This window comes from Haliotis asinina, chromosome 7, assembly GCF_037392515.1.
Source record: "Haliotis asinina isolate JCU_RB_2024 chromosome 7, JCU_Hal_asi_v2, whole genome shotgun sequence".
Classification (NCBI taxonomy): domain Eukaryota; kingdom Metazoa; phylum Mollusca; class Gastropoda; order Lepetellida; family Haliotidae; genus Haliotis; species Haliotis asinina.
In genome coordinates this window covers 36,131,869-36,276,047 of record NC_090286.1, presented here as the reverse complement: position 1 = coordinate 36,276,047, position 144,179 = coordinate 36,131,869, and the positions used below count along the sequence as shown (strand labels likewise).

General features: G+C 39.9%; 7 protein-coding genes across 8 annotated transcripts; 3 read left to right on the top strand and 4 right to left on the bottom strand.

Moving 5' to 3' along the window:
- Nucleotides 1-5,672: 5,672 nt before the first annotated feature.
- On the bottom strand, nt 5,673-6,251 carry LOC137291966 (uncharacterized). The gene has a single exon (XM_067823517.1). The coding sequence runs from the start codon at nt 6,249-6,251 to the stop codon at nt 5,673-5,675; it is 579 nt and encodes a 192-aa protein (XP_067679618.1).
- Nucleotides 6,252-50,117: 43,866 nt separating this feature from the next.
- Nucleotides 50,118-60,057, bottom strand: LOC137290671 (uncharacterized). Its single transcript, XM_067821751.1, has 5 exons — nt 59,892-60,057; nt 59,000-59,123; nt 54,967-55,112; nt 54,119-54,239; nt 50,118-51,716 (listed from the first exon to the last, which is right to left on the bottom strand). The coding sequence occupies exons 1-5, from the start codon at nt 60,034-60,036 to the stop codon at nt 51,704-51,706; spliced, it is 549 nt and encodes a 182-aa protein (XP_067677852.1). The 5' UTR covers nt 60,037-60,057; the 3' UTR covers nt 50,118-51,703.
- A 7,399-nt stretch (nt 60,058-67,456) lies between these two features.
- LOC137290691 (polycomb group protein Asx-like) lies at nt 67,457-83,529 on the bottom strand. 2 transcript variants are annotated; one of them, XM_067821771.1, is made up of 10 exons: nt 83,390-83,529; nt 75,553-75,703; nt 73,905-74,134; nt 72,496-72,606; nt 71,563-71,672; nt 71,258-71,331; nt 70,709-70,785; nt 70,289-70,320; nt 68,147-69,746; nt 67,457-67,771 (listed from the first exon to the last, which is right to left on the bottom strand). In XM_067821771.1, the coding sequence occupies exons 2-10, from the start codon at nt 75,638-75,640 to the stop codon at nt 67,580-67,582; spliced, it is 2,514 nt and encodes an 837-aa protein (XP_067677872.1). In that variant the 5' UTR covers nt 75,641-75,703; nt 83,390-83,529; the 3' UTR covers nt 67,457-67,579. The 2 variants fall into 2 exon arrangements, with proteins under 2 accessions (XP_067677872.1, XP_067677871.1); XM_067821770.1 differs by having other exon boundaries at nt 67,457-69,746.
- A 126-nt stretch (nt 83,530-83,655) lies between these two features.
- On the top strand, nt 83,656-107,687 carry LOC137290761 (coiled-coil domain-containing protein 178-like). Its single transcript, XM_067821878.1, has 21 exons — nt 83,656-83,698; nt 87,439-87,602; nt 87,961-88,005; nt 89,220-89,435; nt 90,497-90,655; nt 91,653-91,871; nt 92,705-92,855; nt 95,485-95,554; nt 96,633-96,775; nt 97,491-97,644; nt 98,162-98,257; nt 99,026-99,162; nt 99,657-99,840; nt 100,649-100,780; nt 101,510-101,602; nt 102,745-102,858; nt 103,589-103,734; nt 104,103-104,188; nt 105,368-105,441; nt 105,856-106,005; nt 106,418-107,687. Exons 1-21 carry the CDS (start codon nt 83,694-83,696, stop codon nt 106,730-106,732), a joined length of 2,853 nt encoding a protein of 950 aa, XP_067677979.1. The 5' UTR covers nt 83,656-83,693; the 3' UTR covers nt 106,733-107,687.
- Nucleotides 107,688-108,733: 1,046 nt separating this feature from the next.
- On the top strand, nt 108,734-112,131 carry LOC137290348 (uncharacterized). Its single transcript, XM_067821202.1, has 4 exons — nt 108,734-108,874; nt 109,476-109,587; nt 110,696-110,840; nt 111,768-112,131. The coding sequence occupies exons 1-4, from the start codon at nt 108,734-108,736 to the stop codon at nt 112,129-112,131; spliced, it is 762 nt and encodes a 253-aa protein (XP_067677303.1).
- Nucleotides 112,132-115,429: 3,298 nt separating this feature from the next.
- Nucleotides 115,430-130,758, bottom strand: LOC137291558 (digestive cysteine proteinase 1-like). Its single transcript, XM_067822937.1, has 9 exons — nt 130,598-130,758; nt 125,764-125,922; nt 123,099-123,268; nt 121,716-121,956; nt 120,609-120,801; nt 120,117-120,310; nt 119,878-119,969; nt 117,182-117,533; nt 115,430-116,451 (listed from the first exon to the last, which is right to left on the bottom strand). The coding sequence occupies exons 1-9, from the start codon at nt 130,638-130,640 to the stop codon at nt 116,264-116,266; spliced, it is 1,632 nt and encodes a 543-aa protein (XP_067679038.1). The 5' UTR covers nt 130,641-130,758; the 3' UTR covers nt 115,430-116,263.
- A 2,945-nt stretch (nt 130,759-133,703) lies between these two features.
- LOC137291965 (uncharacterized) lies at nt 133,704-134,492 on the top strand. The gene has a single exon (XM_067823516.1). It carries the CDS (start codon nt 133,704-133,706, stop codon nt 134,490-134,492), a length of 789 nt encoding a protein of 262 aa, XP_067679617.1.
- The last annotated feature ends 9,687 nt before the right edge of the window (nt 134,493-144,179 follow it).

Here is a 144,179-nt window from a genome sequence, read left to right as displayed (position 1 = left end):
ATTCTGTGTTATTGTTGGGTTCCTTTGCAGCTTATATGAGTGTCAATGACTAAATGCGCATGCAGTAAAGTTGGACCAATGGTTGTAACCGTTGTTGGCGTCTTCAGCTGAGGATGAGTAATGTACTTCCGGACAGGAAGTTCATGTTCACGTGACCGGAAATAACCATCCTTCACTAAGATCACTTCCGGTAAAAGTCATACGTAAACTGATCTTGACCTCTCTGCAGTCTTCTGCTGGCAAACATGAGCATATTTACAGCCAGAATCGAAGTTTGAGTACTACTATCGTACCTTATCGACTCTCCATGCACACTGTCGACCCAGTTGTCCCTGCCAAATGTAAAGAACGCTAATTTATTGGAGGCTCTCAAATACACCCATAAAAAATCTTACAACTTTAGCATTGTAACAGTTAATAATGACTTGAAATGTTGAAACAAGGTCCCTTGCGAAATGTACTTTTATTCCCAATCCTAATCAAATGAGAGCAAATGCTTGAAAGAATGATAAAAGCGTGACTCACTGCCGAAGTTCGCCAAGGCATGTGCGTTGTACCTGAACTGTCAGTGCTCTAATTTAAAGTGTTTGAGAGATTACCTGTTGACCTGAGAAGTCACAAGTATATTTGATTATATGAAAAAAATACACTACTATATTCGGATAAGTCTGGTTATTGGTTTGTTATTGGTTTAACACCGCACTCGCGACGTTATGTAAATAATCGAATCTGGACCAGACAATCCAGTGACCAATATCATGAGCATCGATCTACTTAATAGGTATAAGATGGCATGTGTCAACCAAGTCAGCGCACCTGACCACCTGATCCCGTCAGTTGCCTCTTAAGACAAGCATGGGTCACTGAAGGTCAATTCTAACAAGGGTGATAAGTCTCGCTGTTCATGATGACACCCCCGATATGTCTGATTAAGATGGCATAGTTGGCAGTTGTTGCTTGATGATTATGATGATGATAGCTAAGGAGGTGGTAAGAATGATGATGATGATGATTATGATGATGATGATGGTGACGACGATGATGGTGACGACGATGATGGTGATGATGAAAATTATCATTCTGCGATGGGAAAGACAACGGGAATTGTGGTGGTAAAATGATGATGATGATGATGATGATGATGATGATGTAGATGATGACGACGACGACGAAGGAGGTGACAAGGAAGTCAGTCGCCTTTCAAACATTGGTCGTACCATTAAATTCATAAGAAAAAAATACCCTCGAAAACTAAGTTTCTAATAATACCCATCTACTTTAGAAGCTGCTATTTCCTATTGGGAAGAGGCCAGTACGACCATATCCCTGAATCAACTTTGATTGCCTTTCATTCGAACTGATGGGCTTTCCCATGTAGATATCTTGTCGCGATGAGTGAATGAAATCCACACATGTCTATTTCAGTACCGTTACGCTATTTGCGTCCTGCGCATAGCATGACTCACACAGTCCTCACTGATATCGACTCCCAGCTATGAAATATCTGTCTGTATTAGCCGGGTATCTTTTGATCTGCACGATAAATCATTAGGCAATGAGGAAAATATAGTTGGTAGCCATATTGGGTTGTAAATTGGGGATTAGAGTTAAGCAAATGTAAAACATATAGATCTGCATGGTAGACATGTAGTGTCGGTGTCTTTCCAAAAGTAACCTATAAATCGTCCAGCGTGCTGGTTTTCTCTGACAGCAGTTTAGTCCAACTGGGCAACGGAGAACGGGTACTCTTCATAAACAAATCCCCGATAGTCGGCTCTCTTTCACTGTAAACTGTTCCTTTTAACTTCATATGCTTTAATTCTACTTCTCATTCACCGTCACCGAGCAGAAAGAAGTTTTTCACGGCGTATATTGTCTTTAATGGTATGGCTGTCTTTTAAAGAAATTATTCTTTTGTGGTAGTATCCAATTCTTCCCTAGAGGGTTGTTTTAAAATTGCGTTTTTGTACTGTTTGATTGTACTTTTGGTGTATGGGTGTTTTCAGTTCAACATGAGTCATGTGCTTTTGTAGTTGTTAAAAAATGTACTTTATGACTTGCGAGTGTTTTTTAATCAACCACGCATTTGCTTAAAGATTTCTTATGTAAAGCGTCGCTGTCAAATACATTTGAAATTGATTAGAAATGAAAACTAGCGGTGTTTCGTTTTACTTTCGTTTCTGTTTTCAAAATATTTTGTTTTCTAAACCATATATATGTCTGACAGGAACCTAATATTGTCATTATCATGACATTTTAACGTACTAGTTATAGGAAAGTGAGTGAGTTTAGTTTGGGCAATATCCCAGTAATATCATGGCGGGAGATACTCGGAATGGACTCCTGGTTGTGAGCATGTGTGAAATCAAACCCGGATCCTCGGCGTGTCGAACGAACTCTTTAACCACTAAGCTACCCCACCGCCACAGTAACAAGAAATAGTAGTATAGTAGTAGTATAGTAGTAGTAGTAGTAGTAGTAGTAGTAGTAGTAGTAGCAACAGCAGCTGCTGTAGTAGTAGTAATAGTATTAGCAACTGCAATGGTAGTAGTGGTAGTGGTAGTAGTAGTAATACTAGCAGCAGCAGTAGTAGTAGTAGCAGCGCAGGAGGAGTAAGTAGCAGCAAAAGCAGCAGGGGAAGATCGCAATATTGGTAGTCGAGCTAGTTCTGGGACTGACAGGAAAGTAGTGTGTGGCAACAACAACGAAGGTGCAAAGGAGTGGTGGTGTTGATGGTGGCTGTAGACGTAGCTCAGTTGTAGCGCTTCTGAATATTATCAGATTGAGAAGATTGATTGAAACGCATACATTTTAAATGTCCATGAAGGAGCAAGCGCTATGACGTCACACAGAGATCTCAAGGGGTGCAGAACAGAATTACTGTATGTACAAGAAAGAATGTTTCCATTGTGCGAACAAATCTCAACACCTTGCTAAGGAAAAAGATGACCAGATTTGAACCTGTTCCTAAATACATAATATTCCTGCTCGTGATAATAATATAATGAAAAGGGAGACTGAGACTTTCTTCATTTCCTGAAACTGTGGAAATCTAGACTTGCCACATAACTTAGACTTGCATGGGCTTTTCTGTATATTTTTGCTTCGGGGTCTGTGTGACAGACTAGACGAAGAGCTGCCTAGCAGCTTCTCTGACTCACACCGTACCAGCTGGGATGGTCACTTGGCGTGTTGGGTGACATGTCGTTGACCCTAAATAATTAGTCAGTGTATAGTGACAGGCGCATCGTCTCCTGTATCACTAGAAACATGTAAGTATATCGTGTCTTGCTGGAAACCTATTGATGTGGCGTATCGTGGAGCCCTGTCAACTCACTGTTACATAACCCGTATCTTGTATTACGTACATTTACACTGCAGATGTCACAATAGTCCGTTTGGCTCAAAAGCGAACCGATAAATTGCAATCTAACTCGAAAAGTAATAAACATACCATACACAATGAAACGCTGATCATAATCGAAATATAGTGCCCAGTCTGTGAGGATTTTGCAAAATTTGTGTCTTCAAAATAGAAATGTTTTACACTACACTGGAAGCTGTCAGAACCGGCACCTGTCCCAACCGTGGCTTGTACATTTATCACTAGCTCTGCAACCCGGCGCATTGTCTAAACCGGATGATTTCTTCAGTCCCAGTGGGTGCCGGGTTAGACAGCTTCCACTGTATATATATTGACTCAATTCACTGATTGTTACGAGGAAGGAGTGCAGAGAAAGGGTGTTCGGGAAGCACGTGCACAAGTGCCGAGAAAGGTATTATTCGTTAACCTGTGCTGTGCCGTCTCCATCCTTTTCCTCACACCTTGCTGTCCCTTTCTCTGCACTCCTCCCTCGTGATGAATGGTCATCATTTTAATCAAAGGTTGTTAAACAAACATTAGGGCAAACATCCTGCACAATCCTCAGATGGTATGGTGTTTTGATTATGATCAACGTTTTATTGAGTATTTTATGTTTATTAGTTTTCGAGTTTGATGGCAAGTCATAGGTCCGCCTTTGAGCCAAACGGATTATAGTCTACATCTGCACCATCTCCGCCATGTTCGTGTATGGGAGCAGAGTTCATCGTCACTATACATGTACCCCCTTTCAGGGCAACATCCCTAGCTTGTCACTCTGGCACAATAAATTTAATAGGAGGCCTAGTCAGGTCTTGAATAGTTTGGCAAGACTAGACAGCCTCAATAGAAATTAAGGATTTTCGTATGAATATGGACCCGTGAAGGTCCCGGGGTAGAATAGGCCTTCAGCAACCCATGCTTGCCAAATGGAGACTATGCTTGTCGTATGGAGACTATGCTTGCCACATGGAGACTATGCATGTCGTATGAGGCGACTAACGGGTGGTCTAACTGCGCTGATCGATGCTCATGTTGTTGATCACTTGATTGTCTCGTCCAGATTCGATTATTTACAGACCGCCGCCATATAGCTGGAAAATTGCTGAGATATCTTATGGATATGTTTGGCAGTTGAATGTGTTTTCGTATTTTAAAATTATATTCGTGATTTAACTTTATTTCGTGAACTAAATGCCAGTCTAATAACGTCTACCTTCCTCCAAGAGGTAACCCCGTTAGTTAATTTTTACTATCTGGTACGTTCATGGATGTGTTGACATTGGGTCTGTACTTAAAGCAGTCAGGTCTAGATACTCGGACTTACAAGAAGGTCTGTTCTTTTTCAGAGTAAACTTGTCTCTATTATTGATAATAAACATTCAGCATTTAGCATTTAAAGCTATATCCTCTACTTAAGAGACATCTTCAAATTAACTCCCAGGACAGTGTGTATGTCAATGGTAGTGAGTGAGTGAGTTTGTTTTTTTCGCCGTTTTTAGCAGTCTTTCAGCAATATCACGGCGGTGGACACCTGGAACGGGCATCATAGATTGCACACATGTAGGGAATCGAACTCGGGTCTTCAGCGCATTAACCACTAGGCTACCCCACCGCCTCCTCAATGGATGTGGAACTCGGCAACAAATTGGAATACCAAGAGCCAACATGACGAACGTTCCCAGGACCTCAAGACATTATGGTATTATTAAACAGACATGATACTCAACGATGGACGTTCCCCGTTGGTCTCATCTCTCAGCAATATGACCCTCCCCTTCCCTTCTTGTGCCCCAACACTCCTGCCCCTCCCCTACAACCTTCCCGTGACATGAACGCCAACAATTAGTCTCTACTGTGTTGCACCATCTAAACTAACTTTGTCACGCGTTCGTAACCTCTGTCTCCCTGCTCCTGAAAACCACTGGAGTATTGACGTGGGAATTCCGTGGCTCGCATGTTAAGAATCCCAGGAATTTTTGAACACGACACTGTCCCCCGACATCACAGAAGGGAAGGACCTGGTATCGGGTTAGCTGCTGGATGCAACAGTGGCTGTTGGGTAGCCACAGTGTTCTGGCTTACATATACACAGAGTGGAATTCCGTGGACACGAAACACATTTGTCCAGAAACCAGACTTTCCAAAATTTGATGCCACTGATTTGATAGCAGAGCTAGGGCCCCGCATGGACCTGGTTGTAGAAGGCTAGAGTCAGTGGTAGCTTGTTGTGGGATGGTAGAATGGTGTGAGATGGATGTTACCTGGGAGTCCCGTTTGATGTGGTTAGGTGTATGTTGCCTGTCGGTAATTAGATGAATGGGGAGAAGTGCTTCTTACCCGTATTGTCCCAGATGGATGGGGTCAGGTCGTTCTTACCCGTGTTGTCCCAGATGGATGGGGTCAGGTCGTTCTTACCCGTGGGGTCCCAGATGGATGGGGCCAGGTCGTTCTTACCCGTGGGGTCCCAGATGGATGGGGTCAGGTCGTTCTTACCCGTGTTGTCCCAGATGGATGGGGTCAGGTCGTTCTTACCCGTGTTGTCCCAGATGGATGGGGTCAGGTCGTTCTTACCCGTGTTGTCCCAGATGGATGGGGTCAGGTCGTTCTTACCCGTGTTGTCCCAGATGGATGGGGTCAGGTCGTTCTTACCCGTGGGGTCCCAGATGGATGGGGTCAGGTCGGTCTTACCCGTGTTGTCCCAGATGGATGGGGTCAGGTCGTTCTTACCCGTGGGGTCCCAGATGGATGGGGTCAGGTCGTTCTTACCCGTGTTGTCCCAGATGGATGGGGTCAGGTCGTTCTTACCCGTGTTGTCCCAGATGGATGGGGTCAGGTCGTTCTTACCCGTGTTGTCCCAGATGGATGGAGTGATGTTGATCTTATCCATGGGTAGCTGAGTGGTGGAGGGTGATCTTAGCTGCGGGAAACCTGCAGTTTGTAGTAATATATTTACGAGGAACCAAAACCAGAAATGTAAGATGACATTTTCTATTAGACGAGGGGGCGAGAACCAGGAAGAATTTCACCATCCGTACCCCCAATGGTTACAATTAACATCATTACAACAGACCTCCGTGACAAGGACAGACACACTCCCCCTGACTACAACACATGATGACACATTCTGCCTCAATTCGTAAACAGCATGTATATGTAAACTCAAGGTTACAAAATCGGTGGATATGTGCTATTTCGAACATTTTTGACGCGATGATACTTTTAGGTTTAAAACAATATTAAGCTACAACATATCATATTAAACACATAAACACAAAATATTGACACAAAAATATGAAATAATGACTGAAAAAACAAGTACGTTGCGTTTCGGTAAGTTGTCAGGCAGACGATATTTGGCCCATGTGTCGTCTGCCAACCCAGGTCACGAGACCAGCGCGCGGCGAGCTGGGCCTGTCGCCCAAATAAGTGGCGATCTGACGACAACCAGCTGTCTACATAACAACCCATAGTCGCTTCCTAATGTAGCCTAAACGTGGTGTTTGGTTAACGTCAGTACTCGCTAAAGTCATATTTGACCCAAAATCCAGAAAGTCGCCTTGTGAATGGAAAAATATTTTGAAATTGTATGGAATATTACCGTGCCAACATGGATGTTTAGACACTGCGGAGGTCGAGGCAGGATAAACACATGTACCTTTTGAGCAGTGTATACTCAGTCAAATCCGCAAATAGTATCCACGTTTTCATCCAGATTTAATGCACTGATTACTAAAATATGGTTGGCAACCGCGGTTGGTGGAAGGATATTCTCCACGGTCGACATACGTGTAGCGGTTGGTTGCAATTAAAGGGACGCCCAAATGGGTTGTGCCACAACACGATCTTAGACTCCTTCCATTTCGGTTTTCCGATATGGAACACGCGTGTCTAAAGTAAACATTGTTGCACATTATTAGGAATATGCGGTAATTTCCCGAGCTGCTCACGCGATGAGGGTTTTGATAGTGGGGCATAGATAAAAATGGAATGATATCGTATGAGAAATGATACGAATTCGTGAAGTTTTTAAGACAATCTCATCGTAAAGTGCTAGTGCGTATTACTGTCAATGAGTAGATTCTATGTCATATTTCGCTATTTCATGATTTTGCAAATTTTAAATGACTTTCTTCTTGTTCCTTAATGAATAAAAATATAGGCTGAATGAACCTGATCTTAAACAATCTCACTGTAATTATTTGAAACTTGTACGTGCCATTGGTGAGTGAATGTGTGGTGGCGTCTTGTGTTTTTGTTGTTGTTGTTTTGTGCTTTGTTAGAAAAAAGTCCTTTTCTTGCTGTATTTCCCTTTACTGTAACCAGAGACCATATAATATATATATTATATTTTCTCTGCTGTAACAGCGGGTGCTGGCTGGGTAGTGTAGTGGCAAAAGCGTTCGCTCGACACGCCGACGATCCGGGTTCGATTCCCCACATGGGTACAATGGGTAAAGCCCATTTCGGGTGTCCCCAACCGTGATATTGCTGGAACATTGCTAAAGGCGGCGTAAAACGATATTCACTCACTCCCTACAGTAGGGAAAACAGGAAATAAATTGTCAACAAATATATTATGCGCCTTTATTACCTAGCTGCCACAGTACTGATCTGAGTCCGATCCGAGTGAAACAAAACAAAAAAGGCCAGAACGCACAGGGACCGACGTGAGAAAGTTTACGCCAAGATGAGATAGTGAAGTCAAATTGAAGCAGGCCATTCGGGTGGTTTCTGAGGGTGTCCTCCCAAAATGCAGAACTTCCGAAACGCAGAACCCTTGAACAACACAATCTAAGGTTAGTTGCACTTGGTTTGTATGTACTGTTCTCTTGTTTGTTTCTGTACTGTACTATTGTCCTGGTCTAACATAAGAACAGAGACTCCATTTGTTGAGTTTATTCTGTGTCCGACAAAACATGGACATTTCATTGTAATCTATATTATATAGAAGATTAAGTTACATAGATTAGAGAACATAAGCAAGAAAGTATTTACCCAGGAACCAGATGTACACCATCCTCAATTACTTTCAAATGGCACATTAAATTAAATATGATAAGTATGACTGGAGTTCGTAAACACAGCTTGAATGACTGAAGTTTTTCAGTTCTTCATCATAGGATCAGAGTCCCTACTGCGCCAGGGAACTGCAATCTCGGTTTCTGTCCAGTGTTGTACTGTTCCTTCAGTAATCTTAGGCAATTCTCCTTCTCTCGGTAGACAGCGTTTCTGGGCGGCGGGTATGAACCTATCTGAGTCTAACTAAGTCAGTTTGGCTCTCTTGCTGATTTCCACTTCTTGGAGCAAACAGATGTACTGGTACAAGTCTGAATGATGTTAGGAAATTATGAAATTCCTCCTAGTTGTTGTTTGTCCTTGGACCGACTGTCTAGTGGTGGTGGTGGTGGTGTGGTCGTGGTGGTTCCAAATTCTTGGAGCTAGTCTCTGACATGAACATATTTTAAAGATAAAAAGTTCGTTAAAAAGTTAAATTTAATGAAAACGAACCCTGATGTTCAGAAATGACGCTGTGGAAATCTAGACCTTTCATTTTTTCTAGACTTGACTGCGTTTTGGGGGATATGTTTGCTTCGGGATCTGTTTGACAGACCAAAAGTAGTCATTCATGGTGTCCCTCTTGGGCACAACTGGAGACATCAAATCAGACATATTGAACATCGAGATGTGGTACTATGGGTAGACCTGGAGATCTTCTAATCCACTCTTGACCTCGGGCTGGTTTTTGTAGAGGAGGTAGACACCGAGGACTTGCATTTTCAGTTCTGTTCCTATCAATAATGATTTTGAGTTGTGATAACTAGAAGTCCCTTCGGCTTCGACACAACTGTATTGAACACTGCCATAAATTACTGACGAGTTATTATAAAATGATTAGACTTCCAGGGGAGTAGCTACCATTGGTTGGGCAAGCCCTCAATACTAGCTAGGTATCAAGATATAAAGCTTTGAAACCTTTTGGGCTAATACGACAAATATGGCTTGCTACGCGCTTGATTTCACGGCATCTTACATTCATTGTGCAAAGGTTAACAAATTGATGTCCTGCGTCGTCTGCTGAGGTGAGTAATTCTTCCTCACACCGAATTGTGGCCATCTTGACACAGTGCCGAGCCGGGAGGGCACACAATGTGCTCATCCTTACTTCCTGACTGTGACTAGCATGCTTCCGAACCGGCGCGCACGGATTTTGTGCTTGTTTTAAGGAGGAAACGACAGTATTGCGGAATGTCGTAAAAAACATTCTTCGGGCTCCCTTTTCGAAGACATCATTAAATAGACTTACGACAACCACAGTCTTACGGGTGTTATGTGAAATGGAACCGACTTTCAAACGTATTTGAATCAAGTAACCCTGTGCTTGTTTAATGAGCGTTAACGAGCCAAATTATCGAAACTGACCACACCCCTTCTGTGACTTTTTAAAGGGACAACAGCTATCAAGTATTACAGACGTATGAGTAAGAAGTCTTATAATGTTCAGCTGCAAGTGGAATATTATACGTATTTCAGTATTTCATTAGACTCACAACGTTTGAATCGTTTAAATGGCCAAATTATATAATTTGTCCCCATTACCCGACATCTTGGATCTTTACTGATGACGGTAATCATTGGATAGCCTGGTCCAAATGTTTGGCCGGCGTCGTATGGCAGAAACTATGTTTGGCGAAAGTCGACGAAACTTGACACCTATTTTGTCAATTCTTTGTTCGTAATTGTGTGAGCGGTGTTTTCGGGCACGCAGGATATACTTCTGCTTTTCCGCGGACACCTGGTGTCATGCTTTTCAGTGATCACTTCAAATATAGTTCAACAGTACGTTTTCTATAACGCCCACGTTATCTAGCTGGACGGATAATCTAGACTGGTTATAGTCTGGCTTTGGCGTTATTAATATCTGCACATGTCTTCAAAGCCCACACTCAATCTCATACATATTTTAACTGAAAGAATATGAGGTGGTAGGTATATTTTTTGCGTCATATTAGTAGAGTATCGTGTTTAGTATCCTCCTGCTTACTATTTGGATATTCAATATCACATGATTAGATTGGGGCTTAGTCCTTGAATGTGTATAATGTAGATAGTATCAGTTTAATTGACACTGCGGAGGTCGAGGCAGGATAAACACATGTACCTTTTGAGCAGTGTATACGCAGTCAAATCCGCAAATATCCACGTTTTCGTCCAGATTTAATGCACTGATTACTAAAATACGGTTGGCAACCTCGTTTGGTGGAAGGATATTCTCCACTGTAGTGAGTTGGGAGTATTAAACACTGGGAAAATATAGACTTGCTTTATTTAGACCTTTAGCTCTGAGTGAGTGAGTGGATTTAGTTGCACGCTGCACTCAGCAATAATCGAGCTATATGGTGGCAGTCTGTAAATAATCGAATCTGGACCAGACCATTCAGTGATCAACCCTGTAGCATTGCAGGGAGGGCTAGGCGTTATTGTAAACAATGTGAACACAAATGGATTTTATGGATTTCAACTTTTATTATTCTTTGATAGAACGTTTTGGGGGCTGTTCCTGCCCCATCGTCATGTAATACTAATAAACAGTGAAATGTCCAAACTGTGATGATGAGGTCGGAACAGGCTCGAAACGGTGCATCAAAGAATAGAAGTAACTGTTCATCAAATAACATCTTCCAGATGGCAGACAGACAATCATGTCACATCGTGTGACTTCAACAGCCATTGTGGCTTGCTAACCCAGTTGGTCCAATCGCTACATTTGTTGCGAAGTATATCCGTTATATATGTACAATACAGAAGTTGTTATCCATATTAATCCTTGTCATAATGTTTGTATTTCCATTTAAACATACATAAATCAGCTTTGAAGGTGGGCTGTTTTCTGTGTAAATATTATCATACACTCAAAACTGTGCTGATAAGCTGTATGCTGCATATCGGTCGTGTACTGTGATTTGTGCGACAGCTGAACGGGACACAGAGCCCTGTTGTACAAATGTATTAGCACTGAGGTTATGGTCTGGTAAGTCTCTTAATTACTTAAATATAATTTCTTAGGGGAGTTGAGGTAGCCTATTGGTTAGAGCGTTCGCTCGTAACGCCGAACACCCGGTGTTGATTCCCATTCCCATAATATGGTGTTCTTCAGAGTGTATTGCTTGAATATTGCGAAAACAGCGAAAACACATATTCATTGACTTAATCATTTACAAAGGTCTACGTTAAAAGTAGCGATGTCACCGCTTTGTGGAACAGGTGAGTGAGTGGGTTTAGTTTTACGCTGCTTTTAGCAATATTCCAGCAATATTACACGTCAGGGGACACCAGATATGGGCTTGGCGCATTGTTCTCATATGGGGAATCGAACCCGGGTCTTTGGCGTGATGAGCCAACGCCTCAACCATAAGACTACCCCACCGCCTCTGTGGAACAGGACTCTTGGTATTAGGGCCTGTCAATCTCGTTAATGAAAAATTCGTCTACTTTGCCATCAGATTATAAGAAATGCCCATCATTTTGAAATAATGAATAATGATCCATCTACTCACTGAAACACTGCTAAAATATCAATAATAAAAAAAGCCAAAATCCTTAACTTATTTTGTCCAGTATATATGGAAACTGCGTAGTGGTGATGGTTTTCGATCTGCTGACACGAGACCAAGGTTCTTGACCCATGTGACCTTTTCTAAATTTATATATGGCAAATGTATTGTTTTTGTCATTACGTACATAGTTGACAGCATGTACTGGACAGATGTACCTGATACACATAGCGGACAGATAGATTGTGTATATGTACCTGACAGACACGGACATATATATTTCGCAGATGTACCTGTATATATAGCGTGGTAGATATATTTGGCAGATGTACCGACACATATAACTGACACATATTTGACAGATGTACCTGGCACACATATAACGGACAGATATATCTGGCAGATGTACCGACACATACAACTAACAGACATATTTGTCCGATGTACTGACACATAGATTTGGCAGACAGATATATATCACAGATATGTTTGGCCGATGTAGCTGATACACATAGCTGACAGATATATTTTGACGATGTAAGTCACATATAGCTGACAGATATATTTGGCCGATGTACGTGGCACATATAGCAGAAAGACAGTCTTGTCAGAGCATGTGCTCTGAAACCACCAATACGGGGATGTCCCCTACCTATCCCACTTAAAAGAATTTAAGAGCAGCCTGGTTCCTTAATATTACTAAAGTTAAACCGTGGTTCGAAACATTGTTATTAGCACTGGGAAAGAACCGGATGGTTCCTTACCTCTGTTAACTCGTTATTATCGACTTTACATTGTGCAGCATCAAAGAAACCGTTCTATTGGAAGAGTGCGCAAATAAATAGTTTCACCTAAAAGTCAAATTGTCATCTAATCTGATAGAATGAAAAAGAGACTGTATATTTCTTGGAGAGATGTCATGAAAACTAGCCTTCTCCGTTTTGCGCCGAGTGTTAAACAGTCAGTCCAGTAATGCTAGAATCAGGGGGAGACTGACCAAGTGTTCGGAATCAGCCTGGTTCCCGGGATCTGTACGGTGTTGTGCCTACCTCTCCGAGCATCAGAGCGTTACCACAGGCGCAACAGACCCCGGGAACCAGGTTGGGTTCTGAATATGATAAATGATGTTTGATCTTAGGGTGCGTTTACAGCCAGGTCTTGCAGTGTACCACTCGACGTGCCTAACTTCATTAAACGACCTCTGCGGTATACAGGATGTGGAGTTTTGTTCGCGGAGGAATAATCGCGGTTCGAATCTGTCGGCCGCGTACAAATGACATTAAACACCTGTGTTTGTTGTTGACGTGGATTACACAAGATCTTGTCAAGGCGGAGTCAGCTAGCTAGATCTCTTTATAATTGGCAAACGTTCTTTATAACTGGTGCACACACAAGCAGGCTTGCTAGACCTGTACAAGCGTTTAGTAATAACAATTACTCAAAATATATAAATACCCCTCTAACAGAGGGCCTAGATTTCCGAAGGTGTCTTAGCGCTAAGATAGTCGTAAGTGCCATTCATTAAAAGTAGCTTACGACTATCTTAACGACGAGAGAGCTTCGAAAATCTAGGTCCTGAACCGTCCGATTATCTAGTCTTGCCTCTTGAAAGGACTGAATTACTATGCATAGGTTTAGCATTCTAGTATTAAGCCATGGAGCAAGGCTAGCCGCTTGCACGCAGGAACGCGGCGTCATCAGTCGACTCATACAACATTCACGAGACACTAGAGATCTGTCCTGCACTGAAGTCCCCCATCCCACGACACAGTGCTCGGAGATACAGGTTATGAAAGCATTAAAGGGTCACTGAAAGATATCCACAATCACGGCGTTCCTCACCATCAGGGTAATAAAGAACGGGTCACCCTCACACGAAATGCGTGAACGTTGTCGTGTTTCTGTGGTTGGTTCCACCTACCGAACAATGGCTACGTGATGAAATGACTCACAAAAATAAGCAAGCTGACCAGAAATACAGTTAGTGGTCATTTGTGACGACTGGGAACATCCGGAAACTCCCGAGTGTGACGTAATGAAGGTTCAACTGACTTACAGAAGGGCAACGTTTAAGCTTTAAATGCGTGGGTTAGACAAATCCGCGACAGTTTAACAATGCGATTTCGAAACTTAAAAAAGCTGCTGCCCTATGACAGTGTTGTTGTATATCGTTTTGTTTGTTGATGTTTAATTTTAATCAGTAGTTTTCCCGCTGTTTAACGCTGGCAATCCTGATATTTGTGAGATGTCTCGTAAACAATATTATATTAATATTTTATTTAATTCGTGAGAAAGTCGGGCATTATTCTGCTTTTTTCAGAGCAACATTAAAAACGTGGTATCTGGGAATCCAAATGGTTAATCTTTAGAATACTTACTTCAAGACACTTGCAACTGAACAATGACTTCTTTAAAGATGTGGAAATGCCGGAACGCATTAAAATGTGTATTGTTCAAATTAAATGTTCATTTCACCTGATGAAGTATATTTTTCCGATGAGCAACAGGATGAACTTTGTCGATTCGGACGCTCGGATAAACATGAAAAACTTTACTTTAGCTATTTTTATTGTGATTGTATGTTACAACAGAAGTATCATTAGGCAGACAAAAAGGTGATACAATGCGGCATTTAGTCTGTTATGTCAAAGTGATTTCACATATCAATTAATACAGTAGTTCGTCATCAAATGCATAATACAAGTAACAAGTTTAACAAAAGCATCCATAATGTCGGAGATTATAGGTACCGAGATTTCATTGTATGAATGTGGTTTTCCCCAATATACTAAAAACACAAAGACATCCTCTCTCTGAAGCTCTCCTAACCACTCAAAAACACCACGCATGTGCAAAATAGTCCCAATCTGCTTAGTATAAGTGTCATTTTGAATTCAACATAAACAAACACGTTGGAAGTGCATCTCCTTGCAGTACGCATAAGCCAGGTCACGGCCTGCGATAACGGGTAAGTTTCAATCGCGTCTTAAATAGGTTTAGTGTTAGTATCTGCTCGCGATCTCTCATCTTGAGACCTCAAGTGTGTACATCAGTTAAAGAGATAGCCCGCCATAGCCTCACGTAAAAGTTAACACTCTTAATTCAGCTGAGTATTGACTCGGGCGACAGATCCGCAAGCCATCGAGGGAGAGGACAGGATTATAACAGTCTAATAATACACTTAGATGTGATAAAGGGTAGCTGGGGCGAGCTGCCTGGGTTGAAAAATGCGGCTGAGCTAGGCCATCTTAATAATATGTCGACTGGTTATGGAGCAATGATTGATGTGAACCAAATCATAAGACAGAAGAATTCGGAGGCATAGCTTAGTAAATGAACTAAATTATGAGCATCACACGTGTCCTCATCTTTCAGTAAGTACTTAGTATATCCACAAGGAATTTAGGCTGAAGAATAACAGATTAGAAATGTGTGAGTATAATGACAAGAGGGAGAACACTACTATTTCTCTTGTTACTACTACTACTACTACTACTACTACTACTACTACTACTACTACTACTACTACTTGTAGTAGTACGTACACTACTACTAACACTGCTGCTACTGCTACTGCTACAGAAGTCCCAATCGCTGTCTGGGCAGCGGGTAGAGGGAGCAAGGACCCTGAGCTGATGATGAGCTTTACCAGCCTCACGGTTCCAGGATCGCCCGAACTCTCTCTGCTGCATGTTTATCTCAATCTGTAAAACATAGTAATACTATTATATTGTGATGAAAGGTTGAGAAAATACTTGCACTAATTTTAATCAGAAGCATGATTTTGAAACATTTCATTTTAAGGAACATTTCTTACGACGACACGAAACACTGACACTAAAACATCTGGCCTAAGCATCTCGAACGTTATCTGGAGGTATCGGGTGCGCGATCTGCAAGCGCTGATAGCTATTTAAGGGTGTATTAGGATAGTATTACTGATGCGGGTACTACTGTAGCTATCTGGTGAGGGTAGAAGCACGTCCGCAGATTAAGGCCTCCTTTAAAAGCTAAAGACGATGCCTTTTGAACTTCGGTTGAAACAAAAGTGAATATTTTTACATTCATGTTCCGACGTGTGGCAGGAATGAATGCGACCGGGCTTTGTAAGAAGGTTCTTATCTTGGCGACAGACACACATTAATATACGTGTTCATATATTTCAAGATTTTGTCAACAACACTCTTCTCGATACAATAAAGGTTTATTCTCATCTGAATTGTATACGTCGGGTCATTGCCGTTAGATATAGTAGCTTATATGTGATCTCTTATTTGAGAGAAAGTTTAATATAATAAAACACCGATTTCATTTTTTTTCTCAAAAGTGTATTGTCAAGTTGAAACTGACATTTTAAAAACATTTTCAAGCTTGACTAGTGATCTTGTATCAAGTTGAAATCGATACTATTATAATATACTGAACCGCAAAAGAAACGCAAATTTTCAGGTTTTTAAATAGAAGACATACACATAAACGCTTACTTTTATGAGATTTCGTTTTTCTTGATAAAACTGCGTTTCTTTGGCTGTTCAATATAAGTAGTTTAAACTTTCTTGCTGAATGATGTATCTCATTTTCAAAAGTAATCTGACACAGTATGTGTGGCGTTGAAAACATGGTGTCGTCAATAATCATCCACACTGATTGTTTTATTGACACGATGTGTATAACACAACTCAATACAATGATATTTATCTACTTGGCTTCTTTTTTAAAAACTGTTTATAAATCAGATATATATATATATATATATATATATATATATATATATATATATATATATATATATATATATATATATATATATATATTTAGTGCTGCGGCCACGTCAGTCGCAATAAGTATTAAAACATGATAACATGATATGACATAGCACAGGTAGTAAACATGGTTCAACGTGTATGTCATCCACGATTCGTATTGCGCAATGAATAAAAAACCAACCATTCTCATCAGTCTAAACAATTATTGAAACATTAAACAAAGTATTTCTGCTGTCTCGCTAGGACGATTGTTTTGACACCTGCTGTCCGAAAAAGCAAACGGACTCAAAACATTTTTCAACAATTGCTCACAGGACATGCACGTGGCTATCGACACCCACGCTGATTCCTGCGCGTGCCGCAACACCCCCTCCTCCCTTGCCCTCTCGCTCGCCGCTCCCTAAGCCTATTTAAACGTAATACTTACGAGAAATTATGTTATCATATTTCTAGAGCACACGCTTTGTGATCGTGATACGGACGTGTTCCAGCTTGTCGTTTACAGAACCAGAGTTGTTGATATCAACAGAGGCTTGTCATTCATATTTCGACAGATTACGTTTGACAGCTTGCAATATGTGTTACAAGATACAGGATTATATACGGATGGATGACAACACTAAATAAATATGCATTAGTTAAAGAGGGTATTAATGTGGACCAGGGGTTAATGTGAACAGTCGATGAAAATTTAAAGCTACACTTATCTATTTTTAATGTCTAAATGATGAAAGAGATACATTTTGTGAATGACAAAACTAATTTTAATGATTGTGATTGGGGAATGACTGGATGGGGTGGTCAGTTCAGACTTGACCGTAGGTCGACGTATCTCGATATTTGATGCTCATGATATCAGTCACTGGAATCGGTGTCAAGGATCAATGATTCACAAAACGTCATCATGCAGCTGGAGTAATGCCGAACGCGACCATAAACACAAACAGATGAAAACGAAAAACACAAATTCTTGCTTGAGTCTCATTGTGTATACATGCAAACTATCTTTTCTGGAATGAAGGGATGTGCTAACTCAAGTATCACAATTTACAATATTCAAGACCATGTCAACGTTGAAAGGGTCCCAATAGGTGCAACCTAAATTACATTGAATAGATGTATTCTGACATCTAGATCACATCAAATTCTTTACGTACAAATTTACCTTGACACATGTGCCAATCTTTATACTGACGCATGTTGATGACACCGTTTGTGACATTCATCATATATATCTTCCACCACGTTCTCTCTGTTAATACAAATTATTGCGAGTGTATGATATTACGCACGTGACGTTTTATAAGAAGTGTTTACGATACGTAGGTGGGAGATACGAAGTGTATAACGGTAAACCGGTTGTGGTAATAAACGTATAACGGTACATTAGTACTGAAACGAGGTTTTATAAGTACATTAGTGGTGATATGAGGTTACAACACTGCAGTTTGTGGTACGAGGTTACAACACTGCAGCGTTAGGCACGAGGTTATAACACTGCAGCGTGTGGTACGAGGTTATGACACCAAAGCGGTGATGATACGAAAAGTGTTATTGCTGGACAGAAGCCAGTGATCGGCATCATCGATCTACACAGTTGAGATACGATGACATGTGTCAATCAGGGCAGTGAGCCTTACCAACCGATCCACTTACAACTAACATGTGATGACACGAGCTCATGTCGATCGTGACGTGAAGTGTGCAGTATGGAAAGTGTTTAAGAGTACAATGGAGATAGCGTGATGTGCTTTCAACATATCGGATATTACAGGAAATTTCTCACAATATATCGGTGATGAAGAAATGTGTTTCATCATGCAGATGGGTATAATATGTGTTCACGATATATAAGTGACGATGTGATAGGTTTTCAACATTTAGCTGATTTAATTATGCATTAACAATATAATTTCATTGCAGCGTATAGGCTATATTATAATGTGTGCATTAACCCGTTTTCAAACGTAGGGGTTTCTACACATCCTGATTAGACGATGTTTTAAGGGTTCATTGTTCATCATGATTATAAAACTATACTTATGGTGGGAATAAATTGATGGATAGATGATGGGGAGACGGATGATGGATGGATGTAGTAATGGATGATGGATAACAGATGGACAGAGAAATGGAGAGACAGATGAATGACAGACGGGTGGATGGACGATGGATGGGCGTGAGATGATAGAAAATGGAGAGAAGGATAGATGGTGGGTGGAGTGATGTTGATGGTGGATGGATGAGCGATGATGATTGATAGATGGAGAGGTGGATGGACGCACAGATGATTAGAGGAATGACGAGATGATAGATGGAGGATAGATGGATGGAGAGATGGATGGACGCACAGAAGATTAGAGGAATGACGTGCTGAAAGATGGATGACTGATGGATAGAGAGATGGATGAGGCACAGATGATTGGAGGAATGACGAGATGATAGATGGAGGATAGATGGATGACTGATGGATGGAGAGATGGATAGACGCACAGATGATTAGAGGAATGACGAGATGATAGATGGATGACTGATGGATGGAGAGATGGATAGACACACAGATGATTAGAGGAATGACGAGCTGATAGATGGATGACTGATGGATGGAGAGATGGATGGACGCAGAGATGATTAGAGGAATGACGAGCTGATAGATGGATGACTGATGGATGGAGAGATGGATGGACGCAGAGATGATTAGAGGAATGACGAGCTGATAAATGGATGACTGATGGATGGAGAGATGGATGGACGCAGAGATGATTAGAGGAATGACGAGCTGATAGATGGATGACTGATGGATGGAGAGGTGGATGGATGTAGAGATGATTAGAGGAATGACGAGCTGATAGATGGATGACTGATGGATGGAGAGGTGGATGGACGCAGAGATGATTAGAGGAATGACGAGCTGATAGATGGATGACTGATGGATGGAGAGGTGGATGGATGTAGAGATAGAGAAATGGGGAGATGATGGATTTAGAGATGTGATTGAGGATGGAGAAATGGATCGATAGAGAGATGGAGATAGATGGAGAGATGGATGAAGGATGTCGAGATGGATAGAGAAATGGAGAGGTGGATGGGTGGGTGGATGTATGGATGGAACGTTGGGGAGATGGGTCGATGGAAGTAGAAATGTACGGATAGGAGGGATGAGTTGAGAGATGGGCGGATGGATGAATAGATGGACGGATAGAGGGATCAGGGTGTGTCAGTGTGTAGGGTCTTGACGTTGTCAGCAACACCTGCGCCACAACCAACAGTAAAACCAACATAAGCATCAACACCAACGCCGCGTCATAAAGCTGGGTTGTTGAAGGATGTCGCATTAACAACAAACAATAAACACGAATTCAAACGCCAAACATTAGCAACAACGCAAGCATAATCACTAACACTACCGCGAAAAGGACGAAATTGAGCTGAGAGAGGAACTAAACAACAAACAAGTAAAACACATTCAAACGCCAACATACACAACACCAACATCAACATCAACACAATGACCTCTCCGAGTTCATGTTATACTGCCACAACCTCCCTCTCTCATCACATAGGCAAGGCTTAACATGGCCTCGGTATCTGGGCCGACTGTTATACCGTTAATGTCCTGTGTGATCAGTACTCCCACCCTACCCCAGTCATCAGCTGAGTGTGTAACTGCAGCATGTATGGACAGAATACACCCCATAACTGTTCGGAGATAAGACGATTTTGAGTTAAGTGTGAATGAAGATAACACGAAAGCCTATCATCTCCAACACTCGGTCAAAAGCATTTGTGATACTAGACACCCATTCTTTTTTAGTGTTATTTTGCTTTAACCATCTGAAACCTTACACATATTGTGTGTGTTAAATATCTTGAGACGTTTTACCTATATGATACACATTATGCATTTGGCTGCACAATGCTCTTGCTCAAGTATAACACCATGCTAATCCCCACTGTGACGTTAAGCCTTGAATTGAACGCAAAGTTCAAATTTGTTTATCTTCAAACGCCTCGAGCTTGAAATGGCAGTACCGAGTTACCTCAGTTTTAATAAGATGGGCAAAATCTATGATACCGTGAAGGCCTTGATAACCAGTGCTGGGTGTTATCGTGATAACCTTCTCTGCCAATCACTCCTTCAATCCAAATCACTGTTATCACGGTGTAGGGAGTTTCCCACACGCTGTGAGACGGTGTCAAGAGGACTTACCCGTTCTTTGGGATAAAACTCCGAGACAGGCTGGCTCTTGGTCGGAGAGATGGATCGTCCCTATAGATGGGAAGGGTGAGGTCAGGGGGTAAGGGGGGTTATACGGGTGGCGGTGAGATTGGATCAAGATTTGACTAGATGTTATTGTTGATGTGTTCGTACAGGAAGGCATTTTGGGATCATGGGGGGAGGGATATTTTGTCATAAGGACTCTATGGTGCCTTTGAGGTGACTTGGACGGGGAATATTAAACGACTAAATATTTGATTTTAATTAAAACACACAAGAAATTCTTATTTGTAGTTGGTGACAAAGGATTACAAAGCATTATATACCTGCAAATCTAAAATACAAACTATTAAACCATTAAAATTAAAAGAGTGAGTGAGTTTAGTTTTAAGACGCTTTTTATCAATATCCCAGCAATAGCACGGCGGGGGACGCCAGGATTGGCTTCGCATATTGTACCCATGTTGGAATCGAACCCGGCGTGAGGAGCAAACGCTTTAACCACTAGGCTACCTCACCGCCCCGCAGACACTAAGGACATCCACCCAGGTCATGGAACTTCCGTGTGCCCTATATGTACAGGGTTGTTAAATATGACAAGGCACTTGTTCGTCGAATGTAACCCATCAACTCGCTCTTAAAGTGTGACGGTCACAAGTCGCAGCGACATATATCTCTCGCCTCACCACGGGTACCTAGGCGCTCTCGTCCGTATCGCCGGTCAAGTCAACAACGCCATATTTCATACTTGTATAGGAGTTTTCTCTGGGTGTGCTTCTTGTTTTAGATACCCCAATCTGTGTGAATTACAGCAGACTTATGAAAACATGTCAAGCCGTATGGGAAACCGTAGTTGCTATAGTGGACGTGAGGAATGTTTACACTCCAAAATGATCAGGATTAAAACCCAAACTGGACCCTCGGTTGTATAATTGAATCATACATGTCGATTTGAAACCTTTTTGGGGGGAAATTCTCGTGTCGGTGTGTGATCTTGTGCAAAGAGCCTAGGTCACAAATTAGTTCAACTTAAGTATAAGACTTAGTCACGGAGAGTCTATAGATGGGTGACCGTGTGTGACACCATGCCTCCTGGTAGTTTCTAGGACGTCAGTCCCGCTCCACAACGAAACAGTGGTGACACATGAAGCATCATCTTGAGTTTGTTCACAATTGCCTTTGTTCACCCAGCACTGAAATGTATACAGGTTGGCATACAGTCTGCCATACAGATCATGACACAAATATATCTAAGAAAGGCCATTTTCAGAAAATGAAGAATCTCAGAGCTCCTTTTCATTATATTTCATTTATTTTACTATGTACTGCTTTTTCTGTAGATGTGTTCATTTCAGAGACTAGTTGTTAGTCTGGATGGCATATGACTGTCAACTTTCTAGAGCCTCACTGCAGCATGAATCAGAGTGATAATGTCTGAACTTTGTCTTCAGCGCCATTTAACATCTTTGATGTGGATATTAGGGGCTCAGATAATGTATTTTATTATTATTATTATATTATAAACTTACGTGTAAAATGCAAACAAAGTATTGGCATTTGTACCAGCAAACTTTCGAAGCTCTCTTATCGCTAGGATAGTCGTAAGTGCCATACATTAACATTAACTTTGCGCTAAGAGAGCTTCGAAAATCTAGGCCCTGATCTTGATATCAAGTCTTCTTTATTCCATCATGAACTAATATCTTTGAATCAATCAATTATTGTGGGTATTGCAGACCATCAGTTCACATTATCTACATGATTTCTTACTTACCTATCCAATGTGTGTTTTATTAGCATTGCATAGTTTCTTGTTTGTAAATCAGGTTTGGGGCAGAGAATTTACAGAATATTAAATCATAATATATTGAGAATATTGATGTTCCTCAAATAGTTTCTGTTTCATGTTATTTGGGTATTTTCAGAAATTATAGATTTGGTCTCGTCGTATAATGACGTTTCAGTATTGCTATTCGCATGAAGCCCCAGCACTGACTGGAGTACCGACCATCCCGGTACGATCAGTTTACAGATGGGTCATTGCTGAGCAGCCCATGTAAACCATCTGTAGATTTTTAATCAGAAAAGATAATAGCCAGCATTCCAGGATTCCGCCCCATCCCTATTTTACAATACCCTAAGATGTTTTTTACATCAACAAAGACGAAACGTTATAACTACCTTCAGCTAATTAGCCCATTTATAACTGAAACCGTTTTCGCCTACGTCGGTTATCTCCCTTAATGATATACTAACGCGTAACGTAGTTTGGAAAGCGTGGAAGTTTTGTGTAAGCTCCGTCTGAATCCCCGAATCGTATAATCAGCACGCTGTTGAGAACCGCTATCGCTTCTGTGAGGGTACTGGGCTTTCTTTCACGAGTTGTTGTAAATTACAGCGACTTAAAGTGGTTTTGCTTTATCTATTTTATGAGCTATAAGAGGTCAGTGGAGGGTCTAACCCTCTTGGCACGAAGGGAAGACATCAACTGGCTTATATCAAAATGCACTTTTGAGTGGAACAGTTATAAACCATGATGTGTGGCTTGAACGCGGACAGAGTACACGGTGTGCGTTCACACAGAAAATGAACAGCGTTGATGGGATTTTGCAGACCTGGGCGTGCTCAACAGACTCGCGTAAGTCTATGTTAAGAGTTACGACCACCTTAGCGTTACGATTGTTGTTTGGGACGGGGCCTCGGGACGTCCATACAGATGGTTAGTGGAATACAGATGTTCCTTGGAGAGTCTGGTTGGTCTTTTGTTCGGGATCATCTTCAGTTATGGTGTGCCTGCGATAGAGTCGAACTGCTGGTGTCGGTATTTCGGTCCGGGTTTTTTAGTTCGATGTAAAATCTGAATTTCTATAGCCTCACTTTGAATATTATGTCTGCACCGGTCACTTGTCACTTGTTTCATGGTTTGTAATTATGTGAAAATCGAACTCTTCAACAATCACTTGATCTACTGTGCAAGACCAATGTTATGTGATTCCAAACTTACGCGTCTGAGTGATTACTAAGTATCTACTCGCCATATTAGCCTTTCCAGTTTTCCTGCTGCCTAGCCTTCCTGCAATGCTAAAGCCCCAAATGAAGCAAGTTTAGTTTTAGGTTCCAGTGGAATATGGTCTGAATCTCCCATGACACTGGGGCTCCTTTTCAGTTATTTGTCCCACGTCACGCTGAATGGTCTTGGCTCTACAACAGAGGTATACCCTTGCCTAAAACGGAGTTAAACTCTAATAACGTACTCACCCACGCGAGTAGGTCTAGTGTTGCTCTTATACATATTGAAAAACAGATTGTGACCCAACGCATTAAGACGTCAAACGATGCTACTTGTTGTTTCCCTGCCTGCAGTAAAGAAATAACCAGTGACTGGTTAGCTCCAAGTTGCGGCAGACTGAAATGTCCTTGTCAAACTATGACATCATATATCACATTTCCAACCGTAGAGAACGGACATTAGGCGGACCTGTCCAAGCAGCAACCACACACGGGCTGGACATGCGTCATCAAATGAACATGTCTTGCAGAAAGGATTTCCTAAATTAAAGACAGAATGACAAAGAAAAAAGACAAAACGGCAATAATTTACTCTTGCCACATGATAGACACACATGGGCTGCATTTGGGATACTTGTTTGAGGAACTGTACGCTTATAACCCACGTCATACACGGCATTGTGGAATATTCTTGACCACGACATTTAGCGTCATCTCACCTATATCTGAAAGGCTCAGATACCCTTAAAGGTCAGGCTGATAATGCTGCAAATATATTTTTTTCAATCTACCCGTTGTAAATTAGTAAGTGTCAATAGATCGACGTGCATTGTAGTATACAACTTGTATAACTTGTATATAAGATAACGGTGTAATTCATTTAGGTCGCCAAATCAAGTTCAAGAGCATCACGTGATCTTGATTAATGACAAACAACAACGTAGTTGTTTACTTCGCATCGTGTCAATCTCAACAAACATGGTGTGAATAAGTCGTGTTATCTCTGCCCCACATTCCTGGGAGATAATCCTGTCGGTGACAGTCACGGATGGGGCTCGCGTTCAGGCATGCCCAGGCAATGAGTGTGGCTACTGAAGAGGGTGGTATGAAGGTGCGGCTTGGACGGGGTCAGGGTTGAGGAAGGGACTGCAGGTGGGTGTACTGAGGGGGGTGGAGCTATTGTTGAAAAATTGTAACTTGTCCAGACGTAGTGTTGAAACCTCCTATTATATGTTACCGCGGACCGACTGATGAGTTTGGATTTTATCCCCTGGTGAGATCTTAGGGGTTCCGAACCGGTTGGTCGTTTGAATTTGTATCAACTTGACAAGCACCAAACCTGTGCAATCGGTGTGAATATGATCATATTTTCACGCGGGCCTCTTTGTAGATTAACAACTAGTCGCTGAAATGAACATATTTTACTGAAAAACTAAAATAATATAACGAAATGAAGCCCTGAGAATCTAGACTTGTTTGGGCTTTCTTGGATATATTTGTTTCAGGGTCTGTACGACAGACTAGCCTCTTTGGTACTAGGTAGGGTGCGGATCAGACGGGTCAGAGTTTAGGACACGGGTTATTTTGAAATAAGATTACTTCTGCAGAAGGAGGTGCGTGGGTGTAATTGGCTAGTTGCACTGTAATCGGTGGAAGGGCAATGTTGTCACCTCGGCAGGGACGGGAGGATGTAGATTGGCTGTGCGGTGTGCTTATAAAAATACCCACCAACACCCTTCCTTAAAACAACACCACAAAATAACAGAGCGAAATAACAATAGCAACAAAAAAATCCAAGCAAACAAACGGAAAACAAAAGCCGGACAAGAGATTACGAAACAAAATGGAAAAATAAACCAAACATAACATGGAATTACAATAAACATCCGCTTTACGAAGAAGACGAGTTTAATGTTACGTTGAACATCCACCGGGTGGATATGCGGACTTATCAGCTTGTCTTTTGGACAGAACCAGTGTCTGACGCTGATTGGACGACACTACAAAGGCAAGTAACGGTACCCATTGGCGGATCCAGAGAAAGAGAAAGGATGGGTGTGTTGTGGTGTGGGTGGGCGTGGGGGGGAGGGGTATTTGTTCAGGGGGATGGGGAGATTTGTTCAGGGGGTTCGACACCCCCTTTTGAAAATTGAGCCAGTAAAGGGGAGCCAATATGGGAGGAGTGTTCAAAGTTCCTGAATTCGTCCATGTGGTACCTGTATTATCTGTACGACCTAACAACTGATCGAGTCCACGCATGACGAGAACAATTCTAAAGCACACACAAAAACAACTCCCACACTATGTATGTAGATGTACACGATTTGAAAAGCATTGCAGTACGAAGTAAATGTATCCATTCCAAATAAAAGAAACTATATCTTTAAGGTAAACATGTATGTGGTATTGAAACGAAATAATGACCACGAGGCATGACCGTTTGTCCTCGCGAACTAAACTGAGTGGGAAAAGCTCTAAATCTGAGATGATTACAGAATTTTCAGCTGAAAACGTGTTAAGTTGGTGACGTAATATCAAATGTACCTAGGAGTACAGCAGGAACATATTTTGATGAATGTTTAACGGTTTTTAAAATCCCATGATGTAAACTGCTTATGAGAACCACAGACGTCATACGAGGGTTGGCTGAAAAGTTCTCAGCCTGAGTGGTTTTTGCCCACCAGGTAGAGACAGGTGTTTGCCACCAATGAGGACAATCATTTAGTGAATCATAGACACAAGAACTACAAACGTACTAATAGTTTTATCTCAACTACAGCTCTTTTGGTAAACCTACCCTCTGAAATCATCAGAAATGGACAAAACTGAATATAGGGCAGTCATCAAGTACTTGCAAAAGAAAGGGATGTCCCCAACACAGATACATGCTGACATGGTCTCCACTCTAGGGGATGATGCTCCTTCATTTTCCACAGTAAAGAAGTGGGCTGCAGAATTTAAGCGTGGCAGACAAAGCCTTGATGATGACCCACGCTCAGGAAGGCCTTCAACAGCAACCACTCCAGAAAACATCACGCGAGTGCTCGATATGTTGATGGATGATCGACGATTGACTACTCGACATATTGCTAGTGTAGTGGGCATCTCTCATGGGAGGGTTGAGCATATTATCACAAACGAATTAGGAATGACTAAAGTTTCTGCAAGATGGGTGCCAAAGCTCTTGACAGCAGAACAGAAACGTGTCAGGTTCCAGACGTCCCTTGACAATTTGCGTCGTTTTGAAGTAGATCCCGATGATTTTGTGGCACGATTTGTAACCATGGATGAGACCTGGATACATCACTTTCAACCAGAAACAAAACTAAAGTCAAAACAGTGGAAGCATTCTGATTCACCAGCTCCGAAGAAAGCCAAGTTTGTTCCTTCAGCTGGAAAGGTGATTTCTGGGGGTATTCTGCTCATTGATTATCTTGAAAAAGGTCAAACTATCAACGGTAGATACTATGCTGATCGACTGAACCAGTTGCGAGAGGCAATCAAAGCCAAACGACGAGGGATGATCGCTAAAGGTGTCCTCTTCCACCAAGACAATGCGCCTGTTCACAAATCGGTGGTGGCCATGTCAACAATCCGCGATTGTGGCTTTGAACTCATTGACCATCCTCCTTATTCACCTGATTTTGGCTCCTTCTGACTTCCACCTGTTCCCCAAAATGAAAAAGGAACTCGCCGGTCGCCATTTTGCAAGTAATGATGACGTCATTTCCGCTGTGACTGATTTTTTTAGGCTAGCTGAAGAAGATTTCTTCCTGACCGGGATTCGGGCCTTGCAGCATCGCTGGCAAAAGTGTGTGAACTTGGAAGGGGACTATGTAGAAAGATAAATTACAAACGTGGCTTAGAACTTTTCAGCCAACCCTCGTATCTCTGAAAACTGACGCTTTTCTCGGACACAAATATACAACACTTGAAGCATGGTAATTGTCATGAGGTTGCAAATCCATGTCTTAACCCAATTGTCACAAGTCCGTTTTCTCGGTTACAGCACCTAGACAAACTCTGCATTGTAATGGTAAATCTAATTTAAGAAAGTTCTGTCAGTTCCATAAAAAGACGATCGGCATATTTTCTGTTGCTCCACGGTTAGCCCCAGTTATTGTTAATTTTCCACATTATGTTGTTATTTGCCGGTTGTTGAGATACGACGACAGGTGTCAGCCAAGACAGCGAGCCTGACCATCCGACCCCTTTAGTTGCCTGTTACGACTAGCGTGAGTTGCTGAAGAAAAATTCTAACCCGGATCTTCACGAATGGAGACAAGCTGCGGCCTTCGAACCGCATGCAGCAATATTCCAGCTATATGGCGGCGGTCTCTAAATAATCGAGTCTACACCAGCCAGTAATCCAGTGATCAATGGCATGGGCATCAATCTACGCAACTGGGATACGATGACACGTGTCAACCAAGTCAGCGAGCCTGACCACCCGATCCTGGTAGTCCCTCTCACGACAAGCATGGGTTGCTGAAGTCCAGTTCTATCCCGGACCTTTACGGGTTTCCTCAAGTATTAACGTATCTCCAAACCTTTACATTGTGCCACATTCCGATTATAATACTAATACGGGATCAATCTTCTGTGCAATGAATCCATGATCGTGGGTTAGAATCTAACGTTTGAACTCGTGCATTTTGATATTTCAGCATCACGTTCGATGTCGTGGGTTTCTGCACAAAATTGGTAGTCGTCCTCGACCTTCAGCACTGCGGACCTCCCACGTCAAGGAGACGCGTTGTCACGTGACTGACATCCTGACTAAAGCGGCATTATTCCATACCAGCACACTCACACCAAAACGCAAATCATGGAATGTAATCATATTACCAAATTCGAAAATCATAACCATATTTTGGTATTTTGTGACACGGACAGACTTCGTGATGACAGTGAAGATAGGTACGTACCGGTGCTCATACAGAGGCCTATAGCCATGACGAACGCAATCAGCAGTTTGTTAGAAAGTAGGGCACTGTGAAATAACTACCTAGTTTTACACATGATCTATTGGCAATCATGTGAAGCATCTAACTCACACAAGTTATGGACAACCACGGCCGAGAACTGTTAGCGCATTAGTCGCGCTGTACTCACATGACAGAAAACATGTGTAAGCACAGGGCAGGTTTCAAGTGATTATCTTCAACGAGATGGTACCGTAAACCATATAACTTAAGCGTAGACAGAGGAGCAGCATGCTCGAGACGCGCATATATTAAGTTTCTATATTCTTACCCGCCCAATAAGTCAAGAGGGTGCAAATGTCTGTTCATTAAAAGGTTCTTGTGGCTACTTCAGAACGTCAGAAAATCTATGACAAGAACAGCTACTAACCCCTCCCAGGAAGAATAGACGCTTTTAATAAGTCTCCGCTATAATGCTCGTGAACTTCACGCGGAACCGGCTCCTGCATTCGCGTCAACCTGGCGTGGGAGGACACGCCGGAGTAACACATGTATGTGGCGTGTACTACATTGGTGATTTTCAATCCACGAGCACGGGCTGGAGATACAATCGCAGCTAACCTATTATGTATACGAATCCACAATCACAGCTTTTCGCCACATTTCTACACGTCACATGCCCGGGTTTTTCTCCCGCGTGTCCGTATATCATCCGTGACAGGAATTAGGTCCGTGACTAGCGTCCGCCCGGAGAACGGAAGGTCGCGGGTTCGATCCCCGACCCCGTCTTTCCAAAAGACGTTAAAATATGGTACGACTCGTGTCGAGTTGTGCTTTCGAGCTTACCGTGCTTAACTGTCACGTTAAACCCAATTTCACTTCACTTCATCATACGTATTAACAAGGTAATGTTGAAAATTTACATATGGGAGTTCCGCTGTGTCCACTACACATTGTGACGTGAAAACGAACTCTGTTGCATGTGTCTCCTTATCTCTCAAAACTGGACTGGGATCGGGAAAGAAACTCACACAGTACTCACACAGTCATCACACAGTACTCACACGGTCATCACTCAGCACTCATACAATCATCACCTGCAGTGGCGGTCTGTAAATAATCGAGTCTGGACCAGACAATCCAGTGATCAACATCATGAGCATCGCTCGTCACATTTGGAAAACGATAACATGTGTCAGTTGATCCCATTAGACGCCACTCCCACAAGCATGGGTTACTGGAGATCAATTCTATCCTGGATCTTCACAAGTTCATAATTTGGTAAACAGAGTTTAACGGGGTTTTCTCAAATCCTATAAAGCACAACCGCTGATAGGGACCACATACGTCTTATCTCTGAAAACTAAGGCTTTTATCAGACAAATTTACAAACGTTGTAATGGTCATGTGTTTGCAGACTCTTTTCTCATTTCAAGCATGGGTTACTGAAGATCAGTTCTAAAAACTGGGCCCAGTTTCACGAAGCTATTGTAGCGCTACACCTGTCTTAACGCCTGTTGAAATACATGTACGTATACGTCATAGCATGAGTTCACAGGAGTATACTTATTGAAGGCTACATTTAAATGTAGAAACGTCCCCTTGATTACATACACAGTATTGCTTGTCCTGCTGTGGCACCGTACGGGCTGAGACGGTTTAACCGTGTACTTAATTTTGTTGGATAGGATTAAATTATAATTTTGCATGAGTATTTTGACGGTAGTTTACTTTTTGCGATATTCCAGCAATATCACGGCAAGGGACAACTGAAATGGGCTTCACACATAGTAGCCATGTCGGTTTCATTTTTTAAAAAAAAACCCAAAAAAACCCCAAACCATGATATGAAACAACCTTGGCTCCCCTTGTCAGTATGATAAGTCTGCATGTACTTGATTAATAGGCCAGTGGCCCCTTTTCAGAAATACATCTCTCTCATAGTATCCATTCTGTTCACCATCGAATGCCGGGTGTTCGGTATGACGAGTGAACGCATTAACCACTAGGCTACCCCCCACCCCTCCCCCCAGTCTGTTTGAAAAGAGTTTTGACTTATTTTGAACTGATTCTGGTTAGCGAAGCTAAAATATTCGAGTTGACACAAATTTGTTATTAAAGATTTGTGTCCGGTAGTTCTTATGTGAGGTAAAGTATGGGTTTTAGTGACATAACATACGAATGACCTTGCGATACTTATCTGACCGTGTAAAACCTATGTATGATGACCTCTGAAGGTCCTGATGGGTGAAGTATCTGCGCTGACTGTTGCCTGTGTATAGGCAGATAAAAGGCCGTGTAGTTATTGTGTAGGGGCTGTTTTAGCTGTGTGGTTGAATAATATCAATACTGCATATAATGGGTGTGTGACTACAGCATAATTGGTGTGTGAGCACTGCATAATGACTCTGTGAGTTTTGCATGACGACTGCATAATGGATGTGTGATACTGAGTGATGGCTGTGTTAGTACTGCGATTTGGTCGTGTGAGTATTGCACGGTGGTTGTGTGAGTGATGTGTGATGGTTGTGTGAATACTGTGCGATGGTTGTGTGAGTACTACATGATGGCTGTGTGAGTATTGCGTGATGACTGTCTGAGTACTGCGTGATGGTTGTGTGAGTGTTACGTGATGATTGTGTGAGCACTACGTGATGTCTATCTGAGTACTGCCCCATATTTGTGTGGGTACTGTGTGATTGCTGTGTGGGTACTGTGTGATGGCTGTGTGAGCACTGCGTGATGGCTGTGTGAGTGTAGTGTGATGTCCGTGTGAGTACTGCTCGATAGCTGTGATGGCTGTGTACTGCGTGATGACTGTGTGAGTAACGAGTGATGACTGTGTGAGTACTATGTGATGGCCGTGTGAGTACTGTATGATGGCTGTATGAGTACCGAGTGATGGCTGTGTAACAGCCATGACACTTGTCACTTCCCAATGCTATAGCTTAAAGATTTTATGTCTTCAAGTAACAGTCTATGAAATGACACTCGACATGCCTTTATTCTTTTTCCAGGTTTCTTGGCAAGGTATATTTTACACTGTGGGTGGAACTTTCATGCGTCCCCTTATTTGCTGCCATGAGTGTATATGCTTATGCCAAAGCTAATTTTGACGATGTTGTTTGAAATTCAGCCATGTGAAAAATATGACGGACAAGCTCTCTAATGTATTTATCTGTTAAGACTTAGATAGGCATAAAATATAGAACGGACATAAAACAAATACACTTACTGTGTTGGTGCTAGATAGGTCGATCACAAACGGGACGGGCATGCCGAAAAGGAAGGATGTTATAACGAGGGCTTATTAAAGGACGCGCGTCGTCAGTTTTGAGGAATGCCTTCTCAGCAACAGGATGGAGGACATCAGAGGACCTCGAACCACTAATGCGCGTTACAGTGTTCCCGAGGAATGGGTACTGGATCAAAAGCACTGGATTTCCGGATACATAAGTTCACATGTAGGAATGTGAAGGATATCTGTAGGGATTCATACCCTGTGCTGGTGCTTGTCGAGTGAATCAGGGGTTTTACGTCGCGAAAAGGTCACCACGTCAAGAGATCAGCTACCGCACCGGGCCTAGATTTTCGAAGCTCTCTTAGCGCTAAGATAGTCGTAAGTCAATGTTAATATATGGCACTTGCGACTGTCTTAGCGCTAAGAGAGCTTCGAAAATCTAGACCCGGGCATTCTCTTCCCACAGTGGTTACTTGTCACATCTTCCTGTTCTAATACGACCCTTTCTTAGTGCGAGACTCGTGATTGGAGGCAATCAGATTTAGTAGTGCAATCAGCGACCTTGTTTCAAAAGTGATCGTTCTCAGGATCTCGGTAATTTCCGGATGCATCGTGAAAACTAGAACCTCTTCCCGAGCGCGATACTCAAAGTTTTCTTCTAGACAGAACTCAGTCATGTCCTTTTTGTTTCTCCACATTGCTTGCATTTGTCAAGTTGAATCTAGGCCGATGTAACACGTGTTCTGATTGGACAGAAAAAAAAGGGAAATAAATCTGCTGCCATTTGTTGCCGCTAGGGGATTTTATGAGAACCGCGAAATATGGCCATATTAGAACAGAGGTTCGTAGGAAGATATGACAAGTAACCTATGTGGGAGGAGAATGAGGCCCGGGATGCGGATTCAGAAAGTCTTCGTACCTTTACGACCTGTCGTAACTCTTTACTACTTCACTGGCTTACGAATGAGGGAAATGCTGTGTCAGCTGTTATCTAATTTATGCGTATGTATCTAACAATATTTACCCGTGAAGATTAGGGTTAGAATTGCATGGTGTTTAGTAACTCTTGCCTCACAGACCGCCGCCATACAGCAGGAACCATTGCAGAGTGCGGCGTTGAAGGACAGACCAGCCGATCTAACAGTATTGTTTCTTCTTCTGAAACCGGAGATAGTTTAGAATGCTGTGTACAGTGTGTGTTAATACTAGTCACTTGTAAGGTTAGTAGTGAGGACGCCGGATAGTACAGTGTAAAGAGACCCGTGAACGTCCTGGGTAGAATAGATCTTCAGCAACCCATGCTTGCCATGAAAGGAGTATACGCTTGTCTTAAGAGGCGACTAGCGGGATCGGGTGGTCAGGCTCGCTGACTTGATTGACACATGTCATCGGTTCCCTGTTGCGCAGATCGATGCTCATGCTGTTGATCACTGGATTGTTTGGTCTAGAATCGATTATTTACAGACCGTCGCCACATGGCTAAAATATTGCTGAGTGCGGCGTAAAACAAAACTCACTCACTACTATGTGAGGACATTAAGAATTAGCAAACTACACTGCTTACCTATATTCACCAAATAAATATTACATATGTTTTTCGGGGTGATTACCTCACTCAGACCACAGTAAGCATGCTATTTGAAGGCTATATTTTTCACGTCCTCTACTGTGTATCAAATTCCACTGACTCGACCTTAGATCAGGCTTAGATGACACATGTACATTGCATCCCAGCTGCATAGATCCATGCTCACGCTGTTGATCACTGGATTGTCAGGTCCAGACTAGATTATTTGCAGTTCGCCGCCATATAGCTGGAATATGACTGAGTGTGACGTAAAACTAAAGGCATTCATTCAATCAGTCTACTGATTCGTTTTCATTGCATTTGTTTTTTCCTTTCCCATACCATGACTCAAATAACATCAGCAAAGGATATGCGATAAGAGCATGAAATATGATGTAGTCGTACACCATGCAACACCAGGGGTGTAGCCTAGGAACATTGCTCATGTGTAAAACAGCAATAAACCTCATGGCCGCCTGTAAATATACAAAGCATAACTATGAGAAATAAATACAGTAAATCAACAGAAGGGTCATTCATTTAGATTTACAACCCATTACCTACTCAAAATCTGCATATCGAGGTAAGAAAGGCACAGCCTCGAAACTTAGTGTGGAGTCGGCCAAGGGTAAGTTCGAGCACTTCCTTCTTTAAATCTTTCTAATGTAAGGTGTAGCGTGGCGGGAATGGAACCCTGTAAAACCGTGACGTCCCACTCTGTAGTCTGGCCCACTCTCACGCCCTGCTTCCATTATCTGAAATACTCCGTACTCGAATAGAGTGTGTTGCGTGTGCGTACGTGCGTGTGTGCGTTCGTAAGTAACTACGTGCGTGTTCTCGTGTGTGTGTGTGTGTGTCGGTGTGTGTGTGTGTGTGTGTGTGTGTGTGTGTGTGTGTGTGTGTGTGTGTGTGTGTGTGTGTGTGTGTGTGTGTGTGTGTGTGTGTGTGTGTGTTACGAATGGTCCTAGTAGACACCTGGACACGGAACGTTTTCTTGGTTTGATTGTTTTGTGATGACGCTGGTTTTCCGGCAGTATCACGGCGGGGGACACCAAAAATGCGCTTCACACATTGTACCCAAGAGACGAATCGAACCTGGATCTTCGGCGTGGGGAGCGAACCTTACGATTGTTATACAACCCCACAGTCCCTCCTAGAACATTATGTGAGTGAATGTGGTTTTACGGCTTCTTTTATGATAAATACCAGCAATATCTTGGCGAGGAATACCAGAGACTGGCGAGATTGGCAAGAAAAGAGAAAAAGAATATCCTTAAGAGAGGACAGAATTTTCGCCATCACGACAGACGGTCAGTCACCCCAAGAACTGGCGTTCCTATGTCTGACGGACAAGGGAGGGGGCGGCACAAATTGGGGTGGGGGAGTGGGGAGTGAGTCGAAGGACACTTGTTCTGTTTACAAAACAGAAGATCCGGAGGGGGGAGTTCCGGAATTCCTATCAGGGATGTCTTGGCTATCTGCTTTATGTCCCATAGACAGACTGAGCACCAAGCATGCAGTTCCGAGACATTCCTGGAACACTGCCGTTAATGTACCAAGCTACTAGTCTTACATCGAGCTAGTTCGACTTCAGTTCGACGTATTTCGAAAATCACGCGCAACAGATATTTGTTATTATTTCCACGTGTGAAACGGATTATAACTGCGTAATTATTCGGGCTGTGGGTGGCAAAACAAACAGGGTTTATTGTTTCATTAAAACATGCAGCTATCAGGTTTCCGACCTCGCTTGCTCCAGGCCTCGCTTTAGACAAACAATGTAATTACCAAGTAATCACTTTATTCAAAATTCACAAAAACGGTCTCCGTATACAGTTAAACCTGAATATACAGCCACCACCCGTCCAGACACATTGTGGCGATATATCCAGGGTGGACAGTACATGTACAATGTACATATATAGACATATTGACAAAGAACAAAAAATACAGGTCAAGTTGTTTATTGCTATCTAATGTTTTAAACACACTTTATTAAAAAATGAAATGGATTGGCCACAAGTTATCCAACTTAGGAACGCCCTCTCCTGGAAGATAGATACAGGTAATTCATATTTAAAACATTAACAACAGGGTCGTTGAAAAATATAACGAGAGGATATGTGTAATATATACAAGAATAAAACTACAAAAACTGTGTGGGTGTGGGTGTTCAGATAATCAGAAATGGACTTCACGCATTGTACCAGTGGGGAATCGAACCCTGGACCAGCAGGTTGAAACTTTACTGTCAAGTAGCCATGGCAATCTTTTCAAACATTATTATTGCAATCGTCGGTAACGGAGACAGCAGTTAAGAGGAAAAAACAGCAACACAACTAGACACCAATTTCATTTCAATCTTAAGTTACTTTTGTCTTAATTGTTTGGGACAAGAGATCACTCCAGACTACCCTCTCACGTAAAACGTGCAGGCAGTTGTGTTTTGAGCATCTGTTAATCTTCAGGACAGAGAATATGTACACACATACACGTGCGCACGTATGTTCCTGTGTGTGCATGAGTACATAGGCGTTCCTGTTTCTCTCTGCGTGATTGTACCAACGTGTAGTAAGTGAGTGAGTGGATGAGTTTAGGTTTTCGCCGCAGCCAGCAATATTCCAGCTATATGGTAGGGTCGGTAAATAATCGAGTCTATACCAGACAATCCAGTGATCTACAGCATGAACATCGAACTCCGTAATTGGCAACCGATGTTGCCAATTGTCAACGAGCCTGACAACGCGATCCCGTTCGTCGCCTCTTACGACAAGCAATAGTCGCCTTTTATGGCAAGCATGGGTTTCCGAAGGCCTATTCTACCCCTCATCTTCAAGGGTAGGCTATAAAAATGTTAAAATCGAATCACGGTTTCCAACGTTCCTGATTTCAAATACCACAGAATTATCAGAAGTTTTACCAATGTGAATCCCCTACGCAAGTTCCTCATTGCGTAAATCCATACGTGCTGTTGATCACTGGATTATCTGGTCCAGACTAGATTATTTGCAGACCGCCGCCGCCTCCGTATAGCTGGAATATTACAGAGTGCGGCTTAAACCTAAACTCACTCAGTCTCCGCAAGTACCCACTGCTGACATGCCTATCAACAACACAACTCAAACCACCCTCTCTGATTAACCATTGTTCCATTGTATGTTACTGGCTACAAGGGTTTGCAAGAAGCCATCTCACCTATAACACAACTGATAAAATAGACGTGCTGCGATATCACCGGCGGTAGCTGTAATTCCTAATGGCGACCAGTGTGTTTTCAGTTGTCTTCGTACATTACCTAATTGCTGTGTGACATAGGCCACCGTCCGTTTACTGCCAGAACGTGTTTTATTGTAACTAGGGCAACCACGCCCCTGCCCCTTGTATCCCCAACCTAGGATGATCTTTGCAATAGGTTCATACGGAGACTAGCGAAGGCTACCGGAATTTACCGATGTTTTGTTTTTTCAGCGATATTCCGTGCCGCAGTGACGGATTGGAAGGCGTATTTTCAATGTCGAAATTATTGAAAACAACATTTTTTCACGCTCTATCAATGTGTTTTTATTACGAATATTGCTTTCGTGATGCAGTGAAAAATTAGCCTTCCTGAAGAATTGTAAACGATGTGGTTTTATGATGTTATGTCACTACAGGAAACACACTACCCGAATGTAACGATGAAGAGTCACGTGTAAAAACTGTGCCACCCGGATATAGCACCACAAACGGATTCATCTTGGGATCTCTTGAGACTTGGGTTTATATAATAAGGAAATGACATGAAGTAACTACGCCAACACCTAAATTCACTATTTCTTTTTAAAGGTGGTATTCGACCGTCGGTTATGCGACGCACGGTGATTTACTTCGCGGAAACAGCTCTTGTAGTAGCTTTGCTGATTCCATCAACACTGCAGAAATGTCGCAGCTGTATATGTCATTCTAATGTGTGTGTCGTCACAAGTAGAGTCTGTACTGAGTTGTACATGTCTATATAACAGTATGTTACTTCGGGTTTTCCTCCCATATTAGGCTAAACCTCTGCCATATAAGTGATATTCTGTTCATGGCGGCGGTCTGTAAATAATCGAGCCTTGACAGGATAATCCAGTGATCGTCTCCAAGATCTACGCACTTGAGATACGATGACATGTTTCCTGCAACCAAGAACGTTCTCTGCAAACCAAAGACAACAGATGTAATGCAACTGAAAGGCAGAAGATAAGGTGAGGTGAGTTGAGTTGAGTTGAGGTGAGGTGAAGTGAAGTGAGGTGAGGTGAGGTGAGGTGAGGTGAGGTGAGGTGAGGTGAGGTGAGGTGAGATGAAATTGGGTTTTACGTTGTGCTTAAGACAGTCTGCCTCACAGTCCCTGAACCACATTACTTGCCCGACTTCCATTCCCTCTCTACAATGCTAAAGCCTTAAATGAAGCAATTCAAGATTTCCTCACGTTCAGGTTCTGAATCTCTGGTCTCCCTGGGGATCCTTTTCAATTTAAATGTGTTAGTTTGTTACTATCAAAATATATATTCAGAGACTAAGCATTAGTCTATACTTAAGAATATTTCTCTCATATGACAACGTGCAAGTGTAGGTATGTGTATGGCTACCTGTAATAGCCCCGACTTAATAAAGCTAGTTTTAGAGGAGGAGGTGTTACCATGTTGCATTTAATTATGAATACCCCCATTTAGACACATTGTACCCATCAATGCTGAGTGTCTAGCAGGGAGCAACAAGTACCTTATCTTAACGTTTTTTGATATGACATGGTCGGGAATCGAACCCTCGACCTAGCGGTTTCTGGGCGGACGCTCTAACCACTACACCACGAAGGCGGTCAGTAAAGATACAGCAGACGCGCAACAGGTGTATCACCAGATGCAAAACATAGGCAAAATAGGCGAAAGGTATATGCAAAATAGTGCAAACAGAGCGTTACGGGGTCACTGGCTTCCACTTGCCTTCCCGACCCAAGAGTAATATTTTTGTTACATTATCAAACTTGTGCATACAACAATATGCATGATTAAAGCATTGTCAATGAGAGTGATGCCAAATTTCCGTTAGAGTATATACTATATGCCTGTCGCTGTATGATTTCAGCTACTGCAAAGACAAAATGGTTTCAGCCTGTCTTTCTGGTTTCAGTGGCAGAATCTTTCATGTAACACCTTGCAATTCCTGGAATGCCAGTGGCGAGAAAATGACCCACACATGCGCAGTGAACATGAAACGTTGAACCGTCACATCTCAGATCACTCCGCCAGGCACGTAGGGACTATATTTCATCCGTCCTGTGACTGCCCTGAACCCACGCAGTGTCTGGCGATATAATGACATTCGTCCTTAGCAAGCAAATTACGTCGCTAATTAATCAGAGTTTGCGTTACGGCTTTTGCACTCATCCCTCGCATTCCATATTTTGCAGCAGGTATTACCGGGGATACAAGAGTCCGTATTACTAGTATATTGTCCGTATTTGATCACTTGCAAAGGTTTTCACATATCAGCACTGTATAAAAAATAGGAGACTAACACCTAGTCTCTGTAATGAACAGACCCGTGAAGGTCCGGGGTAGAATAGGCCTTCAGCATCCCATGCTTGCCATAAAAGACGACTATGCTTGTTGTAAGAGGCAACAAACGGGATCGGGTGGTCAGGCTCGCTGACTTGGTTAACACGTCATCGGTTCCCAACTGCGCAGATCGACGCTCGTGTTGTTGATCTCTGGATTGTCTGGTCTAGACTTGATGATTTACAGACCGCCGTCATATAGCTGGAATATTGCTGAGTGCGTCGTAAAACACAACTCTGTCACTCACTGTACTTAACATATTTTACAGAAAGACAGCTCATAACAAAAGAACATAAAATATTATGAAAAGGAGTCCTGAGACTTTCCTGAGTTACAGAAACTGTGGAAATCTAAACTTTGCATTATCTAGACTTGCATGTGCTTTCTTGGATACGTTTGTTGCAGGGTCTGTATGACAGACTTTTTAAATTTACTGGATAGAGAAACAGGTCAAACGATATGTTGATGTTGAAAGTGTACAGTGTTTGTAAGCGACGTGGTTTGTTGGTTCTAAACAGTAACGTTTTGACTTTATCAAATGACTCATTATAATAATTATATGCGTGGCCCATTGGTCTGAGGCGCAACAACTAGCTGTGCAGAGTTGCGCCCCTTGGGCACGGGAGACGTCAGAGGTCGTAAGTCCGGGAGCTGCCCCAGGCTGATTTTGTTTCTGTGTGTGTCAGTACCATATCCGTTATACTAACAGCTAGTCTCCGAAATGAACATATTTTTACAGAAAATAAGTTTCTAAATATAAAACTATAAATACAATAAATAGGAGCCCACAGACGTGGAAATCTAGACTTGATACATTGTCTAGGGCTTTCTTGGATATATTTGCTTCGGGGTCTGTATCACAGACTACATATCCGTGATCGTGGATTTCTATGAGTAAGTGAGTTTAGTTTTACGCCGCAGTCAGCAATATTCCAGCTCTATAGCGGCGGTCGGTAAACAATCGAGCCTGGACCAGACAATCCAGTGATCAACAACATGAGTATCGATCTGCGCAATTGGGAACCCATGACATGTGTCAACCAAGTCAGAGAGTCTGACCACCCGATCCCGTTAGTCGCCTCTTACGATAAACACAGTCGCCTTTTATGGTAAGCATGGGTTGCTGAAGGCCTGCTCTAACCAGGGACCTGGATTTCTAAGAAGTCGTATACGTCGTCATACTGACACGCCATGGTGCAGTGGAAGACGAATAGGCGTTAATCCCGACTCACTCACCCTTTGTCATATTTCATGCTGTACTCTCACATAAGCAACACTGAAAGTTTTATTATTATTCATGTTGTATGAAGTTGGTATCTTAATATAAGAACATACAAAACATTAATACACAATGCAAGCATTCCTATTTTCTCAGAAAAATAGCTTTCATAGACTTTCATTCACAATTCACTTAAAAGTAAAACAAGCAGAATATATTCCCACATTTTTTCGATTTTGCATTCGGTGTTGTACCGAAGTGATAAACATCTAAAATTTGCATCATATCGGATCTTAGTCCTTCATTAGGTGGAAACGTCATGAGTGAGAGAGTTTAGTTTTACGCCGTTTTAGCAATATTCCATCATCAGAATGGACTTCACACATTGTACACATATGAGGTGAAACATATTTAGTCTGTCTCACAGTCCCTGAACTACATTATTTTCCCTACTGCCTAGCCCCGTCTGCACTGCCAAGGCATTAAATGAAGCAAGTCTAGATTTCCTCAGGTTCTGAATCTCTGGTCTGGTCTGAATCTGTGGTCTCCCTGGGGCGCTTTTCAATTTATATGGGCTAGTTTGTTACTATCAAAATTGTATTTATTAAGAAACTAAGCATTAGTCTATGACACACTGTTCATACTGAAATCCTTGAATACTGACACACTGTTCATACTGAAATCCTTGAATACTGACACACTGTTCATACTGAAATCCTTGAATACTGAATGCTAAAATAGTACGTAATTAGATCTGGCTCGAGACTTGGACCACAGAAAGTGAAAATATATACTTTGAACAACCTTAACACGCATGTGGAACATCCCGTCATGAAATTACCAGAATAATAAAATATAAAAGTATTATCACTCACTAACTCACTTATTTGACATGTAAATGTGATAACACTTTATCATCCAAAACTGTGTTCCACAGGCGATATCGCTTGTGTGAGATATTTCCCAAGAGACAGATTTGCAGATCGTGCCCTGACAATGCCATGATGTCATTTAGTTGATGACGTCACAATGCTATGACATAGGTGCACTGCAAGTCTAAAGGCAGTACTGTGTTTAGAGATGTACATTTTTCAGTGAAAATTAATGAAGAATGATTTTGGATGATAAATACAAGATCACCCTCGTGTCTACTGATATAAATTACATCAATAATGAAACATCTTGTTATGCTCTGGACCAGTTTATTTAATAGTAAACCTTCAAATTTGTATACATTTTCAGGTCTGACTTAATGGGACGACTGTTACTGCTCCCTGGCTTGGTTGGCGACTTGTTGCCATGCGCATACTACTTGGCTTGGTGTTCACAATATCAAACCCGGGACATTGAATATTGCTGAAGGCGTCATATTAAGGCACGTATGCACGAACGTCTGTCTGTGTCACAGTCCCCGAACCATAGTATTTCCCCTACTGCCTAGCCCTTTCTGCGGTGCTAAGGCCCTAAATAAAACAAGTCTAGATTTCCTCAGGTTCTCATCTCCTTTTCAATTTACATGTTTTTTTTGTGTTACAATCAAATTTATATATATTCAGAGACTAAGCATTAGTCTAGAACACACACGCGCTTTCACTAGTTAAAGAGTACACAAATATTTATATCTAACAATAATGTCTGTTTTATAATCAACCCCGAAGTTCAGTGAGCGAAATAGCACAACCTATGTGAAACTAGAGCTGTATGCAGTTACAAACTCATAACATATTTACACGGTTTAAACTGTGCTGTTTTATTTTAAGTTCTTTGTCCTGCTTCCGTTTAGCGACCACGGTTATGCGTCAGGAAGTGATTTATCATGCACGGGGTTCCCCAAAATTTGACGACTTTGGCAAAGTACTCAACAAACATGTCACCATCGGTGTTGTTTATATTGCACGAAATAAAAGAAGGTACTTGTAGTAAACAAACAAGTCACTTTGCGTACTGTTTATATTGTACAAAACTAGAACAGGGGTTCAAATTAAACATGGAACAGTCGGTTGTAATGAACAAACACATGTTATCCGTGATGAATGGACACAAGACGAACAAAAGGAACACTTTTGAAATAATTTTATCAAATGATTGATTTCCAACTGAAAAGTTTACGATATTATATTATACTAGCACTTATTCGGCACTCATAATACTCAAAATTACTTTCAGTTTAAGTCTATTAAACACTTTTGAAAATGATAAATAACTATTGAAAATGTAACAAACCTTAAAAAAATGCTCATTTCCTTAAAGGTTTTTCAGACATCTTTAAAAATGGAAAAATGTTATTTTTGCACAATTTTAAAACATATGAAGGGTAATGTTCTTGCCAGTTCACACCTTAACCGGTGTCCCTTGAACCAATATATCTTTCAGATAATCACACTGTCGCAGATGTCGCTGTTTCAGATGACCACGAATTTAATAACACACACACACACACACACACACACACACACACACACACACACACCAAAAAAAAAAGACCGAAATCTGAAGATCATATTAGCACAGCTCTGTATATAACTTTGATAGTAACAAATATACCCAGTGAGTTAGGAGATTCACAACCTGAGGAAATCTAGACTTGCTTTATTTAGGGCTTTAGCATTGCAGACGGGGTAGGCAGTACGGGGCATGTCGTGGTTCGGGGACTGAGACAGACAAAATCCTCCATGGCGATACATTCTGTAAACGAAAATAGTTAGTAATATTGTTTAAAGCGACCAAATAGGAATCAAGGTGTACAGATTTGTAACACACAATATTTTTATAGACATTGTCAAAAGGAGTACAAACAAAAAACTTCGGACAACTTGTCAAACGCCATTAAGATTCCTTTGTTTGCCGATACGCATCAGATCAAAACATCTTCATAAAAAAATCACCACATTAAAAAGACGTTGCTCTTCCCAACAACGCCTACCTCAGTTAATAGCTTCGAAAACAATGTCTGATTTGTCGACGTGTCTTATTATTCGACACGTGAAGAATTCCATTGGCAGACTGATGTTCAACTGGCACGCGTCTCTCGACATTAACACCTCAATAAAACGCCATTTCATATGCCCCATACCAAGGAGACATCTCCACAGTGTCCGCGTGATGAATTCAACATCGTCTCGCTACATTTAGCCTGGTTTACAGTAATACATGACTTAGTGAACAAAGCCTGTTATCGTGAACGTCTCCTGCTTGGCGCTCTTTGCAGACGTAATGGCGGGGCGGAAGGGGAGGTAATTCTCGCATGCTTTTTATGCATTGCATATGGGCGCAAATAGCTTTTCGTGGCCTAAGTTCACCTTTCATGGCAGTGCTACACCTGAACTTAGCGCAATATTGTTTGATGGTTCTTTCGTCACGCCTTTGGTATTTCATTGTTTTGAAACCTATTTTAAGCATCATACATATTTTATAGTTAAACGCAGAATGTGTTGGTAAGCGTAACTGTATCGAGTCTTTTATGTTTCAACCTTTTACGAACATTCAAAGAATAACATCTGCGTATGATTGAATTAAATAGTTTCTGAATTTTTAACTTAGAGAAAGAATATTCACAGTATGTAACAGATTTAAGCCTCTTCGTAGCAACACTAAAAGAATCACTTGGTCGTTGTAATCGCTGAGACGTTGTGAGTGACACGTAAACTTCTATCAAGATATATTCTTGTTATCGCTAATATTTATCTTCAATAAATAGGGAAAATGAAAACAACGATCTAAGGCTTTTTGAGTAGGCATTCGTGTATTCTACAGTGATCTCTGGTACAATGACATTTGGCTAAATGTTCAGTCAGGGATAATAGTTTCTCTAGTACTTTTGTTCAGGTGAGTCCCATCCGCCACCCTCAGCGTCAGGCACCTAATCGCCAGCATAAAATCAGTCGCCTAACCCGCTCACCTACCGCGACTTCAGCAAAGGAATCTGTACCTAACGGAGAAAGTGTAATCACAAATATAACGTGTTAGATTTGACCATTTTCTAAATGGCATTGTGTATTCATAAAGAATGTGTGTATTTGTCTTTTATATTTTTATCGTAAGTATATATTATTGGATTTATTAGTATTCTCTCACATGAGATACCCGAGACAGCCACTTGTCTATGACACTTTAACCCATACGCAGTGTTGGTTCGACACCCAGATTCGTAAAGTTCCACAAAGCAGTCTTCGTGCTGTGACGCTAAATACTCCAGTCCACGACATCGTGACGCACCACGGTTTAAAAGCATTGTTCATAGTATATATATATCATATTTGGCACCCAGGTACAACATTATATACACAGCGGCGCATATAACCACCACCACCACCATCACCACTTTGGCCGACCCCATCTTGTAACTGTAATGTTCTTACACTCTGTGGAACGCTAATTAACCTGACAGAATGTTGGGTCAAAAAGGGGAGAGGTAGCCTGACGTTCTGGGTTGATGGTTGGGTACGCCGAAGAGTCGGGTTCGATTCCACACATTGGTATATATAAAGTTCTCTAATTGCTGGCGTTCCCTGTCGTACGATAGCCAGGAAAAAGTCGAGAACCTAAATCACTCATTCATCGTTATAGACGAACACAACAGACCCACACTAAAGGTAATGTCGATGTAACTCTGGACATGGTGGCTACAAGGGATGGATTAGCAGAACGTATGTTGTACGCCGTAGTATTTTCTATGACGCGGATATATTAGCACAGTGTTAAAAACAGCAACCCTAGGATTGACGTACCACAGAAAAACAAACATTACTTATGCAGCATGAATGCGGAAATTTTGCAGTTACAATATATAGACTAAGTCCAAAAAGTTATTTACTCAGTATAATAAATAAATAAATAAATAAATAAATAAATAAATAAATAAATAAATAAATAAATAAATAAATAAATAAATAAATAAATAAATAAGGCGAGACATTAACATGACTTACGTAAACACATTATATCACTACTATCAAAATATTACATCACACTTACACAACAACGAAAACTAAACACAATGCAATTAATAAACATATGACATTAAAATAACATAAGAACAAACGTCAAACATATAGTCTGTCCAACAAACCCTGAAATATACCACATCTAGCCCATACAAGTCTAGAATATATGGAAATTGAAATTACCACAAAGTACCACATTCTCTGGGTTTTTTTTCACTGTGTCTCAAGAATGTAGCTTAAGAACCGTTTTATATTATACATGTTCATTTCAGAATCAAGATATTAGTCTTTTCAAACTCAATACATGTACAACAATGGTACAGCGTATTAAATAAAACTCACAAAACAAACAACACAATACAACACTTGTATCACATCTTTTGGCAAAACAATACAACACAACAAACATACCACACAAATTAAGAAACATACAACAACATGCATAAGTCATTTAATGAAAATATGTGTTCTCCAAAAATCTCGTTTCTTGCATAAATATAAATGTGAAAATGTGCCTCCCGAACCGTCCGACGGGCGCGTAGTTTATCTCAAGAGGAGGCTGAAGTACGTCAGCGCAAATTACGCTTGAAAAGTGTCACTAATTGCCGTACAAACGCACAGAATTTAACAGCGCATTAAACATGCGTTCCCTTGATATATCTGCGCATCTCCCACGCCGCTATCTTGTCTATCAAAGGGAATTATACGGCTCTTATGTTTTATGGCATTTTCGACCATTTCCTCGATAAAAGTAAACAGCCAATCAGATTTATGGTAATCACGTGACACTGATGTATTGCACCAATGGGACACGGCACCAGTATAGTAGAACCTTCAAGCTTCTGGCAGACGTTTCAGGAACCGGTTATCAGGTGATCGTTGCTTTTATCTCTTAATTCGAAGCAAACCAGAAGACAATAGTTTGCGGACGAAGTTGTTTAGAAATACAAATTTTGTTTACATCGCTAAAAGATGAATGGACGTGTTCACATTTTTTTTTCGAACAACAATAGAATTTATATTTGTAGTAATGCTAGTGTCAACATTCTGAGGTTTCTTTCACACTGATGACTGAATTTACCAATTTCTACTTTTCTGTCCAAAATTCACATACCAAAAAATTTTGGTGTGGCTTCAAGTGTTAATTCCAAACACCTCGGAAAAATATTCCGCTCTCTGTATGATCAGATAATAATGTAAAATCAGAATTTAATGATATAGTTGGCATTGTGTTGTCACAGAGTTTAACCTGTGCATCTTTTCTCCGGATATCAAATCAATTTAATCTGACCATAATTAAAAGTTTGCAGGAAGACGTCTGGTAATGCCATCAGACTTTAGGGGTCCCTTCTATTGTTATAATAACATTACAGGCAGCTGTGGCACTGAGCTGACCGATTTACTGTCCGTCTGTATATTTGTTTGGGTTAACTTTCTCGAGTTAAGGAAGCAGTAAAATTGTTTATCTTGTTTACGACCTACAAAACATTGACCCTAGATAGGCCCCATGGGTCAGTTCAGCGGATACAGTGGTCATGTACGGCTGGTCACATGGCCCGAGGGCCATGTGGGGTCCAACACTATCTGTTGGTGGTCGAGGAGATGACTGCTTCAGTTGGCTTCCTACTGTATGGACTGTTGACAAAACCCAGTCACGGAGTAATAGTCCGAGAGTAAGATACATAATTTTTGTTTCAACGACTGGATAAAGTTAACGTCTTCGGTTAAGTTAAAACCAGGTTTTAGTTTGGAAAATGGAGAAGTTCAAATTCTACTGAAAAGGGTAAAAACTTCACTTTCGTGATTGTATTATGCCAAAAACAGAGTGAAGTTTGAAGATTCATACAACAGTTTCATACAGCGAGTGTTGATACAAACCAGTTAAATACCATATACCGGTAATGCGAAGTTCAGATTTTCGTGCACCTATAGAACAGATAAAGTTGAGTTTCAGGTATCGGCAATAGTTGAGATTCATATTCAGGTAATACAAACACTGTTTGATACATGCGCCAGAAATACAAAGTTAAGTTTCATGTTGAGGTAATAACTTTCTTGACTGCAATGTGCCAGTACTTGATATCTGGTTTTCATATAAGTTTCATGTAGTAGGAGATACCACAACGTTCAGTTTGATTCTCTGGTAAAAACAGGGAGAATAGAACGCTGCAGAGAATTCCTGATAAAAACAGGGAGAACAGAACACTGTAGATTATCCCTGGTAAAAGCTGGCAGAATAGAAGACTGTAGATCATCCCGCTTAAAAGTTAAGTTTCATGTTGCTCAGTGTGGTAAAAAATTAACCACTGTAACATAATGTCTCTTTCTTTGTTGAAATCACTCGAAACATTTTTTTTCCTTGTGTTTCTGTTATTTTCCTTTTGGTGAAAATTTAATATTTCAGTTTGCAGCTCGCTACATAATGTTTGTTTTATGTTATGAATGAGTGAGTTGAAATTTAAAGTCAAATTATGGCAATATTTCGGTCATATCATGACCAGGAAGACTATAATTATATCAATAAAACTATCGTCGCAAACAAGGGACAGTAAATAATCAGGATGTCATAGATTTAGATTTAAATCTAGAAGGTAACCATGAAACTATATTTATCTAAATGACACAAAATAAAACCTGGCTGTAGAAAACCAACACCTGAACCCTGATTCCCATACCATGGGGCTTACAGTTCCGTTACTTCATGCACGGACACAAGCAGGATTTACACCATCCTTCCTGGTCTTGGTGATTATTTAGAAATTTAGTAACTTAGGCGAATATTAAAATAAAACACATTCTATTTTTAAAATAGTGGCACATATAAAACACCTTGAATGACATGGTCTTACATACCCTCTGACGAGGTCAATAATTTTACGATAATTCAACCCCTGCCCAAGGCACTCTCAGACAATCACTCTCAGTTAATAATCATACATCACCAATTCATCAATTTTGTGCAGCAAAATTTAGGAATGAGATTTAATCTTTTAATACTCACACAACTAAATGAGGATGAACTCTATTTAACGCTGAAATTCAATAATTCTCAGTTTAAATGCAGTGTTTTTTTTAAAGCTAGGATTCAGCCATGGTTATTTATTTAACGATACACAACTTATTCAGCGCAAGTGAATAATTGTGTGTCAAGTAAGGAACATCGGACAGAAACATTTGATAGGTAGGAACGGAAAGACTAAAGACAATAAATGAAATTGCAATGGAAAATTACGATAAGATAAAATACGATAGGTTAATGTACATCATTTGTTGCTAATTCCACTGTCAAAGTCAACCGAATGAAGGACAAATTCATCTCTAGATAAATAATTTTCAGTGTGAGTTTTCGGAAAAATGAAAATTTGGGTCTCCATTCCGAAAACACTCAAGGGTACACGTGATGTATCCTGATAAACTTCGATGCTTCATACGTCCCACTCTGGGGTTAATATTAACAAATAGTGTAACATATAGCAACAGCCAATCGTTTTAATATCGAGAGTAATTTCAATTTCTTTGAAAATAATTACACACGACGGAATCGAAATATCGGTCAGATGATAAACAAAACTATCTATATGTGTATCATACCTACACACAATGGTACTTCTGAAGAGGCTTGGTGGTGAAACGTTAAAAACTAAAGATAACGTATATTTTCGGCAATTAAAGCGTACGTACCTGTCTCTACAAATCGAACGGACAAGCTCCCTCAAACGACTGTATACCTTTACACTAAAGCTGAGGCGTTTAAAGGGCCTTGAAATATACAGTCGTTTCAGGGAAATGTTCGAGGGGATCTGACTGTAGGATTCAGCGTTCAGTTGAACAATATGTGTAAATCAGACCTGACGGCACAAGCCACTACCACACAAGTGTCAGGCGACTCGGTGCAACTGATTTTATGACCGCTTCGCCTGATTACCTGCAAAGCCTGTAATTTCTTTGAGAGGCATTCTATAGATGTTATGAAGATGAAGAAAAACCATGTTCTACAGATAATCAACTTCTCTATTGCAGCAAGTTGGACGTTTCCATGTACCAAGTTCTATGGATGCTCAGCCTCTTTATTGCAATGAGTAGGACGTTTCAGTGTATGTGTTAAGTCGCACCCATTGCAATAAAGAAGTTAACTATCCATGCTACTTGGTTTCCTTCAAAGTCTGTAATACTTTTTATAATAGATTTTCTACAAGTGTTGCTTATTCAACAGTAGGGGCATTTATTGGCAAAATACATTGCATTGGAATAAATTGCAATATAATACACCACCATGTAACTCAATAGTTAATATGTGTTGTGCTAAACACAAACAAACAAGATGGAGGACCATGTGTCACTTTGATAAACGTGCTGACAACCTATAAACATTATCTGGGAAAACTGGTGCTCATAGCTTTCGGGTATGACTGTACAGACCAGAGCAGCAACCTAAAGTTGGCCAAAACATTTCAAAACTGAAGGTCGAACTCAATGCCATAATTCTCTTAATTCTGTTAAGACCTGGTGAGGGAGGGAGGGAGCATGACTTTACGTCACTTTTAGCAATATTCTTGCAATATCTGGGCATGGATACCAGAAATGGGCATCACACATTGTAACTATGTAGGGAAACAAACCTGGGTCTTCAGTGTTTTGTTTGACAAGTGAATGCCTTAACCAAAAGGCTACCCCATCACCCTGGTCACATGGGGCATCAGAAGTCGGAGGAGGAATAACAAGAACATACACACTTTAATAAACAACTTTATTGTTTCCATCATCACAATTATTGGCGACCTGCACCAGTAATAGAAAGTCAGATATTAACAATATCACAGACAGAATAATGATACATTTATCCCATGTATATGCCAATACAAATGTTTTGATTGTATCACTATGAAATACAAATCACTGACAGGTCACGCATCTGTTGATATTAATAAGTCACTGCATACAAAAGGCACACTATTTTCTTTGCCGAATTAATTGGTCCTACTTCACAAGTTGCTATGATCACACCATGCTGTAAACATACATGTGTAACTTGTCTCAGTATTTAGTAACACAGGTCAAATATCCTCCAAATGAAGGAACAATGTATTTATACATAATTATCTGAGTGAGAGAGTGAGTATTGTTTCACATTGTTTTCACTGATCTTTCAACACAGGGCACCTGACATTGACTTCGGACATTGTACCTCGGTAGTCATGTTGAAAATCAGACAAATATATTGTTCACATTGTGGTGCCAGGTGAACTAAACAAGAGTCATCAGAATATGACAAATTCCCCCCAGCCCTCACAAATTTGAAAGAACAAATCATCTGACTGTTACTTGAAGTCCAGCTTGATTTGTTTTTGACTAGGTCCAAATCATTTCCATGAAAATCATGAAAAATATACATGTCAAAAATCGGCAAATAGCAAAAGGCACCACTACAAGATCTGCTTGATCTATCTGCCAAGTCTTGTAGGAAGCACAGTGTCCAAGTTGTGCTCCGGAAACGAAGTCTACTACTTTCTATTGAGACAATGACCAAAACGTTTCCATAGAAACCAAGAAAAATAAACAAAGACAAAATCTGTAAATCACGAAAGGCACTGCTTTAGGTTCTGTTTGATTCATCTGCCAAGTTTTGTTGAAAAATATTGAACACTTTTCGAGTTTAGCTCCGAAACAAATTGATTACAGAGAGATGGACAGAAGGACAGAAGAGGCATCAGCTATATCACCCTGCATTACATGCTGGGGTATAAAAACGTTTTTGTATGTAGATTTGTGGGTTTATAAATATCTCATAAAACACAACTATTACATCCAGACATCAATATTGCTGAAAATGCTGATAGAAGGTCGTGCTATCGATTGTCCTTGATAACATATTGCATACATTTGCTGGGTGGACTAGTAAGTGTAAACAGTAGAATGGACGGCAGAAGTTTCAGCAATCATATATGCTGAAAAAAACATTCTGAAAATTAGACTGGATCATAGAAATATTTCTGAACTTTGTATATATACTTTCTTATATTGTATCAATCCCCCAAACGAATAAAATGCCATCCAAAAAACATCCAATTCGGCAAAAGGCAAAATTATCACACAATTATACATGCGTAACTCTCTGGTTAAAAGTAACTCTAAGGTGTAGAACAAACTTTAAAACAAATGTTAAGGTTTTAGAAAAATAAAAATAAACCTGCCACTGTATCCCTGTAAAGCTGTCATAGGTGGGATTTTTAAAGTCGGAATAAGACTTTGTAAGTCGGAAGAAGACTCATTATCCTCTGAGAGATGCATATTCTTGCCATTGTCTTGGGGTTGTTCTCTTCTAAGTACAGAGTCTGAAGGAAAGAAAAAAGAAGAAAGTGCATTCATGCACGTGAGCCTGTTATGGAATTTGACAAATTAAAACCACAATTTGAAAAATAAATGACACAGCCATGTAAATGAGAAAGCTATACACAAAACTAACAATTTCACTCAGTATCTATACTCTCCACTTCAGCTGACTATACAGCTGATCATGCTAAGCTATGACCATATTAAGCAATATTTCAGCAATGTTATAGCAGGGGACACCAGAGAAGGACTTCACTAATTGTACCCATATGGGCAATCAAACCATAACCAACTGGCCCCGCTTAACTATTGAATTACGGTTTACTCCCAGTTGTGAGAACTTCCAGTTGTGAGACAGTGGAGTAGGTAATTAACAAAGAAAACACACCACACTCCCCTATCTGACAGAGTGGATTAACTGTGGCTAATTAGGGTTGAGCTATGTAACTGAACTTTATGAACAGGATATTTCATATAGTGACACAGAAAATATACAACATATTAATACATATTAATATATTAGGATGTTTACAGAAATATTGGGAAAGAAATCGATGTCTAATGGCATTTAGTGCTGGACAGTAAAATATAATGTAAGGACCGTCACTGACAGATGATGTATAAAATTGGTGGAATCTTTTACATCTTTCAATGTCGTAACAACGTCCTGTTTCAATGGGCAAACAGTGGTTTGAAGTTATGAATTCAGTTAACCAGAGCTTATAGTAATAAGGTTATAGTAAAAATAAGGTTCTAAAAATCAAATGATATGATACACTTTACACTTGATACCATTGGGAAATTAAACTAAGCATTTGGAGACTATAGATTGAGCATAACATTATAAAAATGGTATTCAATTAGCCATTACAACATAACATTTGAGTCGATTTTGATATAATTCTTATGCTTACGGATATACTGATGATGCATCTACCTAATTCAGCGCAAATCATAAAATCTGATGGCAATAACTGTTTTAACTATAATTAATATAAATATATTTATTACCCATTGACTGCTTTCTCGATCACCATTATATGGCAGGCCTTCAGTAAGTACCGATGCCAGCTTGGCCGCTACATATCTTTAATATTCTATTTAATCATATCTGCATCTATTGATATTCTTTATTGAAAACAATAAAAGCTCTTAATTGAACAGTGTCTTCCGCGTTAATAAACTCATTAATGATCCATGCCTCCTGTGGGTATCCTTCTGCAACTGGGCTGTTCCCACTTTCATTGTAGGGACAGTCTCAGTAAACTTAGTCTCAGTGTATTTTGTTACACGCCACCACTGAGTCTAACAAAACCTAGCAGAAGGTTGCGTCACGTAACCTTTGAGCGACCAATGACAGTCCAATCAAACGTGAGACGGTTCAATAGATTTAACCAATCAGCCAACGGCTACTATTTTGGGATTGGAGGGGCTTTCAAAATATTCAGGTCACTGACACAGATCTCTCCACAAACAAAAATCCGCATATAACACAGTTATTTCACCTGCAGTATATACGCTTTGGTGTTTTTGTTGACATGGTTACCATTAGCTAATATCTCTGCAAGATAACATCCTTGAATATTGCCAAAAACACTATTTTCAGCGACTGTTTACACACCACTGTCATGGTTGTACTACGCCGTGTGCCGCATGATGATGATTGATCTCCCGGAAGCGAATGAACGCTAAATAGCATTCGGAATCATTCAGGTACAAACCTTTTCGAGATAAAAGTTCAAAAGGTATGTGTGAATGTCCACATTCGCGATTTGGTAAGCTGTGTTCTGATTGGTCAATCTCAAAGGATACCTGACGCAACCTTCCATAAGGTTTTGTTAGACTCAGTAGTGGTGTGTAACGAAAATAGCTGAGGATAAGTTTACTTTGATTGTATTGATGTGGAAGCACCACCTATGTGTACTCAACCATTAATTAATGTGTCTCGCAACTGGAAGGTCTCACAAATGGGAGGACACCCATTAATATGGCACTGGATTTGACAAATTTAAACAGGTGAATGTTGGAGGGAAACCCCAAATGCTTGTTGACTGGTATTACTATGGCCATATGGGATCAAAGTCGATGTAACGTGATCACAATGGACAGAAAGAAGACAGATAATTTGTGTTTTGATTTTTGGTCACGAGGGATTTACGAGAACCGGGAAATACGGTCGTATTAGAACAGAAGTATGTAGGTAGATATGACAGGAGTAACCTCTGTGGGAAGAGAATGGGATCAAATATGTAGTGCAAATCTTGAAATAAAAAACGAAGACACATGAACCTTCACTGAGTTTAGTCTGACTCTGCCCCAAATTGGACAAAAATGTTAATAAAAGCATATTTTTCATGCCTAATTCTGTTCAACAGGTTTATACAAAGTTGTGTCATTTACTCACTGGCAGGTCTTTCTGCAGAAGTCCTTTAAGAAGGAGTTGTAGTTGGTTCCATTGGGGGAGCATCCCAGAGTTGTGTTGGACCAGAACCAGCAGGAGAAACTGGGAGACCGGTCAGAGCATGCTGAAACAAACACAGACTAGTACTCAGTACTCAGAGACATGAAGAGACATTTGTCAGTACTCAGTGAAATAAACAGACAGCTGTCAGTACTCAGAGACATAAACAAGAGAACTGTCATTACTCAGAGAAATAAAGAGACATCTGTCAATACTCAGAGAAATATACAGAGACTGGTCAATACTCAGAGAAATATACAAAGATTGATCAATACTCAGAAAAATAAATAGAGACCGGTCAACACACATTGCTCCACAACAGTCAGACTTGTTTGTAAACAGAGAAATTCACTTTCGTATTTTGTTTCCTTGACAATAAATGATCGCGCTCCGCGAAAATTTCAGCTACGTGATGATGGTCGGTAAATAAGCGAGTCAAGACAATCCAGTGACTGACATGAGTATTGATCTCCACAACAGATACATGTACCCACAACTGGTACATGTATCAGCCAAATCAGCAAGCCAAACCACCCGATCCAATGAGCTGACCCTTGTACCAGCAAAGGGATGAGTGAGTGAGTGCGTTTAGTTTTACGCCACTTTTAGAAATATTCCAGCAATACCACGGCGGGGACACCAGAAAATGGGCTTCACACATTGTACCCATGTGGGGAATCAAACCCGGGTCTTCGGCGTGATGAGCGAAAGCTTAAACCACTAGACTACCCCACCGCCCCACAAGCAAAGGACAACATGCTAATCAGGAAATGAATTAGCTGGTAACTTACATGTACTGGGCGGCGTGGTGAGAGGGGAACTCTCACTCTCAGAGCACTGCAGATAAGGACAACATTCTGGAAAAGGCAGAGAGCTGTTGGCCACACTACGACAGTTCTCACTGTCTGGGTTTTCGTCATTTGTGATCTCTCTACATCTGAAAAAGCAAACATCATTCATGGTAATGATTTTGAATAAAAAGACATGATGCTCTATAGGGCTGTAACAATGCACTGAACAATGGACTTAAATTGTTAAAGGTCACATGCAACCAAAAAATCAAACATACTTTAAGCACAGTTATCACTTGTTCATGATGTATAAAATGCATTGGTGATTAAGAAAAAACAAATAAACAAAATCACAAGTGTATAATCGCAAATCAAAAGTGCAATATTTTGTACTTGGGTTTACTTCCTTCAAAACGCAGAAGTCACCGTACCGAACCTAGTCAGAGCTGGTGGGTGTGCACTCATGTGTAACGACGCCTTGTCATTGGCCACTGGTTCACTTGACAATACGCTTAGCCAGCTCTTTGTTTATGGTTTGTAAGCCCGATACGAGTTAACTTCAAATTGCATGTGGTCAGTGATTGAAGCATCCTCGATATCTCCAAGATATACCTTACGATGAATCTCCACTATACCCTGGATACATCTACAGCTAGGCACGATAAATTTATTACCTCCCTTGGCTGGCCTTTTATCCAATCGGGTGTATATGCTGGGAAATTGAGCGAGTCAATCACAACCCACTTCGCGTTTTAAATTACCTAACCGAATAGACCTGGCAACACGAACCATGCACGGGCTCTCTGAAAGAGGCAGGAGTTCTTGCATATATTTTTTTACATTTTCGGACCTATCAATGTGTCTGTATGGTATCCCCCAAACCTCACTTGCACTGCGAACAAACCTTCACAGCTGCAACCGCTATCTTTGTAGACACTGGCAAATTCAGTTGTAACGGTGACTTAGCCGATTGGCTACTGTGAGAATGCGGAGCCAGCAAAGGGAGGTACTAGAATTTTGGGGCCGAGCCGTAGATGCATCCAGGGTATAGTGGAGACTTATCGGAACATATACCCTGGAGATACTGAGGACGTGATTGAAGTTGTGCATTGCTTATTGTCATTAGCAGACAGGCAGGCAGATGTAAAGGTATGAATAAACCAGACACTGAGTTTTTTCTGTGGCAGAATCTGCTTATCACAATCAACAGGTTTGTTTTTTATGTAACAAGTAGATTATTTACTTATCTGTGTACACAACAAAGATTAGACTGCTGCTCACAACCTCACACTGTGGGCAGGCATACTGTTTCAAGCTCTGTGAACCTATTCACTGCGCATGTGTTATGAGCTCAGCACAGCATAGCTGTTAAAACCACTTTTCCCCCCAGCACTAGGGGAAAATTAGTGAACAGTTTGAACACCGATTTCGTGGGCTTTTTCCATAGCATTTTTTTTCCAACTTTACAGGCTGAATTAGCATTTTTGATGATTTGTTACGGTATGTGCATACCGAAAGGTATCAGATTCTTGCATGTGACCTTTAAGTCCTTAATTGATGGTACAAAAGAAAAAATACTGATGCATTAATAGTTTGTGTTGCTATTGATAGTTTAGTAACTGACATCCATTGATAAATGCACAGCACAAAATACAGGATGTTTGGTTGCACACATATAAGCTGCAGCTTCATTCAGTTCAAGCTTTGAATGTTTACTTGATATGGATTTCAATATGATCTCGGTTTTTGGTAATATTTCAGCAGTATATCATTGCAGGGGGATGCCAGAAATGGGCTTCACACATTGTATCCATACGGGGAATCAAACCCAGGTCTTCACATATGTAACCAGGTGAAGAATGTAATGATTATTTTATTGTTTGAAGTTTTCTGTCACACTCACCAGTGCTCCAGCTACATGAAGATAGTCTTTGGATACATAGTCATATCAGGATACAGCCAGTGATTGATATCAAGAACACTTTGCCATCAAGGTCTTTTTACTGTATTTCATCCAAAATCATTCTTCCACCTTTTGCAGTTAGAAAAGAAAGAGCATACCAGCTTCAGAGACAAGGACTGGAGATGTATATTCAATGTGTGGCATAACGTAATATGTACTGAGTGAGTGAGTGAGTGAGTGAGTGAGTGAGTGAGTGAGTGAGTGAGTGAGTTTAGTTTTACACCGCACTCAGCAATATTCCAGCTATATGGCGGCAGTCTGTAAATAATCGCGTCTGGACCAGACAATCCAGTGACCAACAACATGAGCATCGATATGCGCAATTGGGAACCAATGACATGTGTCAACCAAGTCAGCGAGCCTGACCACCCGATCCCGTTAGTCGCCTCTTACGACAAGCATAGTCATCTTTCATGGCGAACATGGGTTGCTAAAGGCCTATTCTATTCTGAGACCTTCATGGGTCGTACTGCAAGGGAAATATGTCCTCTCATACAAGTATATCTCTTTCAATTAATAGTGTGTCCCCAATAGCGTCACAATCACATATACCTGTACATGATGTGTACTCGCTTGCGTTCATCTCAGTTGGGTATTGTATTTTTCCATCAAGTAACCAAACTTATTGTACCCACCTCCCTGGAACGCATCTGGGTATTTTACCATCTTCCGTTTATTATTCAAACGTAATAAAGTTTAAATGTCGGTTTGAGTTTGTTATTCATAATATGAGAAATGATAAGAAAAACTGCATGTAGCCAAGTTCACGTGTTGAAATAGAACCTGTAACTGTACCTCAGATATTTTATCTATCCACCAGTACGCTAACATTTGACATTTTTTGTATGTGTGCATGTACATGTAAGATCAAATTTATTGAGAATTTACAAAACTTCAAATGTTCTCAGTTGTACACAACAGACTTAATCGGAATTGTATTTTCACATAAATATTTGCATAAATTATGCACAGCCCAGATGTATTACACAGCCCATCTGTGCCTCTGCAAAGGTCTACAGAGTTAGTGCTAGGAATCAGAAACCGAATAAACAATTGATTATTGGAGGACTGGTGGTGAACGATTATCGATCATATCAAAATGTACACACTTTTATTGTAATGACCAATTTTAAGGGTTTTTTCCCTTAACGTTAATGAAATTGTTCTGTTTATTTATACTACTATTTACCAGTATATCTCGTTATGTTCACAATGGATGTATAATTTATTCATGGACAGTTTACAGTAATATTGTCCATATATAAGAACAGGAACACTATGAATACAATGCACATAGCTTTAAGCTGTTAAGTACATGTAAGTTCATGAATATTCATCAGATTTAATGGTTAGTTTACTTCATTCAAGTGTGTTATGCTAAAACAACAAAATTCTCATTAATCAAAATGTGTTTCTTTTTACAATCAATGACTTTTAAATCCTTCTTTCAATTTTTTTCGATCACTGGAACACCACTACACAGAGTGTTGCATAATTTCATTGCAGTGATACATCCTGTGGAAGAACGTTTAAGATGATAAATAGTATATCTTCTGCATCAATCAATGCTGTCTCCAAACATTTATGAATATTGTCTTTATTCCTTATGTAGAATATATATATATATATACCATCAAAACATACTTTTAACTTAATACCTATAATACTGTTAATGCAATCTTTCATCTATCACTGCATGGTAATATCAAAGTTAACAAAGTATATGCATCTTCTCATCAGTTTTGATTACACGTACATAGTGATGTATCAACAATGTCTAACATGTATGAAATCTATCACAAAGAAAGCACTTCTTTGTATTAATGTTTTATAGTCATATTTGATAAGCCTTCAAATGTATAGCAACTATTTGTTTATTTGTTACAATATACCATTTGCGTAGATATAGGGTTCTGATGTTTGATCATTGGATTGTCTGGTCAAACCCCAATTATTTACAGACTGTTGCCAGATAAACAGAGTATTTCTAAGAGCAGTGTCAAGCAAACAAACTTGTTTGTTCAGCATATTTCTTATCAAGTCATTGGTATAACTGTATATGTTACTTACTGCTCAACAATGCGATAGTTGCCTGATGGTGCAACGATGCAGATGTTCTTGTCACATGCTCCAGCTGATGAGGGACTGGTGTCCAAGTGACCTTGTTGGACACCCAAGTAATCCTTGCAGTTACCTACATAATTTCCATACAACACTTCAGTTTACACATCTTGTTTCCATGATTACAGTGAATACAGGAAGATGTGATGGTGTTAAGTTATTCATGTATAATATCCAGGATATGTAAAGCAAATTATGTTGAAAATGAATTTTATTTTCTTCTCACCACTGTGCTTTAATATTGATCAAGCAAATTTTCGGGTAAGAGTTTTGCTTGTATCCCCCAACCCTATCAAAAGCCAAAATTACAAACTGACATGCATACCTCACCCTAAATATGCATTCAATCAAGTAGAACACGTATAAAATAAAATCAGTCAACCTATTTTAGTGTTGCAATATTACACCGGGGAAGATTGAAATATTCTATGTAAAAAGAGGGGTGTACGGGCGGAACCATTTCCCACCAGGGAAGGTGGATATCTCTGGACTCTCTTTTACTCTGCTAAAAGAGGGTACGGTCAGAACTCTTTCCATAAATCATTCGTTCTTTCACATAACATGGCGTCTTCGTAGTCATGTCACTTCTCCAACAAAGCCTTCAAAGGGTAAAATTTTCAACTTTTCTTGAAACACTCGGAGCCCCATAATTACTTCTCGTGACAGTCTCGTACATAATTAAGCTGTTACGCCCATTTCACGCAAACCAGTATCTATCCCGACACGAAAGACATCGAACTACTATGCAGTATTGGTTTTCAGGAAATAGGCCAAGATAAAATCGATACCCCGACAGAGTAGTGAAATTGAAAGACAGGTATGAAACAAAGACATAGTTTACCTGTGAGTTTTTCTATACTTCTTATCGTTGCTGTATTACCCGTGGAGGCAGTCAATTGGGTCAAAACGAAGAGTAAATTTGTAAATATAATCTGAAAGCAGAAGCGTTTGCTCCATGGCGTGTTATTCCCTTCTTCGACCGCCATATTGTTTACAACTCCAAGTACCTGTGCACCAGATTATAATCTCTACGATTGTAATAATATTTCTTTACTGTGTATTTCTTCAATATCGGCCTCTCCCAACGAATATGTGGTATTCTGGTAATAATTCAACCCCTTTGGTTAATTTCCAATCGCTGACAAATGAATTTGAAGTCGTAACTGTGGTGACAGGGGAAGTAACTCCTACCAAACCACAGATTCTTATGACCAAGCCTTAGGTCACAAAGATCTACGTTTTTGTGTACTGCTCCGTAATTAGACCTACATTTAGATAAAGATAAGCCACCTCTGCTCATATTCCACGTTTGTGTCAAATTATTTCGCAAGCTCAAACCAAAATAATGTATGCTTGTCAACCTTCGCGTATCAATCGGTACAACCACATTCTCCAACCATAACTCATCACCACTCATCTCAATTCCCTGACAGAAACAAACACCAACACCAAAATTATGATAAAAATTTATTTTGACATTTTTGATACACGTTGCTAAAGTGTGTAGAAACATGTCACTCAAAACTGTAATTGTATGTACAGTACACCACACAATCCTGTAACATTGCAGCAAAAATATCAACATCTCATGTTGTGTGATTACGTACCCAACTCACAAAACGTGAACCCTTTGTACATCATTGGAATCATTGGAATTAAACAAACTCTGCAAAGCAACTCTCAAAATAATAAAATATGACAAATCCCCAAAATAGTTTACCATAAAATATACACACTTTGAATATCTTTCAAAACCTGCAACTCATTTCAATTTAAAATACTGGGAAAATATTAATCCCGTGTTGTTTAATCCCTTGTGACAATACTTCTGAAACCTAACATTTAACTTCTTTGTTACAACTGAAAACTAATTACTTTCACAAAACTAAACATATACATGTAATCCCCCAAACAACCCCCCCCCCCAAAAAAAAAAAACTTTATACACATCTAAAAATATCTGACAAAAGGTATTTTTAGTTTACCCATTTTGAGATCACAAGTTCTTAACATAAATATCTATCTACACAACAATGAAGAGAGTTTGTCCATTGTAATAATATGACATGAACATAAATATATCATACAACGATGAAATAATTCCTATTTTTGAAATGGGAATACTTGCTATAACCACCTTTTTTTATCTAATCTTACAAATAATGACTATTTAGAAACTACCTGAAACATTAAAAACTGACCCATTTTAGTTCCTAAGTTGTGAAGACACTACTATCATAATGTTCTAGCTAACTTTTATGTGAATCAATTTATGCTCAATTTCATTGAGTCACCAGGTGGTACATCCCTCACACATATCTTTGTCATATGCATTCAGACATGACCACTGAAAATGACTATCTGCTTCAAGATTTCTTTGTGGTCTTCCATAGGAGACTTATACAAGCAGACTAAAAATGACTACTGATTATTAGGTCATTGTAAAACTTTACCAAGTATGAGGATATCAACACTTTGACTCCTTACTTACCAGAATTTAAATTCAAACATATCGCTGAAAAATTTCTAAAGGTGTGTATTTGTACATATCTTAGTTTATCTTATGCGTGCCATTATATGAATATCATTCCTCAAGCCAAATGTCAAATTCGAGGACATAAAAAAAACCCTAAAACAAGGCTTGTTAAAAAGTCACAAAAATACAACATGCTAATTTCATACTTGTTATTGGCAAATACAATTTGGTGCAACATGCTTTTATGTGATTTCAATACTGTGGGAATTGGTGCACATTTCAGTGAAGATCATAGAATGATGCTTGTAGTGAATTAATTTGTCAATTTATCACTGCATGTATCTCTGATGTGTATCTTGTACCTTTGTGTAAGGGCAGCCAAAATTGTTGTTTTAATAAGCAAACTGTATCTTCCTGACACCAAATATTTCCCCTGGAAAATAATGACTGAAGGAAATAGATAAGAATTTTGCCTTAAAAAATAATGGATATGATTTAATGACTATGGAACATTCAAACAATATCAATTTCATAGTCCAGACCATGAATGCATCTCACATTTTCCTTCCTTCAACTATGAAAATAAATAATTATTTACATTTATAAGAAACATATAGCACACAACAACATTCCAGAATTCTTGTCAGTTTAAATCTCCACACTTTTAAATAACTTTCCTGGATTAGGAATGACACATGACCAACTGGTATCACATCCTGGCTGAACCATAACAAAACAAAAGGCAGCTGGAAGGCCTTTTTGATTGGACACATACATGTCTGTGCAGGATAAACAATTGACTGTATTCAAGGATAGGTTCTATTAAGAGATTCCCTGATCAAGGTGATACAACTAAAGGCCAGGGCAAGTTCCTCAAAACATCATTATCGATAGGGATTATTCATATATGGGCAACAGAGATATTATTCATTAATTCACTTTCATTAACCTTTAATCAATCAAACCTGGCTACACAAATCTGTGAACATTATCCATATCAAATATCTTCAGGTAATAAAAATGGGAGAATAAAGTTTTAATTGTGCCCAAATAGTATTATAGTGGGAATTTATGAGACACAGAGTATCAACCCTTATGCAAAAAGCAACATGTTCCAGGTAATGTCATGAAAATTATCAGACCCTTACAGAAAACGGTTCAGGAACTTACTCATCACATCGCTGCATTTTCATGAAAGTGTGGAGATTGACAACAGGAATTCACGAATGAAAAAAACTGAGAGAATTTACAGCATGTTCATAGAATATATACACTCATGGACATATTCACAGAAAAAGGTAACAGCACTGTTGCTATGGAAACATACAAATGTACAATAAGTACAGGTACAACACCCTACATGGGTCACAGGTTGGGATGCAAAAACAGTATCTTCATCAAGCCCCTTAATGCCAGTCTGTATTAATTACATTACTCAAAATAACACATTCCCCACTCCATTACGTTGAAATACAATCACTTAAAAATCTAAAGTTCAATTTTGAATTATACATGTACTTCCTTTTCATGGAAATCTTTCACTTACAATTTATGAGATATTCCATTGTGCCAGAAATCTACCTTGAAATTGAATAAAAATACCCTAAGTTTCCCATCCTGACTGCATTCCAATTTCAGCATTTTCACTTTTAAGAACATGTCACTTTGGAAATTTATATATTGAAAAAATGAAAAAAAAAAAAAAAAAAAAAAAAAAAAAAAAAAAAAAACACAACAAAACATTCACAACTGAACGTGAGAATCTGCTCATCCCTGCCCATGACTCCACTGCATGTCTGCTGAGGAAAAGTATCAGTTTAAATGCATATATGTGTGTGGCAGACCCTGAGATTGCCTGAATGCATACATGTACACAATCTGAGACATCCAGAACACTCATTCACCATGTACAGAACATGCACAACATCTGCACAGAACAGAGCCAGGTTTAGAATGGAACCCCTAACAGTTGTCCAGTCTCACGTCCTGGCGAAACTTACACTCATCCTAAATTAAAAACATCACCAACTGAAGTTCATGATGCATGTCTACAACACAGGGATCTTGCAAGTCCACATTTCTAGAAAACTAATCCCAGTTTTACTTCAGCACTGTTTTGAAGGTTGTTCATTTATTCTCCCTTTCTGGTATTCCAAGACTAACTTCAGCATTGCACCATATTTGATAAATAATGTTTTGGAATACTACAGTGAACCATTCAACAAAGACACTTAGCTTGGGAGTTAACTTTTCAAGGCTATAACTAATCTATTATTTCAGTTAGATCCATTTTGCTATTAGAAACAAATGAAAAAACAAAACAAACTTGAATAAGCCTCCATCATATCCTGGGATCATCCATACCAAGTGTTTGTGTGTCAACCCATGTGATAACTGATCTTAAGAGGGGAACTTTTAAAAGTTAACTCTTTGATGTAAACATCTTCTGCAATAATCTTACTTGTATTTCAACTCCTCATTCCATACTGCTATTACACAACTCAAAAGGATTAAAACAATGCCTATGTTTCTTGTCACTGTAGTTAATTTGTCAGGGCTGATTAGCTGTAGCAAATTCCACGTATTAGGTCTTCATAACATTCTTTTGAGTAAAACATAATACAAGTACACTTACAACAAAAACCTTGTTATGCCTTCATATATACATGGTGGGATCACAACTCCTAATATACTAGTACTTCGTTGGGCCAGGCCACTGACGTTCTTGTTCACAGAGTGAGTTCAGTTTTATGCCGCTTTAAGCTTCACCTATTCTAACAATGTGAGAAACAGAACCCAGTGAATGGTACATGTAAGTGCTTTAACCATTGGCTACCCAACCATCCCTCTTCTGCAGTGAATTTTCTACCAGTGCCAGTGAGAGTAAGAAACATGACAATGAAACTGTTCAGTTAAGTACAGAGAAGGAAAACGAGTAACACAAATTAAAACTGATACTTCAAGTTATCCTGAAAACATCTTGCTGAAAATAACTGAATTCCAAAAGTAAAATGCTACTAAAAATAAGAAAGAGGACTGATATTATGTAAGTATGCACACCTTCAAAGAAAACATTGGTTTTCAGAGTTTAAATACTTTTGGTTAAGATAATTCATACCCCCAACACTTGTCTGAGACCTTCATAAAATGGCACACTGCGTATGTATGAGCGATGGCAGTATACACAATCCTAGGAACTTTTGACAACAATACACTAATATATTAAGAGTTCAAAAAGTGTCCATTCTAAAACATTATGGAAAATTATGTACCCGACCAAACCAATGGATACCATCTGACACTACAGAAACTATAACAACCCATTCAAACTGCTGGTTCCTGCCAATCACCATCTCCACATTCAATCCACCTCCCTGTCATAAGTCAGCCGCAACGTATATCCATGTACACAACAGGTGCTGACAACAATGAACACATACAATATCAGCAGTTGATTTTTGTGATATAACTTGAGGGCAACTACATAACATACAAGGCTTTCCAAGTTTCAGAACTTCGAAAAACAGTATTTTCAAAGTGATCAAGTAGGTGTGTGCATGTTCCTTTCAGTCTCTTTAGCAGATTACTTAAACCTCATGTTCTAATATGTCCACATTGTTGGGTTTTCAATAACTTCCTTACAAAGCTATACAGCTTCACATTTAATCTCACAGTTCAATGTAATGGAACAATAGCCTGTCCTGTCCAGAAATGAATGTGTTTCGTGATCATAGCCCCATGTCATCTGTACATGTTAAAATGTAAAAGAATAAACAAACATGTTACTAATGAAACATTGTTGGAGTCTTAATGACTCTTAATGACTGACAACTCAGAGAAAAAAAAGAAAAAAAGAAAGAAAAAGAATTACTCCAAACTAAAAAATCAAGTAATTAGTGTTGCCAGTTTGAGCAAACGTATGATATGGAGACTAATGCACATTAACATTACTTTCAACAGTGATCATGGTCAGTCTTGAATTGAGGTATGTCACTTCCATAATCAAATAATTACAGGGGTATATATTAAATACATACATCCCTGGCACATTAATCAAGTCAACCCTGGGTCTCTATTAAATATACACCTTCCTCACATACTAATCAATACAAAAACCACACTGCATTGTATGACAATGTCAGATAAAAATTCATAATGCATGATCGTTGATGACTCACCGGATTTATGATTTTGTTATTAACTCCTAAAAGTGTGAAAAGAATTTGTTCTGCACTTCATGTATACTCATATTACAATGAAATTAAAATACAAGACCTGCAGAAAATCCCCTGTTCTCCATGTCATGGCTAGTACATAAGTTCAACCCAGCTGATGCATACATAAAATATGAGTGAATTTAGTTTTACATTGCTTTAAGCAATGATCCAGCAATATCACCGCAGGGGACACCAAAATGGGTTGAAAACATTGTACCCATGTGAGGAATCAAACCTGGGTCTTCAGTGTGACGAGAGAAAGCTATCCCACCGTCCCTAAAATATGTGTGAAAACCTGGCCAAACCCTGCTCTAGTCCATATCAAGTTTAAAATTTAAGTTTGGGTTAGTGTGCCAAGCTGTTCAGGTTGCACTGTGATTTAGTCTTTAAACAAAAGGCTAGGGTATGATGATCACCAAGAGACATTTAGGATGAAATACCAAACGTTCCTGCAAATTTCGGGGAGACCAATCTCCACAGTGAATTACAGCATCATGTCCCACTAATAACCACAAGTATTCAGAAATAAAAGAAATACTGTGCTTAAATGTGATCAAATGAATCCACATGATAAAACCATATTGATATCTAAACTACTTCTGGGCCTAGAATTTCTAGTCAAACGTCAAACTTAATCAAGACATTACTTGGTACCAATAATGTATTATTTGCATTGGTCATTGTCAAACTGAAGTAATTAATATAACACCCAATACTCTACACACAACTAAACCGATGAAGGCAGAACCCTGTGTTAACAGTTGATTAAATTTCATGAAACTGTTTTTTACATGAATTTACCCATGTGCTAAAAAGTTTTTTGTGGTCACTAATTTCCTGAAGCAAACTAAAGACTGTTTGCCGTGAAAACGTACTGATGAATTTCACATGAGACAGAAAAATAAACCAATAAAATGAAATTAAGATTGCGAATCCTCATAATTTCACCTTGCCAATGAACATTTAAATCTTAGGACTGTATTCAACTTATGACAAAAGTTGTTTAACCAATGATCATAAATTTAAATCTATTGTTCGTTTGCATTACACGACGGTAAGCGCAGTAGTTGGAACAGTTAAAAAGATGCATGTGCAGTACGTGACGAGTGTTAACTTAGACCAACCCTAACTGTTTTCAGTGTTTCATTTCATGTGCATACCCCCTTGTAAACCAAACAAATAGAGCGATTTGAAACTAAGATCGTTTGTTAAACAACTTGTATACTAAGTTGAGATTTAAATGTTCAGTTGGCAAGGTAAAATTATGAGGATTTGAAATCTTAATTTCACTTTATTCAACTTACTTTTTGGTTAAAAGTGAAATTCATCAGAATGTTTTCACTGCAAACAGACTATAGCAGCTGAGACTACGTCACTGTTAAGGGACACAACCCTGTACTACACAGACACCTTGGATCACTACTGCCCTATTCAGATGAATGGATATTTGAATTTTTCTACATACGTGACGTGGTAGTTCTAGACGCCAGGTCCTACACTATTTAGGTGAAATAAAAATAATACTGTATGTTTAAGTTTTGTAATCATGTTGACGATGTAAAAGAATATTTGTTCCACTCAAATATGCGTCCCTAATACAATGCACTGCCCCAACTTCTATATTTGTTGATATGAAAGTCCATAACATCATTTGGAAAGAAGAAGCTATGGTAGAGAAACCATAATATAAGTTACACTGAAATGACACTTGATAGTACACTAATAATAAACACTTCCACTCAGATCTTCATGTGATGGTTGGGCTGTTATACATGTTTCAACAGTGAATAGATTGTGCAAGGTCAACAAATTAACAAACTTGTAGTAAAGACTGTGTTATGTTGTGATGAGGCAGGTAACACAGAGCCGAGATGGACCGATGCAGTCATCATGACAGAAAGCACCACATTTCTTGCACATAACCATAGCCTTGAGACTGCAGGCACACGATGAAGGATTAATAGTCGGCGTGCCTTCAGACACTGAAGTCGCTGTCACCGTTGTTCCAACCGCAGTTGATGTAAGCGGCTGCAACATCACGGTAGTCATATTTGAAGCAGCAGTTATCATTTGCACATTAGGTATTGCTGAGGTTGTAGCCATTATTGACACTTTTGGGTTGGCAAGTAAGTTAGCCACTTGGGTCTCCACGCTATTTGATACAATGGAAGATGTCACTGGCTGGGCACTGCTAGCCGCAGTAGTCTGGTTGCTTCGAAGGGCGACAGTCTGCACACTGAAGCTTCCAGACACTACCGACTGTGGGTTGGGCTTACTATTGCCTTTCCCCACAATAGAAGCAGGTCGAACTACGAAGCGTGGAGACCCATCACGACCTGCTTGAGTAGGAGTGCCAGCTTTGGATAAAAAATTAACTTCTTCAGAACTTAAGTTGAGGCTTACTTCTCCCTGATTGTTTCCCGTCTGATTTGAGGCATCACCTCCAACACTCGCCGATCTCACAATTGTCACAACTTCTGGTTTGTTCTGAGTAGGCGGAGCGCTAGAGGCACGGGGAGGTGTGCTGCTGGCCAACATCGCCCGAAGATTCTCGTGTGTTAGGACGCACCGGACACCAGACGAAGTCCCACCAGTGTACACCTTGCCTGTAGTGGTGGATGAAGCTTGCACTGAGTTGGTCAGTGTTTTTGTACTGTTTGCACCAGCACCTGTTACCACTGTACTTGAGGGCGCACTCACAACCAGCACCGTGTTAGGATCTAAAGAGTTGTTGGATGTCACAATCAGAATCTGTTTTCCTTCTGTGCTCCCAGCTGAAGAGACTGATGGGACCGTCAGTACCCTGGTAGGAGATGCTGTTCCAGAGGTCAGCGAGGTGGCAGGACTTGCGGTCGATCGACTTGCTTCTCCATCTGACTGGACACTTTGATCTGACTGACTGCCGGACTGAGAAAACAGCAGTTTTGAGGCACTCATTTGGCTCTGTTGCGGCCCAGTCACAGGACCTGGACTGTTCACTTTCACTATACTTTTCTCATATTCAGCCTGACAAATAGCCAATGATCTTTGCAAATTGATACCATTATTGGGTTCAGTCTTAACAGGGGTTGCAGTTTTACATGGTGTCTTTGGCCGTCCAGTGGGTGTTAACAAGATATTGGGATGATTCTTGGATAGGGCAGGACTCAAAGATGGTGCCGGGCGTTGCTCAGTAGTTGTCGGTACAACTGAAGCAGCAGCCTGCTGAGCACGGGCTCGAGTCTGAGCCTTAATCTGAGCCAAGGTCCTTGTTTGAGCCTGGGCTGGGACTCTCCCAACAGGGGGACTAGGACTGGTCAACAAGCTTCGTACTGATGAGTTTTGGGACACATTAGTCGAAGATCTGGTCTGAGGTGGGGAGATGATCGACACAGTTGTCTGAGCTTTAGCAGCTTGAGTCCGAGCTTTGATCTGAGCTAAAGTCCTTGTCTGCCCAGCAACCTTAATAATTCCTGGGGTGGTAACAACAGAGCCGGTTGGAACAGACTTTGCTGGTGAAACTTCAGTCAAATCTGGAGGAGTGTTCGTTAAAGCTGTACGCAATGGACTGACAGGCTCAGCTGACTGTGACTTCTGACTCCGAGCAGCCTCAGTCTGAGCCTTAATCTGAGCCAGTGTCTTAGCCTGAGCTTGCCGCTGACTGGGGGACAATCTTTGCTTTTTGGCTGGAGTTGGGCTTACTTCAGCCTTGTCTACTTTGGTCAATGAAGCTGCAGCATTGGCTGTGGTGGATGTGACTGTTGCAGTCACTGATGTTGAGACAGTGGTCAGCAGTCCCACCTGGGCACTGGATGCTGTAGAAATGCTGTTGGTTATACTATGTGATCCGGCTGGCATCACTGACTCCACACTTGCTGCTACAGCCTTGGACAAAGACTTGTGGCGCAACATGGAGGACACCAACATGCTTCGTTTATGAGCTGTATTCTTCTTGGCAGCAGGCACGGAGTTTACAGGTTTGATAGGTGATGGTCCAGTTGCTTTTGGCACATCTTTTTGTATCCTGCAAGAAAAGACCACATATATATTGCTCTATCAAATAGTGAAATTCATAGAATGGCTTTGTTGGTTAGCAAAAGATGGCATAAAAAGATTTTATTATCTACTCGCCTTCAATTAAGAAATATTCCAGCTATATGAAACATGAGTGAGTGAGTGAGTGAGTTTAGTATTACTCCGCACTCAGCAATACTCAAGCTATATGGTGCCAGTCTGTATATAACTGAGTGTGGACCAGACAATCTAATGGTCAACAGCACGAGTATCCATCTCCGCAAATGTGATACGATGACATGTGTCAACCAAGTCAACTAGCCTGACCACCCAGTCTCGTTAGTTGCTTCAAGCAATGTTTACCTATGATCAATTCTTGCTTGGATCTCCATGGGTCATGAAGCCAGGGAATCTGACAACCTGATCCTCATTGCGACCAGTATAGGCCTGGGAGGGATCAGTTCTAACCAGGAATCCCTACAGGTGATTATAACCATATGTAATAAAACTTAAACAGTCGCTTAGTTCATAGCAAAAATAAACCCATCTCACCTTTGTCCCCAGAAAGTCTCAAAATGTTTAGCCTGAAACATGACAATGGCATTGGTTAAGATAATAGTTTCAGCTAATGTCACAAAGCTTTAACAATAACCCAAATTATCATGGGAATAACTGGTACAGCTATTAAACAAATATGGAACCACTGTAAGCTGTGCAACTATCTTTCCTGTAAGAAATGATCTATTGGTAAGGGAGATAATGTTTACATTACCTCCCTTTATACATTTAGAACCAGTCACAAAATATATCACCAAATGTCACACACAACAGATATGGATTACAACTTTTTTGGAGGTCTATTGTTTGTAGTAGTGACTGCACTTATATTTTCAGAAAAATATCCATTTAAATATTCTCAGTGAGAATGTATTATTCATTATAGTTTACAGACACTGTTCACAGACTCCTCACCTTCCAGGGGTCAAGTTTGGTCTGTTCCTTCTCCTCCTCTTGCTTCAAGCGCTGCATGTTTTCTGGAGTAAACTCACCTGAAACACCACAGTTACTATCAGCAGGGTCACACTACATACTCTTAACACAAATTTAGTACAAATGGAAACACACAAGATACCACATGAGCTGTTAAAATATAATAACATGTTATATATCACAAGCATTTCTATTCTAGTAAGAAAAACACTCAACGTCCAGGGTATCAATGGTATACTTTCTTTAGTATAACATTGCCATCCTTATCATTCATGGGACAAAGGCTTCTGAGTGTAATGAATCAGCAAGATTCTTAGAAATCAAGTGACGTATGTCACATATGAAAGGTGTTCTTGCCTTGAACCTCTCTATTACTACTGAGTATCACCACATTAATCACATCTGACATACAAACACAAACCCTACAGACAAAATATCTGAATGTTTCAATTAATGGTCTAAAAACTGTTTCCAACTCCCATAAAAAAAACTTTTTTGTCAAGGGGAGCTAACTAGCACTCAATATCTCACCTTCCGACAACCTCTCCCTCCACTCCTGCTGTGCTTTGGCAAAGAACTCATTATTCAATGCTGTTGGACTGATGCTGTGCAGAAACAATAAGAGTAATTTTAAAATTTCACTTTATTATTTTATAAAATAAACAAATAACATTCATAATACAGAGAATAAGTAGTTGGGTACAATTTCTCAGTTGACAAAATCTTGTACAAAAATACAACATGCACAGATACCAATGTTTACAGAAAATGTTCACATTCTACATCACATAATATATCACTGTCCCTAATCCCTCAGGGTTCTTACAACATCTTACCTGAGTGAGTTCTCTGTGTCGGGGAGTTTGTCACATTCAGGCAACAGTGTGATGAGTTTGTACCGGTACGCTGCAGGCAGCATGTTGAAAGTGTCATAGTTTAATAATGCCTGGAAACAGAACAATTACATGGTAATCTAACGTGCTGGAATGGAAATTAGACGAGAACAGCCACTAGCAACCACACTGTCAAAACATAGCAATATCCGTGAAAATGTTTGAGATACTATGTGCCCAGTCAACGATAGTGGTCTTCGCTGGAAGTCTAGTGATAATTTGCATCTTGATCATAAATGATTTCCATGATGACAGGTGTTATGTTGTCTTCACACACAATATAATTTTCCAGTCCGCCCTGTAAAGTGTAAGAATAGGTGGGCCAAGATGAAGCCACCATGATGACAATGCTGTTTCTCTTTTGAACAAATGCTGCTCATGAGGAAAAACTTGACAACATATTGTTAATGTGTATTTTGATCATCAGTTACTTCCTGGTGACAACTAGATATCCAAAACCACTCATCAGTATATTGAAGAGAGTATGAAACCTGAGTCTAGCAAGACTCCTCATTGCTGAATATACTCAAACCAAAATGAGAGGCAAGCGAGGGCTGGCATAAGTTTGTACAGTCTCTGATGTACAGATTGGGACAAACATGACTAAGACTTTTTCAAAGTTCATACAATTAAAGTTATTTTAACATCACTTTTCAACACTGTATTTATGATAAAATTTGGCACAAAATTAAGCCTGTTCCTATGTCATGGTCTACTGTCAGCAGAATCCAAGTCATCTCAACCAAGCTATTCATTATAACAACAGGTATATTCACAGGCAACAAGTCAATCATAATTCCCATTTCTTAAGGAAAAACTTGGGATTGTAGGCCAGCTCATGTGGAAGTCTAGATCAATCTTCAACAGTGCAAGTACCTTCAGGTTTGTGTTTACAAGGATGGAGTCTGGCGTCATGTCAATGCAACCCTCCTTTGTCTGGGCTATCTGAGCCGCAATACTCTTCCTCTTGTTGGACCGCTTGCGTGGCTGAAAGTAGAAATTAATACTTCATAAATGGACATGTTTGTTCAGAATTTTATATCACAAATGTTCTGTCTTAAGTGACAAAGAAAAGGGGCTCCATCCTTGTGTTTAACGCCTGTGAGGCTACAATAGCAGTGTTCACGAATAGTGTCTGACCCTCTGACAAATCCGGCAGATTTGCCAACGGTCAGACAGAAGTCCCCGACCTGCTGGCCCCAGTGTCTGACTGAATATGTCACAACTTTTGTCTGAAGTTGTTATTTGTGACATGTGACACTTGTTCACTGTTTCCAAATTCATGTTTATAATGTTTATCATTATATAATGTTAATAATTTCAAAGCCAATAATGAAAAATGTTAAATCTGATATGTGTGTTTAATTTTATTCTGTGGGTCCTGTGAGTTTCACTGGGTCAGACAGACATCTGAAACTTACAGGACCCAATGTCCTGTTATTGTGAAACACCATTCGTTAACACTGCAATAGACAAACAAAGATACTGTAACAGCTCAGCATTTCATACTAAATGTGTGATTGGATGCTGCCCAGACACTTAGATCATCAAATACTTTTTGCTCAGCTAAAGCACTGAAAGAGGGGTAACTCTATACCATATACCACCTGTGTTGACATGATTCATTGTGCTGTATTGGGTGTAAGTGTTACAATAGGCACAATGAAACGAAAAATTTACAATTACCTTCACCTTTAATTCATGTTTGTTTCTTAAAACAAACATATGAGGTAGGAATCAAAATTTGTCAGTATGTGATCAACACTTGTATTGGGAAGTAAAACGTCAGGTTCCACTGATGTATTGTCCGGTCCCATCATTTGACCTCACCAGTATATATCTTGGATACTGAAATCTGTACTGCTGTAAAACTCATATAATTTGCTTCTACCAGCTACAGAATTTGCATTTCTGGCTTATCAACACCACTTTTCAGGTTTGAAACAGCTTTAACATGCCCAATATCTTAATACCTTCAAACAGAAAATCCAATGTCTATAGCAACATAAATAATACAGTCAAATGCACTTGTAGTTATTCTCTAAAACATTACCCTGTCACAAGAAATTGATCTCATCAACAGACATCAAGATGGGAAACGAGCCAAAGATACCAGCAAATATGGACATGAAAAAATAACACCTGAATCACAGATTTCAAAATTTTTGACTTTTTCAGTGCCTTGTCCCTCACATTCTCTGATAGTGAAGAATCTTATAGACAGCACTGATACTACAGGTTCTAGGTGCCACTTAAAGATGCATCTACTGCAAACAATGACACACCTTCATGCTAAACTGAGTGGATGCCAGTAGGTCCCGGAGAGTCTGTGTTTTGTTGGGGGAGGGGTGACCTAGCAGACCACCAATGGCAGAGGCTGATTGGCTATTGTTGACCTTTGTGGGGCCATTTTTCTCTGCCTGTTGACCCTGGCCAGACCTAGTCCCTGTGCCCCCAGATTGGCTGCTGGATGACGACGATGCATTGTTTAGTGTAGGTGAGAAGCTCACCTTTGCTGCAAGAGAAAAAAAAAGATGCACATGTACTGTCATACAAAAACAAAAAAAGAGTTGAATGCTAATAGGTGTACTATACAAAGCTAAACCAAGTAGTACCGCCTCGAATAATGTTCAGATGTTATCATATACTACCCATGAAAAGTTTAGACACACTTAATGCACCCATCATGTTACGTATGGTTATGACAATTGGTGAAGAAATTGGTTATGGTATGTCAAAGATGAATTTCTCCACTAGCTTCAGGGAAACAACTGCAAATCTTATGAAGATGAATTGCACAAGAATCATGCATCAAATTGTTGAATGAGTGAGTGAGTTTAGTTTTACATGGCACTCAGTAATATTCCAGCTATATGCTGCAGTCGTCTATAAATAATCGAGTCTGGACCAGACAATCCAGTGGTCAACAGCATGAACATCGATCTGTGTGATTGGGAACTGATAATGTGCCAACCAAGTCATTGAGCCCTACCACCTGATCCCGTTAGCCGCCTCTCACGACAAGCTGAGTCACCTTTTACCAAATCGATGAAAAGAATGTTCAGACATTATGCATGTGAACAATGGCATTATGGTGTAAAGTTTTACTAAGAATTCCCCAATTTTCAGTTTGATTTATCATTATTATCATGTCTTTTCAACGCTACAAAATTGTTGAAACAGTATGGAATGTTTTGCAAAACCTAGTTTAGAACAGTTGACTGAAGTAAGTGGCTACATTTAAGTCAAAGTGTGAGTGAGTTTCGTTTTACGCCACACTCAGCAATATTACAGCCATGAGGTGGCATCCGTAAATAATCAAGTCTGAACCAGACAATCCAGTGATAAACATCGTGAGCACTGATCTACGCAACTGGGATATGTATACATGTGTCAACCAAGTTGGGACTGCTTACAAAATATACTGTATCAGCAAATCTGAGGGACCCTAGGAGACCCCAACAACTAATTGTTTTAAGCACACTGAAACTGGTAAAATTCAAAGATAGAATAAGCCTTCCAGTGTAAATTAATACTGCATGGGTTTGTGAAACAAGAAGACACAATCATCAATATCCCCTGCATTACCTTCAATTTCAGTCTAAGTCACACTTGTTGCCATGGAAACACAAAAAATATTTTATTAAGAATACACAAACTAGCAAAAGCCACTAATACACCACCAGATCTATCTATGTGCCAAGTTTGGTGAAGAAATATTGAAACGATAAATGTGCACAGACGAACGGACTGGGTGCATCTTATTCCCCCCAAAAACGTGTTGCGGGGGATAAAAAGTGAGTCAGCAAGTGAGTACTGTTTTAACATAAGGTCAATCTTACACCTATTTCCAGCAGAAGAAGAAAGAGGTGTTGATGTAGCCAGTTTATCATAACCACAGAGTGCTTTTCTCAGGTGCTGAATTTGGTCTACCTTTTTTGGTGCGTAGAGACTGCCTGATGCTCCTGCCTCCGGCTCCCACCGTGACACTTGATCCGCTTCCTGAAGTGCTGGGCTCCATTGTAGTCCATGACAAGTCTGCACGGCTTCTTTATAACTTTGATGACTCAGGTCATAATCCCTTCTGGAAAAACAATGTTACTACATAAGAACATAAGTTGGGGGGGGATGTTATCACTATCATGGTAGTTAAAAGTAGTGTTGGGAATTAGCTGAAACATCACAATTGAAAACTGCTTCATTACCAGCAAATCATCCAGTGAAAGAGATCTTGTAGTTAGTTCTGACTGGTACCAAATAAAAAATTTAGGCACAGATAACAACAATGAATGTCAACGATGCCATAAATTTTCTTTCCTTCTCTGCAATTCCTCTGGTCAGAGTGAAAGGAAGACAAATGTCAGTCATACCTTAGTAATCAGATTAAAATATCATCCTTATGAATCAACTAAAAACGGAGTGTGAACAACTAGCATCAACCACAAAATATTTAGCAGTCACTTGGAGTGTAGAGAATAACATCTAAGCTAAAGCCAGTTCTGCATGTTCTGTGGAATTCAACATTCAGAAGTAAGAGAGTAGGAACATTGTGGTTTTATTCTGGAGACCATCTTCATCATAAATATTTTAACAAGTACACCCTGACTTTCATGTTAAATTAAAAAAACTGGAATTACATGCTGAAATACCCAGGTATCTTTTGGCATTCAAGGACAGTGGGGATCTTGTAGTTAGTTTTGTCATCGGCTTATCAGACCCTAGATGTGGTTCCGATTTGCCATGTGGTTGAAGTGTTCGCCCATCATGACAAAGACCAGGTTCAGTTACTCACATGGGTACAATGAGTGAAGCTCTTCTGGTGTCTCCTACCATGATATTATGGCTGCAACAATTCACCCAGACCCCGATTCGATATTCAAAAATGGATATTTAAAATTCAATCATTTTTCAATTCAATTCTTCAAGCAAACAAAAACATCAGATTTAAGTCGGCTTTTTCAGTGAGAAATACATCATCAACTTTGTAAGGTCTACTAGCAACCAATCATGATTTTCCATATTTCAGCACTCAAAACTGATTGAGATCGAGTCAGTCATGTTGTGGCTGTGTGGAAATATACTAGGCACAGGGGTTCAAAAATATGTTGAAAAGTCACTTTCAAGAAGGTAACTTGTCCTGACTAATATTCCACTTGCCCTGATTTTACGACACAATGTGTGATGTTAATATTTACTGGACTATTTATCGAAGAGTGATAATTTCACTCTCTACTAGCTCTACTTCATTATTATTGTGAACTTTAATAGCTTCATTATGAGCAGATATGACACTAAATCCAAGATTATTTGCAGTATCAAACCATAGGTGGAAATTACCTAGTAGTCCATGGACAAGTAAGATATCATTATTTGATTGCCCGAAATGAAAACTGACTTGTCCTGGGCGGCGGGCGATGGGATTTTTTATCCCCTGTTGGCACATAAAGAAACTGTGCATACAAAAATTTTAAATCTAAATTTATCAAACCTGTGTAGACATGTGAGGATTTAAATTCAGAGATTAAAGGCATGTATTCAACATGCATACATGTGCCATGTTCCATAATTTCAGTGGTTTTGTAAATACGTTGTTGCACGTGCATTCTGGGAAAGAGAAACAGAGCAAATGAATGCCACTCAATACTGTCACTTTGGAAAGCTCAACCCCTGCCGTTGCGATTGTTCAAATAATTAAACAGCTATTGAAACGCATAGCATGCCAAGGCTGGCGTCTGTTCAACGTCATGAGGCCATTAAGATGGTACGTTGGGGAATGCCTCAACGACAAGTGGCTGCACATATCCACTGCCACCAGAACACCATTTCTACACTGGTGAGACGCTACCAGAACACAAATGACATCACCGATCAGCCACGTTCTGGACGTCCACTTGTAACAACGCCAAGACAGGACCAATGGAGAAAGGTGACCCAACTTTGCCACAGATTTCAGACTGCCTGGGCCATCTTCGGACTTCGCTGAATTCACCCAAACACAGCTCGACAACGTTTACGCCATCACAGGATCAGACCATGACATTTCGCCATATGACCTATGCGAAAGGGAGGACGTTATGCACAGGCCTGTGTCTAGGAGGCTTTAGTGGTGGTTCCATGATGATTTGGGATGGAATAACAGCATGCAAAAGAACTCCCTTGGTGATTGTTCAGGGCAACTTAACTGGTGTGGGCTACAGTGATCATATTCCTTTCTGCAACATCATGGCCCTGGGTTAACATTCCAAGAGGACAAGGGTTGGTGTGGATTTCTTGCAATACCACAAGGTCGACTAACTGCCTTGGCCTGCTAATTCACCGGTTCTCTCCCTGATACAGCATGTTTGGAACAAGATGAATTGATGTCTATGCCGTCTTTCGCATCCACCAGATACGTCCTTGACCTAGTAACAGAACTTGGGAAAATCTGGTGTGACATCCCACAAGCCTTCCTTGCACTTTTGACAGGCTATATGTGTCATCGATGAACTGCTTTTCTTAACGCCAATGGTGGACATACACATTTCTGGGCTTATGACATGGTCATTTGACAAGTCCCACCTGGGATGTCATTGTGATTGACTTTTCAACTGATATTCTCCCAACTTGTTATGGTCTCATGATCCCTCAATTAAAGTTTATATATACCACTGACATTGCTATCGTACTTATCAGCTGGGATATTTTGACAATGCACAGTTTCTTTATGTGGCTAGTATAATTCAAATGGGTATCCAAATATCGAATCAAAATAGAGATAATGGTTATCGAAAATCTAAACTAAGGTGCCAGATTTGATTTTCCATGACTCGAAGCAAATTGCTGCAGTCCTACGTAATGTTGCTGGGAGTAAAATTAAACTCACTCAGAAACAGACATGATATCCGAAAAGCAAAGCAACAGTAGGCCTTGTTTCAGTTCATATGATGTTAACGGTACCCTGATAGACAATTAGTATTCCATTCTTTCATGTATTATTCGTATATTTTGTTTATCATTATCCAAGCAAAGTAACCAACGGGGAGAATTCTGAGGACAGTTTATCACTCTGACATCTAAATGACACTCAAACAGTTCAAAGGTAGGTTGTAAATCTGTTACGTGAATTATGAAATAGGAACATTGAATTAATACATATGAAGCAGTGTTGAGCAACATTAAGCAGCTCTGAAGTTGAAAATGATGTTAATCATGCATAATACAACAAAAATGATTGGAATTTAAAATGGAAAAATTTCACATCAATATGAATAAGGGGAATTCATTTCTGCAGTCAGTAGGATGGCCAAACCATAGCGACAAGATATGAATTAAAACAAACCAGAGGGTGACAGGAAGAGCACGGACCCATGCAGCTGGGTCATGATGACAGTATTGACACACAACTAATTGTAAGCACCCCCATCAAATCTACATACATCAGCTGGGATTGATTATCAAAACAGATCATTGAAAAGGATAACTGATACCTAAATATTGACCAAATAAATACAAATGAAACAGAGGTTACTTTAGCAAAAATACAATGAGTGAGTGAGTTTAATTTTATGCCACACTCATCAATATTCCACCTATGGCAGCAGTCTGTAAATAATCAAATCTGGACATGACATTCCAGTGATCAACAGCATGTGCAAGTGGAAACCGACGACATGCATCAACCAAGTCTGCAAGATTTGACCACCCAATCCTGTTAGTCACCCCTTACATCAAGCATAGTCGCCTTTTGTGGCAAGCATGGGTTGCTGAATTCCTATTCTACAAAAAGAAGTTCAACGGAAATATCCATCTAGTGAGTGGTAACTGAACAATATCCCTTCATAAATTCAATCCATTATTTGTGATTACTAGAACTGAATATTCACATGTTTCTAATGAAAGGAGTATTCTTACATGAGTTTTAGTTTTATCAACATGAGATATGCAAAATGGAACATATAAGAGCAAAAACATCCAAAAACTTTTCAATGACTACCTCTCAGTCTCAAGACACCAAGATGTCATGATGACTTCTAAATTTTCATGAAAAGGGAAAACACTGGTGGTCACTAGTCATTGCCATGAGAAATAGACACTGTCAATATGGTCACAAAATATCAAATACATATTTCATGAACATTTCGCTGAATATATTTCATAATACCTCAACTGAGGTGTTGCATTTGTTAGTATGTTACCCACCATTCGTATCCAATGCCCATAATTAATGATATGTATCATATTTGCCACATACTGGATTTATTATAGGCCTACTTAACAAACTTAACAAGAAGTTCAAGCATGAATAAAACCCAAATTTCTTTATTTGGTGAGTTGCGTGAAAAAACCCAAGAAAAAACAAACAAACAAAAAACAACAACATTTTTCCCCCCTAACATATTAGTGGAAATTATGACACTTGCTTACCATTTTCAATTTGTTTACAGAAAGCTGCTATTTGATTGGTTGTTATTTATAGATGGGTCAATCAGCATAGGGTTAACAAACCGTGATTGTTTTTCTATCTCTGTTGAACACTTCAGTTGCCTTTAGAATTATTTAAGAATTTTTTAATCATAAATATTTAGAGATGCAAAAGCTTTAAGTTCAGAATTATCTGATATGTAACATGATATTGATGTATTGGGTAAAAATGTATTGTTATTTTGACAAAGCATAAACATTGATATTTAGTGGGTTTTTTTTTTCATTTTTCAGCTTTTTTATTGTGTATTTCACAAACATATGCAGCATGTCTGAAGCTCTGATGAACATTGGTGGACACCTCAGTAGCATGATGCTTAAGGTGAACTATCCCAATATCATAGCTCCATCAACATCAAGTGTCTTAAACTTTACAGTGTGAGTGAGTAAAAAATTAAATATACAAACCACCATGCAACATATGTCATATTTGGGATTTCACTTTCAAACCACCATATCTGTGAAATTACCTCTATGTATGATTATGAACTGGCAGTTCTGAATGTATATTGTGCAACCAAGCTATTATCTTGCTGATGATTGTTCAGACATCATATATTTTCAGGGTGCATGACTTTTCACACAAAAGGCTATATTTGTGTTTTGTGGAATGTTTGTTCAGCATAGACTAGAATATACCAATTGAAAAAATAAGCCAAATCATTTCAAAAATGCAATATCAGAATAATTCAAGGACCCATGCACCCTTCAATTAGACTAAGTGGCCACCAGTTCACATCAGTCACCAGAAAGAACTGTTACGGAGAGGTCCTTGACATGTTGGACGTCTCAGCAGTCTATTGCTACCTTCGAACTGGGCCTACATTTCTGAAGCTCTCTTACCGCTAAGATAGTCGTAAATTAATGTATGTCATTTAAGACCATATACCTGCTAAGAAAGCTTGGAAAACCTAGTCCCTGGACAAGTACAAGATCTGACATTGACAATGTATTAATGAGACTGTGAGGCATCTGGCAGAATGGTTGTCCCTATATGTGAATAAAACTGTTTCTCTCTCTCTCTTTCTCTCTCTCTCACACACACACACACACACACACACACAAACACACACACATTCTTAGTTATTATTTATCAAATCACACCTGTAACTCAATCAGTTTCCAAGTAAAATGACCCTTAAAGAAATTATATATGGCTGGTAATTACTTAATGTTTCCTTTCATGGTATATGGTTAGTTCTGAAATACTAGTTGAACAAATAAACAGCTGAAATGCCAATAGCATAATCATGCTATAGATACTTGTTGTGTGTGCTGCTTCTGAAAACATTATTTTGGTGTTTTGATTCACCAATGGATTGATGCAATATGCACTAACACCTCATGACAACATACACAATCAGACTACAATCTACATTAATTCTATATTAATTAGCCAGGCTTGACAACAACCTTGATAGCCTGTCACACAAGAAAGTACTGAATCATAATTCCACACAACTCGTGGCCACTGGACCACGTGGACTGTGTGAATTAACAACTATGCATGCACAGAAAGTGGCATCTTCACAAAAACTGATTCAAGTGATTGATAAAAAACACTTGCTAGCCAGGCTCACACCTAGGAAATCAAGAAAAATCACTGCATGTAATAGATGTATTGGGAATCTTGTATCAAGATCCATAAATGGCACCTTTCCCAAATAACATTTCAGATGTGTTTATCTTTGGTCTGCCTACCAACTACTACTTCCTTGTATTTTTGACAGCATTAAATCTTCACAGGACAAAAAGGTCACTTTTGCAATACTGAAATGACAATTTTATTGCTCAGTTAATCATAGATTGGTGACATACTTTGTTGAAGTAAGGAAGAAGAAACCAGTGTTCACAAATAGTGTCTGACCCTCCGACAAATCTGGCTGATTTGGCAGTGGTCAGATAGAAATCACCAACCCGCCAGCCCCAGTGTCTGGCTGAATACTTCACAATGACTTTGTGTGAAGTTGTTATTTGTGGCATGTCACACTTGTTTGCTGTTTAGAAATCTTACGTTTGTTGTCATATAATGTTAATAATTTCAATGCCAGTTATAAGAAATGTTAAATCTGAAACGTTTGTTTAACTTTATTCTGTAGGTCCTGTGAATTTTCAGTGGGTCAGACAGACATCTGAAACTTACTGGACCCAATGTCCTGTTACTTTGAAAAACCATCGTTAACACTGAGAAACTGATGAATCTATGATTGTAACTAAGCCTCAAATTTGAATTAATTCAGGACACAGGCGGCAACAACTAATAGTTAGTCATGGTACTAATAAGAGGGCTATGTGTGTTATGACATCCTATACACTAATGAAATGAAGTTTGGCCATTTTCTGAAGATTTCTAACAATATGCTCAATATGATTGGCTTCAATGGATACCTCAATGAAATCATGTAATGCAGATATTGAAACTTTCACTCTGTGTGAAACTCATAACTATTCACTTAACCTTCCTGTATAATGAACTGAAATGTTGAAACTGATATTGAGTGGCAAGGGACTGTCAGTGGTTTCCCATGCTTACATGGTAAAGGAAAAATGAATATATTCTTTTGAATATTCACACACCTCTGTACATAATAAGTGACATCTGTGTGACCTGTGCAATGTTATACAAAAATCTTTTTGAAACCTAAAATAACACAGACTACAATGTAGGATACCCAGGGTGGAAGTATATATTGAGTGTATTATGGCATGACATAGTCAATATGTAATATCAACGATAATGTTTTTTCACATCCTTCAAATTGCACATTGTTGTGGGAGATGTGACTAACAACTTACACATTTTAGCTGTTTCAGCTGCACTTAATATGAGGAATTATATCACCAAACATGCATCTTCTTACTACTCACACCCATATCATCCTCAAAACTGACAATTCAGGATATTATTAGTTGGATGACATTCCTGAAAATGTCAGGTAAGACAAATTTAACCTGAAGTACTCAGGAGTCAGAAATATGTGGCATATTCTGTTGATAATTTAAGACTGAGACATCTCTTATATTTGACAAAATGTTAACGCACCAAAATTGCCAAACGAAATGCACACTGGATGCTATTGGATATTGATCAGAACCATGGTCGATCATTTCCAAAGACGCATTTAGATCATTACTCTGACAAAGACAATATATTATATGTAATAGCAAATTGCGGCATTTCCTCTGCAACTTTGAAAGTTTTAATACAGGGATTCTTGCAAATATTGGCGGAAACTGTTGCATGAAAAACGTTGCAATTTGGGCCTTGCGTGTGTGTAAATAAATGCAAAAATCTGGCTAGAAAACTCACAGTTGTGGCAATCAGAGAGTTAATCTTGTTTCTTTGGCAACTATTATTTCAGTATTTATCCGTTATTTCTGGAAATGCTTGATAGATTCCACAATACAGGACAAAACTTTGTTGTTTATCTGCTTAGAAGTTGTGTGATCGCCGCCATTTTCCTAGGTCAAACAATCGCTTGCATTCGTTAAAACCCGGCCATCTCCGTTTCTTTTTTCTTCTCGGTATTTTCCGGACATTATAGTCGTGAGGTTACGGATATGTCCGGTACATTCCGCCCGTAGTGACACACTGGGCGTCAAAATGGCGGCTGATGAGGTAAAAATATCAACGTTGTGTGTTTATAGTTGACCGTAGACTCAAAACCTGATCTCTTGTGCGCTTGAAAATAGTTATTTTTCTGATTTGATTGTAAGCTTTTATTTGAATTTTGTGATTTATGTTTACTTACAAATATTGTTCTGTCGGGGAACGTCCTTAGCGATGTTTTGAAGTTAGAATCTAGAATTTATTATCACGTTTTGTTTTATATCCGTATCAGGGAACTTTACAGACTTAATGTATTTTCTTGACACTAAGGAAAAGTTGGATATGTCTTTCAGTAGGTTAAGGTACAACTAAAGAGTCATGTTAAAACTCACTGTTATTAGATGAGCAATATACAGCTCCCACACCCCCAAGTAGCTGAAGGAATTACAGCAAATATGAAGGAGTTGCATCTCAAATGTAAACAAGCGCAGCCCACTTGTGAAACAATTGCAGCGATATTGGTTGTTTAGCAGTAATAACATAAACATAACACCCCTATCAGGAGCAATTTTGGTAATACTTGAAACACACTCAGCCATCTTCAGAGATTTCTCGGCTCCGCTCCGTGATTTGTCAGTTGCGTCTTGAAAGTCACACATCTAAACATGGCGTCACTGGAAGGAGCACCCGTCTCGATGAGTTTTGTTTTTAGTTTCTATTGTTTCATTTTTATAATTATCCATCGCTGACCACCCGTGTTGAATGCGTTTATGTATGAGGTGTTCATGTATTACCAACATTGCTTCCGTTAGGGGTGTTGTGTTTATGTTATTACCACCAAACTACCAATATCACTGCAAATGTTTCACGAGTAGGCTGCGCTTGTTTACATTTTACATGCAGTTCCTTCAAATTTGCTGTAATTCATTCAATTTCTTAGTGGGGTCTGATATATATTCAGGTGACTTGATTTGACCAGAATGAAAATTTAGGGGGGATTCTGTGCACTATTATCATCCAGACGGTCCTAGAGATATGTGTGCCAGTTCGGTAATGTTATTGAAGACTTTCTGTCACTGCAAAGGTGATCAAAAGTCTTAAAATCAGTGATACTTCTTGTTAAGTAGACAACCCAGAACCGTTTTTTCAGTTTGGTGCACTATGTGAGAAAACAGTCAGTCATATTTCTTTGATACTTGTAAATATTACAGAGCCATGTGGCTCTATATCTGTTTGAAACATAGGGGATAGAAGTCCAACTATGCAGAGACAACTTCCACTAGAAATGCTATTGATAAGTGCTTGATGGTGACCCATTAATATATCCTCCTGTGTTATGTTTCTGATCGACATGTTTTCGATCAGCCATTATGATTTTCGTTTATAGCGTGATAATGCATGAAAATCCATGTGAAGCAACCTGCATGTCAATAAGGCAATCCCTGCCTTCAGTGGGACATCAATATATTGCGAATCAAAGTTTCATGCAATAACAGTGAAAAAAAACCCTATGATAATTTTTATAATTTTAACTCGGGGATCATTGATGCAATATCTACCTCATAATCAAATATAGTGTGAGAGTTTAGATACAACAGGCTTACCCTGCTAGTATATCGCTAAAATATACAGCCATACGAAAACATATGACTTTACGTCTGGCAAGAATTTGAGACTGTGCTTTGACTACAAAGGCGGGTTAATGATAGAGAATGCATGACATGCATGAGAATGATAGAGGATGCATGACATGCATGGGAATGCAACAGTTTCTGAAATAAAAGATCTTTTCTGATGGTAGTCTGAACGATGTTAAAATACTGAATTCATATTTCGTTCACAAAATAATTTACTACGGAAACCCAGTACACCATTTTCAGCACCTTGGAGTGTCTTACCTCAATAGCATCATAGAAGGTGAGGAAATAGAAAACATCATTTGGATGATCCACATTCATGTGAAATTAATATTATACACATTCTAATCAGTAGATCTTAGTCTTCATGATTAGTAAGTATTCACAGAACATGAACCATTTGTTACCAGAGTTGTAACAAGCTGGATAGAAAAGCATACTAAGGTACTTGAACATCATTCATGTATAAGAGAATTCTAATTTGTGGCAATTTCCTGAATTTCATCATGTTTATCACTGATTCTGTATTTGAAAGCATATCAATACAGAAATAAAACTATCACGAAACAGAAAACGTACATCTTGAAAGGGGGATTTTGTATGTCACATATGTATGGTTTGACAGTTCATTATCAGGGGTCTCATGGACATTGTTTGGAAACACTCCTACAGGTTATGTTTAAAACATTGCAGGAATTTTACATGTACCATGGAACCTCATTGGTTCACCCTCTGTTAATCTGTAAAGCTTTGGATGTTGATGAAAAGACATTGTCTGTATTCCAGACCCCTGATAAGATATCTTATTTTTTGCAGATATGTACACTGAACTGCAAAAACAGCCATCATTCCCAGTATGAAATTGGTACTCAGTTTAATTCAAACACATGTGTAAATAGCATAATAGTTGTCAGAAAGACTTCAAAATTGACATGTTTGATCATCAATACTTAAGGAGGAATTTCAGATAGTTACAAGTCAAAATGATGACAGGTGGCGCAACAGTGTGATCCGAGAGTCAGTAATGTGTATGGCCTCCATGAGCATTGAGAACAGCATTACATCGTCTGTTCATGGAATGGATGAGACAGTTGATGAAGGCCATAGGAACTTGCACCGAAACTAGGTGATATGCCTGAGAGAGTTCCAGCTGCAGTTGTTGGCCTTTGTTGCACATCATTGAAACTCCTCTGAAACTTATCCCACAAATGTTCTATCACGTTTAAATCTGGACTGAGGGCATACCATTGAAGAGTTTAGTGTATGCCGTGTTGATGGAGAAGGTCTGAAGCTGCTCTGGCAGTATGGGCATGCAAGTTGTCCTGCTGGAAGACATCTGATGTTTCTCTGCCTCAAACGCCTCCGCACTGTGTCAACGCTGATTGGACTCTAGTGATTCCCGAGGGTTGTCCGTGCAGTTTCCATAGCCTTAGCAAAACTATTTTGCAGGTGATGGCAGACAGTCTGCCGATTTTGCCTCAATGTTGTCTCAGGAGGTCTTCCACTGTGAGGAAGGTCGGCTGTGCTTCCAGTGGCTTGAACTCGTTGTTACAGGCAGTATATTGTTCAAACATGAACAGAGAAATGATTTGCAACATGTCTTACAGTATGGCCAGTATACAGTCTTTCTCAAATTTGGTCCTTCTCTATACTTGATAATCGTGGCATGTCACTGCTGTCAAACAGTGAATGATGCTGTGCATGTTTGGTGGCTCTTCTTATAAGGATGACACCTAAGGATGCATGTGCACTGTCATTTTCAGGAAATACACACAAAAACCTTTTCCCATCATTACTTTAGTACCTGTGTTTTGACGACATGTTTTTTGTTTCAAATACAGAATCAGGAAGCAAATATTCTTGAACATTGGCTATGAAACAGGTGTAGCTAACAGATAAAAGGGAATAATAATTAGAATTAAGATGAAACTTATCTGGCAAAAGTTTTGGTAGGATGAAATATTTATATGGTTCAGTATATTTAAATATATATAAATATACTAAATATAATAAGGTAATATTATTTCTAGGTTCAAATGTTAGTGTGAGATATCTGTTAATATTGATGATTCACATGGAATGTCACTGTCCAAATCAACAAAGTTGAACTGTTTTAGCGAAATCAGTTAAACTGCTCTGGTCATCACAAGAGAATTCAATTGTTATTTTCAGATCTCGTGTAGTGTCATGTCCATGTAACAAAATGTCCATGATGTCGACAACTAAAGTAGTTCGGTTGGAGGAGGTGAGCTACGCAGAGGGCAGCTTCTCCTCTCCAAGCAAGCCAGGAATTCTGAAGAATGAGGAATCTCAGTCCAATGGCCTGCTAGACAAAGGTGAAATTTCAAAGCTGTTTTAAGTTAAGCTCTGGCACAAAGACAAGAAATATTTAAAGGGTAATGTTGGCAAGCGTAAAGATGTACAGCAATCAATCTGCACTCTGGATGAAATGTCTGATGGTTGTGGTGATGATTGTCTTCTTGTTGAATATGGCATATTATAGCAGCAAAGGAAAGACTTCATTTATAATGTGTACCTAATTCACATACAATCATTATCAAATCAAGACCTAAAGTAATAAGGAACAAGTGGTCAAGTTTGAGTACATTTGATTATCTGCATGTATGAACAAGATGAAACATATATAAGTCCCCAAGGAAAAAGCCAGTTTCTCAACCGTGTTTTTCTCCACAGCTGTTAATGGCAGTCAAGAAAATGAAGAGACAGAAGAAGCTAAAGGTAGTAACAAGTGGATAAAAAGTCAGGGGTGTAGCTACCATTATATAAAAACCACTACTTACACATGATTGTGGGTAAAAAGGTCAAGCTAGTCCTCAATACTATCTAAATATGTAGCTTTGCAACCTATCAGGCTTCCATGAAAGAACTGACGTGCTATGTGCCTGAAAGTCTCATTTGTTCCCCTTGATGCTGCAGGATGTAATCTGCTGTCAGATATCTCTTCTACGTCCAATGACAGTTTCACTGAGTATTTTGCATGTGGAGTGTGCTGACATCCACACATATTATTATGTTTGCCAAGACAAAAGTGACTTTTTAAACTGGTAATTCTCTTCATGAATAAAGGGATTTAACTTGTGTGGGGATTGTAGACTTAACGTGTGGTGATTCTTGTTTGAAATAGGACTAAAGCAACCTATTTTGTCATGGGGGATACACAACGGATTAATGAAAATCCAACTATGTAGTGCTTAGGGACCGTCATGGCTAGGTGACGTAATGAGGAGTTTATGGTGGGAGGCACCCATTTTGTTCTAGGGAGATTCACCTGAACTCCTCAGTTTTGTACACATGTTCTTGGAGCATATCAGCAATTTTATACAGACAAATAAAACATTCATGCTTAAAAGTTATGGGCTGGGGTAATTGATATGACATTGTGTACATTACATGTGGAGGGGGGTGTCTTACTTTGTACATCAATTTTAGAGAGGATAGGGGTGTCATTCACATTGCTTCTACACAAAAACATCATCACTGCCCTGGCCATAAATTATGGACAGCCCTTTATGCTGTAAGAGAACAGACTATTAGACAGTATGCTTACACATTTCATACTTGGATAACATCACAGACTATATATCAGTAAATGGTCTCTGGGTAACATACATTTGGTTTTTTAACTAAACAGCTAAGATGCAAGGCAGCAAGGTTATTGTGTGAGATATGTTATGTTTTGTCTCAAATGAAATCAGTATGATTTCATAAAGGAAGATTACCTTGAATTCAAGGCTTGATGATACATACAATAGAACAGCCCACAAATTAAAGTCTCCTAATTGGTTTGTGTTATTATGTTTCATCTTCATCATGATGTGGTGAGTCTTTATAGTTTTCCAAAAGTTAGATGCTTATTAAATAATTCAGTCTAGTTATCTTCATGATGTAGATTAGGGTGTACATGAAACTAACTTTCTTTTCTAACGCTTCAGATAAAGTGTACCCTCTTCCCGCCAACTGGCCAAAGATACCTCAGCTTGCCCGTCGTCGTAGTTGCGAGTTGACAGGGTCAACTGAGCCATGTGTGAAGAAAGCTGTGTCTCACCTGGAGCTGGTACAGAACATCATTGATGAGTGGTTCAAGAAGGTAGAGGAGGAGGTGAAGAGCAAGTCGTCCAGTAGGAGAGATTCCATTGTTTCCATCCAAGGTCAGTCCGGAGTTGTCTCCCTTAGTCAATTTCCAATGTGGTTTTACAAAAGGTTTCCAGCAACTATGAACCCATGCTGGTTGTGAAAGAAGACCGTTTTGATCAAAAGTACTCTTGCCATATCTGATGTGCTCATGATATCAGCCGCTGGTTTGGAAATGATTATTTACAGCTTGCCATCATTGAGTGGGAATAGAGTGTGGCATTAAAGAACTGTGTGCCATTCCTCAAACCGATCTTATCTAAGATAACTCTTAACAAGTTACACCAATTTTGCAATTCCCTTTATCAAAAGTTACGTCCATTCCACTAACCGATATTAGGTCAGTCAAAGCTGGTCCCAATCTTATGTTCTAGCTCCTAGCTAAGCTTGAGACTCTTTCGTGTTTAGAAAGAAAATTCAAGGCAAGAGTTATCTCCCTTCGCATAGTCATTCAGATGATGGAAGTAGTTTTTAAACCAGATGTAAACATGGAGAAGAACCCTTCAGCGAGTAAGAGCAATTTTTCTCCTAAGGGAATATCAATTCTGGCTGACGTATGGGTCCACCATCATTCCTTTTTGTCTGCTTCTGTCAGACCAGGCACGACATTTAAGAAAGCTAAAGATTCCATCTTTGTGGAGGACTGCCACAATCACATCACTGGTAATGTATATAGATAATGCATCCTGAAAAACTAACTCATGGTGTAATGCTTGCTCTTCTTCTTCACACAGAATAGTGGAAGTCGCCATTTTGTTTTCCCTGCGACTGATCGTAGTGATCCTAAGTTAGTCATGGGCAACATAAACATAAACTCTTGATCTCAACTTTACAATTGACTTGGGTAAAATTGGTTGGTGGAACGGTATGCTGATGGTATTGTCACAATAAGTTTGGAATTTTAGGGGTTTGTGACTAGCTTAGGGTGAAGATAGATCAGTAGATCAGTGGAGCGGCATTAAACTAAATATATATTAACCAATATATGCATATAGGATCCATCTGTCTCCTTGTACTTATCATCTTCCTGTTTTTTGGTTAGATAGTGTTTGGTTTTATAAATATAATAACATTCCAGGACCCAGAAAACATCTGAGGTTTGTGGACGTCCAGGCAGGCCCGGGCAGTTTATCAGGTCGCCAGTCAAGCACAGTCAGTGAACTTTCTCAGGCTTCCTCACATGTGTCAACCCAAGAGAACCTGTCGATCAAGGGTATTGGTGCCAAGGCTGAAAAAGGTTTGAGGAGGATCATCTCTGATCTCAGTACCTTCACAATATGACGTCTGTTACGATGACATTTAGATTCGGCCAGTGTTATTATTAGAAATATACTGCTTCATCGTCTTGTTTAGAGCTTTTAGTCTTTTGAATATTTGATGCATATTAAACGTTTTTTGATATTCCCATAAATAAGAGATGTACTGGCCAGTGATTCTTTGATACAATATGTCTTTGTGTGAAGGTTCTGAGGGCACATACATAGGAAGCCATGTCATTTGAACTTTTGGATCAGCCTGCCAACACAGAAGTCTCTCATTTATTGGAAAGAGAGAACCAAGCCTTTAGGAAAGCATATCTGATTTTTGTGAAATGGATATAATCTGGAAAGTTTTCTGTGCGAAAGAAGGCTGTCACTGGAATATTTTTGTTCTGTGGGGACTTTCATTTTGCCAAGATTAAAAGTAAAAGACTCACTGACTGGCTCAAGATAACAAATATCATACAGATAGATTGGTCAGTCAGAGTGTGGGTTTACCTAGCAATACTAACATGACCTAGTTTGCCATCTCCTCTATGAAAGTGAGAGGAAAAAAGAAAATTCCTCTATTAGTTTGATTTCTGCTATGAGAATTCCAGTTTAATTTAGGTCTTCAGCATACCTCATTGGCTTTTTAATGGATACTGTGGTCAGTCTCACTGACATAAGACCTGTAAAGGTTTCAACTGATCTTCAGTAACCCATTCTTGTCGTAAGAGGCGACTAAGGAGATTGATGGTCAGGTTGGCTGACTTGGTTGACATGTCATCATATCCCAGTTGCAATGTTCATGCTGTTGATCACTAAATTGTATTGTCATCCTGCTACAATGGCAATGGACAATGCTCTTAATATCAATCACTGTTTTTTCTGGTCCCGCTGCAGTTATAAGCCATCATTTCTTACTTCTTTATTTTTAAAGCAAATAAAGTAATGTATTTTCTCACTCATTTGCTGACTATTTCTGACTTGCAGAGGATGTCGAGGTCGAGGATGAAGGTCTGGAGATTCCCTACCTTGGGGCTGAGGATGTGATTGATGAGGTCATCACACTGCTGGCCAGACTAGAGAATGACCGGCATGAGACAGAGGGGAAGCTGGAGCATGAGAAGGGGAGGGTCACTAAACTGACCAGCAAGATTGATGACCTGTGTCTACGGAGGCTGAGGGATCTACCAGTGCTTGTTCAAAGAGGTGAGGCCAGTCACAGGTGGCTTAGTGGTCTGACTACATTGTATGCTGTTTTCACTCAGCTGCATGGTATTTTTCTGGTTGTTGTACGAGCAGTTGTCTTTCATTGTCTGTCATGGGAAGGGTTATCTCCCATGGATACTTTCCTTACTTAGCGTACATCATGTGCATAGTTTGCTTTTATCTTAAGTAGAAATCAGTGCACCTACATTCTTTTTGAATTCATCATGCATTTTCCTAAATGTATTAGAAGTTACATTTTATTAAGTAAGCATTATACTGCATTATTTATATGTAGTATTTTGGTCCAATAATCAACATCTGGACCAGCCTGTAAGTACACTTTATAAGCATGACCTACTGAAACAAGAAAATTGATATGAAAGTCCAAACTTTCTTGTGTACATGTTAACATATAATGTTAAAAAACAGACAACTGGGTAGAAGTTGTTTTAATTCACTAGTGATAAATATCATTGCAATTCTAAATGGTTCTCATAAAAGTGAGCATTCATGTTTAAGTCTTCCATTAAAAAAAACAGAGTTGCATTTTGTTTGCTGTTCAGTATATATTGTAGTACACAGAGCATAATTTTGTGTGAACCAGAATGTATGATAAGTTGATAAATGTAGAAGACTTCAGTGACCAGCGGCCAAAATCAGTTTGAAACAAGTGAGCTACAGACAATAGTGCAAATAGCTGCAAAATGGTTGATGAGGCATTTAGAAATATTTACTCACTCATGCTTTGGTTCTATTACATCTTTTCTCCACAAGTCACGTGAACGTTCAGTTATTGCATGATTCACCTGCACACACATTTCTGTCTTCATTAGAGCATGAAGCATGTATTCTCGACCTGAATGAGCTACAGTGGCATGTTGCATACCGAGGTCGAAATGAGGCGCGCATGCAGAACAGGAGAGAAATTGCTGAAGTTCTCAATAACAGACTCAAGGAGGATATTGCTTTTGTACAGAGGCATATGTAAGTCATGTGTAGAGTTTGTTGAAACATTCTTTTTACTTAAGAATGTTTGTGGAAATACATGCTTCATTTTACTGAATGAACTTTCTATGATCTGTATTGCAGGATGAGGCTTACATTAATAATTAACTGATCATCTTAATTTTATCATTTCCAATGAAATGGGTAATGTTTACAGCAATAGCCATTGTGGTTTTTGTGATGGTCATTCAGTCATGTTTGAAGACTCACTCACACTGCCTAGAAGTTCAAGATTGATCAGTCCATATTATGAAAACTTAAAATCATCAGGAAGTGTGGCAGTTTTATTCACAGAAAAAGTTTCAACTAGATGTATATCAGTAGACTATTAGAGTGTTGAGAAGGGGTTGTGTACTGATAATGGAGAGTGTATGACTGTTGGTATGGTGAGCCAGGGTTGTGTACTGATAATTCAGCGTGTATGACTGTTGGTGTGGTGAGACAGGGTTGTGTACTGATAATTCAGCGTGTATGACTGTTGGTGTGATGAGACAGGGTTGTGTACTGATAATGAAAGTGTATGACTTGGTGTGATGAGACAGGGTTGTGTACTGATAATGGAGAGTGTATGACTGTTGGTGTGGTGAGCCAGGGTTGTGTACTGATAATGAAGAGTGTATGACTGTTGGTGTGGTGAGACAGGGTTATGTACTAATAATTCAGCGTGTATGACTGTTGGTGTGGTGAGACAGGGTTATGTACTAATAATTCAGCGTGTATGACTGTTGGTGTGGTGAGCCAGGGTTGTGTACTGATAATGAAGAGTGTATGACTGTTGGTGTGGTGAGACAGGGTTGTGTACTGATAATTCAGCGTGTATGACTGTTGGTGTGATGAGACAGGGTTGTGTACTGATAATGAAAGTGTATGACTTGGTGTGATGAGACAGGGTTGTGTACTGATAATGGAGAGTGTATGACTGTTGGTGTGGTGAGACAGGGTTGTGTACTGATAATGGAGAGTGTATGACTGTTGGTGTGGTGAGACAGGGTTGTGTACTAATAATTCAGCGTGTATGACTGTTGGTGTGGTGAGACAGGGTTGTGTACTGATAATTCAGCGTGTATGACTGTTGGTGTGGTGAGACAGGGTTGTGTACTGATAATTCAGCGTGTATGACTGTTGGTGTGGTGAGACAGGGTTGTGTACTGATAATGGAGAGTGTATGACTGTTGGTGTGGTGAGACAGGGTTGTGTACTGATAATGGAGAGTGTATGACTGTTGGTGTGGTGAGACAGGGTTATGTACTGATAATTCAGCGTGTATGACTGTTGGTGTGGTGAGACAGGGTTGTGTACTGATAATTCAGCGTGTATGACTGTTGGTGTGGTGAGCCAGGGTTGTGTACTGATAATGAAGAGTGTATGACTGTTGGTGTGGTGAGACAGGGTTGTGTACTGATAATTCAGCATGTATGACTGTTGGTGTGATGAGACAGGGTTGTGTACTGATAATGAAAGTGTATGACTTGGTGTGATGAGACAGGGTTGTGTACTGATAATGGAGAGTGTATGACTGTTGGTGTGGTGAGACAGGGTTGTGTACTGATAATGAAGAGTGTATGACTTGGTATGGTGAGACAGGGTTGTGTACTGATAATGGAGAGTATGTGACTGTTGGTGTGGTGAGACAGGGTTGTGTACTGATAATGAAAGTGTGTGACTGTTGGTGTGGTGAGACAGGGTTGTGTACTGATAATGAAAGTGTATGACTGTTGGTGTGATGAGACAGGGTCGTGTACTGATAATGAAGAGTGTATGACTGTTGGTATGGTGAGACAGGGTTGTGTACTGATAATGGAGAGTGTATGACTGTTGGTGTGATGAGACAGGGTCGTGTACTGATAATGGAGAGTGTATGACTGTTGGTGTGGTGAGACAGGGTTGTGTACTGATAATGAAAGTGTATGACTTGGTGTGATGAGACAGGGTTGTGTACTGATAATGGAGAGTGTATGACTGTTGGTGTGGTGAGACAGGGTTGTGTACTGATAATGAAAGTGTATGACTGTTGGTGTGGTGAGACAGGGTTGTGTACTGATAATGAAAGTGTATGACTGTTGGTGTGATGAGACAGGGTTGTGTACTGATAATGAAGAGTGTTTGACTGTTGGTGTGATGAGACAGGGTTGTGTACTGATAATGGAGAGTGTATGACTGTTGGTGTGGTGAGACAGGGTTGTGTACTGATAATGAAAGTGTATGACTGTTGGTGTGATGAGACAGGGTCGTTTACTGATAATGGAGAGTGTATGACTTGGTGTGATGAGACAGGGTTGTGTACTGATAATGAAAAGTGTATGACTTGGTATGGTGAGACAGGGTTGTGTACTGATAATGAAAGTGTGTGACTGTTGGTGTGGTGAGACAGGGTTGTGTACTGATAATGAAAGTGTATGACTGTTGGTGTGATGAGACAGGGTCGTGTACTGATAATGAAGAGTGTATGACTTGGTGTGATGAGACAGGGTCGTGTACTGATAATGAAGAGTGTATGACTTGGTGTGGTGAGACAGGGCTATGTACTAATAATTCAAAGTGTATGACTGTTGGTATGGTGAGACAGGGTTGTTGACTGATAATGGAGAGTGTATGTTTGTGTCTACAGACCCCTGGTCCAGGAAAAACTGCTACTGGAGATGGAAGCCATGGACAAAATCAAGAAGGCGCAGGCTGAGGTGAGATTGGATACAATATTCCATCAATCATAAATAAATCCAAGGACAACACTTCATTGTTCAAAATCAAAGGACTACATATTTGGAACCATTGTGCCATAGCACTGAATTGATCTCTTTTTTCACTGCTATCTAGAACTGGGTTTTCCTCATCAGCACATTTTTGTCATGCATCAATTTTCAGAGTAGTTATATGGTCTTCTTCATAAGGGTTGATATCATGCTTATATACACATATTCCGAAACAAATGGAGTTGAGCTACAGAGGCTTGTGACTGTGTATCTGGAGCTGTAGTAATCATTCAAGTGTTGATGGATAGACAGAGGAATGTTACGGCTTCTTTCTCCAACAGTCATTGGTAAAATTACCTTGATTAGTTGACTGACCATTTGCAGAGATACAGGCCAAAATAGCCCTGGGAGGAATCTGAGAGGAGCTTTTATCATAATGCTCTGCAGACCATTGTTGCATCATCATTTTCCCCAGTGTCAATTCAATATGACATTCCAACTTCCAAGTCTCTCTGCCTCTGCAGCTGTATGTTTTACTTGGCGATCATGATAGCAAACCTTTTTTTGGATGAAAATGTTCAACAGTGATGAATAGTATCTCATCCTTGTGATTGGGTATATACACTCATCAATAAAGTTTTTATTTCTTATTTCTTGGCAAGTCTTGGGATGATACACTTTTATTGACCCATCATGATATATGTCATATCAAGAGATTTGATGAGATTCTCTTGGTCTCATTTCTTACTTGTCTTAATCCTCTTTACTTCTTGGGAAGCATAGAGCCCCCACAGCTATCCTTCATTTCTGTGGATCAGTAGCTATGCTCTTGCTATGTAGTTTCCAAGGTTAAACCGTTTCCCATAGTTCCTTAATCAGGCATCATCTCCAGGTCTGTTTTGAATGTCCTCTTTTCTCATACCAGTGGTAACCAAAAGAAGGCCTATGTTTCTGATATCATATTGTGTGAAATCTGAGTGATTGTTTCCAGTCAGGAAATCTGTCGTATTGAGACTCATGTGATGAATGTGTTAGAATCAGTGGAATTACATTGCCTGTGTTACAGACTGACCAGGAGCTGGAGATGACGAAACAGAGGCAGGCCAAGACAGAACAGAAGTCGGAGGAGGCGGTCAACAAGGCAGAGAATGAACGTGGACACATCAAGCGAGAGCTGGACACTGTCCGGGACAACCTTAGTCAGATCAGGTATACAATGAGTATTAATCCGTTGTTAGTTATGACTGAAGAGGTGTTTCACATTATATATTGACGGTTGTTAAAAAATATCTCTTGTCTTGTTTGGTGACTGTTCATAATATTTGGCAAGTGGCATTGTTTTGAGGAGGGAGGGGTCATCAGTTTTGTACACATGTATTTGGATAGGGTCAGCAATTCTGTACATGGAAATATTAAAAGATTAAGCTTAAAAATTATGGAAGGGGGATGGGTGGGGTGGGGGATGTCATTGAACTGGATTGATTTAGTACGCTACCAGTTTCAGTTTCATTTGGGGGTGCCATTCACATTGTACATACTTTTCCATAAAAATCATCACCCCCAGCCATAAATTATAAACTGTCCTTTATGTCTAGATATGCTGGCATGGATTAATTAGCACATTGTTATTCATGTGTTTGTTTACTTGATGCAGACTTTCAAAAGTAAGGCGTTTCGATGTTTGATCTGCAGATGCTTAACATGTTTGTGTCTTTAAAAGCCACATTAAAGTTTATCAAGGTACTATTTAATGATGTAATGTCCTTTCACAAAGCTGCTTGCTGTTAATTACACCTAATACATTAATGGACTATTGCAAACTTCAAATACCTACATTTCCTGAGAAGGGTATCTATCAGAGAGGTGATCGGTCTGCTCTGCCAAAGATTCATGATGTTGACAATGCTATCTTTGTCCTCTCCAGTGAGGATCTGTCAGAGGCAAAGATGACTTACAATGCATATGTCCACCAACTGAACGACATCCGACAGCAGCTGAAGGACAACGACCAGGAGATGAAGATCCTGGAGGTGAAGAACGAGAACGCCAAGGTGGCAGAGGAGATGCAGGCAACCAAGGTAAAGTCAGTATTTCGGCGACTTTGGAGCAGGGCATGTTTGCAAATTATGTTTGAGATCATAACTCACATACCCAAACAGAGACTTATGTCTTCATAGGGCTAAGATAGTTCTGTAGAAAAGGGTCCAGGTAGATTATTTGTTCTGTGTGCTGCATCCTTGATCATCTTATGTATCAGGTCTCTGTTCCACAATCACTTTTACCTCGGCTGAATTTTGTAAGTGATCCTCTGATTGTTATCTGATTCTCTTATTTTAGCACCAAATTTCATTCACTCAGACCATTTTTAGATTTCAATATGCATGTCTTATCTGTCAAGTCAAATATTATAAAGGTATATGACTATGGGAATAATGAAGCCACATTTTAAGTGCTGCAACACCATGCCTTGCTTAAATAGATGAGTCTTTAGTGTGAACATTTCTTTGTTTACATTCATTCTGTTTTAATTTCAATATCTTACCGTCGTTGAAAGGTTATTCTGGTATACTCATGCATCAAACTTTCCTTCACAAGGTTCGAGATTTCCAGACTAGAATTGCAGAGACAGAGTTCGAACACCGAAGATTAGAGTCAGAAAATCGGCAGCTGGAGCAGAAACTCAGGACAATGGTGAGGGCTTAGATATCATGCCACCCTTGTCACAAAAAGTCCTTTCTTCCTCGAAGTTATTCCTTCTATCCAACCAAGGCAGTCATTCCATTCATTCCGTCAGTTCATTGGTGTCTATTCCCGTTAGTATCCTGCCATCTTCTGCCATCCATCTGTTTCATTCCATCCATTCTGTCTGGCTGTCTGTCTGTCCAGTAATTGCTTTATCATACTCATTCCATCAGTTTATCCAGCAGATACATCATAATTAAGGATAAATATACATTTATAAAAATACCTTTCCTTATTCTGATGGGAGCTGGGTTTTGATGTACTGGTTCCCACATTGTTATCAAGCAAGTGATGAACTACACCAAAATGTGGCTCCCAGTGTAATAAACAGGGTCAGATACTGCTTTTTTAGAAAGTAGTGGGTGCCCACTATTGAGAAACTGGGGGTGCACACTTCATTTTCATGAGTTTAAATGGTCATTTAATAAACGTTCAGGACAAAAGTGGGGTGCATTTCCCTTATATCCCCGTCTGTATCTGCCTATGATAAAGAAGTTTTCCATCAAGTTTTCGTTATTTTTAGATCAGTAGTGCTCCAACTTTTAAATGCCATTCAAAGAAGAATACATTCCACCTGTTTGCTCAGTCAAACACTCAGCCAAGTCACTTCTTGACCAAAGTGTCATGTATGTGCACCCCACCCTTTTCAAAATCCAGAATTGACCTTGTGTAAATAACTTAAGGCAGACATCACCACTGTTTCTCTGCTGCTTCCAGAAAGCCCAGAACAGCCACAAGAGGGATGAGTTGAAGCACAAGTGCAAGCAGCTGGAGGGGAAGTTAAGGACACTGCTGAGGGAGACACAGGAGGTCAAGATGGACAAGGAGGACTGTGAGGACAAGCTGGTGCAATGGTGAGGACACCCATTCAGTTTTGTAATTGATGTTGTCCAAATAATAATACTCATACGAAATATTCTTCTTCTTTTATACTGTCTCTCCAGGATATGTGAATATGTTCAGATTTACATAAAAGAAGAGTTGGTTAAAGAAAGGACATGTAATGTATGATGTCAGCCAACCTTAAATCCTCATACCATTAAATCTTATCAGTAGTGTCCCTAGACCTGACCCGGATTCTGTCCCTGACCTGACATTGACCCTGGTCCAGGCCTGAATCTGACCTTGAACATTTTCTTTACCTGAACCTTGACCCTGACAACTGACTGTTCTGTTACATGATGCTGAATATGTCAACAGTACGGGCACAAGCTGAAACTGACAGCATTAATTAGATGTCTACACTTAAAACTTGGGAAGACATGTTTGATTTTGTCAACGATGGATAATATTTCTGTCCTTGTCATCATAAATTCTTTCTATAATATAAACAACGTTCCACCTTCAGTGACAAACAAAGGGTCTATGATGAGAAGAATGTTGTGCGCATCAACAAGGAGATGCGACGTACGGACACCCTGTTCAATGCAACCATGGAAGAATATGCCAAGGTGTCTGCCATCAACCAACACATTAGGGAACAACTCCGAACTGAAGAGGACAAAGCTTTCAAAACAGAGGAAATGATTAAAGTAAAGGGATATACTTTGTGTAATTCTCATGCTTATCTTTTCTCTACAAGAACATGTACATGAAAGGTTTTGTATTTAAGTATGTCTATTTATTTCTAATGTAAAGAGCATCTTAGGAATATTATGTGTTTGGAATTAGCAACTGGATGAATTTCTAAAATGAGTGCATGAAAATGCATATGCAATCAAATCCCAATGAGTTCAATTGCTGGGGACCAAGTACTAAATTCAACTAATCAGTGTATTCGAGACATAGGTATGTCTCGGATGGTAGAAAAAAGATGATCGAATATTGAACAATTCCGCTGTTCAGCATCATATCAAAACATAGCATATCAATACATTATGGGACATAGATGATGAAAAGAAATAGTATATAAACAAGAACCCATTTTAATACTAGCACAATGAAATACAAAATACATGTACTTCTAAAAATCCTTGAACAAAATGTATTAGCAGTCGAGAGATATACGTGACGTGTTCACGTGCACTCAGTGAAGAGAGGAGGGATGGGTGGAGGTAAATTTCAGTGGGATTCAGAAGAGTGTTTATCAGTTGCCTCTTGCAACAAGCATGAGTAACTAGAGATCAATTTTTCAGGGAAGGGGCCATTATGAACAAACAACCTTCTCATATTCCTTGTGACAAGTGATAGTGATAGTGTTGTTTCTTTGTTGAGAGCAATCACTTCCCTGAGTATCCCATGACTGTGTTTTCGTGTTGAGAGTAATCCTTACCGTGAATATCCCATGTCAGTGTTTTCTTGTAGAAAGTAATCACTACCTTGACTATCCCATGTCTTCAGAACCAGTGTGAGACACTGAAGAGGCAGGTGAAGGAGGAAGTACACACTCGCACTGTTCTGCAAGCAAGAATCAACTCCAACTCCACAGAGATGGAGAGGGTCCGCCAAGACTCGGCCAAGAAGCAGACCAAGGTACTGTAGCACTGATGAGGATGCTGTTATATCAGTGTGTCCATTAGACACATTGCTTTATGTCAGTATGTAGTTGTCAAAGTGCCCCTAATACTCAAGAGCAGAGCAAGAGTTGTTTGATTGTGCTGGTTAAATGCAAAGGCTCATTATGTACAGTTTGGAACTATGACCATGTTCTTCTGATATTATCAGCTTTTTAACTTTTCAGAAAGCTGTGTTCACTGACAAATATTTTTAAAGATTATTTATGTCTTTTAGAAGGCATTTCAGCAATCTGTTGGTGTTCCCATTGTTTGCGGAACATAACTCTAAAATAACTAGAACAATCTTCACCAAATTTGGTACACTGCGTCACCATATCATGAGGATGTGCCTTTTGGGACTTTTACTTTTTTGTTCAATTTGATTTTTATATAACGTCAACAATTTGGATTTGGTCTTCTTGAAGGGTAATGTTTATTTCCAGAGCATAATTCTGAAACTATTGAACCCATCTCCACCAGATGTGCAATACTGCCTCTTCATATCATGTAGCTGTGTCCTTTTGAGGGGGGTGAATTTTTTTTTAATGTTTTTTCCTATTTTTCATGCTTAAAGATTTTGAAATTGAAGGAATCAAAAAAATTGTTTCAGGTGTCAACTTTGAATTGGGGGAAGGGGGATACATTTGTTTTTAATAAGTAAAAACACGTTCTAGCTCTATATGTGACTGGTGACTTCATCCCTCAGGCCCAGAAGGTGGCAGACGAAGTCGGCACTGCAGTCAACAATGTCCTGGAGAAGGTGCAGAAGTTGAGGAACACCAAGGATGAGAAGGGCAAGGTGAGAAGGCTGATGAATAGAACAGGCTGCTGTTGTACAAAAAACCTTACAGGATGTTCAGTTTGACCTTATCTACTCTATATATACATGACCTGGGAGGTCAAATGGCACAAACGACAGGTCGAGATATCTTCATTAAACAGGGGAGCAGAGAATGTTATTAATGTTGTGCTCTTACAAAGCCATTTGTTAAATACGTTAGGACATTGCTGATGATTTCCCAAAACTGAGATATCAAACAGCAACCTTCTCTCAGCTGTTTGATCATGTTGACAATCAAACAAAGGTGCACCCATTCACAATAATAGACCCAAACAGTTGTGACATGGTCATGCAATGCATTAATATTCACTTGATCAAGTCTATCTGAACAAGCTGTAGTGCTAAGGAATCCTTATGTCTGTGTTCAGGAATGGGAATTACTGTCGCTTTAGCACTAAGATCGTTTTGTACAGACACCCAGGACAGTTTAGAAAGAAAAGTGTTCAAAAGTCATTCCACATTTTGATTTAAGTGATTCTGAGATGGGAATACCTACTCAATCTCAGTGTCAAACTCTTAATTTGATCTTTGTGGAAAGGTCTTCATAATGCACTGATGATATTTAATTTTTGGTTGGAGTGTGGGGTGCAGGGTGCAGGGTGCAGGGTGCAGGGTGCAGGGTGCAGGGTGCAGGCTGTGATCTAATATTGTTCCAAAACACTGCTGACAATATGGAAGCACTATTTCTGTTAGTGGCTGTGATATGGACCCTGGTCTCTGGTTGTGATTATAATATCAACAGATGTAATTTGACTTGTGATCTCTGCTTCTTATGTAATATGAATGGTAATCTTTATCGCTGACAGTAATGTGGAAGGTGATCTATGTTATTCACTTTACTGTGAATCGTGGTCTCTGCTGGTGATTGTAATTTGAAATGTCATATCTGCTGTTGACTTTCTATGAATGTTGATCTCACCTACTGATCTGATGTAATTTGAGAAGTGATCTATGACAGTGATTTAAATATCAAATATTTGTCTGCTAGTTACTGTAATATGAATGATGATCATTGCTAGTTCTTACTGTGATATGAATGTAAATCTCTTCTAGTAGTTATATCATGAAGGTCAGTCTCTAAGTGATGATGTCTGTTACAGCTGAAGTCTGATCTGGACACCAAGATTGCCAGCATCCAGACACAGCACAAGGAGAGTCAGACCACCTTCCTAGAGAGAATCAGTCATCTAGAGCCCCGCCACAAACTACTCAAGGTCAGTCACTTACAGTAGGAATTTCACTGTTGGAATATGCTAGCTGGCCATAAGTTGCCTCTTAGTGGATGGGAGTGTCATAATCAATGATTGGCTCATAGCTTGTGATTGTTCAGCAAATTGTTGCTCACAGGAACAATTACTGTGTTGCCTTGTTCAAGCTTTATTTAGAGGTCACCATCTCGGCAGAAATATCAATAAAAGGTAGTTTAAACCAACCAATATAGACAAACTTTATGGGGAACAACATCATTAATTGGGGTGTGTGACAAAGTTTGTCTGTATTGTACTTCCCAGCATCTAAAATACCACTCACAGAAGTAAACCAGCCAACAAACCAAGCACACCAACCAAGCACACCAACCAAGCACACCAAACAAGCACACCAACCAGCCAACAAGCACTTGCACCACTGTTTACTGTCCATATGTAGGACTATAGAGAGTAGTATTTCTTAGGAGACTGGACTGTAGAGAAATACTGGGGCGTATTCCATGGATGATAGACTTATACTGGTCTGTATAAATAAATGTAATACCTACTAGTCAAAAAGTCATTTTCAGCCAAATATAGTGGAACTAATGTCAGGTAACTACACAGAAATAAATGTCACTAAACACCCGATATGGACAAACATCTTATTTTTTATAGGACTGAGTAGGACACCTACAAGGTTGTTCACAAGTGGTGGGTTAGTGTACGTATTGACATAGTTATCTTGTCATTGCAGGAAGAGGTGCTAAAGCTGGACAAGCAGCTTGACCACATTCAGTGGAAGTCAGGCATGATGAACAAGAAGATTGAAGACATGGACGCCTCGGAGAACATGATGAAAAAGGTCATCAGCAGTACAGACAAGATCATTGATAAACTCACGTATGTCCATTTGCTTACTACGTGCTACATGTGTGTACATGCTTCTAAAACCTTCCTGTTATTAGTTTAATAAGGCATGTATGGTTTTGATGTGAAAATGTCTATGGCATCTTCAAGGGCGGTGTTGTAATTTATTTTGTGACCTGAAAACAATCCTATTCCTTATACCTTTTTGCAAAATAGAATCAAGTTGAAAGGGGTACAGATTGTGAGAAGATTTTTAGTTTGAGCTAATATTGAAAATGGACACTTTGGGGGGTCCTTATTACAAAGGAATCACATGTTACATCTTATACTGGTACACAGGTAAACTGGGTGATACCTTGGCAACACTCACGTTCCTGAGGTTTGATATTTCCCATTTTCAGTGATGAACTGGATGAACTGAAAATTCAGCTCGCTGCTGCCAAGAAGATTGAAGATGATCTCCACAAGTCATACAATGAGGTCCTTGGTGAGAAGAGTTCACTGTCTATGAAATGAGTGCTTTAATGATTCTGTTATTGTATCAGTATAATATAAGTTGTTCACAGGTCACAAGGGGGACATGCATTCATGTACCCTCAATGTATCATTGATTTGCATTCACAAAACATCAGTGATTTCCATGCGTTATGCGTGATTCAATGTTGTTCAAGATAAAGAAGTACCACCACGAAGTACCAAATGAGTTGCCATTGCCAGCGGGCTACATTGAAATGTACCTTGCTTTTAAGTAAGGTACATTGAAAATAATAGAAGAAAGCCTAGCCAATCAGAAAACGATATTTATGTGTGAGGTGAGGTAATGTTTGTGGTCCAGGGGCTCCTTTCACGAAACAAACTTTATACAGGTTAATCTTAAATCCTAGTCTTTAACACTGCACTAAGGTTACCTTGGTGACATAAGATCACCTTAGTGCTTTGTGAAAGGCATTCCAGGTCATATTTAACACTTCCTCACTTATCAGGTATATGAAATTGCCGTTCTCAAGCTCCCTGACTTTGTTGACTGATGACATCATATGCCAGGTTCATAGATTCATGCTCACATCATTGATCACTGAATAGTGTTGAAGTTTCTGAACAAACATAAACATGCAAACTGAACTACTACGTTTCCATGTACAACAAATATTTCCAAGTTATTGCTCTCCCATAGAAGATAGTACAGTGGAATGTTTTTAGTGTAATAGCTTGGACAAAATAAGTTATTGATATTGGTATTTTTATGATTGATATTTTATCAGTGTGTCAGTGAATAAATAGATAGTTATTCATAATTTCAAAATTTACATAAATCCCAAACTATTTTTGTCCAGTATATTACACTAACATAATACCACTCGACATATGATGTCATAATGGTCCTTAATGCTAATGATATTAGACCCAGTTACATGACTCACGGACAGCTAAAGTCATCACACTGTAGGCAGTTTCTATCAATTTGTGCTGGAGAGTAATAAAAACAATACTAAACTCGCTCCTGTGAAATACCATTTTTATTAAACTCGTGAAAGATTTAGTCTCATTCAAGCTCTATTTCGCTCATTTGATGCCAGATCAGTAATTTGTTTAATATAAAACTGTATTACACAGAAGGTCATGTAGTATCGTCTATATAGTCTTCAGTACTGTTTTCTTATTGCAGGGCGTATCCGTGACAACACCAGTAAACATGAACATCTCTTAGAGACCAGACAGGATGTTTATAAGAAACATGAGGTATGGTGACCTCATGAAGTAGATTTTCTCACACAGGAAACTGTAGATTGCTAATTACACAATTGTTCATTAAGTTGGCTACTGACTTGATTATTATGCAGTTATCCTCAGCGTACGTGAAGAAGATAAGATTTAGCTGAATCATTTATTTACATTGTGTTTCTTACCAGATTGTGAGAAGGAAAAATACAAAGCATGTGTTTGTCAATTCAGGGAATGGGCATGTTTAATATTGCAAGGCCTCTGGACATTTTTAAAATATGGTGCGGACCCCAATAGTTTTGTTCTTGACAGTTTACCAGACTAATCTAGAAAATCTGATACAACCAACAGAAGACTGTCCTGTACTTAAATTCACTTCTGGAATCTTGAGGATCACCTGCATGTTTAACACTGCTTTGTTTGTGCACATAGTCTGAGAAGAGGCGATGCTTGTACAAGAACAAGGACTTGGCATCTCAGTACCGGCAGCTACAGAACGACTTCATCGTGATGAAGGAGAAACTTCTACGAGGGTATGAGGACAGAGTCAAGTTAGAGAGTGCCATCACAGACACTAAACAGGTTGGTTCAGACAACATGAGTGACTTTTGTATGACTTTGGTCATTTTACTAGTTGCTGAGTAATGATACTGATGATATATGCAAATACTTTAGGGATGACAACCACTATGTTATATATTATGATACTCTCGTGTCAACAATGGTATAAGTATCTAGACTGAAACGTTTTATCGAAATATGGTTCAGAAATTGTCATTTTGCCTTTATGGTCATAAATACTTTCTTTCCACTTAATTTGTCCCACATCAGGGTAACATATATTAAAATTACTGTGAGGTACTGTGAATAACTTGTTAGCTCACTCACTCACTCACTCACTCACTCACCCACTCACCCACTCACTCACTCACTCACTCACTCACTCACTCGCTCACTCAAATCCTGATCATCTAATACTGGTTCTTCCCTCCAGCTCCAGTCTCTACAGAAGAAGCTCCATGGCGCTCTCACTGAGTATTTTAAACTCAGTGGACTGTATAATGAGTCCGAGCTCTGCAAGTTGGAACATGAATCCAGTCAGAACGGTGTCAGAGTGTCCCAACTGCAGGACAAGATGGACGAAGCCCTGGTCAGTATCACCCACTTCCTCCAGACACAGATGGATGGCCAGACTGCCCGGAAAATGGCCTGGAACACTGTCCGGATGCAGGACGAGGCCCGGGCAATGGGCCTGAAGACACCACTCCCAGACTATGCCAGCAGACCAAGCACTGTAGTGTCTGCATGATGCTCAAAACTGTAACAATAATGCAGATTTGGTACAGGCAGCTTGAATAATGGTATTGAAATATATTTTCACAGATTTTATATTGACCAATTACCCCATTTAGCCATAATTGTGAATTCATTGTTAGTCATTGTTTAAATAGACTGCATTCATAGTATTTTCAAAAACGAAATAATATTAAAAATTAGGTGTCATCAAGTTGGCTATTTGCAAAAGATGTCTGTTGTTTCTAACCAAACACAGTTATTACCTATTTATTTATAAGAAGCATCACCTAAATACCTCAGGTAAATAGGCAATTAGTTTGATATTGCCCTATTTTCAATATCAGTTCCTTATTTTGTGATCTCAAAGAAGGGATGTACATGGTAAATTATGCCATGTGTTATTTATACTGACAGTTTGATACACATTTTGAACTGGCTAGACTAATGTGTTATTGTAGTGATAAGTTAGTTTTTGTCCAAAGAAGAGAAGACTGTTAGCAGAGATGTCGGTTGACATGTTGCTTTTCACATAGCTCAGCCAACATCTAGTTGTGTTTTTATGCCAAACAGTAGAGTGGAAGTCCTATTTAGCACTGATACATTGTGATACATTTTGATGGAAGTTATTTGTCATGGCCTATCTTTACAGTGTTTTCCGTCCAAGGGTTTCGTGCCTTCAGATCTATTTGCCTTTTTTGGCCAAAAATGTTTCCCTGTTTTATATGTGCATACATTTACTTGCCCAAATATCATATTATACGTTGAGGTTTCCATGGAAAGTGTACAACATCTTGTTACACAGATGAAAACATATTGCTGTGATTAACCAACAGTATTGTACTTGTATTGTGGTCTTGCAGGATTGGTGATGTTGTATGATTTCCTGTTGCAGTCTGGGTCCAAAGTATTTATGTTATGGTTGCCTATTTGTTGGTGTCACTGTACAAATAAATATTACATCTACTACTTATGTGGTGTGTGTTTTTCATTCATTTCATTTCCCATATTTACGTAATACATATGCATTAGCTCCTTTCATTTTGCCTCATCCTCATCCCAATCCCTCAACTCTACCTCTAGTAGTTTCCTAACAACTTTTTCCAGTATAATAAATAAGAGAGATTGAGGTGCACAAGTATTTATTGTCGTGTTTTGTGTTGCCATTCAGTTGAATTTTTCCTTTCTTTAGTTATTGTGCAATACAGCGGCTGTGGGGTACCTTAGTGGCTGAAGCATTGGCTCATCAGCCCTTAAGCCCCTTTTAATCTCCCGTGCGTACAATGTGTCAAGCCCATTTCTTGTGTTCCCCACCGTGATATTACTGGAATATTGCTAAAAGCTGTGTAAAACCGTATAGTCACTATTGAGTACTACATTGTTCTCATATGGAGACATACATATTGTACAAAGAAATACTTATTTTCACTATGGAGTGAATGCCTGGTGATAACCTTGTGCCTTCCGCAGGGGACTTAGGCTTTCATCCATGAAGGGAGAATAATCTATTAATCCAGTGTTTGAGTAGGTTAATCTATGTAATACCCAGTGATTTATTGAGAGTGAGGATTTCCTTCCTGACGCTTGCTACTGTGACGACCACAGGAACTTATGGTATATATAGACTCAGAAGGCTCTTAGCGCTACATGAAAGACATTTTTATTTGGCATAGAAACCCAAATCAAAGGTTTTTGGTGACGAGTTTGGCCATGAGGACGACCAGTCGTGTCGTTACTTGTGTCTGAACTGGATAGCTGACCACTAGAAAAGCAGGGTTCAACAAGGTTGCCTGGTGCTAAGTTTGACACCGGGTCCCAGTGTTCTCTTGTGCATGACATCTATTCTTACGTTACAGTGCTTATGATGCAACAGAGAGAAATTCCGCCCATATATTATGTCATAATGAAACTGATGTCACAATCGTAACAGTGTGACGTCACTCATACATTGACGTCATAAAGAACAGCGACATCGCTCCAACACAAACAGACTGGGAGCAGAAGACCCAGATCAGGGATGCAGTCTCCAGCAGTCACTGGGCCTGTTGGCACAGTGGAGGGGACACATGTTCACCACGACTGGTTGTTGGATCCGAAAAGACACCCACGGCGCATGTTCAGACATTCTATGTCCCACGTCAAAGATCTGTCGACTGATGTAAGTTGAGTATGTTATCTGTAGTCATGGCGACAAACTGGATGCTGCCAGATGATGTAAATTGCCTTTAGGGATGATGTCTTTTTGTATCGATCTATCCAAACAGGTAATATATATATGCTATAAATATTTAATTCATAATGCATTCCTTCAGATATCTCGATCTACATCGCCACTCTTGTATATCATATTATTGAACTGTCAAAAATTACTTTACAAAACTAATTCGACCATCATTAAATAAATTCAGAATTGGAAATGCTAAATTGACTGCCAGGGACAGGGTTTCCTTTCATATTTAGCACTAAAAGCACCGATCGTAAGGTACTAAGGTAGCCTCAGTGCTTTGTGAAAGGAGGTCCTTGTTTATTAAAGATGTGAACTTTAAGGTAAAAACGTTCGTGGCACTCCCATCACCAACCAACGATCAGATACAGATTTATTCAGTAATGCAGGAATTCTTTTACAATGCCATGGTACAGTTGGATTTAAGTCGGTCCCGTTGTATGAATTGCACCGGTCGGTCCAGTCGTATGAGATGCACCGGTCGGTCCAGTCGTATGAGTTGCACCCAGGACCCATGTTTTGGTGCATGTTGCAGGAGCCGGTTATGTACAAGACGTACTGCAGGATGTGCGAGATGAAACAGTCCCGCAAACCCATCAGTGAGGGTGCCAGTCCACCAGTGCCTAAAGAGAAGGTCGAATTTAAAAGTAAGAATTTCAGGACCCTTTCTGCAAAGGGCCATGGGGCTACGATGGTCGAGTCTATGTTAAATCTAACGGGCCGATTGGTGCACCTATAGAATACCGGATACCTACCAACCATACTTTAGTGTCACGTGTCCTCAGGAAGCACGAGTTATGAAATTCGAAAAAGTAATTAAGCATCAAAATAAAAAATAACCATTAAAATCGGATTTCGGATTTAGGGCAACTTCAAAGATTTTAAAAATGAATGGTAAATTATCACAAATAAGTGTTCTGTAGCCCTTTTATAGAGTGAGAGCTCCTAGATCGTCATAGTGAGTGAATGGGTTTAGTTTTACATGGCACTCAGCAACATTCCAGCTATATGGCGGCGGTCTGTAAATAATCGAGTCTGGACCAGACAATCCAGTGATCAACAACATGAGCATCGATCTGCGCAATTGGGAACCTATGACATGTGTCAACCAAGTCAACGAGCCTGACCACCTGATCCCGTTAGTCGCCTCTTACGACGACAAGCATAGTCACCTTTCATGGCAAGCATGGGTTGCTGAAGGCCTATTCTACCCCGTGACCTTCATGGGTCAGATCGAGTCCCCTAAACCTCTGGTACTTCCGTAAATGCTCATTTGCATCCCTGACCAGCCCTTTTCGGAATAACGACCGACCCTGCTGCTGTGTTGGTGTTGGGTGGTGAACAGCATCTGTCCTTTATACTGCACGTAGTTACCTTTTCTTAAAAGAAGGTGCACTATCCATGTGAAAAGAGCGTTATATCAATGCTTCGATGCACAAAAAGTAATCTGCAAAAGGATTCTTGGGGGCACCTGCCTCCATCCCACCCCCAGCGACTAACTGGATCAGATGGTCAGGTTCTCTGATTTGGTTGACACATGTCATTGTATCCCAGTTGCGTAGATCGAGGATCATGCTGTTGATCACTTGACTTTCCACATTAAACTATTTACAGATCGCCGCCACATAGCTGGATTATTGCAGAGTGTGAAAACAACAAACAAACCTACTTGTTTTATAGGTAATGTGTATATTATCAGTGTTGTTTGGGTTAATTTGTGATGATAAGCGTTGTTTTAATCATTGCTGCAACTAGTGCCCGCCGCCCCAAAGCTCCCTGCTGCTCCCCATCACGACCACCTAAGGTGCCAGTGCTACCAGAAGTCTCTGAAGGTTCTCCGGGACATCCAGCACTCAACCACGCCCCTTGGTCGGGACAGATTCACCTACGTGCCGGACAAGTAAGTTACCTAGCGAAAGTTTCATTCAAGACAAATGTCCCACTTCCGATACTCCCATCATTCATCGATTAACCCTGCTATTTCAACCTCAAGGAGATGTTTGTGAGATTCAAAATATGTTGTTCACCGATGTGCGACGGGAACATAAACAGACATAGAGGGTACATCAACCCATGGGCCCGAGGCACCAGCTTATCTTACCGAATACCTCAATGTTAATTTTGAAAGGTTTAAAACACGGGTATTGGATCATGATAAAGAGTACCGGATTTAGGTAAACATCCAAACCATTACTAACACGAAGTACCAAACAAATTCCCACAGATCGGCATTTCCAGAGGGTAACATCAAAAATGTTACTCGCTTGTAAGCGGGGTACATTGAACGGCTCAGCCAATTAGAAAACGACATTTACGTGTGAGGTAAGACAATGAACAACAGAACCATACAAGAAAACGAAACTACCGATGGCTCTTTGTGATAACTGTTGTCATCATCATCTCTGTCACCAACCCTCGGTAGTTGAGAACGTCCCATGTTCATACGTTGAACTACCACCATCAAGACCACAGAACAACATTCTTGTCTCCTGAATATTTTTCCATGATGTGAGCAAAAAAGAACATCTCCCTGGATAGCGGAAGGGTCAGATTTCAATGCTTGGCCACTCTGTGAAAAAACAAAATGTTAAAACTTGGCCATTATTGTTACTATATGTAATGGGGCTTAGGGCAAGGACTAGTAGGTTTGGAGTCAGAATATTGTGTCTGGTATCAATGTTAAACTGCACTGTCTGAGTGGTATAACTATAAACACGCCGTACACCAAGACTCGTACATGCAGGCATGGACACGGGCAAGGGCAAGCACCTGCTATGTTGAAGGCAGCGTCAAACCTCATTTCACCTTCCCTCCACGGCTGTTTCAGAATGATGAACAACTTATGGGCCAGCTACGTGATGAACGAGCAGACACAGCTTCCACTGTCCACCTTGGTGGTGCGCTGGCAACTCAGGCGCTACATCCCCAGCTACGACATGCGCGAGCTCCACACCATCCTGTCCTGCTTCGGCAGCATCACCACTATCTACCAACAGAGCCCCAACAGCGCCATGGTCATCTTCGACGACATCTCCTCCGCCTGCAGAGTGATGCAGACGAAACAATTGGGGCAGCTTCGGAACAAGATCCATTGTAGCTGGTGGCATCGCCTCATGACCAACAAGAGCTTTTACACCGGGAAGAAGGGCGTCAGGGTTAAAATAGACAGATTTCTCAAACTGCTGAATTAGTGCTTTATGACTTTGTTGAATACAAATATACAAACTGTTTTGTCTGGGCATTGACCCACCCATGAACGCATTACTTTAGCTGGTTGGTGGACTCGCCAAGTGTTAAGGTCACGGTTAAAGGTTAAAGGTTCGTCACAATGAAGACCTGTGCCTTGATTTTCGAAGCTCTCTTTGCGCTAAAACAACCGTAGGTTAATGTTAATGTATGTCACTTAAGACTGTCTTAGCGCTGAAAGAGCTTCGAAAATCAAGGCCCAGGCCTCGTTGCGTGTATGAATCCATTAACACGAAAACAAACAATGCTTTTGAAAGTGCATGATTTCCTTCACGTTTATGTTTCCTGATTAATTATATTGGGTATATATGTTCATATGACTCTCGGAACTCTCATGTTTATATTTCCTGATTAACTATACTGGGTATATATGTTCATATGACGGTCGGAACTCTCATGTTTATGTTTCCTGGTTAATTGTATTGAGTATATGTTCATATGGCGGTCGGAACGCCCCGGCTTTGCACAAGAACTATGTGTGCGATAAATGTTTTGCTTCCATTAGCAAGCACTTCTTCCGTTCCGGCTTTCTCTTGCACATTTTCTGCCATTGGTGGTAGTTCTATCTTCATTGATCATCTGATGACAGCGTTTGTAATGTATGTTGACATGGTTGTGGGGCAGAATCGAAAATGTTAAGATGGCGGATTTGCAATCTACCATTTTGAGCAGGTTGGTTGTAATTTGCCGTGGTGCGGCACTAGGGTTGTAATTTATGACTATTCGGTAATGGGTAAGTATATGTTGTAAAGTTAAGAATTTGGATTTGTAATTTACCCCTTTTCACTAGTTTGGTTGTAATTCACCGTGTTACGGTAGTAGGGTTGCGATTCACGATGGCGCGATAGATTGGTTGTAATTTACCATGTTACGGTATTGGATTTGCGATTCACGATGACGCGAGAGATTGGTTGTAATTTACCATGTTACGGTAGTAGGTATGCGATTCACGATGACGCGAGAGATTGGTTGTAATTTACCATGTTACGGTATTAGACTTGCGATTCACGATGACGCGAGAGATTGGTTGTAATTTACCATGTTACGGTAGTAGGTATGCGATTCACGATGACGCGAGAGATTGGTTGTAATTTACCATGTTACGGTATTAGACTTGCGATTCACGATGACGCGAGAGATTGGTTGTAATTTACCATGTTACGGTAGTAGGTATGCGATTCACGATGACGCGAGAGATTGGTTGTAATTTACCATGTTACGGTATTAGACTTGCGATTCACGATGACGCGAGAGATTGGTTGTAATTTACCATGTTACGGTAGTAGGGTTGTATTTTACCAGGTCACGATGGTAGGGATGAGATTTACTGTTATGGTAATGAGTACTAATAAAGTTATGACTTACAATGTTATTTTCTTTGGGACATTATTGGGCATTATTCTTGTACAACGCAATATTTGATTAACTGGTTTGGAAAGATTTGAACATTGAAGACGGAGAACCATCATATGCGGAATGTTAAAACGCTGCAGGTGACCAGAAAGTAAGTAACATGTCCTGTTTGGAAGAAGTAGAAACATTTTTGTCCTTGGCCCTGTTTGTCAAAGCAGCTGTGGCGCTGCGGCACTCGTAGTGTGGGAGTTACGATGAGCTTTGCGCAACGATCGTATCGTAGAACGGTTCCCTGAGATAGGTTTAGTAACCATTCTTAACACGCAGAGTCGTAGCGCTACTGTCGCTTTCTAAAACGGGACCCAGATTTTCTAGTTTGGTTTCGGTGTTTATGTGTTAACAAACAAGATAATGGTAAAACATAGATGACCATAGGCAATTCGGCGTTTTTTGTGAATATTTATTATCATTTCGTGATTCTTCGCACGTTCAACACGTATACGAATATACTCGATAAGTCCTTGCAACATACTCACAGTAGCGATGTTCGTAGTGTTGCCATATTTTTCAGCAACAATGAAAACGCACGTTTGTTTAATTGCAGGTTTTGTTAGCCCTCTGTGTTATCACTGTTCTGTTATGTAAATAAGTGTATGAAGAATTGTATAAAATAAAATGATGAATGGATACATTTCGTCTTTATGTATATACTATCATGCTGGCCCCATATTGACTCTAGTTTCCCCTTGCTTGTAAAAGTCAAACTGTGCTTGTCTGTACAGGTACGTCATGACTGGGATAAGTATGAAGAGATTAATACAAAGATGGGATAAGTATCAAGATAGTAATGCAAGAGACAGGATAAGTATCAAGACAATAATGCAAGAGCCGCGCTATAGACATATAGACTCACTTACTATGCCATGTAATTATTATTACATATTAATTTTAACAAAGAATTACTAGTTCTTACCAATATAAAACCAAAACAGGAAATTAAACTCCAAAGGGAATAATGTGATAATGTGTTGGTGAGTTAAAGTAGAAGTCGCACTGGCATTTTTTTCATGCATTTGGCAGTCAAGAAAGGAAAGTATATTTGGTCATTTTCTATGAGTATTCGGTGGGTGACATCCTCCACTATAGTGAAGATTTATCGGAATACCTTTAGAAAACAAACCATTAATCACCTTATTGAAGCTGAAGAAGTGAGAAGACTATCAACCACTACGGTATAATGAAACAATTTAGTGAAGGTTCATCCATAAAGTCAGTACTGGAGGCAAGAATGAATGCAAAGGAACTTGATCTGACACATTCAGGTGTTCAAGACAGAATTGTCGGGAGTGAGGAACAGCAAACACTTCTGTTACAATATGTTCCAGCAATAGCATGGTGAGGGACAACAGAAATGGATTTCCCGCATTATACTGGGTACTCACATGAAGAATCAGTCCTGGGCCTAGATTTTCAAAGCTCTCTTTGCGCTAAGACAGTCGCAAATGCCATATATTAACATGTAGTCCAAGAGATAAAGTCCATTTATATATCCCGAGAGGCCCAAACCTTTTGGACCTCTGAGGTAAATAAATCAGGCCTTATCTCTTGGACATACAGAGTTACGACTATCTTAGCGCTAAGAGAGTTTTGAAAATCTAGGCCCTGGGTTTTCAGGACTGACCTCTGTGACTGGGTGAGTTTGGGTTTAAGTCAAATTTAGCAATATCTGAGCAGGGGACACTAGAATTGGGCTTCATGCTTTGAACCAACGTGGGGAAAAGAACTCAGGTTTTCGGCATGATGACCTCATTAACCATTAGGTTACCCCACTGCCCCAGTACTAGTCTGAAGAAGAGAATAGCATGGCACAAATAACCAACTACACTGAAATATAAAACACAAGTTTATTGTTCAATTCTACAAACTGTACAAAGAGGTATAAAATTATCACTGAATGTTGATATCTAGAGCACTACACTTCAGTCTTAAAAGATGAGCGCAACCAAAAAACTGACGTAACCATTATCTAAAAGTCGCTAACAAACCAATAAACCTTGTGTCTCCTTGTCTGAATGTTTTTTCCACTTTTCATCATGCTTAAAAAAGTTAATTCGGCACTCTGATGGAATGTTATGTTACTTACATTATTTACAAATAAAGCATTCACAAATAGTCCACCATGGCGCCATAAGCTGCCTTTGCATAATACTACCTTCCAGCTGATCTGGTTGGTTTGAATGTACGTTAAAAGCAAACTTAAAAGAAAACACATCAGTAAGTAGACACTAAAACCATAGTCCAGAACATATCCCTGACACAAATTAATTAAGTAGTACTCAACATTAGGTTACCATAAAAGTAATTCATTAAAAGCCACTGGTGTGAGAATAGGAGGTATTAGAGACAGTGTAACCATGGTTACCAGTCATAAGTTAAGCCTTGCTGCCCAGACAGGCTTTTCTGTATCTTCAATATCTTTTCACTGAAATGATGTTTCCAAGGTTCCCATAAATTAGGAATGCAACTATTTCTGCAATAAAATCACATTTGCATATAAAATGTAAATAACTATAGCCATTTCTCTTGAGGACATTGCTAGAGAGTGCTAATCTTCCTAAAATGTGAAATGTGTAAATAAGAACATCTTAAACATTGATGCTGTTAAATTGGTTGTAGAAATATATACATTTTCAACTTTTATGTACATAAGCAGGTTTGAGTGATTTATTTGATATTAACGAATGTTGGAGCCGTTGCCACGCCACAGTTGTTGTCTTTCTGAGCTATGAGGAAATAGCCGTCATTCCCCCAATACGTAGACCAGGAGTTCTTGATGAGCCAGTAGGCCTGGTTGTTCATCACACCATAACCTACAGCCAGGACGGAATGGTCAAGGGAATCGGGATCACTACCTGCAAACAACATATACAATTGATTACTACTGGCAAACAAGGATAAGTTAGACAGGAGCAGAATATATGTTTACCAGTGGTACTGAGCAAACACATTTGGTTTGTGAAAGGGCAAGCAGGTGTAAGCTAGTGCATGTTGTTAAAACTGATTCCACGCATATTTGCATACGCCTTGCTCATAAGACTCTCAGGCGATCACACTTGATCACTGACAACTTAGGAATCATTCACTCACAAGAGCAAGCCCCAGCAGGCAGCACTTATACATGCCTGTATGGGTCAATTATCATTTTAGTGCTCAACTTATCCTTGTTTGCCAGTATAAGGGCAGTATTTGTATTTTTTGTGTTTCTCATCGTATGAACCATCCTTCTTGTGTCCGAGTGCTTTAAAGATATAATAGTTCAGGGAGAAAGTGTGCTTTATTACACTATACATGGTGGTAGAACGAACTATATTTCTTTTCTGTGATGCCGCATTTAATACTTTCTATGCCTAATTTCAATTAATCTATGGCAGACAACAAACGATGGTGTCTGTGATCTAAATGGTCTGGGAATAGCGGAGTGACGTCAACACATTGTGATGTACACACTGTGCAAAAAGTGCACATTATCGTCTAATAAAGTATTGTCGGTGCCTTTGATCTTTCACTGAATCATCTTAGAATAAGCTTTAATGTTAGTAATGCAATTCTATCCAAGTGAAATGGACACATTATAAAACTTACCACAGGCAGGTTCATAATACACTCCATTAGCATAGAAGGACAGGGACTTGTGGGAAGCATCAATGCTGACCGAAATTGGACCTTCATTGGCAATGGCCACTCGCAGGGCTTCTTGATCATAAGGTGTGACGTTGACATAGCCAGACAGCTGAACAACTGGTGACACTTTTTTGGCATGGCAGGTTCCGTCAGCACCGAGGTAGGGGCCATACTGTTCCTCTGAGGTCAGACCACCTGTCTTCATGATGTACATGTAGGACCGGAAGTCTTCTCCCCCATCACAGGCATTGTTGCCCTCTCCCCAGGAACAATCCATCAGCTCTTGTTGGGACAGCCTCACCAGGTTGCCAGTCTGTGGGAACACAGAGAGTGGGTCAGTCACAGCACTGGCAAACAGTAGTGCAATTGCGGTTGCGCAGTGTAGAGAATATTCTTTTACGAGGGTGTATACCTTTGATGGTGGTGATATTTCATTTCGACATGTAAAATATTTTTTAAACTGAAATGAGGGAAGAATGTTCCCAACCTTTGCTCACTTAGCTGGCATTCGAGTATAAGAAGACTGGTTATATTCTCTATGCTGTGCAAACCCCATTTGCACTACTGTTTGCCTGTGGTCACAGATAGTGAAAAACAACCAGGGTACTTGACTTTTGGTGACCATGACTTATTTGTTCATTTGTTACCTAACACCAGACTCGGCAATATTCCAGCTATATGGGCATGGTCTGTAAATAATTGTGTCTGGACCAGACAATCCACTGATCAACAGCACGCAGCTGGGATACAATGACGTGTCAACAAAGTCAGCAAGTTACCTCATTAGTTACCTCTCAGGACAAGCATGGGTTGTTGAAGAACAGTTCTAACCCAGATCTACTTGGGTCTGGTATTCAGCATTACTCCAAGACACTACATGTGGGTGAGGGGGAAAAGAATGGTCCCTACAGATAACACTCATGTTGTGAACTGAGCAAGCTTGATGATGAATCTATATGATTATTGTAAAATTTAGGTTTAACAATACAAAAATAATAAAACATGTTTTCTAACATGCACTTCTTACATAACTTTTCCCCAATATTCTGTATCAAAGTAAAAATGAAAGAATAGTACTGACAAAAAGAGAACTGCAGTATACAGATACATGTGAATACTTTCAATACCATGGAGTCCAACACTAGTCCAGTTAAAGTAAGACTGAATGAGACACAAACACAAATATTTTTGGAACTATTGTTTAGAGGGGTAGAAATAATTCTAAACTTGGTAGAGTAGCACATGTAAAATCACGTGCCTTGATAATTTTCCCACTATACTGGACTGAATTCTACATATTACAGTCAAATCCCGTTTATCCGGACATTTTGGTTTCACTCGAAAATCGTCCAGATAGCGAGACATCCGGTTAACTGGATCAAACCATGAATAAGTGAAAGCAAAAAAATTTCATGTACATATATCAATAAATCAACAGTCAATAGTAATAACAGTGAATCATCATAACATACAAGTGTACCGAAACGCAGGTCACCATTTGTCAGGTTGTCTCGGACTTAATCATGTAGCGTGTGGAGATTCAGGTGGTAAGTTAGATGAAAAACGTAAATCAATGACAAAAAGTCTCTATTTTGCCAATTGCATATTCTCTTTTTTTTAATTTAAATGCCCTAAATACATGACATCGCCACAAACTTATGCTGTCTGCAGAAAGTAAACTTCCGGACGGGATCACATGACTTAGATCAGGTGCCAGGCAACTTGCATCGCGACAGAAAGTAGGGGTCGATTTATAAGTGTTATATACAATACAATTACAGTGTAGTTTACCTTGATCGTACTTAACATGTGTTTTCGTTGCTAATGAGATATTTCCCCATCTGCCAAATCATAATGAACACCCCAAGTGACACGCGTCTCTAGTGTTTTGATGGCTAATTAATCAATTTTACATCAAATACCTTCCGATAGATTAAGAGTGAAATCGCCTAGTCGTGCGGTAAACGGTAGTGACGTGACCCATACACATGCACGTTGCACAGATCTCCCCGTCCGGATAACTGGATCCTTTTTCAATGGAAATCTATAGGAATGGTTTGAAAACTTGCCGTCTGGGTCCGGAAGCGCAGGGTCCGGTTAAGCGAGTACAATTAATTAACATAAGTTTCGTTTCACATAAAAATCGTCCGGAGGGCGGGGTTTCCGGATATGTGGGGTCCGAGTTAATGGGGTTCAACTGTACATGTATTTTACTTTCAGCAATTGATGAAGTGTATATGGGGCCACAAACAATTTAACAAAAAATCTTTTAAGTTTCCAGTTTTGTCTTATAAAAACACAATGATTTTATTTTTTGAGCAGGAGAAAAATTAATTTTACTTTTTTTTCTTATTATTCATAAAAGACACAACTAACAGACCTGTAAAACAAGAAATGAAAATTTGTCTGGCTTTATTAAAGTTTTCAAAACCTAATTTCCCTTGAAGAATTCTAAATGTAAGAATAAATCATATTTAACTTATAATATACTTCATGAGCTGACAACAGATGGAACACTCATATCACCAAGAAGGGCAGGTATTCATGCTGTTTGGTCATATAAGAAACTGAATATATACATTTGTATTGATTTGTAAGTTTTCAAACTGAATTATCTCCCCTAGACTACAGCTGCAAAGTTTCACAGCTCCATTCACCTTCAGGAAGTTGGCACCCTCAATGGTGCCAGTTGTACCGAAACTCCAGCAGGAACCACAGACAGCTTGGTCTTTGACAGGAGTTACAGCTCCTGAAGACAGAGAAGATGTTACATCAACTGGGTAATAATTCATACGCGAATAGGTCACATGATAACATTTTCTGCTTCTGTTTGCAGAAGGTAAATCGGTTCTATTAAAATGACCATTAAATCTTTCTGTTGCTGATGATTTCTTACCATACAGCCTCCAGTCAATTTGGTCTGGCATGTCCTTCAGGTTATACTTGGTCTTATCAAAGGGCAAGCCTCCATGGTCTCCATGGGTGTAACGGTAGCCGTTCATCAACTTAAGCTCTTCGTTAGAGCGATCAGCCATGTGGTTGACAGCCAGGCGATAACTCAGGTTGTCTCGGTTCTTGGAGTAGATGAATCTGTTGAAAGTAGTTACATCTAGTAAGTACTTCTATTCTATTGCCACAACATGAATTTACCAACACTTTCACCTTATAGGATGTGATGAAAGCAGGAAAATGTCTGATCAAAAGCAGCAGTTTAATTTTGTTTGTCACAACCAAATTTATAATGGAGCAAATTTTTTAACCTGATTGTTCCTCATCTCCATCTACTCATTAAAACAGCATCACTGGTGATGGTAAAGTTGTCATGATATGTCAATCTAATATGCAACACACAGACTCAGACTGAAGGAAGCCAAAGTACCCCACTCACCTGAGATTTTGTCTGAAGAGATGTGTTCTCTGTGCATGTTCTTTGTCAGAAAGGTATCTCTTCTTGTGAGTCCTTTTGAAGTTGTCAAACATGACATCTGTATGGCTGTCTTCATTGTGGATAAACTCCTTCATTGGGTTCATATTGAGGTGATGACTCACACCGGGCCCGGGGAATCCACCACAGGACATATCTTCATTGAGAAACAACCAGATACAGGTCTTTTCAAGGTCAATGTCTAGACTACAAGAGTCCATTAAAAGTGTCATATTTTATTACCATGAACACTATCTTGCAAGCCAAGAGAAGTACCCAAGACAATTTGTTAGCAAATATTATAACATCACATAAATTGATGTGTCTTTGGAATGGGAGGGGTCTAACCCTGCTTCAGACAATGTTCTAGTTATATATTCACAGAAACAAATAAGGGAACACATGAAAGTACTGCACTGCACAGAGTGAAATTCTGGACATTAATGAAGGACCACTTGAACTTTCATGTATTCCCTTCTTTGTTTCTATGAGCATAATCTGGTGTGTCAAACAAACATGGGGAAAAGCCTGAAGTGATGCAGGCCACTTGTTCACCACTTGAGTCCACTGACACACTAGATTACACTCAGAATCTGTTCATAATTGAGGCCAACCCTGACTTAAACCCACAATCATCTTTTAAACCCAAGGGATGCAGCTCTGTTCGGCAAACTGCAGTGTCTTACTGGCAAACAAGGACAAGTTGAACACTGACCTGACAATTGACCTGTATCAGCATGTATAAATGTCACCAACAGGCACTTGCCATTATGATCAAAGGGGAACTGGGTGGTCCATGAGCAAATGTAGTGAGATGGGTGAGGCATGAGAGTCTTATAAGCAAAGCATGTGTAGCTATGCACTGGATCAATTTCATGTAGACTAGCCTACATCTGCTTTCACTTTTACAGATGGGTAAATGAAATGGGTTACCCCATTGCCGCGCACCGACTACTTCTCATAAATGCATTCTCTGCACTGGCCCTACTTATCCTTGTTTACCAGTAGATAACATAGAGCATTAAAATGATGAAATAAAAGATTCTTTATTCATTGCGATATTCGACTTACTTTTTGGTGTCTCGAAATTAGACTCAGGAATTGACTGTCCACCATTATAGCTGTTATAGTCGAGGACATATTTGTCATAATGTGACCCCAACAGGGAATCGTATCCCATCATTTCATAGCTGACAGGGTGTTTGGTTTTGCTGTCGACATACATAGTGTACACGTTCACTTTTGTGCCAACAACGGTCCGCTTGATCCACAAGTCAACCTGCACACCGCCTCTCATTTCAGATGTTTTTTGCTAAAAGAAAGAAAAGTTCTATATTTACAGCTTGAAAGAGTTCTTTTTCTCGTGCACTGTTAGATATGTGGGGACTGTGACTAATTAACTGCACAATAAACCAGAGCATATCTTATGGGTTGGTGAATGGGTGTGTGTCTGGTGTTTCATGTAGCCATATGTGGATCTCCAGACTGGATGTCAGCTGCACACCCCTCCTTTTGTTCTGAAAGTAAATTTACTAATTTACCGGTGAAACTTTCATAAAAACATGTAAAATGAACTCTGCAACCCCCGTTCTTGAAAAGATGCATCTGTTCCTGAATGTAGCACTCAATAATATTCCAGGTATATTATGGCAGTCCGTAACTAAAATGGTCTGAACCAGACAGTCCAGTGATTAATATCATGAGCATTGATCTACTCTGCAGTATTCCAGCAATATCACAGCTGGGGATACCAGAAATGGGCTTCACACATTGTACCCATGTCAGGAACTGAACCTGGATCTTTGGTGTGATTAGCGAATGCTTTGACCACAGGGCTATACGACCAGAAATGAATCCTGGGATTTGTTCAGGTACTGAAATACCAAATTTCGAGTGGTCCTGTGTGTAGTGCTCAGGTCACAAAATCAGTTGAAGTTAAGCACCGTTGAGCTCGGACAGTCCTTGGATGGGTGGCCGTGTTTGGCAGTTTGACTCCTGAGAGTTTCTAGGACGTCGGTCCTGCCCCACAACGAAGCACATGTGAAACATGTGGTCTCACCTTAGGCAAGTGAGTTTGTTCAAGAATTGCCTCTGTCCACCCAGCAGAGAATGGGTACCCGGTGAGATAAAGTCATGTGACCATAACCTTCTAGCGCCTAACAGGCAGCTTGGGTTATCTGGGGTAATAATAATGATGTTCAGTGTATGCGCTTAGAGCATGTCCCTTAGTGATGTGGATGAGGTGCCATAGAAGTACTCTTATTATCATTATTATTATAAATCCTAGCTAATGTTGTAGATAAGTAAGAGTGAGGGAATGAGTGTAGTTTTATGCCACACTCAGCAATATTCCAGCTATATTGCGGCGGTCATAGATAAGTAAGAACTGTTATTGATCCAGCAGTGGCATCGAGAAGTGGTGAATGTGGTATGGATGGTTTTGTGCTGGTTTACCGTGAATCCTGTGAGATCAGGCAGAATGGACTGGATTGTAACAGCAGTATCATTGGTGCCATTAGTCTGGAAGCACATCTCTGTATTTAATGTGTAATTGGACATAGGCGCCAACTTGTAGGAGATGCCATACTGTCCAACATCAGCTCTCTGGATTGTGACAACATCACCTGAAATTAGGATAAGAGGTGTGATTATTTCGCAAATGCTAAAAGAGTGCGATTGAGAGGGTCCCCTGTCATCTTTAGCAGTATCACAACATATACAAACATCAAGTCAGGTGATGCCAAAAATGTACAATGTACTAATCACAAATTTTGAGATGAGTTTGGAGACAAACAGTATTTGAAACATCTGCCCGACTGACCAGGACAGGCTGTTTTCAACACAAACTGTCAGAGTCTCAAAATCACCTGCCCGACCATCAGGTTAAACATTAGACATAAATGATACATTGTATATGAACATACTTTGTGAGCTGGTAAGTTTTGGTCAGGGCTGGCAAGTTTTACACTTAACCAAACATATGGTCTGGCTGAAAGGTTTGGAGTTTCATACCCTGGGTCAATGTATATTCCCAGAAAAATGATTCAATCCCTCAATGAGCAGGTATTCCTTTTGACAGTCTAGACTGTGGTTAGCCATGTTACAAAGTACAGTCAGAAATAGAAAAATAGGATATATGTCGAAATAAGTCACTTTGCTATAAGTGGGCATTCAGTGGGATGTGTAATAGGATATCGAAAAAGCATGTTTACTCAGGAAACTAGCTGCTAGACGTCAACTCACCTGGCATGAAGTGCATGTGCTACCTACTGGCACAACAAGCCATCTCAGAGATATTTTGTGCTTTTTCATGTGACTTGCGTATGTCTCATCTTCTGAAAACATCTTATGTGTCTTTCTTTCACGAAGTTTATGTCAAGATATATAAAAGAGTGTGATACCTCATGCCCATAGAAAAATATCGAACTAAATGTCTCAAAGTATTTCAGTAGCATGACCACCCAAAGATCGACAGCACTGGATATTGTTACATATGTTAGGACAGGCCATGCACTTCCCTACTTTCATTCCCCCGTGGGATTATCATATCTTAGCTGATATCTCTATCCCTCAGCCCAACCATAACCATTGTCTGCTTCACTCATCCTGATTTTGCTTTTGAGATGACCCCTCCTATCAGTTCCTTTTTCTAGATTCCATGGTAGCTACATCCTCAATAGTTTCAGCATGAAAGTTCTTATTTTTTACGTCAGCTATCATTTGTAATTAAGTGTTACTTTAAAAAGAACATTTAAAAAGTGCACTTTGTAAAAAAATATTATTGCTCACTTATTTGCTTAAAGTCATTGTCTATTCCAGACAAGTTGCTTTGGATTTTGAAAAAATCCACACTGCTCATTTCTGCACTAGTTTCTCCTCAGTAATGTCCTTTATTCATGTTTCATATTCCCTACCACTGGAACTGTAGTCGGGCCAAACCTATTCTGACAGACATTTCACACTTTTGCATATCAACTGCATAAATTGTAGAGATAAACATGAAAAAAAAAAATTTTCTTTTTCTATTTCGACAGTACTACAGTAAACAACCACTTGAACATGGCATGGAGACAGGCAAACAGCATCAGATCACATGTCAAAGACCTGATTCAGTGTATGATTATTCAGTCTGACTGCAACTAAAAGGGGACTTTCAGTTTCAGGCATATTTCCTTATCATAATATTAAAAATATCATCAGCCAATCAGACACTACAGTGACAATCCCATGACTACATCAGTACCAGGACACAGGGCAAGATTATTCATAGATAAATGGGTTATATCCTGTTGAGGCAGGCCATGACAACGTCCACAATGACAGATGTGTCAGCATGAAAAGAAGTCAACGGATGCAATATACTAACCACAGCAAACCAGCATGACCTTCGGTTTGTTTTGCAAATTCAAGGATTGATTAGGACAAATTCAGGGATCAATATTAGGTGACAGATATTCCATGTCAAGGATTTACTGATGCCGGCACAGAGGCTAAAATTTGGCACAAAGTCTCATGCAAATGATGTAAAAATTCCAAATCTGAATTTAAAAATTCCTAATTCCATGTAACTTACAAAAATATATACATTACAGACAATCAAATTTGAATGATTTAATGACCCATCCAAATTCTGCCTGCAAGGGGCACTCAGTCTGGAATCCAACATTCGGAGTAAGTGACACAAAATTTCAAACAATCCTCCAGGTGTACACTAGTTTTTATCAGCATCTCAGTAACATAGCTTGTATAAGGATCCAATTGCTGTTCGTATTTCCTGTCACATACATACATCGGTTGCACATCCCACATCAGTCATTATAATGTTCAAAGTGAAAGAGTCAGGTTTTAAACTGTGTAAGCAATATTTCATGGAACTGTACATCAGACACATGGTTCACATATTGGACCCACGGGGAAAATGAAACCTTTATCTTTGGCATGATAAAAGAGAACTTCAGCCACAGGCTACCCCACAGCTGTAATGTTAAGAGAGAAAAGAGACAGCAACTAATAAGCTTGACCTACAGAGTATCATTGGATGATCTGAAGACATGCTGAAATAGGAACTGTCCACACACAACTGTATTTTCACAGAAGTGCAGAGTCCAGTATGACGTACCTCCATAGTAGTCAATCCTGCTCCTGTTGTTCTTGCTGTCGAAGTAGGCAGTGAATGGTTCATTGATTTCTGCATACGGCAGTCGGAGGATGCCACTGACGACATATGTGGGGTCGAACGTTGGTGGGCCATCTTTCAAATGGGCGGAGGCACAGAGGCCTGGGCATAAAGAAACACATATGAAATCATGTCATCCCATCTTAATTAATATCAGGGTCGTAATATGTCATCAGTATGAATCTGTTAGGTCAATCTCACACAAAGATATATGGCTGCAATTTCTAAAAAATTATTGTCAATATATTTAGTGAGTACCCTTTTCACATGGGTGTAAACAATATTGAATAAAAATAACTGCAGAAATCACAGTGCATGGAGAAACTGTACATCCAAACACCAGCTAAGCTGCATGTAATACGCAAACTACATCCCCTTTTCCCAACTGAGTGTATTGCTTATGTGCAAATTTAGTATGACCAAAATCTATTGAGAATTTAAAGATTGTAATTTTTTATTTTTTCACTCATAACTCACGCATTAAATGTTAGTATTTTGTCAAGTCACCATGGGCAGCAATGCAGGCTTCAATGTGGCAGGACATACTGTTGATCAAAGAAGTTTAAAGTCGTGGTCTTGGTCGTGCTATCAGACGACCTCTTCTGTCATTTCAGCAAAACTTGTCAGATTTTTCCTTTTGACACTTTCCTTCATAAGTCCCCAAACATTTTCTATTGGATTTAGGTCAGGGTTATAGCTTGGCCAGTCTAATAATGTCATATTTTTGGTATGAAACCAGGCCTGTGAATGCTTTGAAAGATGTTTTGGGTCATCGTTCTGCTGGAGAATCCAGAAATTTCCATAGTGAGTGAGTTTTACGCCGCTTTTAGCAATATTCCAGCAATATCACGGCGGGGAACACCAGAAAATGGGCTTCACACATTGTGCCCATGTGGGGAATCAAACCCTGATCTTCGGCGTGACGAGTGAACGCCTTAAACACTACGCTACCCCACCGCCCCAGAAATTTCCATAGAATATGTGAGCAGATAGAAGTAAATGTCCCTCCAGAATATCTACGTACCCGTCACTGTTCATATTCCCTTCAAATACATAGGGGGATAACTCTTCACAAATTAATGAAAATGGATTGAAGGAATTGTCTCTCTTGCACGAAACCAAGCACTTGATAGCTGGTCAATTCTCAATAATTTCTGGTCATACTATACACCTGACAAATGTACAACAACCTTGAGAATAACAACACTGTGATCAGTTACTTAATGCAGCCTTTTGAGGTTCCATGCTTATATTTCTTTACAGATCTGCATGACCAACACAAAGCAACAACACTGAATGACACAAAAACGTGCTTGTTTTTTTCTGATTCCTGTTGCCAGTCCTGTCTCACAATACAAGGCTCATAATACAATACTTTGATTAACACCTCCTGTATCACAACAAATATGATTCACCACATTACAAGCTATTCTGATGTAAAAACTATCAATAACTGGATAAAAACAGAAACAGATATTCAGTTATTTCTCTGTTCACAATAAATAGTCCAGCCTCCAAGCAAAACATTCCTCCAACGCATTTTGTTATCTGAATTTTGTTAAAAAAGATTAAGGATTGTGATTCGTGTGGAGAAATGGAGAGAATACAAACTTTTGTAATAAAAGCACTGTATATGGATTCATATTGCATTGGTGACTTCATCGTATACTCACACCTTTAAGGACAACCTCTCAGTCACATAGCTCATGGTTGTCATAGAAGGTGACTTACAAGATCAGGTGGTCAGACTAGCTGACGTAATGCTGTTGATCATGGGATTGCCTTGTCCAAACTCCATTATTTACAGACCACTGCCACACATCTGTGGTATTGTGGTGTAAAACTTACCTCACTCACTCACTCACTCACGCTCAGTTACCAAACACCCAACAAACTAGACAAAAAGATATAAAAACTAAGTACACACCACAAGTAAGAAAGTCCATACCCAATATGAACAACATTCAAGTAAAATGCTCAATGGAACATAAGACAAGCAGAAGTTGGGGTTACCAATCACTATTACTATGCTACACTAATTGTGTATTCAACAAAATGGAACCATACCCCCTCAAGAGCTGAATTTGTTATTCACAATCACCAGAATTGAAAATTTGGGAATGTTTCTACAAGGAGTTGGTTTACTCGAACTTGGGTGCTGCATATCAGAAGGACATATACAAATTGTAATACACCCAAGCCAGGAAGGATAATAGCCAATACTCTTACATATTTCATTTTACTGTCACTTGGTCACTGTTAATGCATTACCATCAAGGTCAAAACATATGAAATAATATATTTTTCACTGAATATTATATATGATACACTGACTGTTGACTTGTTAAGTACCATTATCCACATGTTACTTTTGGTAGAGATGTCATGATGCAGCAACTTATACTTGTCCTTACACAATACAATTAGTGATACATTCAAAACTGTTTTTGAAAGTTTTGAAAGTATCTGTATAAATATGTTTATGCATCATTTACATTTTGCAACTGTATGATGTTTTTCTGATGTTAAGAGAGTTATAGAAGATTATTTTTCATGCACAAAGATGGGAAATTAAAACTTTTACATCTCTGAGAAAAAACAATGTTGATCTTTTCATGGACAATTATAAAATATGAAATATCAATGTTCAAAATTATTTAACAATGCCACGAAAATATGCATTGTGAATCGTGACATGGGTTACTTGTGATGCATATTGATTCATGAAACTTGTGTATTGTTAGTACTTTTTATTCATTATATGTGTCATATATGCTTCACTGTGGATTTGTTAAAAATATTTACCAACTTGGCGAATAAAGACAGTGCAGTAAAATCTTGCCAGAAATTACTGCTGCGTACAGTCAAGAGGTTTTGTGAAACTGTAGGTGTAAAGTAGCTCAGGATGACAATACCAATCTATTACATTGTCCAGAGTAGTATGTTCAAGTGTCCAAAGCGACATTATTTTAGTTTTATTCACACTGAATTTTGTGGAGTTGCTTTATTGTAAAATCACTATTTATCATACCTCACACATAAATGTCATTTTCTGATTGGCTGAGAGGTCTTCCATTATTTCCAACGTACCCCATTTGCAAGCAAAGTACATGTAACCCTCTGCCAATGGCAACTCATTCGGTACTTTGTGTTAGTACAACTTTATCTCAGATAACGTTAAATCATGTATGATGCAAGGAAATTAACAATGTTTGCCAATGCAATTCGATAGAAGGGAGATAACTCTAAATTTGCTTTCTTGTGTGGTCTGCAAAATCTAGCTATGGCTATGAAAAGATTTACTTTGCATTCCACTAAATATACTTTGAGAAACATTCAAATGCAGTCCCTGTGAATATTAAGAAGGGGAATTACACCAAGGTGATTTTAATTAGACAATACTTGCAGGAAAATGCAAGATTCGAATCGTTTGATTGACACAGGTTGGCTGAAGTGAACGATCTGATACCCATGCTTCGAAGAGTTCAAAATTAACACTAAGGTGTTTGGTAAGATAAATACGTACCCAAAGGGCCCATGGACTGATATACCCTTGATGGTCGACTGACTGATTGATGCCAATATATATTTTTACAAGTATGTACCTTTCATGTATATATATACAATTTCATCGATGTCACACGTCCTGTTTTGATCAATGTCTCCTCTGCCATCGAGTTGATCGGCGCTATGTCAGCCATGTCACCATCGTCCAAACTGTCACCTTGACGGTCACCATCACATCAACGTCAGTCATGTATCATCATCACTATTGCTACACAGGTTCAGCTATAAGTATGCCACGATTTCACATTAGATCTTTACATCATTCCATATTACATCTCTCATATGCTGTGCTGAGATTATAAGCAAGTGATCTCATATGGACATGCGATATTTCTGCTGTGATGTCAATTGTGCCTTCGATTACGGAACCTGACAGTTCACCTGTTCAGGATTCATCATTTATGCATGATTTCCACAGATTGAAGAACTCTGAGACACACATGTGAGTTATTTGAGACATTTTGAAACCATATCTCCTGATTGTTGATATTTGTGCTATGATTTGATATTATATTTCATGTGATATTCCTATTATATTTCATGTGATATTCATATTCTCATGTGAAATATTTTGCTCATATATTCTTAATAAAACATCATAGTTATTCTTATAATTCATCATAGTTGACATACTGAGTGTTCACTATGAGTTGCTAAGAACACAGCATATCTCTGCAGAGGCTTAATTGGCTTTCGTTAGTTATAGGCCTAGATTTCTACACACTTAGTTTAGTATTTAGAGAGACCATAAGACTTGTTAGACTTGTAAAGTTTAAGTCTTTTAGTAAATTGTCTCTTAGGGCTTTGTTGTAGTTCTTTAGTTAGTAGACATACATTTATAAACGATTTTTGTCAAAACTTCGAACCAAAGTATTTTTGATTTTTTTTTTTTATTTCGAGAGGTGTTACGGGCAGGTTTACCAAAATAGCAGTCCTTCCTGCAGCTATAACCTGCATCAAATTTTCATGACACAAACTGACCGCAAAACGTTCGTGAAAGGTTTACTGCCTGGTTTAGAGAGAATGACCCACCCCCATTCGGATTGCATATCAATGTTTAGCGTCTCAAACCCTGATTACATGATTGTCACTCTAGCGTTCACATTAAAGTCTGCTTCCTTAACAAATCACTTTGCTCTATCATGACCTTAAATACAAGAACTCTCATGCAAAGAATTCACCTGCATCAGTTGTCTTAAATCGATCTTACCTGCGACAGTGCAGAGGAACACGACCTGCAGTTTGCTCGCCATGTTGTTGAATGAAATCACATGACCAGTCACGAGGCACCGCTGTTCTCGTCATGTGATGTGAAGGATTACTCACTTATCCCTGCTCGCATGCTGTGGGCCGCCCGAAACAGATGTTTCTCAACAACCACACGCAATGTTATATCAGTGTAAACACATGACAGAAAAAACAAATTATCTGTGGGTGCGTGACAATGTCCAAATGATTTTCTAACTAGAACAGGTCAATCTGCAGTATATAAATTTAGCAGACAATATTCCAGTCTCTGACTAAATAGATATCAAAATTCACACAACCATAGGTGGATCCTGAGTATGGATGCAGGAGTACCCCATGCCAGCATCCATGCCAGACAAGCTATTCCCCTGGAAAGAAGATATGGCAGACTGACATAAGTACAAAGAATATATCGTATTTGCAAAAAGAGTTACCAGCATAAGGAAAACAGCAAATTCCTACAAGTACCTATTTCAATACTAGAGATTCGATAGTCTGCTCTGACCAAATCATTCTAGAACTGAGTTGGGCTCCTTTTAACACGTCTAAAGTCTGAAGTCTGACCAGACACAGGTTTGATACATGGACGCAGTATCCTGTCTGCTTGACAGCATATATATTTATGTGTAGTAAATATATATTTATGTGTTGTAAATTAGTAAATGTATACGGATAATTATACTTTGATTTTTAATTTTGATATTATTGATTACACTTACCATTTTCGCGATATCTTAATTTTTTAATCAGTAATAAAGTACATGAAAGAATCTTTATTGCAATATAGCTCCTGTAGAAGGTATATGTTCCTGAACACTATCCTGTTGCTAAACCAGAACATACACATTTTGTATCTGGAAATTACCACGCCTGACCAGTTTATTAACTGTAAACACTTGGCGATTAGTTAGTGTAGAAGATCCCTGTAATATTGCATACACATGAGTAAGATATTACGTAATATTAGGTTTTATGTAAGGTTACACGGTTATGGTGATTACGGTAGGAATTAAGAGCCTGGCTAATTAGCATAGGGGATGTGGATGGGGCTTGGAGAGTAAGGACTGCATCACATTTTGCTGCAGAAGTGTCGGACTTTGTGTCAGAAGTGTCAGAAGTGTGTTTTGAGGGGCTATATATGACCTCCCATGCCCATTGAAAATGGCATAAGGCCACATGGAAGAGCCGACTCCCTGTGCCCCTTCTTTCAAAGTTCCTGGATCCATGCATATTGTCAGAGTGTAATGGGGAGCTGTATAACACCCGTGCTAGGGCGGCATAAAAATTAAATGTTTTTAAGCACCTGTTAATGAGTTGTAGATTCAGTCACACCCGTTCCTACAGACAGTCATTCTTATAGTGGACAAATGGATGATCGGGGCGCGGCAAAGTCATTTCTTTTTTTAAATGGCTATAAATAATGTTACAAATAGAAGTGACGCGCCGATGCCCGAGAAGCATTTCCTTTTTTCATTTAGCCTAGGTGATATCAATGTAAATCGTATGTTTCCATACAAACATTTCACATGCCTCAGTGTCTGTTCTATTTATTGACGCTCGGTAAATAGTGGACTAATGTTTAGCCCCTGAATGTATATATTTTTGAAGAACACAAAGTCTAGAAATTCAGAACCTGAGGAAATCTAGACTTGCTTCATCTAAATCTTTAGCATTGCAGATATAGGGATTGGCAGTAGGGAAAGACAATGTGCTTTAAGGACTATGAGAGACAGACTAGGTAGACTGCACTCTGTCTGTTTATGTAGTTATACACTAGTGCCAATAACATTTGTCATCAAGCAACGAAAACAGGCAGGCTCTGTGTGCAACGGGATTTTATAAATCTGTTGTTTTCAAATCTGTATTCGGATTAGGTTCCTATATTTATCCTATAACTGATCTTGGTGTTTTTTTTTTCAAAATGACAGTATTTTAAAATGACAGCACACAATGAAATTCTTTTTGTCACATGTGATTATATTTTTTTGACAACATGCTATTTTAAAGTTTTCTTACATCTCGGCTGCAAAGTATGAAACAACAATGAAAAACACCGATATTTTAGTCTTTTCCCATTCTTTTAAGTTAATGTTGTCATTTTTGCCGAACTGAAAATACATAGGACGAAATGCGAAACGATCATCAGATCACGCATAGCTTTCGCGGTTCTGTGACGTCACATGTCTATGACGTCACTATATTGTGGTTTCCTACCTAAGGTTCAACATTTGCGCACAGACTGTTGTAATATATAAGGCATTTCAAGAGGATAAAGTCCGTCATCGTAAGTGCGCTCCAAGCATAACCTGTCATTGACGAAATATTCAACCTTTCTATCGTTTAAAAACTTAAAGTAATCATTCTCATGAACGAATGTGATTCACAGATGTACCTACTCCAGGTTGAGCAGTTTTCTGTCTCGTGGTACAGTATTTGCCTTGACGTTATCCCACTATCCCGTGATAACATTTTATCTTTGCCCTTATCAGTAACAGACAGCCCAGAGGACGCAAAGTGTGACCTCACTTTATAATACATATATATGCGGTTTTATACGTGTGCAGGTGCATCTGATTTTTGCTGGCGTTGCATCATGTTAGCACTATTCCCAACATTTTGTTAAATACGGTACTGAAAAAATGATTGCGTTGTTATATGGGAAACATAAAACCGAAACAAACACGCAGGAGACCCACTGTGCACATTTACTACATTTACTACTAGTTCTGTTTCCGCTCTGCTACTACAACTACTACTACTGCTGCTGCTGCTGCTGCTGCTGTTGCTACTGCTACTACTAGTTCTACTGCTGCTGTTACAGCTACAACTACCACAACTGCTAATACTATCACTACCTCTACTACTACTACTACTACTACTACTACTACTACTACTACTACTACTACTACTACTATAAAAAAATACAGTGCCAAACGGATCTAAGCAAACTGAATTATTTCGGACTTAGTTTATTCCCACTACCGGGGAAGATAACGTATTATGCCGTGTATAAGCACAAAGGGCAATAACCTGAAGAAACCTGTGAAGAAATCTTGTATTCTTTGCAGATGTTGACTGTAATAGAGACTCAACAACGCCGGACAAAGCTCCACAGAATGACTACGAGCTTTTTAAACGCCACCACTCAGTCTCCGCTTGACAATAACAATAGTGCCAAAAGCAAAACCAAAGTAAAGCAGCCAAAACCAGTCCAGCCGAAGACGGAACCTGCGAAGGGTTCTGAAAATACAAACCAAGAAATAACAAAAGATGAAAAGATAAAGCCAAAGAAAGAGAAGAAGAAAATTGGGAAAATCAGTATATCCCTCCCTTCGGGCTTGCCCAAAGGCATCAAAATCAAGAAGGTACAACTGCCCAACAGAAAGCCGAAACAAAAGGAAGCCCAAATTGAAGAAGCTCAACCTTTCACCGAAATAATAGCATCAGAGGAAGTGTTTGTAAACAGGGTTCATCTCCATGACGAAAAAGAGGAGAAGAAAATTCAGTTGAAATCACCGGGCCCCAAAACACCCGAAAACTATGGCCGCAGTGTTGAATTTTACAGGCATATCAACCAAGCGCGGGCCACCTTTCTAGGAGCTGCCACGAGGGCTGGGTTGTTGCTGATGACGGGGCAAGTGGAGGGGGATGTTGATGACTGGGATCAGTTCTGTAGAGAAAGGACGGAGAAAGAGAAGCAGTGGAGGAGAGAATGCAGAGAGCGCGACAGGGCGAGGGAAAGGGAGAGCAGGAAGGTTGTGGAGGGGGCGGGCACATGCTGTTTTGCTGTGAGGAAGTTTGGAGCATGGATGAAGGCCCAGTTTGAGGATATCTTCCCTTGTTGTCTACCTGAGTGAGGGTGTGGTGGCAGTTGGTGGAGGTGAAGGCACACTGGAACGTAATGGCTACTTATACCATGGTCTGATGTCCAGTGGCTGGGAGACCTGTGTGCCAATTGTGTGGAACATTCTGATGTCCAATGGCTGAGAGACCTGTGTGCCAAGTGTGTGGAACATTCTGATGTCCAGTGGCTGGGAGACCTTTGTGCCAATTGTGTGGAACATTCTGATGTCCAATGGCTTTAGACCTATGTGCCAAGTGTGTGGAACATTCTGATGCTCAATGGCTGGGAGACCTTTATGTCAGGGGTGTGGAACATTCTGATGTCCAATATTTGGGAGATCTATGTGCTAAGTGTGTGGAACATTCTGATGTCCAATATTTGGGAGACTTATGTGCTAAGTGTGTGGAACATTCTGATGTCCAATGGCTGGGAGACCTTTGTGTCTGGTGTGTGGAACATTCTGATGTCCAATATTTGGGAGATCTATGTGCTAAGTGTGTGGAACATTCTGATGTCCAATATTTGGGAGGCCTTTGTGCCAAGTGTATGGAATATTCTGACGTCTAATGAATGGGAGGCCTGTGTGTCAAGTGTGGGGAACATTAAGATGTCCATTGGAAATGTCACATGTTCCATGACTTGGAGAATTTAGTTGTGAACGTGTGGACCGTTCATGTGTCTCCTCGATGGGAAATCATTATACTACGGTGTTGCTGAACGATCTTGTGCTTTTGCTTGAACATTTCCAGATCAATTAATATTACGAATATTACTCTTGTCGCAAGTCGAACATTGGATACCGTAGTGCAACTTTGACTTAACATTGAAGACAAATGTGCCAAATCTATTAGAAATTTAATTGTTTAATTGTTGAGAGATTCTTGTAACTTTGTATGGCGCGTTAAGATGTGCAATCTAGGAATCTCTTGTGCAAAGTGTTTCGAATGTTTAAGTGTCAAACGCTCAGAGTGCAGAGCGTGTGTACAGTGTACTGTACACCCGAACTCCCTATCTGGGCGGACATATACACATTTGACATATATGCATGCATGGTGGAATATGCTTTGATAACTGAAATAAAACACATAAACATGAAATACTACTGCTTCGATTGTTGTGTAACGTGTGAAAATCCGGGTTAGAATTGTCTTCAGTGACCCAATGCATACTTGTGTTATGAAGACACACATGGGATCGGGTGGTAAGGTTCGCTGATTTGGTTAACACATGTCATCGTATAATAGTTGTGCAGAACTGATGCTTATACTGTTGATCACTGGATTGTCTGGTCCAGACTCGATTATATTTCAGACCGAAGCTGGAAAAAATATTGAGTGCGGTGTTAAACAACAAACACCTGTAATAAATGTGGGCTATTTTACTGAGTGGTGGGTAATGTGATGCTGTATCAGGGTGACCTGCTACTCATTTAGTCAGGGTCAAATAAACAATGGGCAAGTGTCCTCTTAAGACAAACAGTTGTTGTTGTTGTTGTTGTTGTTGTTGTTGTTGTTGTTGTTGTTGTTGTTGTTGTTGTTGTTGTTGTTGTTGATGATGATGATGATGATGACGACGGAGCAAGTGAAATCCTTGTCACGGGATGAAACGCAATATGACCAGTCATGTGTTCCACAGCACAGGGTCAAATTACACATATGCAGACAGGCAGGAGCATTCAATGTAGTCCCACTACATGAATCACGCCCATTCGCTTTATCATATTACTGATGATCACAGCTGTGAAGGATAATGACATATTATAAATCAGCTGATCTAAAGTTGTCAAACCATTACCAGGCCGTGGTGCGTATGCACATCAATCAGACTGACCTATATTGGTTATTTTAGTCACACAGATCCTACGTAATGGAACCTCAGACGGGTCATGTACATCCTCATGTTTCTGATGAATCCCATATGTTGAAACAGAAGGCATGTAACGATGTTGCGTGTACCTTATTTATTTTTTCTTTTACATTTAAACGCACGGACGTCGTGGAGTGAGTGAATACACATTAAAGAACCCACGAATCCGTTGGTATATGGTCAGATGGGGGTCACATGAACACACGCAAACACCCAGTTGCGGGTACAGCAACGTCCAATGAACTTGACATAGTACTGTGACTATGTATCCCAGTCCACCCAGCTGTAAATGGGTACCTCGTTAGGATGAGAGAGCCACAATAATTCGGGGTGCCTAGTGGCTGCTAGAGTTGTATACGAAGTTCTGTTGAGATTGACATCCAGTGATCGAGGGAAAAATTACCAGCGCCTTGAACATCCTATCCTATCGTATCCTATCCTATCCTATCCTATCCTATCCTATCCTATCCTATCCTATCCTATCCTATCCTATCCTATCCTATCCTATCCAGAATTCCAGAAACATAACGGCGGGGGACACCAGAAATGGGTTTCACGCATCGCACGCATGTGACGAATCGAACCCGGATCCAACTATTTATGGGACAGATCATTCCATGCGGCATCAATATCAGCCCACTCTGCATTATGAATCAGGCGTATAACAGAGGAAATCCGGTAAATGAATATATTTAAAACGCGAAAACAACCAGGTAGCTTTAGTTCTCGTGTTACCAGTCACTCGAGTATTGTGTTCCTCTGGTGCAGGAATGCCTAGTTGAAGATCTGGATTAGCATTGTCACTAAAGTAGTGTGAGTCAAGGCCATAATTGGGGTTCAGTGATCTCTTTCATCCGTATGGCCTGAAACACATCTGAGAGCAGTGTATAACTGCAGGGGTGGGGGAGAGGTAATGTTAGAAGAGTACACCTCCTCAAGGTTGTCCACGCAGGGTGAGTGAGTGAGGTTAGTTTTACACCGCACTCCAGTATTCAAGCTAAAGTGGGTGTAATGAATTGAGTCTGGACATGACAACCTAGTGATCAACAGCATGAGCATCGATGTACGCAAACGGGACCCGATCCCGTTATAAACCGGATGATCAGAGGTCTACCAAGCAGAGCCTATCTGTAATGATCTAAGACATCTGTCAATGACAATACTAAGTCTAACGCGACCGGTGGGGTAGCCTAGTGGTTACAGCGTCACGCCGAAGACCCGGCTTTGATTCCCCACTTGGGTACAATGTGTGAAGCCCATTTTCTGGTGTCCCTCGCCGTGATATTGCTGGAATATTGATAAAAAGCTGCGTGAAACTAAACTCACTCACTCACTACTAAGTCTAACGTGTGTATGCGTGGTAGTGGTTATGCTGAACAGATTTCCTTCTGCATTAAATTAACATCTGCCACGACTGAAATCCTGTCTAGAACGGAGTTGAATCTAACAAATTCACTCACTCACATCTAAATATTCCACTGCCGTAAGATCTTGGAAATGATCTGAACTAACAGTGTTCTCGCTTGCCGTCAGCTGAAACAAATGATTCTATCGTGCCACGGGGAATTCTCGAGTTATTTCCCCTTACTCATTATCGAAAGTCATGCACCTGCAAAGGAAGGCCAATAACATATTTTACGTCCGCATCAAATAGCTGACGCTAGATGGCAATATCGAAATGGTATGTATTTCATTTGATTAACGTTTATACTGATAGCATAGTGTCTAGTACCACGACCACTACTGCAGCTACTGTTGCTTGCACCACACTGCAACTGCAATTTCTACATGTAACAGTGATACTGCACTGCTGCTGCTAATAGTACCACTAATGTCACTACTACGACTTCGTCCACTACTACATTGGGTAAATTGTTACTACTACTACTACTACTACTACTACTACTACTACTACTACTACTACTACTACTACTACTGTTGCTGGGGCGGTGGGGTAGCCTAGTGGTTAAAGCGTTCGCTCGTCACGCCGAAGACCCGGGTTCGATTCCCCATATGGGTGCAGTGTGTGAAGCCCATTTTCTGGTGTCCCCCGCCGTGATATTGCTGGAATATTGCTAAAAGCGGCGTAAAACTAAACTCACTCACTCACTCTACTGTTGCTACTATTACCACTGCTGTTGCTACTACTAAAGTTACTGCCACGACAACGCCCACTACTGCACTGTCTCAACATTCACCCACAGATGTACTCTCTGCACTGTTTAGAAAAGTCGAGAACTTAATTATGCTGATGGCTGTAGAAAATAACACTAATCTACCGCTTAGTATCCGGTGTCAAAATGTGTGCATACACTCACTCTGTCGTTCAACTTCATTCAAAATTTGCTTAGGTGCACTTTCTCGAGTTAGGCTCACTCACTCATTCCAGTCAGCATTATGCAACAACTGAAATTTGTATTTGTTTAGTTAAGCTCACGCACTCAGTCACTCACTCAGTCATTCCGTTCATTGTTGTACACTCATTCGTTCCGTTCAACTTTAACCAACGTTTGATAAGGTGTACATACTCTTTTAGCCAAACCCACTCACTATAAGTGATTCCTTTCAGTTTTGCAGAGGCGGTTGGTGTAGCCTACTGGTTAAAGCGTTCGCTCGCCACGCCGAAGACCCAGGTTCGATTTCCCGCATGGGTTCAACGTGTGAAGCCCGGTGTCCCCCGCCATGATACTGCCGGAATATTGTTACAAGCGGCATAAATCCTAACCCACTCAGTCAGTTAATACAATCTGAAATATTTTTTTTATCGAGGTAAAATCAATCACTCCGTTCATCTCTACACAATATGAGATGGCTTGTAAGTTTTCAAATAACACGTCTATCATAAGTCGACAACATTTTTAAATGCAGATAGCTGACATTTTCCAAAGGCTATCTTTTCATAAGTAATTTTAGAATATAACGTTCATCACTTATACTTTCAAACCGCATGGAAATTTCCAAGAATAGATTAAAAATCAATTGATTTATCTTGGACCATTAACAACCACCTGTCTTCTCCTTGCAACCAAGGGATAGTCGTCATTACAAATTAGGCAGGTAAATATTGATCGAATGTGTTGTAAAAGGTGTGGCGTAGGTGGAACAAGTTTCAAACAAAAAGGTACTGTTTGTTAATCCATGCTGCCCTTCTAGAGCTCTCCCTAAGGATATTTTAGGAACGCTCGTTGACACAGGCGAGGAAACTGGTCATGAATTGTTGGTGAAGTGCTGCGAGCACACATACAATGATTCAAGTGTACGCAAACTGGCGTAAAAAACTATATTGTTTTTATGTGGTGCAGGCCTAAGATTGAGGAAAAGTGAACATTTAGACACAAATATTGGTCTAACGATGAACTGTGAGCACGCTCTCACCGGCTAATGTGATGATTCAAACTGCAGTAGTTTCTAATAGACAAGATTACACATGACAAATCTCTGTTGTTGAGATGAATTTCGGATAAAAACTGAGTTGTAAAATGAAGGGACAGGTGACAGAATCAATTTTGATCATATACTCCGCTTATCTGACGGCCATCTGCAAACAGTCGGAGCAGCACCATACAATCCAGTGATCTACAGCATGAGCAACGAACGATGCAATTAGAAAGCTTTCATGATTTTATGAATCAGTTCAACGAGCCTGACCTGAGCCTGAGCGAGTTAGTATGGGTTTACCCCGCCCCTAGCAATATTCCAGCAATATCAGGGTGGGGGACACACAAATGGGCTTCACATATCGTAGCCCTGTGAAGAATCAAAACCTTCTGCGTGACGAGCGACCGTTTCAACCAGTAGACTACCTCACCGGTCCAGCCTCTTATGGCAAGCATGAGCTCATGGGCACGTAGTGAGTGTCAATTTCATGTTGAACAAACTTCAGGTGCGACATTTAGATGAATGAACACAAAGTACACTAAAAATAACCTTTACTCTCCTCCTACCTTTATGAATTACTGAAAAATTGTCAAAGATATGACAGAAGTCATTAGTTTAGCAGGAAGCTGAACAACACAGCACTATGAGAGAGAGAGGGAGGTATTATTTGTTATACAGAAAAGGGTAAACCGAAACATTTAACTCCTTACACCATATTCTACTCATAGTGCATGTGCAAATGTGCTGGTCTACGTGAGCGTGGCTTCATGACATGTACTAAATTCTAGGATATCACTTGGAAGGTCTGTTTCTATTTGAACGTGGAAATAAACGGTTTAGCCGTAACTGACTCCCCTTTCTTAAAAACCAATTACTTTCCATGTTTACCTAGAGCAATAAACTGTAACTTGGACGCACAGCTCCATGTAGAACTGCCACACGTCTTCTCGAGTAAACATGGCGGCCCATCGTGATAGGTGGACAGGTCAAGGAACGCCCTGTAGCGGAAGCAAGCTAGTCTACATGGCCGAGAAAGGTAAATCATTAAAATGATAATTCTACAGGCTTTTTGTGAGAATAAAACACTCTGAGCTGGGTTTCATTTCGGCGCTATCTACTCTTCACCTTTTGTCTATTTGTCTCTCTTACTGTCACTGTAAATATAACATAGCGCAAACACACTGTTGGAAATGATAGTTGATAGGTCTTGATCTGGTATGTTAATGATACTGTTGGTAAATACAGCTGTACTGACCAGTTTGACTTTGGACGTCATAGTCCACCTTGAGTGTAGCAGGATCCAGTCTAGTAAGTAAGTTGTCCCACATTATGTGTTGCTACCACAGTTGTCCTACATTTGTTGCTGTTTCTACATTTGTTACTGCTATTACTGTTTTGTTGCTGTTTCTACATTTGTTACTGCTATTACTGTTTTGTTGCTGTTTCTACATTTCTTACTGCTATTACTGTTTTGTTGCTGTTTCTACATTTCTTACTGCTATTACTGTTTTGTTGCTGTTTCTACATTTCTTACTGCTATTACTGTTTTGTTGCTGTTTCTACATTTCTTACTGCTATTACTGTTTTGTTGCTGTTTCTACATTTCTTACTGCTATTACTGTTTTGTTGCTGTTTCTACATTTCTTACTGCTATTACTGTTTTGTTGCTGTTTCTACATTTCTTACTGCTACTACATTTGTTGCTGCTACCACACTTGTCCTACATTTGCTGCTGGTACTACAGTTGTCCTACAATATGTGTTACTACTACAGTGGTCCTACACTATGTGTTGCTACTACACTGGTCCTAGATTTCTTGCTGTCACCAAAGTCGTCCTACATTTGTTGCTGCTACTACCGTTGTGCTACTACAGTTGTCCTACATTTGTTGCTGCTACTACCGTTGTGCTACTACAGTTTTTGTCCTACGTTTGTTACTGCTACTACATTTGTTGCTGCTACCACACTTGTCCTACATTTGTTGCTGCTACCACACTTGTCCTACATTTGTTGCTGCTACCACACTTGTCCTACATTTGTTGCTGCTACCACACTTGTCCTACATTTGTTGCTGCTACCACACTTGTCCTACATTTGTTGCTGCTACCACACTTGTCCTACATTTGTTGCTGGTACTACAGTTGTCCTACAATATGTGTTACTACTACAGTGGTCCTACACTATGTGTTGCTACTACACTGGTCCTAGATTTCTTGCTGTCACCAAAGTCGTCCTACATTTGTTGCTGCTACTACCGTTGTGCTACTACAGTTGTCCTACATTTGTTGCTGCTACTACCGTTGTGCTACTACAGTTTTTGTCCTACGTTTGTTGCTGCTACTACAGTTGTCCTACATTTGTTGCTGCTACTACAGTTGTCCTAAATTTGTTGCTGCTACTACAGTTGTCCTACATTGGTTGCTGCTACTACAGCTGTCCTACATTTGTTACTTCTACTACAGTTGTCCCAATGTTGTTGCTGCTTGTACAGTGGTTCTCAAATTGTTTCTGTTAATAGTTGTCCTACATTTCCTGTTGCTACTACAGAGGTTCTCCAGTTACTGGTGCTACTGCAGTGCTATTGCATTTGTAGCAACTACTACATTGCTCCTAAAATTGTTGCTTCTCTTATTCCATTTCATTTCAGTCAGAACCAGGACCCAACTACTGTAGACATGATTTGCGTTCATGAACTAATCTCTACAACTGTCAAGGTCCCATTGTTCCATCGGTGCCCAACGACGTGAACACACTGGTGTCAGTTCTGGCATAATAGCAGGAGCAGCGATGAACCAACAGGAATCAGTGACTACAGTTCAACGCCCGCCACAATCAGCAACTTGTGTGGACAGTTCAATACAACTGATCAGGGGGAACAATCACCGTCTTTCAAACACACCACATCAAAGTGCCCGGCACAGCATGGTAGCCATTCAGTCATACTTCCTACAGTCTGTAACTTATTTGATGGAGGGTAATTCGGGACGGGCTTCAAGCTGATCGTGTCCGATTGATTGATCAATGTATTAACTATCATTTACACCGACCCTTTTGTACCGATTAGCTAATGTATGGGCTTGTTGTCTCACCCTTTGAGGAAACGGTATGTATTTTCAACCTGTACTATACTAAAGAACCGATGACGATGAGAGTTCACACGTGGAGATGATAACATACAACAGAAAACGATGACGACGATGAAGATAATGACGTTTAAATAAAGATAATGTATTGTGTCCTTGTATTCGTATTCGGGAATTAAAGAAAGCGTCTGGTTGTACATGGAATATGTCCTGAAGACAGACGGGACGAGATCAAGGAGTCTCCCGATTGCGAATTGGGGTTGTAATCTAGCCCAATGCTTGTTGTAAAATGCGACTAAGGGGATCGGGTGGTCAGGTTCGCTGATCTGGTTGACACATGTCATCGTGTCCCGGTTGCATAGATCGATGCTCATGCTGTTCATCACTGCTGTCTGGTACAGGGTCGATTATTTACAGATCGCTGCCATATACTGTTGCTGGAATATTGCGGAGTGCGTTGTAAAACTTAACTCACTCACTCTGCGTGGAAAACCTTGTTTTCATACCAAACAACCAAATCGTACCTAGACACCGGTACCTTTCTTTCTGTACTTTGGCAAAATATACTCCTATCTGGTGGATCGACAGCATGGACCAAGAGACATATTCGATCGAACAAATGCATGTTGCCTGGATAACTGTAGTGTTTTGACTTTCCGCACTGAGCGTCAAATTGATCCCTTTCTTGTGCAGCCCACCGTTAAATGACTGCAACACCAGTGTTTATTCACTTCAAGTCCCCGTTACACCATAAATGGTTGTCATGGGATACTAACGGGATCGAGGTTCATGCATGTCATCGTATCCCAGTTGTTTACCTCGATGCACATTAATCACCACTGTGTTTGAGTCAGATACCATTTTTTTACAGAAACCAGGGGCTCCTTTCAGGAAGCAGTCTTTATTAAGGTTAACCTTAACTCCCTGTATTTACCTTAGAGACTTACGATCACTTTAGTGCTCTGTGAAAGTAGTCCCTGAACAGATAGGAGTGTTGTGGAGTGCTGCTCTAAACAACAATTACTCTTCTATCAAGTGGAACAAGTTAATATAACTCCATGTCAATCTGCTTTCACATCGTTTTAATTGTCACATGTTTGCGCACGTGGGTCTGTGGCTATAATATAAAAATGCTTGATACTCATGCAACTCGGAAGAGTCGGTGGATGAGTCAGTGAGTGAGTGAGTGAGTGAGTGAGTGAGTATGATTTACGCCGCTTTTAACATATTCCAGCAATATCACGACGGGGGCAAATCGTTGGATGAGGTGGTCACAGTTTATGACCATACAAATGGCGTTTCACCATCCAGTCATATCAATCGTAGCTCTGGATTGAATGTCGAGTTGAAATATTCAAGCCTTCCTGACTGAA

What these genes read in the sequence shown, in the direction of transcription:
- LOC137291558 (XM_067822937.1), bottom strand. Translation starts at nt 130,640, where the DNA reads ATGGCGAGCAAACTGCAGGTCGTGTTCCTCTGCACTGTCGCAG. An exon ending in CAGGATTGACTACTATGGAG is followed by an intron (nt 123,269 to 125,763) that starts GTACGTCATACT and finishes TCCTAATTTCAG; the next exon opens with GTGATGTTGTCACAATCCAG. An exon ending in CTGATCTCACAGGATTCACG is followed by an intron (nt 121,957 to 123,098) that starts GTAAACCAGCAC and finishes TCTTTCTTTTAG; the next exon opens with CAAAAAACATCTGAAATGAG.
- LOC137290671 (XM_067821751.1), bottom strand. Translation starts at nt 60,036, where the DNA reads ATGGCGGTCGAAGAAGGGAATAACACGCCATGGAGCAAACGCTTCTGC. An exon ending in AAGTATAGAAAAACTCACAG is followed by an intron (nt 59,124 to 59,891) that starts GTAAACTATGTC and finishes GAAATTATGTAG; the next exon opens with GTAACTGCAAGGATTACTTG. An exon ending in CACCACGCCGCCCAGTACAT is followed by an intron (nt 54,240 to 54,966) that starts GTAAGTTACCAG and finishes TGTTTGTTTCAG; the next exon opens with CATGCTCTGACCGGTCTCCC.
- LOC137291965 (XM_067823516.1), top strand. Translation starts at nt 133,704, where the DNA reads ATGTTGACTGTAATAGAGACTCAACAACGCCGGACAAAGCTCCACAGA.
- LOC137291966 (XM_067823517.1), bottom strand. Translation starts at nt 6,251, where the DNA reads ATGGATAAGATCAACATCACTCCATCCATCTGGGACAACACGGGTAAG.
- LOC137290761 (XM_067821878.1), top strand. An exon ending in AGAGACAGAAGAAGCTAAAG is followed by an intron (nt 88,006 to 89,219) that starts GTAGTAACAAGT and finishes CTAACGCTTCAG; the next exon opens with ATAAAGTGTACCCTCTTCCC. An exon ending in AGCAGAAACTCAGGACAATG is followed by an intron (nt 98,258 to 99,025) that starts GTGAGGGCTTAG and finishes TGCTGCTTCCAG; the next exon opens with AAAGCCCAGAACAGCCACAA.
- LOC137290691 (XM_067821770.1), bottom strand. Translation starts at nt 75,640, where the DNA reads ATGGAGCCCAGCACTTCAGGAAGCGGATCAAGTGTCACGGTGGGAGCC. An exon ending in TTGTAAACACAAACCTGAAG is followed by an intron (nt 71,673 to 72,495) that starts GTACTTGCACTG and finishes TTCTGTTTCCAG; the next exon opens with GCATTATTAAACTATGACAC. An exon ending in GACACAGAGAACTCACTCAG is followed by an intron (nt 71,332 to 71,562) that starts GTAAGATGTTGT and finishes GTTTCTGCACAG; the next exon opens with CATCAGTCCAACAGCATTGA.
- LOC137290348 (XM_067821202.1), top strand. Translation starts at nt 108,734, where the DNA reads ATGCAGTCTCCAGCAGTCACTGGGCCTGTTGGCACAGTGGAGGGGACA. An exon ending in TCAAAGATCTGTCGACTGAT is followed by an intron (nt 108,875 to 109,475) that starts GTAAGTTGAGTA and finishes TGCATGTTGCAG; the next exon opens with GAGCCGGTTATGTACAAGAC. An exon ending in AGAGAAGGTCGAATTTAAAA is followed by an intron (nt 109,588 to 110,695) that starts GTAAGAATTTCA and finishes TGCTGCAACTAG; the next exon opens with TGCCCGCCGCCCCAAAGCTC.